General features: G+C 53.7%; 2 protein-coding genes and 1 long non-coding RNA gene across 8 annotated transcripts; 2 read left to right on the forward strand and 1 right to left on the reverse strand.

The window, feature by feature from the left end:
• Window positions 1-1,325: 1,325 nt before the first annotated feature.
• On the reverse strand, window positions 1,326-87,591 carry GDPD5 (glycerophosphodiester phosphodiesterase domain containing 5). Of its 5 annotated transcripts, XM_072794661.1 has the most exons (19): window positions 86,869-87,589; window positions 55,174-55,257; window positions 44,262-44,437; window positions 31,694-31,875; window positions 28,880-28,983; window positions 25,764-25,857; window positions 25,104-25,163; window positions 18,013-18,111; window positions 17,458-17,551; window positions 16,931-17,076; window positions 12,531-12,613; window positions 11,191-11,341; window positions 10,466-10,684; window positions 9,737-9,894; window positions 9,341-9,488; window positions 7,823-7,905; window positions 7,266-7,280; window positions 4,911-5,023; window positions 1,326-2,341 (listed from the first exon to the last, which is right to left on the reverse strand). In XM_072794661.1, exons 4-19 carry the CDS (start codon window positions 31,847-31,849, stop codon window positions 2,193-2,195), a joined length of 1,872 nt encoding a protein of 623 aa, XP_072650762.1. In that variant the 5' UTR covers window positions 31,850-31,875; window positions 44,262-44,437; window positions 55,174-55,257; window positions 86,869-87,589; the 3' UTR covers window positions 1,326-2,192. The 5 variants fall into 5 exon arrangements, with proteins under 5 accessions (XP_072650762.1, XP_072650763.1, XP_072650764.1 ...); XM_072794662.1 differs by lacking the exon at window positions 31,694-31,875 and having other exon boundaries at window positions 86,869-87,591; XM_072794663.1 differs by lacking the exons at window positions 7,266-7,280; window positions 31,694-31,875.
• A 933-nt stretch (window positions 87,592-88,524) lies between these two features.
• Window positions 88,525-93,112, forward strand: LOC140615570 (uncharacterized). Its single transcript, XR_012016082.1, has 3 exons — window positions 88,525-89,062; window positions 91,179-91,352; window positions 92,769-93,112. It is a non-coding gene; the product is annotated as an uncharacterized lncRNA (long non-coding RNA).
• Window positions 93,113-116,751: 23,639 nt separating this feature from the next.
• On the forward strand, window positions 116,752-125,639 carry SERPINH1 (serpin family H member 1). Of its 2 annotated transcripts, XM_072794674.1 has the most exons (6): window positions 116,771-116,911; window positions 118,107-118,150; window positions 120,599-121,263; window positions 121,885-121,983; window positions 122,089-122,321; window positions 124,643-125,639. In XM_072794674.1, the coding sequence occupies exons 3-6, from the start codon at window positions 120,642-120,644 to the stop codon at window positions 124,943-124,945; spliced, it is 1,257 nt and encodes a 418-aa protein (XP_072650775.1). In that variant the 5' UTR covers window positions 116,771-116,911; window positions 118,107-118,150; window positions 120,599-120,641; the 3' UTR covers window positions 124,946-125,639. The 2 variants fall into 2 exon arrangements, with proteins under 2 accessions (XP_072650774.1, XP_072650775.1); XM_072794673.1 differs by lacking the exon at window positions 118,107-118,150 and having other exon boundaries at window positions 116,752-116,911.
• Window positions 125,640-133,080: the final 7,441 nt, after the last annotated feature.

The following is a 133,080-nucleotide window of genomic DNA, read 5'->3' on the forward strand; positions in this document are numbered from 1 at the left end:
ATCTGTACTTGGGAAGGAGGACCCTGGAGCAGGTAGAGGGTAGGCTCCACCTGGTGGAGGCTGCACCCTTGAGGTCCAAGAAAGGAAGGAAGGAGTGGGAAGGGGAGGGGCTCTGTCTCTAGTTTTCCTGTCTGTCCTCCACAGACAAGGGGAAGAGGTGGGGATGGCATCAGGAAGTGGGGTTCTCAGTGACTCCTCAGGTCAAGGGCCAGAAGCCAGTACTGGCCCCAGCTGTGGACGCAGCTGAGGGTGGAGACAGGACTGGCTGTCTGCGCAGCTAGGGGATGGCCTCCATCATCCCTCCATCGTTTGGGGTGAGGGAGGCAGCTAGACTGCCTCTGCACTGGGGACATGGCTACAGTGTAGGGCCCTGGTGAGAGTGGGATGCTAACTAGCTGTCCAGCCCCCTCTACCTGCTCCTGGAGACTCTGAGATCTCAGGTTGCCCAGGTGTGGCCACAAGCCAGGGATATCCTAGTCAGGGGCACTGATGGGACAGGGAAGGGCTGGAAAGGTCAAATCCACTTTCCTGGGTGGGTCAGCCAGAGGCTGGAACGGTTACCGGGGCATTTTGGGTAGAGCAGTGTGTCCCATCCCTGACTCAGCTGTTCAGAGTTTCCCTTATACTTCATACCCGGGGAGAGGCAGGAGTTGACCTCTGCCTCAGGAAGGGATGCGCTTGACAATTGTTCCATAGGAGGACAGGAGGGCACATCTCCTCCCAGTTCCCAGAGGGCAGTCCTAGAGGTTAATGTGGGGGGCCCAGTCTGGATTCCAGCATCTGGGAGGGATTTCTTTTTCTTTCTTCCAAGAAGGTGCCAGAATTTCCTCAGACCCCAAGAGTTCTATCCAGAAGACTCCTGTTTGGAGAAGGGATACATCCCTTGGCTCCTAGGAAGCACCTCAGAAAGTCTCCATATGGCTGTGAGGGGACCTGCTAGTTCTGCCACCCAGCCCTGCGTCAGACCCAAGAGGCCTTCCCATCTGCCTTGCCATTCTGGCTGGTTGTGGAAGGCATACATATACTCAGGCTGGAGCTTGGGCGCGGTTCTGGCTTTGTCCATTCTAAGCTGTGTGGCTTTGGATGGTCATTTACCACTCCAGGACCATCTCTCCCCACCACAATATGGGGATACTGATCCCCAATCCCAGGGCTGTTAAGGAAATCCCAGTGTCATGGTGATGCTGGGTAGGGGCCCAAGCACCCTGCGCTCTTCTATTCATTTCTGAGAATGCTTCCTCCTCAAATCATCGGCCCCAAACTGAATCCCAAACCCAGCAAACTCTATCCCTACCCTCCCACAGACCATTCAGAGACGACACATGTCAAGATGGCAGCTTTAATCATATTGGCCAAGGCCCTCAGGCTCGCTCTGCTGTAGGCTTCCTTGGCCATATGCCCACCCTTCCCAGGTGGCCACTACCCTGTGGCCACCGATGTGGAAACCTGAGGTTGTGTCAGTCTGTGGACCTCCTGGGCCTCTGTGCCACTTTGCCCTAGAAGCCTGTTGGACACTTAGGTAAGGGATAAAAGTAGCCTGAAGCCTACTCTTCTGGCCATCTCCAGCTGCTCCTGGGGACATGGCTTGGTCCCTCTCCTGGGGCAGGGCCAGTGGTGGTAGGAGGCCGGCCGGGGAGGAATGTCTCCACCACCGCAGCACCGGGGAGGAGTGTCTCCACCACCGCAGGCTTTCCTCCTGGGCTGAAAATCCTTGTGCTTTGAGACAGACAGAGATGCAGGGGGCAGAGGCCCAGCCCAGGCCCTCAAGGCAGGAAACACGCAGAGAAGTCAGTTGCCTCTGAGCAACAGGAGGACGGACACACATGGGTATACGTGGATATCCACATTCTCAACTGCCACAGGGACGTGGCACAGCCCAGAACATCGTCAAAGCTTCCAGATCAGGATACAAGGGAAGGCCTCCAGGGGAGGACCAGGCCCCAGGCCCCAAACTTTCCACAAGGAGCCCCAGGCCTGCAGGGGCATCTGCGAGGCTGGAGTCCTGACCCAGCTGGGCCTCAGGAGAGAGGGGAGCCCCCTCAGCGGAGCCCATGGCTGACAGAGGGCCAGAGCCGATGGGGAGGCCGTGGAGCCAGCTCCCAGAGCTCTCCCAGTCCAGACATGCTTGTGCCAGCTCTTTGGGGTTCCCTGGTCTCCACCTCAGGTATAGGCTGGGATAAACAGGTCTTCAGCTAGCGCCCACTCCGGTCTGTGAGAGTCTTGGTGCGGCTGCCACTCCCGCGGTTATTCATGGGGGTGGGAGCGCGGTTGGCATACGTGTCGTAACTGTTGTCTGAACATACAGAGAGCTCATCGGAGACCTCCATGCCATCGCTGATCTCTGTTGGGTCAGAGGGAGGCAGAATGTGAGTGGGGAGAAGAGGGGTCAGTGAGGATGGCTGGCTGATGCAGCAGGAAGGGGCACCTGCAGCAAGTCCTGGTCAGGCACTTGGGGGCTGATGAAATCACTGGGTTCAAGTTTGGTATTGAGGTTGGCATTCAAGGCCCTCCTTGGACTCTGCAAACACTCTGGTCACACCTCAGTCTGGTCACACCTCATCTGCTGTCCCCTGGAATTCCGTGGGAAACCATCTGCACCCTCCTGATCTTGGTACCCATGTGTTTACTCAGGCCTCTCTTGGGAATGACCTCCCTGAAAACACTTCCTCTTCTTAAAATCTGGCTCAATTTTTCTCATCTCTATTATCACCACCTCCTAAAAGCTTCTGCTGAGCATCCCCCCTGTGGTAGGATGGGGCCTTCTCACGGCCAGCCTAGCCCCTGCTTTCCTGTGCCCCATTACATCCTGTACTGTCACTATCTGTGGCTCCTACCGACTGGAGTACATCAAGCACTGGGCTGAGGTCTGGGCGTCTGTGTCCCCACTGTCTGGCACAGCACTGGACATACAACAGAGCCTCAGAAAAGGTCTGCCGAGTAGAGCTGAACCCACCCTGAGGGGACTGAGGGTGCCTTGGTGAGGCTGAGAGTCTCTGTAAAGGACTTTTTAACCTGGAATGGGCAGAGTTAGGTGAGGATTGTGGCTGGCTCCTCAGAGCCTGCACTTAGAAGATGCTAAATGAATAAATAGCCTTTGCCACTGAGGAGAGGTGGGGGCCTGGATGCACAGAACCTGCGAGGCCTAGGGGCTGGCCTCTTTCCTTCCATTCATTCTACCTGCCCCTTCTGACTTCTCTGGGCCAGGCTGTAGGAGCCTGGGGACCCCAGGTGCCTTTGATTGACCCCTCCTTCCAGGAGCTCCCCAGGGTGGCTAGAGGGCTGTGGGCCACCAGGGGAGGCACCCCAACCCAGCCTTGGTGCTCAGGGAAGGCTCTCAGGAGAGGGAGGTCTTTTCAGCCAAGGCAGGAGGAATGCAAGTACCCCATAGGCAAGAATCTGTGAATCCTAAGCACCTAAGACAGTGCCCAGCATTCATTTGTCAAAGGAATGAAAATAAAGGAACGAATGAATGAGTAGATGTTCATACCATCCTGGGAACCAGCCCCCAAACCAGTCACCCCCACTGGGGTCTCGTTCATTCAGACAGTGTTACCAAGCATACCTCTGGGCCAGGCGTGGTGCTGACCTGTCAAGCACCCTGTGAGGGAGTGCCGGTCCATTTTGCAGAGGAGGCATCTGATGCTAATGTGCTCTGGTTCTTTTATCTAGTTGGGGATGGAGCTGGGATTTGAACCCCAGTCCATCTGGCTCCCAAATATTCTTCAGATCTCTCCTCTCCTATATTCCCATACCCAGTCTCTCACATGTGTTACTGGTTTCTTTGCCTCCAGCTTCCCCCTCTTTTCTATCCTCCACACTTGTTATAGATGGAGTTGTGCTCTCCCCCAAATTCATAGGTTGAAGTCCTAACCCCCAGTACTTCCAGAATGTGACTTTATAGGGGAATAAGGTTGTTGCAAATATGAATTAGTTAACGTGAAATCATTAAGGTGGGCTCCAGCCCAATAGGCCTGGAGTCCTTATAAAGTGGGGAAATTTAGACACAGAGATGCATACTGGGAGAGCACCATGTAAACAGAGATGACTGTCTGCAAGTCAAGGAGAGAGGCCTGGACCAGATCCTTCTCCATGGCCCTCAGAATGAACCAACCCTGCCGACACCTTGATTTTGGACTTCTAGCCTCCAGAGCTGAGACTACAAATTTCTGGGTTTAAGCCACCCAGTTTGTGGTGATTGTTTCAGCCCTACTGTAAGGAGGACAAATCTGCCCATGACCATACTCTGCTTTCAAAGTGAAGCCCAAGTTCCTGACCATAGGCTTGAAGCCGAAGTGCCTCCCTAATGCCATGTGAGTGCAAGGCCACCCTTCATGCCATATGGCATGATACATAGTTCCTGGTACCCCAGTAAGCCATGCCCCCTCACTACCTCTGAACACATGCTGTTCCTGCCTGAATGCCCCTCTTTCGCTTTGCTCGGTCAGCCCTCACCTCCAGCCCACCACCCAGGCCCCTCCTGCTCATCTTTCCCATTCCAGCTAGATCACCTCCTTGCAAAATGGGCCCCAAGATCCTCACTGCCCCAGAGAGCTCTGACCATTCACTTCTGCAGCCCATTCTGGCTCGCATGCCTGTTAGAGCTCTTGTGGTACCCAATTTTCTATGTATTTGTTTATACAGCTGTCTCTTCCATCAGACTGGGAATGTCAACAGGGACTGGCAGCAAACAGGAGTAAAAAAAATCAGTATTTGTGTACAAACCAGGCAAAAAGGGGTGAACTTTAAAAGCAGACCCCCCCCCAACTGCAAAGCTGGGTGGGTGTATGTATGTCCATGTTATGTCCCTGCCAGTATGTGTTGCGTGCGAATATGTGCACACATACTCAAGTACATGTGTGGGGTGGAGATAACTGAGCCCGCTGCCTGCCCCGAGTTGCAGGCCTGCACACCTGAGAAGATGAGCTTCTCCTTCATGATGCTGACATCCCGGCTGGTCCGACGCACTGCAGCACTCAGCATGATCTGCTCAGGATTGTAGCTCCGTATGCCACCTAGGCGCCACCTGCAGAGATGGCCCATGGGCACGGGTCATTTCCCACACTTCCTTGGAGGGGAGCATCCTGCCCAATCCCAGAGCCTATCTGGATCTGGCCTGAGAGACCAGCAGGACTCTTGTCTGACTACAGATGGGGAAACTGAGGCCCAGACAAGGGCAGAACTTGAGCCTGAATCAGAGTCTACTGACTCTCAACCAGGGCTCTCCTGCCTCCCTCTTGTCCCTGGGATCCTAGATCAGGTCCCCTTGGCCCAGAAGATGGTTTGTTTGGGGTTGGTGAGTTCTGTTTTAGGTGCGCACAGTTGTACGCTGACTGAATGGGACAAACTAGGAGAGAGTTTAGCAGGCATGACTCTGACACCCATCTGTGGGGAACACACCAATCTCAGGGAGTCCCAGCTGCTGTATCATCCAGCTCCACCATCAGGGCTAGGCTGGATGAAGCCAGTGGGGAAGGCCCAAGAGGAAGTGAGAGAGGGTAGAAAGCGAGGAGGAGGCCGTGGGGGGCTTGTCTTCACAGGTTCAGAGGCAGAGGTATCAGGGTGACTTGGGTGGGCCAGAGGCTGCTCTGCTCCAATAACCCTGGAAGAGTGGCCTATTTCCTCCTGGGAGGCAGGGGCGAGAGCATTAATTGTTCTGATGGCTGAGGCAGGGGTGAGGTGGGGAATAAAATTAAGCCAGTGGGCAAGAGGTGAGGCTGTAGGGGGCGTGCAGGGGCCCGGCAGAGCCAGGAGACTCAGGTTCTGGTGCCCAGCCTGGGGCAGTTTTTGCCATTGCAGTTTCTCTCAACCAGCCCTAGATCTTTAGTTTCTGAACTTAAGACTTTTCCAGTGAACCAGACCGAAAGATTCACTGCCCCCTCTCCCTCCCACCAAGAGAAGCAGGGATCAGCTTGGAAACAAGAACCCAACCTCCCCAGGCACTGAGCCCTGCTGGGTGGTGGGGGGAGCCCAGACTCGATGAGAAATCAGTTGTTTCCAGATGGGGTCAGCACAGCAGAAATGGACAGACAGATGGACAGGCAGGTGGGTGAATGAAAAGAGCAGACAGACAGGGGAAAGCAAGAAGCAGAGGGGAAGGCAGCTTGTGCTCTGGCTGGGCTGGCTGTCCTACATGTCCTTGAGGGCGACAGGGTCTCTTATTTATCACTGTGTCCCTGGCACCGACCTCAATGCCTGCTATGTGGCAGGTGCCCGGAGTATTTGTTGAATGTATGAATGAAGGCTAGGGGGCCACAGGGAATGGTCTCCCTCAGGGTCCCCTCATCTGTCAGTCCTCTCCAGACTCCCAGGAAGACAATGTCATGGCCCTGGCTGGACACTGAGCAGGCCTGGCACCTGGGCCACCTCAGCTGCCCCTCAGCACACTGGGGCTCCAAGGGTGAAAGCCTGGCTCCCTGTTTCAGGCCCAGCACAGTGGCAGCATGTGGGGGCACCTACTGACTAAGAGGATGAAGGAAGGAGAGATGCATGTCCCTTCGCTGGGCTCTGTCCCTCAGCCAGGGAGCAGTATGTCCTCCTGGAAGCTGGTTGGTGAAGGTATCTAAACCAGGAGGGCCCAAGGCACTGGACCAACATGGGGTCTTGGATCCCCAGGACCTAGGACTCACATTGGAAATTAACATTACACCCAGGAGGAAGGTGTCAGGCTGGGGTCTCTGCAGCCAGGTACATCTAGGACAGGAAGCTCAACCACTGTGGGGTTATTCCAGGGAAAGCAAAGAGGCTACGTGTATGAGAGGGGAGTCAGAAATGGAGAGTGAGAGAGGAGAGACACAGAGAAAGTGAAGGAGCAATTTGAGAGGCAAAGCCCGAGAGGAGACACCAAGAGATTAGAAGGGAGAGACAGAGCTTGGTAGGGTTTTTGCTGGGCAGTGGTGAAGGTCCCTGCGAGCCAGCCTTGGGAGGGGTGGCCAGGCACAGTCCTTCCCCAGAGGAAGCTGCTTTGGTGCTGAGAGAGGCCTGGTCAGCAACCTGCAAGGAAGCGCTGGCTTCCGTCCACAGAAACAGCAAGGAGGACCAGAGGGCAGCAGGGCACACATGGCGAGATGGGGAGAGAAGGGAGGATCGCGGGGCAGAGAAAGGATAGCAGGAGGCATCAGGCGAGGGGAGGAGGTGTCTGGAGGGGGACCCACGAGGGACCCAGGCACAGGCTTGGTGCACAGCAGGTTTTCAGATGGAACTGGAGAAAGGGATGGCAGGGAAGAAGGAGAAAGAGGAACAGGAGAGGAAGACCACACCAGAATTACCTGATCAAGTGATAGCTGTGAGATGCCAGAGTGCAGCAGAGAGGGGAGTGGGGAGAGAGAGGAGGGACATGCGCCGGATCAGAGCAGTGTGTGACAGAGAGAGAACGTCAGTCAGGAATAAAACAGCCAGTCATTGTTTGTGGCTGGATCGGGGCCCCTGTCTGGCCCTAAACCCTCCCCTGGGCCAGCCCTCCCCTTCCCCACTGCATCACTGTCCCAGCTGCTGCCCTGACAGGCAGGGGTTCTCCAACATGGCACACCCAAGTTCTGAGTGTTGGTGACAGCCCAGGCCCTAGGGAACAGGTGAGGACACAGACAGAGAGGAGCTGAAACCCACCAAAGTCCACACAGCAAGTCATGGCAGAGCTTGGCTCTGGGCTCCCAGCTGGGTGCTTGTTCCAGAAACCACTCAGCTTTGGCTGAGGAGGATGGGCTGAGGGCCACTGGGTGGTCCTCCTTTTACCCTGAAAAGGCTGCCCAGGGCTCAGGAGGAGGTTCGACTGGCTGGGGTGGGGGCTGGGCTTGTGGGGCATGGAAGGAGGTCAGAGCCTACTCACTTCTGGAGGACGAAGATGCCAATGATGAGCATGAAGGAGATCAGGTCCGCGGTGACCCACATGAGACAGTACTCGTCTGGGGGCTGTGGACAGATGGCCCGTGGCCAGTTTTCAGTTATGTCCGGTCCATACCAGAGCTCCAAAGTGAGGGTCTGGGTAGGAGGACCCCATGTCACCCTCAAGGAAGGATGAGGGAGGACCTAGAGGGGGCTTTGGGGTTTGGGGCCTTGAGATTATATTTTGTAGCAGTGAGATCTGAGCACTGTGGGTGTGTGGGCGTGTGCATGTGCAAGTGTAGGATAAAAGAGATCTGTGTGGGCTATGTGGGGGTGCCTGGGTAGCTTTGTCGGTTAAGTGTCTGACTCTTGATTTCAGCTCAGGTTATGATGTCAGGGCTGTGAGATCAGGCACCACGTTGGGCTCCATGCTGGGCATGAAGCCTGCTTAAGATTCTCTCTCCCTTTTACTCTGCCCCTCCCTCTGTCTTCTCTCTCTCTCTCTCTCTAAAAAAAAAAAAAAAAAAAAGTCTGTGGGGAGGTCAGGGTAAAGGGGGCATATGTTAATAAGCCTGAAAGGTTTGTGTGCTTAAGGGGACTCCAAGCAGAAGGCAAGTCAATGAAAGGCAGGCAGCTGAATGTGAAGGTGTAAAGGACTAGCAGGTATGCAGGGGTGTGTGTGGAGAGGCACAGGGCATCTGTGCGGGTCTAAGGTTACATGTGTCTCCCTGGATGTGGAGTGCGGGAGCTCCCCCTCCAGGGGCCAGGGAGGGCAAAGCCTCCTGTGCAGCCAGGCCTCCAGGGCCCTCGATCTCAGGGAGACTGTGGAGGAGGGTTGGGCTGGGCCAGGAGCCCTTCTCGCTGTTGGTCAGCTCCAGTGACCTGAAAATTCGAAGGTGCTCATTGCTGTTGCCGCCAGTCAGTGAGTTCCTCCATCTCGTTCTGAGCAGAGCCCTTGGAGGTTTGTGAGGACAGTGGGCAGGTGGATGGACACACCTTCCAGAACCTAGATCTGATTCACTGACCCCGACACTGTCTCAGCTGGACTGGCTGTCATGTCCTCGGGGAGGTGGCAGTGGGAGCACAGCAGGGAGGTCACAGGCACCCCTAACCCCCTATAGCAGAGCTGGGACTGGAGCTCAAGCCTGTCAGCAGGTGCTCCATCAACCAGTTGAAAATTGGTTTTATTTGCTTTATTCTCAGACCAGCTTTTCACTTTCCCTATCCTTGTCCTGTTGTTACTCTTTTTCCCCCTCCTTTAAAATAAGACATAACCTCCCCACGCTCAAACCCCAAGTAGTAATTGACTCCCCTAGGGCCCTGAAGTGATGTTTTTCTCCCCACCCCCCAGCACCATAGTGCAGACCTCAGAGGCCACGAAAATCCTCCTCAGTGCCCTGCTCCCCACCCTTGAGACCTCACCAGAGACTGGAGTGTGGAGCCTGCCCCCCACCCTGTGCCATAGGCTCTCTCTATACATCCCCAGGTATCCTCTCTGCCCCCCCAAAATTTCCCAACTCACCATGATCCAGAGGGGGGAAGGCACCTGGGACAGGACATGGGTGTTGTCAGAGGTGACAGACGGGACCCCCGCGCACCACAGCAAGGAGAAGAGCCACGGTGCATTGACCGTGTAGAGGTTCACACTCAGGTTCCAGGATGCATAGTCCCTGTGGGGCCGGCGGACAGAGGCTGGTTGGCCCTCGGACCAGGGCCTCCAGGCCCAGTGTGGGAAATCTATAAAGCATGCCCCCCTATATAAACCTGCTGTCCTCACAACTGTCCCCAGAGAAAAGAATCTACCCCCAGAGGACCAAGCTCAGAAAACGCCCAGATCTGCCTTATGCTCTCAACCTCTACTCCTTGAACCATGAGCTCCAGTGCGTCTGGCCTCCTCTGCGTGAGCTGGGGTGGGCACCTGAGCTCCTGGCGGGACACCTGAGTGTAGCGCAGGTTCAGCCTCTGGATGTGGCCTCTCCGCAGGCTGGTGGCCGCCTCCTTGGAGCCCGATGTCTGCTGGAAGCCAGGGGCCACCCTCCGCACGAAGGGCCTCTGCCTGTTAGGCAGCCACATGACCTGCAGGCAGGAGCGGGTCAGCCTCAGATTTCTCTTCTGTCAAACCGGGTTATGGCATCTACCCTCCCAGAGCCCCGGGAAGGGTTAAAAGAGATGGGACCCGGCACACAGTGAGGCTTACATGTAATAACCATCTACAGGGGCCAGCTAGGTCCAGCCAAGGCTGTGGAATTGCTCCGGCAACAACTCGGGAACCTTCCCCTCTAGTCCCTTTGTCACAAGACTGATAACCCAGGTTACTCCGGAGGTTGCCACCGGCCTGGCATGCTGCCATAAAGTGGTTTCAAATCTCTGATCTCCAAGTAGTACACTGCAAGGATGTGGGCAACGCTTCATGAAAGTAAGTGTTCCAGAGAGCCTGCTCCTGCCCTTTGTACATTTCAAAGGGCTTCCTTGTTTCCCTCTTGTCTCCATGATGGCCCTGTCAGGAAGGCATGGGGCAGGCCATCCCCATTCTACACTGTGGAAGCTGAGGTCTAGACAGGTGGCCTGGGAGTTGATAAGGGAGTCCTGGGTTTCCCGAGGGGTGGGGCGGGGTGGGGCCGGGTGGGGCTGCTCTGCAGGGCCTCACCTGGTGCTGGGGGTAGCCAGAGCGCAGCAGGGCCTCCAGCGTGATGTTGAGGAAGCTGCCTCGGTAGGGGTGCTCCCGTGGTGGGTCACGCAGGTTGAGCAGCAGCGTGGCATTGCCCTTGGCCAGCTCCAGGAGCTCTGCTAAGCTGCAGATGGACTGGTTCTGCGCCTCCCTGTGGTCAGAGGGCGACAGGGAGCTGGCCGTCCAGAAGGGATCAGTCTGGTGGAGATAGGGATACAAGAGGCTGCCTCACCGGCTGTTGGGGCTCCTGGCTACCAAGGAGGGACACCCCTGAGCTGCCAGTGTCTGCTGGTGTTCGGGTCAGGCAAACTGATGGCTGTGGCCAGTCTAGGAGATCCCGACCCTAACTTCTCCACACCACACCCTGTTTCCTGAAAGAATCATTTGCTTGGAACTTCTCCCAGACCCCAGCACATTTTAGTAGCATTTCAGACCAGGAACCAATCTCCCTCTAGAGTTTGACAGAGTTAACAATTTTTATCTGTTAACTATTCTCATCACTGTCAACTTTTTCTATGGGGAAAACAGAATCAGAACAAGCAGTGATGACCATGATATCTGGGCTCCAGTGATAGGAGCTCACCAACCGGCCTGGTGATGAGTCACTGATGCTAGGGAACTAGGGGTCATCTGAGCTGATGGCTGCCCCATGGGGTCCCTATCTGTGTTTTCCATGTCCAGGACTGGGACAGGTATAGCCAGACCTTCAGGAACCACTGGCCGGCGTTGAGCCTCTGCAGGATGGTCCAGTTCAGCATAGAGGCGGGCTTGCGGGCGAGCTCTGGGAATTCCTCCTCCACGTTGGTGGTTCGCCGCAGGGTGTTGTCATGCATGAGGAAGGGCACACCATCCAGGCTGTGCGAAGGTGGGACCGCCAAGTCACTGTCCACCGAGGCCCCTCATCTGCCCACTGATGATCCTCCCCCAACACCCATTCACTCCTTCCCACCCATTTACAACAATGCCCATGGGAGCCAAGCAGGCTTTGCTCCTGTCTGGGCCTCAGGGAGGACAGTGGGCCGGTGGGGGACTCCCTCTGGCTCTCTGTGAGGGTGAGATGGGGGTAAGGATGGCTGAAGATGAAGGGCTGGGCCTATTCTCTTAGCAACCACAGCAGATAGGTGCCACCTCATTTGTTAATGGGGCGACTGAGGCTGTGAGAGGGAAGTACCTAGTTCAGGCCCATTAGCCCAGAGAGTGGTAGAACCTGATTTAGAACCCAGGCCATGTGAGGCCATTATAGGACAGTACAAATGCAGGCCTCTTTGACACATTCCTCTTACCACCAGCCTGGTCTACCCCACTGGGGCTGCCAATAGCCCACATGGTATCTTAGTGTGAAATAGTAAAAGGCATGGGAGTCCCCCTTCCTCAAGGCATTTTACCACCATCTGCTAGAAAGTTTGGATAAACACACAATTCTGTGATGTCTACACTGGCAATGATGGACTGATGGTGATATCTATACTTGGAACCTATGTGTGGTTTCATTTTTCACTACACAATCACCTGTGTAGACTAAACATGGTAGCCCTGTCTTTTTCCCCTTCTCAGAGGTAATCTGTTGTGACACTTTATGGATTCTTCTCAACCTTTATACTAATAGATACTTTTAAAAGCTATACATTGAGAATGTGTAAATCATTTTATGTGGTCTTCTAAGAAAAATATAATTGACATCACAGTGGATGTATTACTCTGCAATGTGTTTATTTCACACAAAAAAAAATGTGTTTATTTCACTTATGAGTGTTTGAACTCTGTCTTGCTGAGCCATATAGATCTAGTCTCTCCTTCAACAGGACCTGTGACAGGACCCCAGGTCCCATTCCCCCACCCCTGCTTGAACCAAGAGCATCTACTCACTTCTCTATTTTATATCCTGGCATTTGGCACAAACAGGGTGTGGGCCCTGCAGTGGATAGTCCAAGTCTCTGCCCTCCCATCTCTGAGGCTCTGGGACCTGAGGTTCCTCCAGCAGAGTCCCAGATGTGAGTGCAGCAGGGATGAGAGGTATAGCAGTCCCCCCAACCCCTACACCTACCTGATGGTGACATCAGCCTGTAACCCGTACAGCTTCTGCTCTAGGGCCTTCCGGAAGGACATCAGTGTATGCTCTGGGGCCAGCTGGGCAGGAAGGGAGAGCCAACATTTAGCTGATGTACACCTCCCCGGCCAATGAGAACCTGTGTCGGGAGGCTAGAGTAGGCCTGGTGCTAGTTCCCACTCCTCCAGGCAGTGGTTGTGGGACCCTGGGCACCCACGCAGATTCTCTGAGGCTCAGTTTCCTCATCTGTTAGATCATGCCTGCCTCAGAGGTTTTTTTGAGGGGAGGAGGCAGGGGTGGTTAGTGTTGACCTATAGAAATGTGGGGGGTGTGAGGGCTTTTATATAGTCCTCTGCCTTGTGGCAGTCTTGGGCTGGGGCTTTTTCCTCGTGGTTATACCCTAGGTCCAGGGGGAAATCCCAGAGGGAGAGGAGAGGGTACTCAGGATGGCAGAGTTTCCACAGGGTTCCTGGTTTTCTCATCTATACAGACATGACAAGACCACCCCCCAGATTGTTACGTGGGTTAAAAGCCCCCAACATAAGTGCTTAATAAATGACTACTAATATCATAGCATATACATCAAAAGATCCTGGTTCTAGCCCTGGCCCTTCCATTAACTAGCTTTGTGACCACCAGTGCATCTGCTTCCCCATTTTCCCCTTGGGGGTGCATACTCCGTGTTCTCTGGATTCACTGGGTCCTTCCAGTTGGGAGAGTGGGAGTTCCAAGTCTCCCTCCCTAGTTGTCTGGTCTGAGGACCCTGTCATACCCCTTGTCACCACTGGGGGTCACTACCACACCAAGGATTGGGCTAGGACTCTGCACAGTGTGGGCTGGAAGAGGAAGGACTCCTGGCAGTGAAAGGATGGGCTGCAAGGGGTTCCTGTGGCTGATCTCATTCCCACCGAGACATGCTCATGCCCATCTTCTCTCCCTCTGGTCTTGCCGCTCCCACGTGTAACACATTCCCACAGCAAGGGCCATGGGGCTGAGAAGGAACAATTCTACTTCCCACTCACCTCACCTCTGCACCTTGGTTTCTTTAGCTTAAAATGGGCTAATGTTATCAAGCTCACAGGTAAGATAAGAGACATCCTTTCTTCCTCTTTCCCTGGGGCAGAGCAGCTTTGGAGGACGTGGCTCCCTTCTCTCAGTCTTGTGGGCTGTGTGAGGCCTCACCCAGAGGCAGAATAGGGTCACAGAGGCATTAGAGACAGGCTTGGACTCTGGAGCTCCTGCCCGTCTCGCCTCTACATGGTCCACACACCCAGGCCTCTCACAAGTGCCAGAGCTCCCTCGTGGGCTGAGGCTGCAGAAGGTGGACTGTGGGTAGATACAAAGGAGCATGGCAGGGGCTACAAAGACCCCTGGTGGGTGAGGCTTTGTAAACTCAGGTCTCTCAGGGGGTAGGTGCCGACCTCCTGGAGAGAGAGACATGGAAACCTGGGCCTCCCTGGCCAGCCTTGGGACTCCAGGAGGGCTCTAAGAAGCAGGCAGGATTTCAGGGTGAATTCTTAATCCCTGCTTGCCTCAGGCCTAAGCCCAAGTGGGGTTCTTTTGTCAAGGAGTGTGTATATGAGGGGCAGTTGTCACAAACTCAGGTGGGCAGGCCACTGTAGTTAAAAGTTCCAACGCTGGAGTTAGTCTGACCAAGTAATAAAGAGGAAACACACAGGTGCACCCACATAGGAACCATACACCCAAGGGCACACAGACACCATCTTGAAGACAGCAGTGTGCACTTGGGCTCATCACACACAGATGTGTGGATCCAGAGCCAATGATATACAATGATATGTATTAGTGTAGACACCGATACACGTGCATGCACAGTGAGACACTTGGCTGTGTCAGACACTCGTGCCAGCCCCTCAACAGCCACTGCAAGGACGTAATCACCCAGATGCATGATGTGGGAGATTCTCCAGGACAAATGACTCAGTTTCTTTGACAAATAAACAGCATATGGAAAAAGGGGAGGGGGACTGCTATAAACTAAAAGATAACTTGGAAGACATGTCAGCCAGATGCACCATGTGGACCCCATTTGGAGCCGGATTTTTAACAGCTCAACTGCAAAAAAAGTATTTTGAGACAACAAAGGAAAACTGAACATAGATTCAGTATTAGATAATTTTAAACAATTATTATTAATTTGGTTGGGTGTAACAGCAGCATTGAGTTGTCATTATGTTAAAAAAAAAAAAAGTCCTTATGGATTAGAGATACATCCTGAAGGATGTATGGGCAAAATGATACGATGTCTGGGATTTGCTTTAAAATATTACAGCAGAGGGGTGCCTGGCTGGCTCAGTCTATGGAGCATATAGCTCTTTTTTCCTTTTTTAAGATTTTATTTATTTATTTTTGAGAGAGGGAGAGAGAGCGAACACACGCGCATGCACACTTGCACACACACACACACAAGAGCAGGGAGAGGGGCAGAGGAAGAAGAAGAGGGAGAGAATCCCAAGCAGACTCCATGCCAGGCACAGCGCTTGATCCCACAGCCCATGAGATCATGACCTGAGCCAAAAGCAAGAGTCTGATGTCCAACTGACTGAGCCCCAGGCAGTTGGGGCATGTAGCTCTCGATCTCAGGGTCATGAGTTCAAACAATGTTGGGTATAAAGATTGCTTACATAATACATTTTCTTAAAAATCTTAAAATAGGGATGCCTGGGTGGTGCAATCGGTTGAACATCTGACTCTTGGTTTCAGGTCAGGTGGTGATCCCTGAGGTTGTGGGATTGAGCCCTGCATCTGGCTCTGCACTGGGTACGGTATCTGCTTGGGATTCTCTCTCCTTCTCCCTTTGCTCCTCCTGCTTGTGCTCAAAATACTCTAAAATAAGTAAATCTTAAAAAAAATATATTGAAAATAGCAGAAAAAAAGTAGGGAGACAGATGAAATAAGAATGGCAAGAGTACTGATAAATGTTGAAGGTGGTCTTGGAGTCTTTGTACTGTTTTTCATTCTATGATTCCTTATACCATTCTTAACACCTCCCACAAATATTAGAGATTTTTCCTACTAAAAAAATTATCTATGCTGGGGCCACTGGCTCCTTCCCAGCTGAGGGAGCAGGTGGGAGTGGGTAATCTGGGTCATGGACAGAGGAGGTGCTATAATCTTGGGCCCCCGCCCACCTGCAGAGGCTATGCTTCTATGTTATGCTCATGATAGTTTGCAGCATAAGGCACAGAGGCGATTGGTGACCCACCCCACCAAGACACACAGGCAACATGGGGCAAAACTGGACTCCAAATCCAGATCTCTGACTCCATAGCCATGGCCCTTCCATCTGCTTTCCTCCAGGAGGTGCTGGGACCAGCAAAGGGTATGTTGGGAGGGCCCCAGGGTGCAGCTAGGGAACAAGTGTCTGTGTCTTATCTAGTAAATGGGCACAGTAACACCCACCACAGGCAGCAGGGAAGAACCTAAGAGTGATTCACAGCCCCATAAGACTCAACTACCTCCTTTTAAAAGTTACTTTGTCAGGTGCCTTGACTACCCTGAAATTCAGTGATACCATGGAACTCTCAATCACTGGAAAAAAAAAAAAAAAAAAAAAAAAAAAAATGCTCACGGAGTCTTCGAGTGCCCCCTGGGGGTGGAAAGTGGTACTGCCTCTGTTCAGAATCACACATTCCAGGTGCTTCTGGAGAAGGAACCCCTGGTCCAGAGGAGGGAGAGGGCCTGCCCCAGAAAGCAGAAATGTATACCTATTCCTTTCTGTGCACTAGGCCCATAACCAGGCACTTCACACGTGCTAAGGCCTGCTTCGCATCGGCCAGCAGGGCAGACGCTCTGGTTATCTAGGACAAGGGAACCGGCAGAGCAGATAGGGATCAGTCCAGGCTCCCACAGCTGACAAAAGGCCGAGGAAGAAGGCTCTGAAGCCATCCTCTCAAGAAGAAGGCCTACTGTGGGGTCACAGGGCTCTGACTTTGACTTCTTCCTCTCTCCAGGTGAACCCCGTGAACACCACTACCTTCCCTTTAGCCATGGGCTCTGAGCTGCACCTGTCCCTTTAGTGCCAACCCCCCCCCCCCCCCACCACCAGCCCTGAATGTGTTTCTGCTGCCTCTGGCAACCCAGGGACCTGCTGTCCTCCCCACACCTGGCACCTCTCTCACCTCACCCAGCTCTGCTGGGTCTGGCCCCAGCCTGAAGCCCTCCTGCATCTTCCCTCAGGATAAAAGTTAAATCTTTTTAGTAAGATACCTTCAGGGCTCTTCAGGATTCAGTCCATCTAAGATCACTGCTATTACTACATTACACGTACATTCCTTTCCCCACAAGTTCCTCTCTACAAGGAGATGGTTCTTGGCCTGTCTTCCCCAGAATGGTAGCCCCACTCTGCTCCTTTAGGACCCTCAGGGGGCACTCACCATAGGGGCTCCGCGGTGGCCAATGAGGGCAGGCTTGGGGCCCAGGTCCTTTTTCTCCATGATGCAGGGAGAGGAGATGGTGAGAGGGGCCAGGTAGAAGGCAAACACCACGGCAAAGAAGATACAGAGAATGGCCATCTGGGAGGCTGCAGACACCGACTGTGAGTGAGGCTGCCTGGGGAGCTATTTGGCTCCCACAAGGCCCACCCATGAACCCTGGGCAGGTTGGAGGTGAGGGGGGTGGGCAGAAAAATCCACCTGTCAGGACCCAGATACCGAGGTGACCCTGCTCCACAGGCAGCCCCCATTCTTGCTGGGATGGCGAGCTTGACTTCTAACACACACAGACAGGCAGAGGAGGGAACACTCGGGGCTGACCAAGGTTGCAGCCCTAGGTGGAACTTGTCGTCCACTCTGAACCAGAACCCCTGCACTGAGAGTGACACCTTATCCCCAGGCTCCCTAGGTGATGTTCATGTGAGGGCAGGGCAAGCTGGTTTTGGTACTCAGAAGGCAGTCATACTTACAGGACCGTTCTGCACGGGCGAACTGTCCGGCCACGATCCAGGAGAGCGCAGTGATGGCAGCTAGGGCCCCCACATGCAGGAATGGTGCCGTGCCCTGGTGTGTGGGAAGGGGCAAGAGGGACCATTGGCTCCCAGCTATGCCCAGACTCTATCTGTGGGTCAGGCAACTCTATCTCCATTTTTCAGTGGAGGAAACTCTGGGTGCAGAAACCCTGAGCCGTAGCCTAGCCCCCTCCCTGCTCTGACTTGCTGTGTGGCCTAGGCCACTCCCTGCCTCCTCTGGGCCTTTGGAGAGACATAAGTGATAAAAAGGGACTGCCTTGTTTGGAAGGTCCCAAGGAAGGAGCTGCCCATAACCCCCCTCACCAACCCCACCGTCCCCCCTCACTGCCCCCCACTACCCCTTCACCACCCCTCACCATCCCCACTCACTGCCCCCCACTACCCCCTCACCACCCCTCACCATCCCTCACTGTCCTCCCTCACTACCCCCCATTACCCCCTAACTACCCCCCACCATCCCCCACCATCTCTTACCGCCCCCCCCACACTCACCTGCAGGGAGATCAGCAGTACCTCCCACTCGTCCTTCCACAGCTGGGCCACTGCTGACATGGCCACCACTGTGGACACCAGGATGACCACCAGCCCCATCTGGAAGGGGAAGTATCCCCCAACAGAGGGTCAGAGCCAGTGTGCCTGGACAGCCTGAGCATCCCCAGTGTGTGTGTGTGTGGGGGGGGGGGGGCAGGCAGTGGGAGAGCCTGAGAGGTCACAGAGAGGAATGGAGAGTGCAAGAGAAACCCACAGAGCAGGGAGGCACGACTATAAGGGAGCCATAAGTGACAGAGGCAGGAGAAGGCAGGGGGACCTCAAGAGAATATGGAAGGGAGGCTGGAGAGGAGAGAAGATGGGAGGCAGCTGGCGGGGAGGTGAGGCACAGCCCAGGGTTCAGCCCCACTGAGGGTGTGAGAAGACACTCGGCCAGTGGGACCTCTGCCGGCCCCAGCCTGTCACGTCCAAGGCCTCTCCTGGCACTGCCAGCACCCCTTGGGGTGAAGGGTGACTTGTCCAGACCATGGGGGCAGGAGGCTGAGAAGCCGGGTCCCCTGCAAGAGCTGATACCCCCTGGGGGGTATCAAGCAGACGTGAGGCAGGGTTCTGCCCCCAACCCCCTGCCCGGCCCCACCGCCAAGGCTTGCTCCCAGCCCCGGCCTCTGAGCTTCCAGCTTCTGTGTTGGTGGGGGCTGCCCTCTGAGCTGCCTCCCGGAGAAGGTGAGGAGCATAACCCTGAGGGAAGAGGAGACAACCTCCACAGGTCAGCGAGCTCTGCGGACAGATGGGATCTGAAACATCTCCTGCAATGCAAGATGCTTCCCCAAACCAAGTGAAGCCTGGTTTCTGACTACTCGGCCCCCAGCCCCCCTCTCAGTCCAGCCACTTTCCCCCCACTGCCAAGCCTGGCAACTTAAAGCTCAGGTCACACCTCTACCTCCAACCCCCCACCCCCATAATCAGCCCATAGCGCCACCATGGCCTGCCCTGCTGCTGCTGCAAGCTCTCCCCACTGCCCCCACCCCTTCCTGCAGTGCCTTTTCTGGAGGCAGCAGCCTCCAGCTTCTGAGAGCCCTCCACTAACAGAAGGAGCTTGGATGGTAAGGGCAGAGACAGTGGTTGATCCATCTTTGTTCCCTGCCAGGCAGGGAAGATTCATTCCTGCCTGGGATTAAGTTTTCCTTTGGAGGTTTGTCATTCCAGCCCATCAGCCCAGAAACAAATGTTCCAATAAGAAACAGTAATAAGGCTGAGACGAGTAGGGGCCTTTATGGGCTGTAACATACTGGCCCGGGGGAAGCGGGTAAGGGAGAGGCAGGTACACAGAGGGCCCATGTGCCCGGGGCCAGGGGAGGGATGTCCTGTTTTCCTCATGTTTTTTCTTGTCATGTCCCAGGTGAGGTCATTATCACCTTGGGTTTACAGATGGGGAAACTGGTGGGCATAAGGGTTTGCTTGCCCTGTAGCTTTGAGGGGGCAGATCCAGAAACAAACTCCATCCTGCCTGTCTCAGGGGTCGTGCTCTTTCTGGGCTTTCATGCTGCAGTAGACGGGGAGGCCAAGGAGTGTGCTCACCGTCCCTGAGAATCCCCCCCCCCAATACCCAGGCTCCCTGCCCCTCTGCTGCCCCTTCAGGCAGGCCCTGGGCGCTGCCAATGTCTCTGAAGGGTTGTTTCCGCAGTATTCCTACATTTAACTGATAGTGAAAAGACTGATTTCCCATAATCCTAATGCAATTAAAATTTTTATTCTCTCTGAGTTTTGCAGTTGCTGTCCTGGCAACCATTATGCTCAGCAGCCTTACTGCAGTGTTCAGTGTCTGTGAGATCCACATCCCCCCCAATGTCTCCTTAAGCTATGATAACTGCACCGATTTCCAACAACGTGACCATTGTCCCTTGAATCTGACTGGAAAGGATAAAGCCCACCCAGAAGGCCAGTGATGGCTCACTATCCTGCTCTGAAAGTGGTCCTTGGTTTCCTGTGCAGGTGGGATTGTGGTTTGAGAGGACAGCGGGAGGGACGGAGGACACAGGCAAAATATCCGTGCAGTGAGCCTGGCCTGCATGCTGGTGCCTGAGAGGAGTGGGAAGCCAGCCTTGCAAAAGTGCAGCAGGTGGCTGGAATCTGGGTTCTGTGATCCAAATGGCAGATGTCTGGCCAAGGTTCGGGGCTGCACCAGTCCCATCCTTCAGTTAAATTTCAGCTTTGTGGCCTAATTTGAAGGGCTAGCCCCTCGAAGCAGCTCTCCTGATCTGTGCAATGGGAAGAGCAACTGCCCCCTGAAAGGGGTTTGGGGATACGGCGGAGAAAGCAAGTGTTGTGCTCATAAGCACAGGGGTTGGCAACAAAATAGTAAATGCAAATGCTTACTAAATGTTAGTGGTATAATTTGAACAAGTGGGCATAATACCAAATGAACAAGATTTTTATTTTATTTTTATTTTTTTAAGATTTTATTTATTCATTCATGAGACAGAGAAGGAGAGAGAGGCGCAGACACAGGCAGAGGGAAAAGCAGGCTCCGTGCAGGAGCCTGACGTGGGACTCGATCCGGGTCTCCAAGACCACGCCCCAGGCTGAAGGCGGCGCTAAACCGCTGAGCCACCCGGGCTGCCCGAACAAGATTTTTACAAGGAGTAAACGAAATACCGTGTGGAAAGCGTCTGACACACACAGTAGGCGCCCAGGACATGATGGCCACGGCTACTGTGATGAGCATCACCTAGCAGGAGTGTACCTTCCCGAGCTGCAGCTGGAGGAAGAGAGACCAGATGCCAGGAAGAACTGGGGAGCCTGGGCTGGTTGTTTGGAGGGCAGTCTGAATTCATAGGGAGCGCTGATGCAGGGAATGTGATAGGATGGCCTCCAGGGGCATTGCTGGGGCCTGGGCTGAGGGCAGAAGCACAGGCCCTGCCCCAGCACACAGTAACTGATGGGTGTGACTGTGCCCAGTCCTCCTCCCTGGGCTGCAGCTTGGGTCACTGACAGACACCTCCTCTAGGCAGGCCCTGGGCTGGGCGCTGCTGCCACTGTGGCAGAGGCCTCAGACAAGGCCACAGATTGGGGCAGTGGAGTGTGATCAGTGCCAGGACGAGGAACAGCCTGGGGAGGTAGGAGCTGTAATCAAAGCCCCTCATGGCAGTGACGTCTGAGCTGATTCTGGAGTGCTGCGTGGGGCAGGAAGGGGGGCATCTCAGGGAAGGGATCTCCTGTTTACTGGAAAGTCCCAAGTACACTTCAACCTTCTCATCCTCTGGGCCTTTGCCTGGACTTGTCTCCTGTTTCTGGGAAACAAGCTTTGAGAGGACTGGGGAGGAAGGGGAAGGTCCCCAAGTGGACACCCAGATCTGCTCACAGTACCCTGCCTGCCCCAAATGGCTCCTGTTCTGGACCATCCTAGGCCTCTTTGTTCTGCAGCCTGCCCCTAATCAGGACCCCGGGAAACCAGAGACTCTCAAAATAAAGATAATGATTAAAACATAAAACTGTAGTACGTAAATCAGTACAATACTGGGCATGAGACCGGAGAGATAAGTGGAAGTAAATAAAAACCTCAGAAACAGATCCTTTTTTTTTTTTTTTTAAGTAGGCTCCATGCCCAAAGTGGAGCCAAATGTGGGGCCTGAACGCATAACCCTGAGATCAAGACCTGAGCTGAGATCAGGAGTCAGGTGCTTAACTGACTAAGCCATGCAGGTGCCCCCAGATCTATGTATATTTTAAAAATTAGTCTAATATAAAAGTGTCATCTCAAATTAGAGGGAAAGAATGGATTACTGAACAGAGTCGAGTCAGGACCTAGGAAGCCATCTAAAAAAGAAGAAAAATCACACGATACCCTCAAATAACTTCCAGAAAGATAAAATAAGTAAATGTTAAAAAAAAAAAAAAAGTAGAAACCTACAGTTACCAAGTGATACCAACATAGAAATTTTTTATAACCTTGGAGTGGGAAAGACTTTTCTAAGGCTGACACAAAACCCAGGAGACATAAAAGAGATGACACATTCACATCCTGAAGAATAAAAAAGTTCCTATGGCAAAAATACAAGCCCAGTTGAAAGATGAATTGGGAAGAATTATTTGCAGTTCAGTGGTCAAAGGGCTGAATTTTCTGAATCCATAAAGCACTCCTACAAATTAGTAAGCAAAAAGCAAATCCCACCGCAAAAAAAGGGGCAAAAGAGATGAAGAGCCAGTTTACAGAAAAGGAAACTAAGTGACATGACTTCTAGCATGTGGAAAATGCTGAATCTAAGTCATCGAGAGAGAAATGTACAGTAAACTACTGGCAGCATCATCCTCACCCATCAGACTGGCCAAAGTCAAGAAATCTGGGAATGCTTTACAGCAAGGGTGTTTTCTAAGCCCAGACTGCAGGGCATGTGTCGCTGGCCCTGGGCCAGAAGGCCGAGTGGCAAGAACTAGTGAGAGTGCACACTCTTGACCACACACTTCCCTGCCCAGCTCACTGCCACACTATATGGGCGAGGAAGTGAGAACTCTGGGATCCGGGGCAGGCGCATCAGCCTGGAATGAGGGACGGGGTGGGGGAGGCGGGGTACAGGAGCCAGGAGTGGACACCCGTGGGGACACTCTCCACGCAAGGAGCTCTGGTTTTGCCAAGGTGCAGAAGATACTTTTTTAAATATTTTTTTTTTATTGGGCACCTGGGTGGCTCAGTGGTTGAGTGTCTGCCTTTGGCTCAGGTTGTGATCCCGGGGTCCTGTGACTGAGTCCTGCATTGGGCTCCTTGCAGGAACCCTCTTCTCTCTCTGCCTGTGTCTCTGCTTCTGTGTCTCTCATGAATAAATAAATAAAATCTTTTTAAAAAAATGATCAACAAGATAAAAAAAAGATTTTTAAGAATTTATTTGAGAGAGCAAGCTAGCAAAAGAGAGCAGGGGCAGGGAGGAGAAGGAAAAGCAGATTCCCTGTGAGCACCAAGCCCCACTTAGGGCTCTGTCCTGTACACTGAGATCATGACCTGAACTGAAGGCAGACACTTAACCTAACCTACTGAGCCAGCCAGGTGCCCCCCAAGGTGCAGAAGACAGGGAGCAGGCTAGTACTTGTGTCAAGGGAGGAGGAAAAAGGAAATGTATTTGCCTATTTGCACATAGAGTACCTCTAGAAAGGTAGTAGGGAGATTCACACTGCATAACTTTTTCGTACCTTTTAAATTTTGAACTGTGTCAGTGTATTAGATGGTCAAAATTTGGTTTAAAACAAAAAAAGATAGGATTCTTTAGAATCTTAGGATCGAGTGATAGAATCTTTGAAGCAGAAGAGTAGAATTTCCAGTCCCTGCTTGAATCTTCCGACCCCCAGGTACTCCCTCCATCCTGGTGCAGCAGGGCCAGCTGTGGATCAGCTCGGCCTGCAAAGCCCCTCCTCGTGCTGAGATCTCATGGGAGGGCATGGAGGGGAGAGGAAGGCAGGACTGGCACCCCAGGAGCTGGCCCTGGGGCACATGAAGGCATCTGATCCTCCCAGACCTAGGGGACGACTCCCTGTACTGATCTGCTACCCAGGCTGGCTTCATGCCTCTGGAGGCCTCTCCACCAGGATCAAGGAAGTGTGACCTGACCTGCTGAGAACCAGGCATGAGCCAGAAGAGGTAACCACAGTGGGTGCCAGCCCCACCTGGGGTGCCAGCTAATGCAGTTCTTTCAAGTGTCAGCTGCCCAGTCGGGAGAAGAAAGAGCCCCATGAGGGGGCCTTCAGAAGCCTGGAGGAGACTTCAAGATAGTGTGACAAGCAGGAGGAAGGGGGAAGGCTGCTGGCTGGCCTTCACTCCTCTCAGACTCAAGTTACCAGGATCTGACTCCCCCATGCCTGACTTCAGAGGCCCCCTGGATGCCCCCTGGCACCTGCCACTCCACACAGCCTAGCTTCTTGCCCTGTCCTCCTCCTGGTTCCTGCTCCATGTCCGCCTTCTAGCAGGAAGTGAGCCCCTCCCCTTGTCACTCTGCACCCCTCTGAGTGACTTCTGAAGGGCTTCTGAACTTATCTTCCCCTTCTTTTAGGAGGGGGGTGGGTGAGCCACGTTCTGGTAAAAAGAGACACCTAGGCTCCCTCTGCGCCCCACATGCTCCGGGGAAGGAGGGGCTCTCATGGTCGGCTTTGTGCCACACCCCATGCCAGCTGAGGCCTCAGGAAGGGCAGGCATTGGCCACATGCATTCACATGTGTGCAATGAGTGGCCTGAGCACTAAGCCTTGGAATGTATGAAGCCTCCCCACTTTGGGCCCCACCCTGAGTGGGGCACGGGGGACACAGAGATGGGCAAAGCCAATCTGGCCTGCAAGGAGCTCCCAGACTGGGGAGGGTCGGTGTGGGGGGGGCCAGGTGGAAGTGGACAACACAAATGCTAAGGACCGGCAGGGGAGCTGGTCAGGGCCAGGGGAGACTGAGCAGCGTGTGGGTGGGGGACGCAAATGAAGAAAGGAATCCAAAGGAGAGAGAGGGAGGGCAGGAGCAAAGAGGTAAAGTCAAGAAGCAGCAGCCACACCAGGAGGGCCCAGGCTGTCTCATGCAGCAGAAGCGGAGGTGACCATCCCATGCCAGAATTTGGGAGGCATGAGCAGGGCCCAAGTCATGCAGGGCCTTAGTTGGGGAGGTGGGATCACCCTGGGAGCAAGGGGAGTGGTGGGAAGGGCTCTGAGTTGGGAATAACATCACCATGTGAGTTTAACCATATTGAAGAATGAAGAGGGTGGGGGCTGGGGCTGTGACCTGTGCTGGCCAATTGGCAGCTACAGAGCCAGGATCCTAATAAGTGGGAGACCCTGAGCAAGTTTCTTAAACTCATGGTACCTCAGTCTTTCCAGCTGCAAGATGGAATGATAAGTCCCTCCATCATAGGGTTACCATGAGGGTTAAATGAGTTAACATCAGCCAACCTATGAGAACAGTGCCAGCTACAGAGTGAGTGCTCTGGTAGCTGTCTGAACGACTGTAAGGGCAATCCAGAGGAGGGATGGCCTCCTTCCAAGGAGGAAGGATGGCGTGTCCAAGCTCTTCCTCTGCTGCCGCAGCCTGCAGCCCCCCTTCCTTCTCCCAGTCCCCATGGAGGTTGCCCTTACCTTGTGCAGCCAATGGAGGTTCATCTGCTGCCCCACGGCGATGTGACATAGTGCTAGGACCTGAGGATAGGGCCCACAGGGTAGCAGTCAGGTACCATGTGGGACCCGAAGGTTTTTGCTGGTTCCCACATGCCCTTCGCCAGTCAACAAACTGCAGTGGGGCAGGCAGTGGGAATGCTCAGCCCAGCCCAAGCCTGGCCACCTCCCAGGTTATTCTAGGCCCCTAGGCTCCTCCTCCCCTACAATTTCTTCCTCAAGAGGTCACTGGACCCTGCTGCACTTGGGCTGCCCGGTAAATGTTTTAGGAGTTTGAGGCCCCAGGGTTCTGAAGCAGACTTGAGCCTCATTCCCAGAAAGCCCCCAGCCCAGCATGGGAATTGACCTGAGTCTGAGGGAATAGAGAATTGGGAGAAGTTTCTGGAAGAGACAGTCTGCAGTGGGCCCTAACAGAAAGAAGGTTCTCACTGGGTCAGGAGGAAGACGTTCCAGGATGGGGCAAAAGCAAGATGACCTCCCACCCCAGAGGTGCAGCAGGCTAAGGGGCTCTGGGAAAAAGCCAGCTTCCCCCTTTAGACCAGGGTAACCCTCCATTGGCCCGTGCAAGCCGCCTCCCTCCCCCTGGGAGCAGGGCTGCCCACCCTCTGGGACAGCCCCACGTACCAGGAGGCCCGCGATGTAGGTGAAGGCGGCAGCTGTGGTCATGAGGATGGGCACGGACCAGTCACTCCAGTAGCCCATGCGGTTGTAGAGGTACCTGCCAGGAGGAGAAGAGGTCAGACCTGCACCAGGGAACCAGGAGGCTCCCCTGGGGCAGCAGGCCGTCAGCGCTCACAGCCAGCCTCAGTGACCAGGCCTTGGACCTCTCAGTGATATCACAGTCTCCGTGCTCACCGGTCAGGCCTGTCCAGGGCTCACAATGGACCCCGGGGCAGGCCAAGAAGCATAAAGAAGAAAACAACAGTTCTCCATATTTCTGCAGCCCAGGAGTAACCATTAGCAAGACTTTGCATACTTTTCTTCCAGTGGGTTTCCCATGGTTATATATTTATAAAATAGCAAAGCCAGGACCTTGCCATGTCCAGCACATGCTCAGCTTGGGTTTCGGAGGGAGGTGCAGAGGGTTCAGATCCCCACTCTCTGCCTCTTACTGGCCTGCAGAGGTGACAGGCTTCCCTGATTCTAAGATGCCATTGACTGTGACATTCATCTTAATTTCGATGCTAAAACGTGAAAGTCTGGGGGTCTTAGGATTGATAAATCGGAATCCCGGACTTCTCTGAGCCTTAGCTTCTTCATCTGTAGGCTGGAGAGAACAAAGTGTCCTTCACGGGGCTTCTAGAGCACGAAAGGAGGCAAGGCACGTGGTAGTACTCAGTCAGTTCTCTTCTCATTATTAACACAAGAATTTACTGATGTCAGTAAAAATCCCAAGGAAATGTAATTTTTGAAAAGCCATGTGTCTGCTGAATTAATGTGCCATATGTAGTCAACTTTCTACTAATGAAAACAGATTGCAATGATTCACTCTTATAAATGAACACAAAAAAGAAAATTTTGCATATAGCTCTATTATTTTCTTAGGCTCCTACAAATAGAATCATAGGCCAAAGGGAATGAACTTTTTAAGGCTCCTGAGAGCTACTGCTGAGCTGCTCTCCAGAAAGACTGAGCCACCTGCATCCTCCCTGGACAGCTGGGGACACTGAAGCTCAGAGAAGACAGCAGTTCACCCAGAGTAGTCAGAGAATGTGAGCCGGCCCCAGGTGCTTTCCAGCCTGCTGCCACCTTTGGCCTGGGCAAGGGGCTGGGAGGAGACACCAGGAGGACACTCTGGGGCACCTGCCCTTCCCTGACCCTCATCCTCAGTTGCAGGTGAAAATCTGCTGCTTAGAAGACCACTGAGTGCACCCTTCTCACCATACAGCTGGAGAAACTGAGGCCCAAAGAAGGGCAGGACCTGCTCCTTGGGAATGACTCCTGAGAGCTGTTTGGTGACACTTGTCTCTCACTTTTGGCAGGGAGCCCTCCTGGAGAGCAGCGCCCACACGGCCCCCTCCCTGGCTCTCTGCATCCAGCCCTCACCACCTGCCTCTTGCTCATGTCCTCTCACTTGTGTGAACCATCCCCAGATGCTGTCGAGACCAGGAGGGCCGGGCCCGGGTCTCCTGAATCCCAGCACCAACTCCAACAAACTGAGAGGACAGGCTGAGGGAGCTACGGGTCTTGAGGCCATCACTAAGTCCCAGGCCTTCCCCCTGCAGCCTCCCCAACAGGGCAGGCACCTGTGCTCTGCTTGAGCTGCCCAGTGACGGGGCGCTCACTCTAGGCAGAGGGAGGTAGTTCTGTGGACAGTGTGATCCAGTCAGCCACGCTCAGGTCCCTGCCTGCCTCTTGCTGTGTGACTTTGGAAAGTTTACGTAACCTCTCTGAGCTTCAGTCTCCTCAGACGGTCCTCAAACTACTTTGGCACTAACTGGTTTTGTGGCCACAGGTGAGTCCTGCCCTCTCTGGGCCTTAGTTTCCCCATCTGTACATGATGGGGGTAGACCGGACGAGCTCCCAGGAAACAGCCCGCCAGTTCAGCCCAGTCCAAAGTCTGCAGTGGAGGGCCAGCAGGGAATGTTTCCATTTATGCACAACAGTGCTTTGGGTATCTGTGAGGATGAATAATTGATTTATGGCATTTAATAAAGGCCAGAGGCCACCTCTGTGACTCAGGCTCATCTTGCCAGGCTGCAGGGGGACAGCGGCACATCCTTTATTGTGCTCATTAATAACAGGGGCACAGCCTTGTGCCATGCAGAGGCGAGTGGATGCCCAGATTCCACTAATGGCATCTTAGGATCATCTCAGAATCCTAGAACCACAGCACTTCAGAAGCCCAGAGTCCTGGAAATCCCAAATTCTAACCTCATGGCCACCTTCCAGCTGGAGCTCTGGCCTCCCTGGAAGCAGCCCTGAGGGTGATGTGGAGCTCTGGGCCCTCGTATGGTCATCATCTCTTTTCATCCTCAGAAAGACCTTATGACAGTGGAGTTATCCCATTTTACAGAAGAGGAAACTGAGCCTAAGAGGGGCTCAACTTAGTGTGCTCATGGTCACAGTGAACTGAGCTGAACTTTCAACAGGATGGAGAGTGAGGAGGCCTGGCTTCCAAGCCCCACGTCGGCTCCCACTGGCTGTGTGACCTGGGGCCTCCGTTTCCATGCCTGTCAGTGGAGGAGTTCCCCACCAGAACCCAGGGAACTTACCCCCTTCCTGTGCTCTTCACTGTCTGACAAAGGTAGGCAGCGGAGGCGGTGAGGAAGAAGCAAGTACCCTGGTGCTCTGGTACCAGCCTCAGATGGCCCTGCCCTTGGACCTGAGGAGTGCTGAGCTATCCTAGAACCGTAGCATCTGCTAGCCCTGCCCAAGGTCCTGCTTAGGGATTTCGGATGCCTGGGGGCTGGGGTCACCTCCTCTGCCGAGGCCCTGGCCTTTCTGGGCCTTGGGATTCTTGTCCACAATGAGGTCCAGAGACCCCAGACCTGGGCTGAGCCCTGCCCCAGCCTCCTGTTCCTATTTTCCATGACAGCTCAGCAGGAAAGAGTTCCCTGTTCTCCCCAGTGGCCCTCAGCTCCTGCAAGGCCTTTGTGCTTTCCAGAGGATCACCCTGTCCCCAAAAGGCATACACAAGCTCTGGGGCCCAGCCTGGGAGACAGGTTCAAACCAAAGCCCCCCAGTTCCAGCCCAAGGTCCAGGCCCCCATGTCCCCTGTCCACCCCATACCCACTCACCAGTTGAATTCATCGTAGTCATTGTGCACTTCCCACCAGAAGTAGAGCCAGGTGAGTGTGAGGCCGAAGGTGAAGGTGAGGAGCAGGAACCAGAGGCGTTCCCACTGGAAGAGCAGAGCAAGGAAAGGAGACAAGTGAGGTCAGCGGCTGGCCCCTTGGGCCACCTCCCACCTAGAATGTTCTTCTGACCTCCCCCTTTATAGCTAAACCTGCCAAGCAGGGATTGCTTCTACCCTATTCATCCTGGTGGGGACCTGCCCAACACCCAAAATAGTAGGGAGCTAGGAGCAGCATTAGGGGTCTGCCCCAGGGGTCTTCTGTTCCTCTTTGGCTGAAGCCTTTCCAGGGTGCACCAGCTTCCCCATTCTGGTGATGGCCCCCAGGAGCAAAGGCCACATGTGCCCTAAGCCTTGGCACCAGCATGGTCCTCTGCAGCCTGTGAGGTTACATCCCTCACCTCCTTCCCTTCTCACACACACCTACAGTGTAGGCGTTGCTTCTCACCCCTGCCTGATGCTACTCAAACTCACTGAGGCTCAGAGAGGTGAAGCAACTTGCCCTAGTCACACAGCAAGGAAGCAGAGGATTAAAGACCAGCACCCCAGTCTCTGGACTTGAAGCATTGTGTTCCCCCCACCACCACCAGGTGTCAGCCCCTCAGGGCTGGGCCATGTAGCCATCCCCTCCCCACTCCCGTTCCTGCAGGGATGGGGTCCCTCCCCCCCCCCCCCCATTGCTGCTTCCGGAGAGGTCTGCAGGCACTTCCGGCTGGGCCCTCAGGTTTATCCCTGCTTTCGTCTGTCCCCTTATCTCAGAAGCACAACAAGCTGGGAACATCCTGCTCTCTGGGAAACTGCTGAGATCATCAGAACAATCCAACAGCCTTTGAGGGGAAGTCAGTGCAGAAAAGAACCTTGGGGGACTGCAGGGCTTGGGTGGCCCAGGCATCTCTTGCCTGGCCACTGCCCAGAACCCTTGCAAGCTCCCTGCAGCTCCCCTAGGCTTCTTTGATCCTTCTAGCCCAGAGGCATGGTTCTAACCCTGGTGTAACCTCTTGATGGCGCTCCTCACTGCTTAGCCAGGTAGGGAGGTCCCTCTGGGGGTGCTCCCCTCACCCCCCCAGCTGCATCCCCTTCCCCAACCAGTTCCCTCACCCTGGAAGAGTCACTGCACCCTGGCTTATTTGCTTATTTCCTGGACTCCACCTCTGCCACCCACGGCATCAGTGCATCTGTCTCTAAACTCATGCCCTGTGCACCGTGGTCCTCTCCTGTGACCGTGTCTCCCAAATGACTGTGTGATCTACAAGGACACTCCCTTACAATTTATGACTGTAGGCAGGAACACACGTATAAGAGGAGGGAAAGTTCATTCACTGCCCAGGACACCTCCATCCCATGCCACCAAGAGACACCGCAGTGGAGCGGTTATACATACAGTGTCTGGAGCCAGACTCCCCATTTACCACTTACAAGCCGTATGACCTCAGGCATTACAAGCTGATGTAACCCCACTGTGCCTAGTTTATTCGTGTGTGTGGTGAGGAGAGTAGTAGTACTGACACCGTGGGGTCGATTTGAGGATCAAATAAGATAATACAAGCCATGTTCTCAGAACCAGGCCCGCACGGTCAGTGCTCTAGCAGTGCATCTTCAAGCACGCTCTGCCTCTCCCAGCATGTTGGGAAAGGCCCTTAGACCCAGAAGAGCCATGATGATCCACACTGAGCACCCACTCCATGCCTAGGCCTGGGCAAGGGGGTCCGAGCTTGGGTGACAGTTAAAGCAGCCTCCTCCGCTCACCGTCATGTACAAAGCCAGGCTGCCTTGCTTTGCCCCACTTTGCACATAAACAGATGTAGAGGTGACAACTCCCTGAAACCAGCTTTCCAGCAGGTGGTGGTGGGTGGCTTCTCAGACAGTAGACCACTTGCGTCTGTCCCACCCAGACAGAGGATGGCACGAGCCCCAGCTCCAGGCCCACGAGGCTCAGCCTTGCTCGGGAGTGGAGAAACCCCAGATAGAGGCAGGGCAAGCCATGGGCCGTCCTGGAGCATGGGAACCCTGACAGCCACCAAACAACCTGCGTGGCTGGGACCATTCAGGGGAACAGAAAGGAGCCACAGTTCAGCCGTGGGGCTGAGGGCTGTGGGATGCCACGTCTGAGCCAGCATCCCCAGCCCAGCTGACCTAGCATCCCCCAGGCCTTGACTTTCTCAAAGTCCCTCTTGCTGCCTCCAGTCCTTATTTGCTCGTAACTAAGAATTCATTCACCCCCATTCCTGCAGAGTGCAGCTGGCTGGTCCCAGGCCAGCTTAAACATCGGTCTTCCAAGACTGATCCACCTCTGGTCATGTCATGCCCCAGCTCAGGAATCTCGCTGGCTTTAGCCGTCACCTCTGCCCCCTAACAGGCACTTTCCAGCCCAGGCACCAAATCACCCGCAGTTCCTCAAACAGGCTCTTTCAAGCCCCATGCTTCTGCACAAACCATTCCCTCCATTTAGAAGGCAATTCCTCCTCCCAAGGCATTCCCTGTCCCGGCAGGGTGAATCTCCTCTCCACGGAGGTTCCACAGCCCTGGCCTCCCTGTCCTGGCACAGACCCCACGGTTCTGTAACTGTCCCTATGCCAGTCTCCTCTGCTGTACTGTAAGCACCTTCCAGATCTGGGGGGGGGGAGGGGGGGTCTTCATAGTCCCAGGGTAGGGAGGGAACCTAAGCAAGTTTTGATAGTGAAATGGTAGGTGAGAAAAGACCCTTTCTCCAGCTCCAGCATGAGGATGTCACCCAGGAGAGATTTCACCGGGGGCTTACCATCCCACCCCCGACAGAGGGGACCCCCAGCTGGCAGCAGTGAGCGGCTGTCTGTCCGTAGAGCTTGCTCCACTTCAGCAGGGGCAAGGCTGCTGCACGTCTGGCCAGCAACAAGGTTCTGCGAGGGCTCTGGGTGAAGGGTGAGCCCCAGCCCATGATGGGTCCAGTCCCAGGCAAGCAGTCTGGAATTTGGGACAGTGGCATGTTAGAGAACCTCCTACAGGTGCTGGCCAGGCGAGGTGTGACGCGGGCCCCAGGGGCAATTCTGGCAGGTGGCCAGGAAGACCATGGGTGTTGGGGGGCCCTGCGCACTAAGGCCACTGTCCCCACCTGGCCAGATCCTGACAGCAGGGCAGGAGGGACGGCAAGAATGTAGAGCTACCCTAATGAAGCTGGACACCGGCCCAGATGAGAAAATTTGAGCTGGCAAGTGGGTGAGGCACCCAGGGTCTGGCAGAGATGGAGGCCAGGCCTAAGGATCAGAACCAGGCAGGAGCTGGGGGTGGGGGCCACCTAGAGATGAGACTCTTGGGAGCCTGAAGCTGGGGGGCCTATGGCCACAGGGAGCCCGTAGATGGGGATGAAGAGGCCCAACCCCAGTGGGGAGGCAGCAGATCGCTGTAAGAACAATCGGAGGAAAAACCTGGATGTGGGGGAAGGGCTGGAAGAAATGGGAGGGGAAGGCCAAGCACTGGTGGAGGAAGGGGCGGGCAGCAGCTCCACCAACAGAGAGGCTCTGAAGGGCACTAAAGGTCCTTTGTCGGGGCCCCCACAGGAGAGAGGCCTGGGCTACCTCCCAGGAGGTCTGAGCTCTGAGGTCATGGCCAGCTGGGAGGGATGTGGACCCACCGGCCCTCCCTGACTTCCTCCTGCCTGCACAGGGCCTGGGGCTCTCTACTTGTGGGTTTTTATCCCCATCCAGAGCAAATGAGAAGGGCCAGCACACAGAGCTGAGGGAGCTGCGGACCCCAGCACTAAGAAGTGGCTCTCGCATCATACTTACCATTGGTATATAGATTTCTCATGGCCCCTTTCCAGCGGATGCTGGACATAGTCCTGGAGAAGGGGAGCCTTTTGCTAATTTGCACAAAGGCTCAAATATGGGTAAGTAGAGAGGAGTCAGAGATTGAGCAACATGGCCAAGGTCATCTAGAAGGGGAAGATGGAGGTGGGATTGAACCCAGGTGTCCTGACAGGAGGCAGCGGTCTGCAGGTTCCTTTGAGAGCTGGCCCTGCCAGCTGGGACCTAGTATAGTAGCCCCAGGTCAGCCTGGTCCCCTGCAATTCCTTGCTCCTGTCTCTCCGGGCTCCACCTGAGGCCAAACCCCCTCCTTCAGCAAGCACTTCCATCCCTCAGCCCTTGAAGACTTCCTTTCCCTGAGCACTTCTGCACAGACTCTTGGTACCCACCAACTTGGCCCTCAATCATATTCTGAAATTTGGACATGGAAAGAGCCTGGGCTCTGGAAGCAGATGGACCAGTCTCTGCCCCTTGGGCCAGTTAACCCCTCTGAGCCTCAGTTTCCTCATCTGTAAAATGGGAAGAATAACCCCCTACCTTGGAGGGGTGATATTAAATGAGGTGATGTATGTCAAGTGGCACACAGTAGGTGCTTCAAAAGGGACAGTTCCCTGGGCTGGGGACTCCTTCAGGACAGGGATGGCTAAAATATGTCTGTGTACCCTGGCCTCATCCTGCAGAGAATAAGGTGGTGCTCGGTTATGGTGTGAAGAACAGAAGAAGGTGCGAGCATGCCTGATGCGGGGAGGCTCAGGCCACCAGTGCACAAGGCCACCCTCCCACACAGACATAGCCTCAGGCTGAGCCTGCAGCCTCGAGGAACCAAGGGAAGGAGCTCCTGTGATACTCCGCCCCCTTCCCTTCAGAGCCCCAGCCGCCGAGAACAAAGGTCAGACAGAAGTCCCTGAGCTGACTGGGCAGTAGCGGGCACAGGGGAGGGGAGAGCAGCTGGGGAAGGGGACAGGCCCTGGCTGGGAGCTGGGAGCGGGGACTGAGGGAGAACCCCAGGGGCCCAAGCCCCAGAGCCTAGGGCATTCAGCCCCACACCTCCTGCCTCCTCTCCTCCCGTGCTTGTCCCCACGCTCCCTCCAGGAAGACAGGTCCCTCCAGCCTGCGCCAAGCAATGGTGTGCCAGCGTCCCAGAGGCCACTGCTTCTCCTCCCTGTCTTCTGCTGATTGTCTCCTTTTCTCCTCACCCCTCTTCATCTCTGTCCCGCCCACTCCAGAGCCTTCTGCATTCAGAGAGAAACTGAAGGAGCTTATGAGAAGGAGGGGGGGGGGGTGCGAAGGGCAGTCACACAGCCCGGGGCTGCAGCCACAAACCCTACACAGGAAGTGTGGGGCCAGGCCCCAGCTGCAGCTGGCTGCTCCCCTCAGGCCCCTGCCAGGATGCGCACAGACACGGCTCCCGCTCCTGGGGACCCTTCCAGTCTTGGCTCCGCCACAGACCTCAGATTCACAGGATGGCAGAGCCAGTGCTGGACTCCTGATCTCCCCTGTCGCCCCCGAGGCAGGGACTGCCGCTGCAGCCTCCGGGAGAGGTGCCCACCCAGCTTCTGCTCCTGCAGCTCCAGGGATGGGCACTCGCCCTCTGGATGCTGCATGGTCCTCCTCTAGACAGAAAGTTCTTCCTCCTAAGACAGCAGCCGGATAGGGACACACTGCCTTGGGAGCCCAGGGACGCGGGCTTCGAATCCCAGACTGGCCACCTACTAAATGGGTGGCCTTGGAGGAGACAACAGCAGGTGGGCAGGCTGCACAGAGCAGCAGGACCTGAGTGTCCCACCATCCCTCCCTGATGTGCCACTGACATCTACCTCCACAACTGCCACCTGCAGCTGGTCCTCTGACACCACACAGAACAAGTCCAGCAAAGGGGCAAGAAATATTGGGGTCAAATGGCCAGGGCATGGGAGAGATATGACCAAGAGTTGGATTTTCATTCTCAGCCTTCCTCCCCATTAGCTGCAGGGCTGTGGGCCAGTCACTGAGGACCAAGCCTCAGCTTCCTCCTCCATTCACAGGGATGACATCACCTCTACCTCACGGAGGGCTGCCAGGCCCGCATGTGATTACAGATGTAAGCTGTAAGTCACCAAATCCACGATCGTTCCTATAATTATCATCTCGCATCTGACAGCCCTTTAATTATGTGAAGACAGTGATCAAGACGTCCCCCGCCCCCTGCTCTACAGCAAATTTTTTCCGGCTGCTGAGGACAGCCGGTAGCTCACCTGCCCCTGGCCTGGGGTTGGTGCCAGGGTCAGCAGGAGACAGAGGGCGGGCCCAGTTTTGCAGACTGCTGTCCTAGAAGCAGGCAGGGATGAAGGAAGGAGACCCTGGCACAGCAGCTGCCCCATGCCCCCTCCTAGCCCTGCACTGCTGGCTTTGGGGGACAGAGCCCTGCGAAGCCAGAATTCACACTCGGGTCTGAGTGCCTTCAGCATCTTCAGCTATCCCAGAGCAACAACAAGCAGGACAGGTAATTATCCTTGTCTGACCAAGGCGGAAATTGGCTCAGAGGGGCAAAGCCTTGGACCAAGGTCACCAAGTGAGTCATAGGCAGTGCCAGGCCAGGAACTCTGGAATTTCAGTTAGAAAAGAGTTCAGACCTCATCTCACCTCATCCTCTACGGGCCCAGTTCCGAAATGGAAAAACTGAGACCCAGAGAAGGGGGATAGCCTGGAAGCAAGGACACAAGATTAATACATGGCAAATTAGTACAGAAACGATGAAGAATCCAACAGATGATGTCAGGACATCTGGACATCCATCTGGTAAAAAAATTAGACCTCTACCTCACACCCCATACCAAACCAAATCCCAGAAGCTCCCCTCTCTCCTTGCCGCCACTCTCTTTAGTGACCCTAGACACATGCTGAGCCCTGCACCATGCAACGTGAAGGAGGCCTGGAATCCCCTCTGAGCAACCCCCACAGATTGCAAGGCAATTCCAATCCCAGGAATCAACGTGGCAAATGGGGCAAGCATGGGCTTCTCAGGAGTACAGGGCCAATGACAGGAGGAGGAAGGATGGTCTGGAGGGCTTCCTGGAGGAGGAAATGTCTGCTGCAGAGTTGGAAGGAATGGGCTTGCTGGGATGACAGGTTAGGGAGCCTGGACTGGGGCACACACCTCGGCAGCTTTTGCTTGGGGAGCTGGCTTCTTTTCCTCTGGGCATATAGAAGCTTTCCCTATATAAGAGTATTTATCTTCCTATATACTGTTTATTGTCTTTTATTTGATCATTTTACTTTAATTTTTTTATTATGCTTTTTGTATAAAAATTTAAATTTTCAGGGTGCCTGGGTGGCTTAGTTAAGTGTCTGACTTCATGATCTCAGGGTCCGGGGATCGAGACCCACATCAGGCTCCTGGCTTAGCAGAGAGTCTGCTTGTTCCTCTGCCTCTCCCCCACCACTCGTACCCTCTAACACACTCTCTTTCTCAAATAAACAAAATCTTTAAAGAAAAAAATTTTTTTTAATTGTCATGTAGTCAAATCTACCCCTCTTTTTCTTTCTTTCTTTTTTTTTTTTTTAAGATTTTATTTATTAATTCATGAGAGACACAGAGAGAGAGAGGCAGAGACACAGGCAGATGGAGACTCCAGGATCACGCCCGGGGCCGAAGGCAGGCGCTAAACCGCTGAGCCACCCAGGGATGCCCCCTACCTCTCTTTTTCTTTATAGGTTTTACCTTTGATATTGTGTTTAAGAAAGGTAGCTCAAGATTATATATATGATTCTTAGTTTATCCTGGTAATTTCTTGGCTTAGTTGTTTACCTTCAAATCTGTAATCCACCCAGGGCTGTGTACGCATTTGTCTACGGCTCCAAGTGAATGTGTGTGTGCCTGGAGAGAGGGTGGAAAGCCATTCGTCTCAAGCGTGAAGATTAGAATTCCTTCTACTCTCCATCTTTCCAAGTTGTTTGAATTTTCTCTAACAAATGTGTGCTTCCTAAATAGAAAAAAAGAGCTTAAAAATAGAATAAAATACATTTTAATCCATTTGGAATTTATTTGGGTTTGAGGTAAGAGGCAGAGATCTAATTTTACTGCCACCAAATGGATACGTCAGCTGTCCCTGCACGGTTTGTGAAGTCTGTCATCATTTCCGTGTTCATGTACCACACGGCAGGCACATCCTCACATGTGCGTGCACCGCTTCTAGGCGTTCGAGTCTGTTCCAAGACAGCCCTTGCCCCGTGGGTGGGTGCTGCCTGCGTTCCTTCCTCGTGCCTGAGCTCAGCTCCCTGCAGCGCCCTTGGGGTCCCTAGTCTGCTTTACCGTCCTCAGCACCACACGGCCCTGCAGGGACTGGAGAGAGAGACTGTGGTGCGGGGTGCCTACCCACAGAGTCTGCCCGCGTGCAGGCTAGATCTCAGGCAATGCCAGGTCCTCCAGTCCTCAGCCTGTTTCACCCTTGCCACATGCCAAATGGGGGGACTGAAGCGCCCGAGAAGCCAGGAAGATGTCAGCTGGGAAGGATGCAGGGAGCTCTGGGAGGGGAGAGACACGCAGGGATTACTCTGGCCCTGACCCAGGAGATTTGGGGGAGGGGGTGGCCTGGGGAGGTCTGAGATGTATTATAGCATTAGGGCCAAGCAGGGAAAGGGATTAGAGTCTCCACCCCCAGCCAGCTCCTGACAGCCTAAGAGGCCGGATTGATCTTTCTGGGCTACAGAGAGCCAGGCAATTAGGCTTGTGTGTGCCCCTGCTCCTGCTGGGTGCACTGGGAGGGGCTCACGAGGCAGTAGAATGAAACTAGGCCCAGCCGAGGGCACCCTGCCTCTCCGCACCCATCCCATGGGTTGCATCAGCCCATGGGGAGATAGCAGTGGAGGAGCTAGGGGGCCTTAGGAGGGATTAGCCCGAGCTCTTAGAGGGCCTTGCCAGGGCCACAGGGGGGTGGGTGGCGGCACCTCCGGCTGCTGCCCTATCATCTCCTGCCCCTTCCAGGCTCCCTCAGCAGACACCCAAGGTGGTCACCGAATGTTAGGCGCTTCCCCTGCAGTGTGGCATGGCCACGCCAGGCACCCTTGGCACCATTCAGCAAGGAGCTAGGTGGAGTGCAGGGGTTCCCAAACGCCGAGATGGCTTGGCCTTATTACAGCGATAAATCCTCCGCGCCCTTCACTGCAACAAACCAGAGCTCCACCAGCCTCTCCTCTCTCTCATGGAGGCAATAATATCATCTCCTATTTTCTTATCATAGTGGCAACCCTGCAAGGCTTAAAGGATAATACAGGTCTGATCCACATTTTATTTATTATTTTGTTTTTTATCCCCTTTTTTGGAGTGGGAAAACTGGACACTGAAAGGCGCCCCCGCCCCTCTGACCTGCTGGGCTCCTTTTCACCAAAGCACCAGAGAAGGGAACAGCCACCCCTTTGAAAGTTTATAGGGTGGACACGTTTTCCCCAAGGTTGGGACAGCAGTCTCTTGTACAAGACATGAGGTGCACTGGTACCCCTTGGGGCATGAATCTGTACCTCCATCTAACCCATAAGCAGGCTGAAGCCCAGAGACGGTCTGGCCTTGCCTAGGGTCACACACTAAGTCACTGATGTAGGCAGGGAAGAGTTCAGGGCACAGCTCCCTGGGGGATGCCCAAGCACTTCTGGCTGACTCCAGTGACACCCTGGAGCCCATTGCAAAGGCTGCTTTATCGAGGGAGCCCACCTGGATTCCCAAGTGGGATCCACTCTCCCCTATAGGCCCACCTGGTGGTGATAGGATCGTGATGAAATGCTTCTGTGACTTACCACCAGTCTGTTGCCCCATTACACAGATGAGGATCAGAAAGGTCTGGCTTCACAGAAGAACTTCACCCACAGCTTGTCTGAGTTGGGAGGTGCTGGGGGAGGCTCCCTCAACACCTCCACCCTCGTGCTCCTGCCCACCCACCTGCAGAGTCCAGTCTCCACTCTCAGGGTGGCCTAGGGGGTTCTGTGGTGAAGTCCGCACCCTCATCTGCCAAGCACAGCCAGGAGCACCAGGAGACAGCATGCACCTGTCCACACACGTATGCTTGCCCTCTCCCAGACCACCCAATACCCCAGAACTCATCGGAGGTCTTCCCTCTCTGGGCAAGGCCAGCAGAATGGCAGGTCCCTAACTGGCTTCTTCAGTACTCTTCAGCACCCCGCCTCAGGCATCCTGCCGGCCTTGCCCGAGCCCCAGGCCCTGCTCTCACAACACTGAGTTCTTTGGGAGGCACAGAAAGTCACAGTGCACAGGAGCAGCCAGATTGGAAGTGCCACGGGAGCCCAAGGGAGGGGCACCTGGTTCTTTTTTGGTTTGAGGGGGATAATTCTCCAAGAAGGCATCTGCCATGCACCTTGAGAGGTAAAGAGCGAAGGGGCATTCCAAGCGAGGGGGCAGCCTGAACACAGGCCTGGTGCTAGGAAGGGGTGAGGCTATTCTGGAAGGGGTGGGGCGTGGGGGGAAATGATAGACTCCCCCCAGCGGGGGCCTTCCTGCGTGGCTACAGGGCCTCTGGTCATAGGAGACAGACCACTGGGGGAGGGGAGACATAGTTGTGTCCCACCCTCACTGTGCTCTTCCTGAACTCTGTGGAGACCACTCTCGTCTGGCACTCACCCCGGGACACAGCATGCTTCCCCACCCCTCTCTGGAGTGGCCTCATCCAGCTAGGCTAGAAACCATGGGGTGATGGGAGGGAGGCATCGTCAGGGACTCCCTTAATCTCTTCCATCTCCAGACTGTTGATTATATCTCCCAAGTCTCTCTAGAATCCCTCCTTTCACCAGGAACCTGCACACGCTATGCCCCCTCCCCGCCCCCTCCCCGCCATCCCCCCAACCCCCACCCCAGGTGAGGCCTCAGCCTCCCTACCTGGCTCCCCACTCTCCCCACCTAAACGCCAGCCTCTCCGTGCACTCTCCACATCACCAGGCTGGGCCCTGCACAGCCTGAGTCTGACGGGGCTCCCTCCACCCAGGATGGGGAGTAGGCTCCGCAGCACAGCCTTAGGCTTCCCTCCTCACATGGAGCCACACTGAGGCCAAACTGCTTTCGGTTCCCAAACAAGAGCAGCTCTGGTATCCCGTGCCTCGAACACTTCCCCGTCCGGCTAGACAGAACTAACTCTCAGACATCAGCTCAGGCAGGCCCTCCCATAGGCCCTCCCGTCTGGGGCTTTCCTGGGCCTCAGCACTGATCACCCTGGGTGGCCTGGGTGTGTTGGTGCTTGTTGATGAATAAGGAATCGGTGCATTGCAGACAAGACTGTTGGTGGGGAGCAGGCGGGGGGCACGGGGCTGGGGATGCAAGTGGAGGGCAGCGCACGCAGGCTGTGCCTCCAACTCTGTGGCTCGAATATAACACTTATTTTGCCTGGAGCCTAATCCATGAGGCGGAGGGGTCACAGGAGCTTAAAACAGCCCTCAGAAGGCAAAGGCAATATAGAAATACAGGAGAGGGCAGCCGGGTGGCTCAGCGGTTTAACGCCGCCTTCAGCCCAGGGCCTGATCCTCAGGACCCGGGATCGAGTCCTACATTGGGCTCCCTGCATGGAGCCCCTCTGCCTGGGTCTCTGCCTCTCTCTCTGTGTGTGTCTCTCATGAATAAATAAATAAAATCCTTTAAAAAAAAAAAAAAAGAAATACAGGAGAATTGACAGTCCCTGTCTGTCACCTTCAGTGACTTGGGCTGGGCGGCTCCTCCAGGGTCTGACCTATATGCCTCTTGCTACAAGAGAAGCTGGTTCTGACACGGTGCTGCCTCCCACAGACACGCGGTCTTCAGGGGGCCCTGGGGGACAGCCTGAGAACTGTCTCCTGTCCTACCAAGCCCTTAATTGGCAGTATTAGAGTAATGAGTCACAGACAACAACCAATTCATTATCTCCAGTTATAAAAAGCTGCACTTCCCCTTCCTAGCTGTCGAGTGAGCCAGCCTCCTGCTGCCAGGCTCTTCCATTCCCCAGGGGCTGGGGGTAGAACAGGCCATCTCACCTCTCAGGTCTGGTCCTCAGTTTCCTGTTTCCTTATTTGTCCAGAGTGTGTCCTGGGGGCGGAGGGACAGTAAGAGCAAAGGCCTGGAGGAGGTGGGAATGCATCAGGCTGGTGGGGCGGGAAGGCTCAGGCTGGGGGGCAGCAAGGAGGCTGCTAGCTCCTATGCAGAGGAGGGGGCTCCTCTCCGTGCCCCAGGATCCACTCCAGTACTGCAGGGCCTGCTTTTCATCCCTGGACCTCAGAGGGCTCCTAGTCTGGCATCCGAGCCACTCCCACTCTTGCTCCTGGTCCCACGCTCCTCCCCCATCGGGCAACTTCCCAAAGCTTCCTCCGGCCCCTCCTTTCTTCCCCTTCTTGCAAGTTCTCATTTAATCACATACTCCTCCCCTTCTGCCTTCATCCTCCAGAGGCTCCTGTTGTAAAATCCATCCTGGGCTTCAGGTGTGACGCATGGCTTAAGCCTCGAGTTCTAACTCATGGGAATCATAGTTAAACCTGCCCCACAGGGGCGATCTTACAGGGCAATGCAAGTAAGCTCTCGGCTCCGGCATATAATAGGTACTCAATAAATGTTAACTGTTACTCTCAGGCTTTATTTCCCAGCCTGAGCAGGATCGTGATGAAATGCTTCTGTGACTTACCACCAGTCTGTTGCCCCATTACACAGATGAGGATCAGAAAGGTCTGGCTTCACAGAAGAACTTCACCCACAGCTTGTCTGAGTTGAGAGGTGCTGGGGGAGGCTCCCTCAAGAGGACAGGGAGGGGAAGGGTCCCATCCCCAAAGTCAGAGGGGCAGGTGAGGATGAGAAGAGGCACAGGCCCAAAGTTGAAGCCCCTGCCCTTTCTGGGGGCCTTTCCTCTACTGCTTGGCAGTGCTCCTTTCACACCCAACCTGTGCTCCCAGAGCTCCCTCCAGGGCCTGTTTGTTCAGCAATGCTCATAGAGCACCTTCTCTGCATCAGCCCTGACTGTGAGCCCCAGGTGTCAGGCCAGAGAGCCCAGCCCCCATCATGGTCCTCACCTGGCCATCACGGGAGAGGCAGAGACAAAGGGTGAGCAGACTGAAGCTAGAACCCAGGAAGCGGGCGGGGAAGCGGGATGGGGTGAGTGACAGGGAAGGGGTGCTCTTCCTCAGCTGGGAGTCGCAGTGGGTCGCCCGAGGTGAGCTCAGCCCATTCTGCATTCTGTGAAGGCCCTGACACCCAGAGCTGCTGCAACATGCTCTCCCAGCCAAGCTGGCGTGTGGCCTCCTGCAGCCCCTACTGCCTCTGTTCCATACCTGGCACCCCCGACACAGGCATTTGCAGACAATATAATACTGCTTGGGCTCCCAGTCAGCTCAAAACCGGCTTCAGCCCACCACTTCCTCACCTGGGCCCTGGGCTGGCCTCAGCCAAGATTTATCACTTCCTGACTCTGAAGCCTGGGATGGGTCTGCCCGGGGCCTACTGAGGGGTGTGAGATGTGCTGGGAGCTCTGCCCTCCTCCAGCAGCTTCTCGGATGGCCAAGGGGCTTGCTGCTGGGGAGCTCAGCCATCCTCCCTCCCGGAGCTATGGGACCAGCTCCCTCCCAGGGCCAGATCACAGCTTCTGCCCCTCATCAGCGCTCCTGGCTTCTCTTACCCCATGAGAAATGGTAGAGATGACATTAGCTCGAGGGCTTGTTGGGAGAAACATGAGAGTGGCCATGTCAGTGCCCAGGACTGCACGTGGCACCCAGACACTGAGTGCCAGCTGCCTGCCAAGCTCCGGCCTTTCCCGACACGGGGCGGCCCTGCTGTCTGCCCTGGGTCTCTGGGGAGAATGGAGCAGAGGAGCCAAGGAATTCTGAAGTCTTGACCCAACCCCTCCTCCATTTCTCAGAGGGAGAGGCTGAGGCTCCTGGAGCTGGGAATGACTTGACTTAATGACCAGTCACAGCCAGTGCTGTACCAGTCACTCGGTGCCATTAGTGTGTGCCATCCACCAGCAGTTCCCTGAGGAGGGGGATGTTTTTGCACAGGTGAGAAAGCTCAAAGTCAAGTAGGTACAAGTAGAAGAGGCACAGTTTGGCCTTGAGGCCTGCCTGGCTCCCGATCTCATGGCCTGCACCCCTGTGGGGGAGATCCCCCAAATACATAAGACGGAAAGGCTGTCTTGGCAGGGCCAGAGATGGGGAGATTGGGGCTGCCACCTCAGCACTGCAGGGACCTGCCCTGTGGCCTTGGGCAGGCCCCTCCCTCCCCCTCGCCTCAGTTTGGCAAGTCCCCTTCTCTGAAGGCCCACACAGAAGAGAAGCTCAAGCTGGCCAGTGAGGAGATCGCCCAGGTGCACGGCAAGGCCCAAGCGGAGGCCCTGGCCTTCCAGGCCAGCCTGAGGAAGGAGCAGATGCGCATCCAGTCACTGGAGAAGACAGTAGAGCAGAAGACTAAGGAAAATGAAGAATTAACCTGAATCTGTGATGACCTCATTTCCAAGATGGAGAAGATCTGACCTGAAGCCCCTCCCCCCCTTTCTGTATATCTGTCTGTCTGTCTGGGGAAGGTTTTGTGTTCTTTCCTCTCACTTAACCTCTGGTTTTTAAACTAGACTACTTTAAGAAGAGTAAATAAAGTTTCCCTTAGGTTAAAAAAAAAAAAATGGTAACATGGTAACATGTCAGATGATGTGCTCACCAGGTGGCACCTGCTTCTCACCACTTGGGGGTCATGAACCTAGGCTCCTGACTCAGGCTAGTGCTCTGTTGCTCCCCAGCATGTGCAGGGAAGGAGGACGGGAAGGCGGATGAGCTTCCCAATCCTCCCCATCCAGAGAGCCTGGTGATACTTGGCTTCTGACCTCAGCTGCCACCCACACCCTTGGCCGCTCCATCCTGTTTCAAGGCTGGCTCAAGGTGGAGTCTGGCTTCTTTGTTTAGACAAGCAGGAGAGAGGAGGAAAGCTGTTTTCCAGGCAGCAAAGCTTTTAGATAAACACTATTTATCTCCCTCCCTTCCCTCCTCAAGGAGTTGGGTTCCTTCAGAGAAGAAACTAGATCCAGCGGCTAACAGTATCCCAGGGACGGAAGCAAGGGCTCAGCTCAGGGGCTGGCCTGGGGTGTCAGACATTGAAGGAGGCTTTCTTTATCCGGCTGAGCACCTGCTGCCAGCTCGGACAGGCCTGTGGCTCAGGTGGCGGAGCCCTGGTGCCAGGCCGTGGCCCTGCCAGCTCCCAGGCTCCGGGATGGCCTGGCCCAGTTCCTCACCCTCCCCTCCAGCCGCCTGGCCACCTGCCTGCCTAGCTGCCAGGAAGCTGAAAACTTTTGCTCCTTGGGGGTGAGCCCTTCCTCTTGGGGTGTCCCTCCTGGAGCGCCCCTTTCTGCTCAGACCTCAGGAGTAGCCCAGGACCCATGTGTCAGAGGAGAGTTCACCTCCTCCGTCCTGCATTCCGCTGGAATGATCATGGGCCCATTTTACAGAAGGGGAAATGGAACCCCAGAGGGGCAGTGACCCGTCCAGAGCCACACACAGATGACAGAGCTGAGACCCTTCCCCCCAGGCCCCAGGGCTCCCTAGGTCCTCTGGCCCCATCCCAGCACAGCTTACCGGCGTGGTGTCATCGTGGGACCGCTGGTAGCGCTTCCAGCGACAGCCGTAGATGCCGGTGAGGCAGGAGAGGCACAGCTGTGGCTCATAGTACTGCAGGGGCTGGTGTCTCACCATGCTCTTGCCTGCCGCCCTGGCGCCCGTTCCTCAGGCGCCCATGGACGCCCCGGTTGGTCCTGCAGGAGGAAGCACAGGGCCGTGAGGCAGCGGAGGGGCAGGGACTCGGCCCCAGACACAGCAAGAGTCATTGTCGCCCAGTTAGGTGCCAGGCCCCCCACAGGGCCCTGCCGCGAGGCCTACACAGAGGCCGGCCACTTGCAGGTCCCCCAGGACGGTCCCTGCCCTAACAGGGAAGTCACCCCCCAGCCACACTTGCTCTGTACCTGCTGCTGCTTCCTCTGCCTGGAATGCTTTCCCCTTCAAGCTCCACATGGCTCTTTCCTTCGCCTTCTCAGGTCTTTGCTCAAATGTTCTTTTCTCAACCAGACTTTCCCAGGCCACCTTCTATAAAACTGCCAACTCCTTCCCATACTTCCTCAGCCATTCTCAGCTTTATTTTCTCAATCGTGTCCTCTGATGCACTTTATTTAAAATATACCAGGCACTGTCTGAGCACTGTATACCTCGGGGGCAGGTACACGTCCCAAAGCCGTTTGACAACTGAATACACTGAGGCTCGGGGAGAAAGGGACTGTGCCTGGCATGGAGTCAAAGACCTGGCTGTGGCCAATCTGAGGACCTGCTCTGGTGTCCCGAGTGCTCATTGCTTTGGGCTTAGCGAGTTCTGCTGTGGTTGCTAGAACAATGAGAGGTATCTTGTGGGCTGAGTCGCTGCCACCAGGAACAATGGCCTTGGCCCTGTTTGGCACCCTGGAGATGCCTGTTGGGGACTCAGCCACTTGGGGCTAGCATCGGTCAGTGTGGCCACCTGACCGCCGGCTAAGGCATCTCACACACCCTGATGTCAAGCATCATCTGACCCTTGTTGCCACTGTTCTTATCATCCTATCTTACAGGACGAGGACCCTGGGGTTCGGAGCAGTCAAATGATTTGCCCAAGGAGTCAGGACTCAAGTCCAGGTCTATGGGACTCCAGAAACTCGAAGCCACATGTTATGTATTGGGTCCCGTCCTAGGTGTTGGAGACAGTGTGAATGGGACAGGCTCACTGATGTCCTCGGGGCCCCACAGGACCAGTGAGGGACAAAGCCAGTCACTTACTGTGCACCAACTCTTATAGTGACCCTATGAAGTATTATATTTTTACTGAGATCACACTCACCAGCCAAGAAATTCACCCTTTTAAGGGGTACAATTCAGTATTTAGCATATTCAGGTTTTAGTGTGGTCATGAAGTTGTACAACTGTCACCACTGTCTGATTCCAAAGTGTCTTCATCATCCCAGCAAAACACCCAGACCCAGACCCATTAGCACTACCCGTCCCCAGTCACCATACCCCGCACCCCGGCCATGCCCCCTCCTAATATACTTTCTGAATCTATGGATTTTCCTGTTTCTGGACATCTTGTATCACTGCAATCATACAATATGTGACCTTTTGTGTCTGGTTTCATTCATTTAATAGTATTCAAGGCTCACTCTATTGTAGCAAGAGTCAGTCCTGCATTCCTTTTCAGGGCTGAGTTACAATTGCATGAAGAGACCATTTTATCCATTCATCAGTTGAGGGACATTTAGGTTGTTACCACTTTTTTAGTTGTTAGGACTAACACTGCTAATGCACAGGTTTTCACACGAACATATTTTCATTTCATTCTTGGGTACATTCTTTGGAATGGAAGTACTGGGTCATGTGGCGACTCCATGTTTAACCTTCTGAAGAATGGCCAAGGACCGTTTGCCAAAACAGCAAAGCAGCTGCACCATTTTACATTCCCCGTGTAAAATCTTTATCACCCTCACTTTCCAGATGGGAAATCTGAAGCACAGAAAGGTTTAGCCATTGCCAAAGGTCACACAGCAGAGCCTGTCAGTCCAGCTCCAGGGCTGTGCTCTAAACCCAGGGTTGGCAAATTATAATTCATGCACCAAATCCGGCCGGCCACCTATTTTTGTGTAGCCCACAAGCTAAGAATGGTTTTTCTGTATTTTTACAGTTTGGGATAAAAAAATCAAAATAAGAATATTTCGTGACACATGAAAATTATATGAGAGTCAAATTTCAGTGTCCATAAATAAAGTTTTATTGGATGCAGCCACGATCATTTGTCTATGTACGTCTATGGCTGCTGTAACAGAAACTATAGTGGGGGGGACTGGTTATAACAGAGACTAAATGGCCCACAAAGCCTAGAACTCCCTGCCCAGCCCTTGGCGGGGGCAGCGTACTAACCCCTGCACTAGCGAGCTGGCCATAATGGCTCATGAGCTGGTATCTTGAAGAGGTAAAGGCAGGCTGTGGGCACTTAGCATTGTGCATGTTGGGTCAGGACATGCTTCCAGGAGACAGCAGGGAGTTGAGGGCTGTCTCCAAGTGCCCCAGGGGCTCCTCCAGGAGTCAGGCTGGGCTCCAGGTCCACCCACTACTTCCGCCTTGGCCTCACTCAGGGCCTCTACCTACCCCCATCCCCACCCCATCCTCCACCAAAGGTTAACCTCAGCACAGAGATTACAGCCTCTGGACAGTAGGAGGGGAGGAGACGCATTAGGGCCTTGCTGGGAATATCGACTGACTTGGAGCCTCCTAATTGCTGGGAATTGTCTGGTGTAGCCTCTGTGCCCGTGGCTCCCTGGGGAGGCCTGTGGACTACGGTGCAGCTGCTGGGGGCTCTCGGAGCCAAGCTGAGCCCCAGGCTTAGGGGCAGCATGGGATGGTGTGCTGTTGCAGTCTGGTGGCTTAGGTCCCATGGGGTTGGGGAAAGGGGAGAAGGAGGGGCAGTTTTGGGGGGGCTCTCTGCTTTCCTCTATTGCACTCCAGAAGGAGTGTGTGCTCACAAATGTACTCCCACATTCACAGCCTTCCAGATGGGGTAGAAGGCCAGATCCCACACAGCCAGGGAACCAAATCTTACCCCACCTTTGCTCTGTGGTTGGGGCCTGTAGGGTTCTTCCCTGATCCTTGGTTTCTCAATCTGTAAAATAGGTAACAGCCTCTGCCTTGACTCCTATAGGAGACCAGATTATTGGAGGGGAGGGGTTGCCTGGAGGGCACATCCCTGCAGTGACTGAGGTACAGCAGGCGGGCATTCTGTGAACAGGAGCCCCACACCAAGGTTCCCCATTCTCACGAGCCTTTCCCAGAACCTGCCGAGCCTGGGACTGATTCCCATATGTCCTCTGCCCTCCGCTGCCCCACCCCCACAAATTGAGCATTACAAGGCACCAAGAATGGAAATTCCATCTCAGATCGGGGAAGCAGAACTGCCTGCACTAGGCCGCAGCCCTGGGCTCAGCTGATCTCGGCTCTAGGAGTCGCCTCCCCTCTCCACCCCCACCCTGCCCAGTGAATTTTCACACTCTTCAGAACCTCAGGGAAGTCTTGGGGAGGCAGACCTCTTCTCCCTCCCCTGCATGTTCTGGGGCTTTTTCTTCCACTCCCAGGGCTTCAGCTATCAGGTGTGGCCAAGCCCACTCAATATCTGCCTCCCGACAGAGGCAGCCAGCGGCTCCTGAGTGTCATCCAGACTCTACAGACCCAGTACAGACCACATCGACCTCCTTACCCCGCAGCCCGCTTCTAACACCCCTCACAGCCTCTTCTCACCAGCCCCCTGGCTGTTGGCCTGGCCTGGGTCTCATCTCTCCCTTAGATAGGCAATCCTCTGGCCTCCCTCCGGGGGCCCCACCCCACCTCACCTGTGGCCCTCGTGAGCTCTTCAACAGGCAAATGGCCAGGATGTGGCCTCTGACACTTCTAGCCTCACCCTCCAGAACCTGCTGTCCCTTCTGTTGATTAACACCTCTCCATGCTTCAAGTCTCAGCTCAGATGTTACCTCCTCCAGGAGCCTCCCCTGAGCTCCAGGTTTGCTTCCAGGGTTTCCCAGCTTCCCCTGGCCCTGAGCATCCCGCAGTCCACCCCAGGCACCCCGTGTGAGCGCGGCGGACGGGCCTGCCTCCCCCATGGAGTGGCCTCGGTTATTCCCGTGCCCTCGGTGGCCAGCCGCAAGAGGAGGGGGCACTGGGGACTCACGGGACTATATTTCTGAGGAGGCCCGGAAGTCCTGCTGTCAGAGATGTGCCGTTCAGACGCTGAGCAGTCGGACAAGCTCCCAGAGACCAGACTCTCCCCGGCCTCACCCGACACCTCCTCTTCCTGCCAGGGCTAATGACATTACGCAGGACTGATGGATTTCTCCAAGCCACCTCCAGGACCAGCCCGATGGGCTGGGGAGGGTAAGAGAAAGCCCTCCCCTCTGAGCCTGATGTTCAAGGGCGCCCCTCAGTCCAGAGTTCCATTTTCTGTCGGAATTCCTGGCCCTAGCCCTAGGCTTTCACAGACTCCTGTTTTGTAGATGAGAGAGCCTCCAAGGAGTCGGGCCTGGGATGGAGTGAACACCTGCCATGGAGCAGGAGCAGGATGCTGGCCCTCCTGGGTCCTCTCCCATCCTGACACCGTGGGTACGGACCTTCTCCTTCCTTGCATGACCACCCTCACTGCCACGGACCGTGCTGGCTGCGGCCCCCAAGCCTCTTCACTTCCCTGAGAGCGGAAAGAATTTCAGGCCAAGGTGTCAGAGCCCGGGTTCCAGCCTGATCTTCAGCTGACTTGCTGTGTAACCTCAGACGTCACTAGCTCTCTCTGAGCCTCTACTCACCTGAGAAATGTGGACCAGATGGAGTGACACAAAAAAGGACCCAAGCAAGGGCGCCTGGGTGGCTTAGGCAGTTAAGCATCTGACTCTTGATTTTGGCTCAGGTCATGATCTCAGGGTCATAAGATCGAGTCCTGCACTGAGCTCCACGCTTGATGTAGAGTCTGCTTGAGATTCTGTCTCCCTCTGCCCCTCCCCCTGCTCGCTCTCTCACTCTCTCTCCCTAAATAAAGTCTTTTAAGAAATGTTTTGTAATTAAAAAAAAAAGGACCCAAGGTTGCAATAAGAAGAAATAAAACATGAATATATGCTACAACATGAATAAATCTTAAAAACATGGTGCAGAGTGAAAGCAGCTACAGAAAGTGACATGGGTTATACCTGTGTCATCTCCTGATGACAATCTTTCAAAGTAGAGCTCCACAGACTTCTTTTACAGTTTGGAAATATAGGCTCAAGGTGAATGGATGAACAAACTAGTCCACCCAGACAACGGAATAGTTTTCAGTGAAGGCACCTGGGTGGCTCAGTTGGTTGGGCAGCTTCTTTTGGCTCAGGTTGTTATCTCAGGGTCCTGGGATCAAGCCCTGTATTGGGCTCCCTGCTCGGTGGGGAAGTCTGCTTCTCCCTCTCTCTGTGCCCCCCACAACTCATGCTCTCTTTCTCAAATAAATCTTAGAAAAAAGGAAAAGTGGTCAGTGCTAAAGAGAAGTGTATGATTAAGCCACATAAACACATGAAGAGACCTCAAAGCATATTTTTATGTGACGGAAGCCAGTCTGAAAGGCTCCATACTGTATGATTCCAGCTACATGACATCATGGATAAGTCAAAACAGTGGAAGCAATAAAGAGATCAGTGGTTGCCAGGGGCTGGGAGTGGGAGAAGCATGGAAGATTTTTAGGGCAATGGAATTATTTTATATGATGCTATAATAATGAGCACATTTGTCAAACCCCACAGAATATACCACACCAAGAGTGAACCCTAGTGGAAACTATGACTTTGGCTAATGATACTGTGTCAACATGGTCTCATCAGCTGTAACAAACATACCACCCTAATAGAGGATGTTAATAACGAGGGCAACTGTGAGGTGGGGAGGGAGAGTATGTAGCAGCTCTCTGCCCTTCCTGATTGATTCTTCTCTAGACCTAAAAATGTTCAAAAAAGGGCTATTGGGACACCTGGGTGCCTCAGCGGTTGAGGGTCTGTCTTTGGCTCAGGGCGTGATCCTGGGGTCCTAGGATCGAGTCCCACATCGGGATCCCTACAGGGAGCCTGCCTCTCCCTCTGCCTATATCTCTGCCTCTCTCTGTGTCTCTCATGAATAAATAAACAAAAATATTTTTTAAAAAGAGGGCTATTAATTAAATATATATGTATTCAATTTAGATACCTATATCAATCAATTGATCAATAGCTAGATAGGCAGGCAGGAGAGATTAAGTGATTCACCCAAGGCCAAATGGCTAAGTGGGGAGAAGGGAAGACTTGAACCCAGGACTTTCCATGGCACTAGCCCCAGTGTGCCCACATTCCTGCTGCCTTCCATGTCTGTGTCAACCACAACGCCCATATTACTACAAACTGCACATCAAAGAGCCAAGCCCAATATTTTGGTTGGTACCAGGGGAGCAAAGAGGGGAATGCGGCCAAGTACCCAGGGGAAGAAAAGGGAAACCCCTGTCCTCACTGGCCTCAACCCCAGCCCAGCCTCGGGAGACCAGCAAGCCGGGTGACCCCACAAGCCTCTGGCCTCGGCTTTCCTGTTGTGTCATGGGATACATGCCACCAGATGACCAACCAGGGCCTTTCTGGCATGCACCCTAACCTTCTAACCCCCTGCTCTGTCTTCATCCTCAGGAGAAAAGCAGAGATGGGGCAGCACAGGAAAGGAAGGACAAACCCCACAGTTCTTGCCTGGTCTGGGGGGAATAGCCCTCCCCTTCCCAGGACTAATGCTGGAAACCCTGAGCCTGCCACTGACCAGAAGAGTCCAAATGAGGATGAAAGCTGCAGGAAGGCCTGCAACATGGCTAGAGGCCTAGTTATCCTGAGCCCCAGGCCACCAGGGCTCTGCCCCTGCCTTGGTGCCTCCACTGGCTTTGACTGTGGACCCAGGTATAGGTAATTGCAGGCTGGATAAGTCACAGTGATGACCCCAACATTCCCTTAGAGTAAAACCCAAGAAATGAAAGGCACAGGGCTATGAGGATGCCTCCTTAGTGCTCAGGGGACATGGCCTCGGAGGTAGACCAGGGCTGCCCTGTGGCTCTTCCTCACTGCCCTGCCCCTCTCCCGCTCCCAGTGTGGGTGTGCCTGTGAAATGGCCTTAGCTCTGGGCCCCTCTGCCCATCTTCAAGGCCTAGAAACTCCTACTGGGCTCAGTTCAGCAGCCCCTCCTCCAGGAAATCCTCCCTGCCCCGGGGCGAGGTCTCTTCTGGGTCTCATAACTCCTTTGCCTCCTTGGCCCCAGCACCGATCATTGCAGGCTGGCTTCTTGGAGAGGGCAGATCTAAGCAGAACTCAGAAGTAAGGAAGGACTTGTGGCAAAGTAGGAGGACACGGGGGCTCTAGGTAGGGGGACAGCACAAGGAGAGCCCGGTGGCAGGGAGGCATGAATGGGGCCTCCTGCATAGCTGAGGGCATTCCCAGGCTCCAGCCAGCAAGTTAAGCCCCATGTGGGTTCCATCTGGAGGTGATGGGGGGGCCTGTTGCCAACAGGAGACTCCTCGCCCTCTGGGAGCCCAGGGGCAGCATGGAACCTCCAGGCAGCTCATCAAGCAACTAAACCCAAGCCCAGGAGACAAATCCTTGGCTCCAGGCTGGGGCCGGCAGGGGGCAGGGGCAGACAGGGTCAGCAGCCCTAGGCCCCTGTCACTCCGGCTCATTCTTTGGGGAAAAGCTGCTCAGTGGCCAAGGCTTGGGCTCTGCAGGAGGCCTCAAAGAATCAATCAGGCCATAATTAGGGTCATTATTAATCTCCTTCCACAGTGGTGCCAGGGCTGCCTGTTTATCCAACACTTCCGTGCCAGGAGACCTCTTATTTCCCTTCCCCTCTGAGCAGGCCAAGCTAGACCAATCTTCCAAGCAGGCCCTGGCAGTGGCCTCCCCAGTTCTTCTGCCTCTCTTGGCCGTCCTCCTGCAGAAAGTGCTCCTCGCCTCTCCCTCAGGAAGGGACGGCTTCCTTGGAACTGTGGCCTCTGGAACGATTTACCCTCTACCTCAAGGCTCTTGAGCTCCCTCGGTAAATGTTTAAGAAGCCTCTGCTCTGTAGCAGGCACTGCTGGGGGCCAACAATGATTCATGGGGAATCAGACACGAACCTTCCTTTCCAGGAGACAAGCTCACTGCACAACAGCAGCTGCAACTATAGCCACATGCCCAGTGCTTTCCAGCGCACGGGAGCCTCCACACACCCGCTCACTGAAGCATCTGGCCAGCTCCTCAGGTAAGTACCAGGTGCCCATTATACAGACGAGGCGGAGAGGCTGGTGGAGGTCAGGATAGGACTGCTGAGCTTCAGTCAAGGCCCTAGGGAGACAGACCCATGTGTTTGGGGCTCCGCGCTGGACAGGAGCCAGGAATACCCCTGTCCAGGGGACCCGACTTCTCTTGGCCTAGGAAGGACCACTCTTTCCCAAGTCAGGACTATGAGCATGGGCTGAATAGCCGCCAGGAGTGACCTGGCCTTGCCCAGAATGCAGAGCTTATTAGCATCTCAGAACTGAAAATCTCTAGCTACAAACTCTCCACACCCAGGGTCTTAGAATCACCTCACTCGAGACTCATACAATCACAGAATCCTAGGATCTAAGAACTATCCTTGGATTTCAGACTATTAAACTCATCGAATGTCAGCACCAAGAAAGATCTGGAACCATTCCATCCAGCCTCCCTTCCCCGGCAGATATGCCCCATCTAGCTCCTAGGGGTGGTTCCCCAGCAGAGTGGCCTGCATAGGCTTGCATACTCCCTGTGACAGGCCCCTCCCTTCCTGAACGACTGAGTGCTTCCCCCTTGAAGCCACCAGGACCCCCATCCTTCACCCCCCCACCCCCCACTAGCAGTGGCAGGCTCTCCCTGGAGAAGGCAGAGTGAGCAAACATTCTCAGGGCTTCTGGTGGGGCCTCAAGGGTCAGCCTGGGGTCCTGGAGAGGGAAAGGCTTGCATCAACCTCTCACCTTGTTGACATCTCTGTTGAATCACCTCCCAGGAGCTGGATGATTCAGTCACAGGGACCAGGCTGACTTTTTCCGGGGCCTTTCCCTCTGAGGTCCCTGTGAAGCGGGGCGATTGGGTGCCCAAATGGGAGGGAAAGGAGAAAGCGCAGTCTGGCAGAGACTTGCACTGAGCAAACTTGTCCCTGCCCAGTTTTTACCCCCAGAGGGAATAGAGAGCAATGATTTATTTTATTTATTTATGTAAAACAGCAGAGTTATCATACAAACCGGCTTCCCAAGCAGGCCCTTGGGGATGGGAAGAGAAGCAAGGCCTACCATTTGGGGAATCTTTCTCTTGCTCCTTTCCTCTTCTGCCACCTGTGTAGCCGCACCTCCCCCTGCCCCTCCTCACACCCCTCTGCTCCAGGCACTCCACACCATCCAGCCTCCTCACCTCCACGCCTTTGCTCATGCTGGGCCCTCTGCCAGGAAAGCCCTCCGCGCCACCCCAATTCAAATCCTCTCCATCTTAACAAACGGACCCTATGCAAAGCTTGGTCTGATCCCCCCACTCCCCCAGAGGCCCCCCGCCCCCCGTCTTTGTGTTCCTGTCATGTCATCTGGCAAAACTGGAGACGTGATCGCAGGCCTCTGTGCCCGGTAATTATCTGCTTCCGTAGCTGAGAGCCTCCCCAGGCAGAGATTTCGGAACCATTTGGCCAAGCTTTTCTGAAGAGCCTCAGTGCCTGCGGCCCCGCACCGGGCCACGGGGACACAAGAGACCCCCCCCCCCCACCGCCCCCCGGCCCTGCTAGAGGAGTCACTATGTCCCTGCACCAGGTCCAGCACCAAGGAGGCTCTGGTTTATCTGTCAGCCAGAAAAGCTGGTGAAACGTGCGGCGGAAGGAAAGGAGATCGGAGCCTCCTGTGCTGCGCGACTGCAGAGCCACTTCTGAGCCTGCTTCCAATTCTGCTCCTGAATGATAATTAGCCTCTCCCAATTTACAGAAAAAAAAAAGTTACTAAAAAAAGTCTCAATTAAGTATTTTCTCCCACCATTTTTGCTTAACCCCCTGATATCTGTTTGCACACATCTGTTCTGGGTCTAGTATCAGATGACCTCAGCATTAGCACAGAATACTGACTTCCTGTCACTTGTCTCTCTTCACCAGGTGTCCCCTGAAGAACGGGGTAGGCCCCTCTATTCCCAGGCATGTTCGAGAACCTGGGGCCTTTTCTTCCCTCCTTTCAAATTTCTCAGCTTCCCTTGCATGACCAAAGGAACCTGGGCTTACTAGAATGCTGAGAAAGGAAGTCGCAGGAATATGCCGGCTCAGGACAACTTCAAGGTGCGTGCCAATTGCGTGTGTCAAGACCTCCAATTCCACCATTTGCCATTCATTCCTTTGGCTGAAGCGTCACTTTTTCTAGGATTATCTTGTAAAATACAGATCTCCCCTGGCAATGGGAGCCCTTTAAACCCCCCGACTGGAGGTCAAGGAAGCTTAGGTGAATACATGGCTCTAGAGGCAGTTAATCACAGGGATTTAGAATGTGCAATAAGAGCCAGTCTGCCTGGGTTTGAGATGAGACCCAGTTCTACCACCTACTAATTGGTATAATACCACTAGGCCTCAGTCTCCTTATCTATAAAGGAGGATAATAATAGCACCCACCGCCTGGGCTGACGTGAGGATTGGAGGAGCTAACACATGTCAGGGGCTTGAGTAAGTACTGGGTATGTGGGAATAAGTGGTCTACCAGACAACCCTGCTGAGGGCTGCAGTTCTTTTTCTCACCCATCAGGTGGACAATGATCCCTGTTCCTCTTGATTATTATTATTATTTTTTGGTAAACTGTAAGGCACTGTACCCCTGGGAGAGGCAGGCACTGCTGGCAGCCAGCGTGCTGCCCTCTCTAGCTTCTCTAACTCCTCTCTCCCCCCCACCCTTCCTTTCTCTTTTCTTTACCTGGAAGAAGGTATCAGTGGCTGTAGGCGGGGCTCCTGAGGATGTCCTGTCCACGGAGGTGGTGATGTCCCTTCACTGGGACCGCTGAAGGAACAAGGGGACAAAACCAGTCAGACCACTCAGCAGTGCGCCCTGCCTTCTCCTCTCCCACCTGATTCTCTGTGAGTCCCCGTGGCCTTGCCCATCCTGTGTTGGGTGCGGGGCTCAGGGATGGGCCACATCTGGTCCCTGTCCAGGGAAGCTGCCAAGCTGGCGGGTGGTCCAGTTGTGGGCCACCAGACCCCTCACAAGCAATCCTACCTCCACACATGCTGCCTACAAACCAGCCCCAACCTGTCCAGGGTACCGGACAGCCAGTACCCTGAATAACTCCTGCCCCCTCCAGAACCCACAGAAATGCAATCCAAGCCCCAGCTACCTTGGGGAGACACTGGGGCTGCAGGTGGCTTCTGGGGTGCTGAGGCCCTTTCCTGCTGCCCAGAGACTTGCTTCTCTGGAGGGAGCTGCCAAAGCAGCACTCTTCTGAGGCAGCCACTGAGCGAGGGCCAGTGGGCTGGGGGCGGGATCTGGCCTCTGCAATTGTGCAGCTAACTTCTGACTCATGTGCTGCCTGCCCCATCGCCGGCTCCTACAGCCGGCAGAGCAGCCGTCTTGCCCAGGAACTGGGAGGAAGATGGTACCCACAGGCCTCGGGGAGGAAACGAGAGGGGAGGCAGCTCTGGGGCAGCATTGCAGCCTTGTGGGGATGTGTCACATTGCCCACTAGGGTGCACTGAGGCTGCCAGGAGCCCACCTAGGCCTCCAAGAGAGGCAGAGCCAGGGCTGGGACCCAGGCCTCCTGGTGCCCTGCAGACTCATGACGGGGGTGGCTCAGGCCCACTACCCAAGCCCATGCCCACGCCCACATGAGAACCCTCCAACCCCATCAGGCCCTGGAGCCACACACCAGCAAGAAACGCACGGCCAAGATTCAGCCTCAGACTGGAGGGGAACCGAGCTGGACTCAGAGACAACTTAGAAGTGACCTCCAGCTACTGAGAGAGAGAGAGAGAGACCAACCCACCCCCTCACCCCCCACCGGGGCACCCTACCCTTGCCTCCCTCTACCTGCAGTCCCGGCTTTCTCCCAGCGCTCTGGAAGCACTGCACTTTCCATTCTACAAAGCATACTTATTTCCTTCTTCTCTCATTATGACCCTAAGTGACATATAGAATATAAATAGAGCAGGGCTTCTCAAACTTCAATGTGCAAACAAATCACCTGGAGACCTTGTTAATACACAGTCTGACACAGTGTTTTCTAGTAGGTCTAGACAGGGACGCGAAGGTCTTCATTTCTGGCCAGCCCCCAGAGGATGGTGGTGCTGCAGGTCCGGGGCCACAATTTGAGTAGCAAGAATATCATTGTTAACAGCATGGGTGGGGGGTTAAATCGTCCAAGTCAGAATCTTAACTCTTACTCTGTAACCTTGGGCAAGTTACCTAACCTCTCTGGGCCTCCAAACACCTCCTTATAAAATAGTAACAATGATGACAACAGTATCAAACCTGACTCATAGGGTTGATGTGAGGATTAAATTATGTAAAAGGCTTAAAGTGATTATTATTTCAAATTTAAAAATGGAGACTCTGAGGGACAGACAGAGCCAGCAAAGTGGCAGAGCCAGAATTCAACCCCAAATCTCTTGGTTTACAAGCCACCACGAAATGTTACCTAGCAAACCCTCCCTGACACATGGAGATGGAGGCCCAGAGAAGGGTGGAGAGCTGGCAAGTTCATGAGAAAGTTGGTGTCAGAAATTCAAGCTCATGACTCCTAGCCTTGTATTCTTTCCAACCTAACTATCCTTCTGCACAGATGAGAAAGTGTCTCCAATTCTCCTGGAGGGGTCCCAGCCTCTGCTTGTCAGTCCCTCTATGGGCAGCATCCATCTCCTACCTCCAGTCTGTCGCACTGCTTGGTCTCAGGTCACCCAGCTGGGATGGCAGGCAGAAGGTGACATGGCCTGGGCCCAGCCCTACCCCCACCCTGGTTTCCCACCACAGGGCCAGTGGGAGCCCTGTGAGTCACTTGAAGGAAGTGCTTGGCCCCAAACAGGAAGTGGCTTTTCAAGCTGAAAACCCCTCCAGGATCTCCAGGGCCCTGCGGCAGGTGGCTGGGGTAGCAGAGCCTGATGGAGCTCACTGGGATATACTAACACCTATTCGGATTTTACCTGAAACCCAAACTCGGCACCCATCCTCTGTACCCTGAAATCTGTCCAGGTGCTTTGCTGCTGTGTGACCTTAGGTACATGAGTGTCCTGCCCTGAGCCTTTATTCCCTTATATGAAGGATTTGGGCTGCATTACAAGATCACCTATGGCCTGGCATTCCTAAATGAAATGAAGGGTTGGAGGAAGTGAATACGGGTTTTCAATAAATGAGCAAATGCATGTATGCATGAAATGCATGAGTGAATACAGACACAGATTTAAACCCCAGCCATCAGACAAGCTCCATCATTTATCTGTTGTTAGCTGTACGATAGAGATCTCACTGATGAGATCTCCTCCCACCCCCTGAATCACCCTTAGGCGCAAGGAAGAAGGGCCAGTGCCCTGAACCCACACATCACAGACACATGCTCACAGATGAACATAGTAGAGAACATATGGGAGTCTCTGCCACAGGACATGCATGGGACCTACCAGCACAATCTCTTCCCCTAATGCCACTCAGGCCCCACTAAAACCCTTCTCCATTCCTTGGGCATGATGAACAAAAGGTGATTCTGTCCAGATCAAAAACTGTGGGTTGCTTTGTTGCTGATGAGGGAAAGGGACACTGGTTGGTGGTGGTGGAGGTGGGGAGGGGACTTAGTGGCAGGAATGTTTAAGGGCAAATTCATTTTTTTAAAAGATTTATTTATTTATTTATTTATTTATTTATTTATTTATTTATTTATTTATGATAGACATAGAGAGAGAGATAGGCAGAGACACAGGAGGAGGGAGAAGCAGGCTCCATGCAGGAGCCTGACATAAGGGCAAATTCAACTTGTCAAATCCTTTCTAGCAGAGAGCAAAGAGTGATAGCTTCTTGCATAACAAAGTATCTGTTTCCCAGGAATGCTGAGCAACAATTTTTTTTTTTTTTGGCTTTTCTCCCTGTTCCAATTTGTGGTTATAAAAGTACTGATGAATTAGTGTGGTATCCATAATAAATGCACAAAGCGGCTGAAGAACATCTCACAGTATCTAAGGATTCATATTACTCAAATTAATGTAATATGAAATGTGACACTAATTCTTTACACTGGCCACTCAGTGGACAGGAATGGCTGGGACTGAATAGTTTCAATTGTATAAATGTTCAAAAATTTGAATATTTCATCTTTCTTCAAATAATTTTATTTTAAAATCGATACTCATTGATTATGTGTACAATTTTGATTTCCATAGATAATCTCAAGGAGCAAAAACAATTTTTGAACATATAAGTTTTCCTTTTTCTGCATCTACTTTAATTTACATTTTTGATGGAAATATACTCAAATTCTGTGCACTTCAAATATAATCGCATTTTACTTTTGATCCTTCATATTATCACCATCGATACCCAATTTTCAAGTGCTGTGCCAATCTTGATTATAGCAGTATAACTATAGTGATCTCACTAAAATGAAGACAATATATTTTATGAAGTGAATATGAAGTACCGTATGAATTATCTTATCACTCATCAGAACGTCACCACCAAAACACCCAGATGTGTACTCATAATTACATTCAGTCTTCTTTGCTATTTTGTCTCTCCCAGTTGTATAAAACCGTAACTTTACATGTATATTTCAATTTATATTATGAAGATGTAATTGTCAAGGTGAGACAATCAAATTATTTTATCTAACAGTTTCTGGGTTTGTTTTATAACCTTCAAATATCTGACAGAGCTACGTGGGCCTCTATTTGTATTCCTGCTCTAGGCTCTGTGCACTTTGCACTGGGCCTGCCTGTCCACCAGCTCTCACTTCTTTGGAGCCCAGGCCACCTGCACTGGTCACTTCACCTGAGCATCAGCTGAGCTGCCAGCCAGCTGTGTCTTCCCCAGAGTCTGCCTTTTAGAAAGTGTTCTACACATAAAGGTCCTCATGCTTAGATGTGGGCCTTATTTCCAGAGCCGACTAGAATTTGTTCAAGGATAGTGGCCATGACTTGACTAGCATCTCTCACAGACCTGGTGTTCCTTAAAGTCCCGTACATTCCAACACCATCTGTAAAGGGACCTGGCCCAGGGTGCCTAGAACTGTCTGGTAGCCTCGTAGCCATCAGGCTGAGTAAACGGACCCAATGACCTGTGGCCACCACAACTGGTTTTCTCTCCTGCTCTGCACCTCTACTCAGTCCCCCTCTACCCATACCACCCTTTGGCCCCCTTACTCTGAGCCTACTGGTCACACTGATCCCCTTGGATGAAAGCCACCAGAATGCACACTTCTGAGAAACCTCTATGTTCCCTGCCCACCACCCCTCGTAGCATCTTTCACAAAAAGCTTCCAGACTCTAGGGGCCAGGTTCTGGAGTGGGGGCAGCGTGTCAAGGGCACACACAGCTAAGTGAATGGCAGGGCCAGGATACATATTCTGACTCCCAAGCCAGTCTAGACAACGATAAATCCAGTCACCAGCACACATTTCCTGAGCTCTTGTATGGGCCAGGAGAAGCTCCAAGGCTCTTGTGGACAGAAGGGGTTTCCAGGGGAGGAACCCACCATCTAATGGTGTGGAGAAGGGCATTGAGTACCCCCTGAACAAAGGAGGCATGAGCTGAGGGAGGGGTGCAGGAGGGCCTTGTTGAGGGATCAGAGCCATCTCCCGGCTTCACCCCAGCCTAGCCCAGCACCTGACCTGCTGGATGCAGCAATGAATACCCAGGAGTGAGCAAACTCGTCTCCTCTGCATCCCCCACCTCAACCAGCCAAGGAGCAGGCAGGGAGCAGCCCGGGCCTCAGGACAGGTCTTGCAGTGAACTAGTCATTCAGCCTGGTGAAAGCAGGACCCTGTCCATCTGAGCACAGAGTGAACCCTTTCCGCAGTACATGCTCCAAAATTGTGTCAGACGATCTAGTGATAAACAGCACCATGACTAACCACCTAGCTCAGTCCATCCTGATCACTGAGAACTTAGTTCAGGTTCCAAATTAGACAGGGCTGGGGCCACAGCAGAGCTGATAAAGGGTTGAGTGCTTACCTAACCAGCCAGGGGGCAGGGGGCAAGTCCTGGCTCTCTCACTGTGATCTGGGCAAGTCACTTTGCCTCTCTGGGTATCAGTCAAACAGGGATTAACACCATGTTGAAATCACCTGATTTGAGGTGGGTGGATACAATACTCTGGTTAGAAACATGGGGAACTGAAGCTCAGAGAGGGGAACTGATTTGGCCAAGTTCACACAGCAGGTGACAGAGTCTGAACTAGGACCAGGGCCTGTCGTGCTCTCTGGAGCTAGTCTCCTACAGGCCAGATTATGGGTGACATCCCTTGTGATCCCCCAGGGGTGGGAGAGGGATTGGGGCAGATTCTCTCGGGGGGCAACCCAGGCTGACGTCACCACTGAAAGTCATCATCGTCAGGGTCCTGGAAGAACATCTGCTTGTTGGTTCCTGGGACACGGGGACCAACATGAGTTCCATAAGCAATCCGTGAACACCTTCTATGGAAAAAGGCCCAGTAGACAGTGGGGTGGGGTGAGGTGGGCTGAGAAGAAAAGGCAAAGTCAGTTCACGTGGGGTTGGGCCCCGAGAGCCTCAGTCTCCCCCATGGTCCTCAGTGCTTCCAGGGCCCTGAGCTAAACCACTGCTCCTGGGCCCTCTGCTGGGTCCTGCTTTTCCTGGATCCCCGCTGGGCTGTGCAGGCAGGGCTGGGGGTGGGGGTGGGGGTGGGAGTGGGGGGGACGCAGAGGTAGGCTTCTCAGGAATGGACTACAGCACGGCAACGTGGAGAGGTCGGAGGGGCTGCATGAAGCCAAGTTGTCAGGGGGACCCTTGGGGGCTGCAGCCAGGTCTCCCAGCTAGGGAGCTCTGTGGGATTCTGCTTCTGGAACCTGAGAGAGTGAGCCGACACGTGGGCCTGAGGGAACAGTGAGAGCACAAGGAAGCTCACAGAAGGTCCCACTTCTTCCACACCACACAGTCCTGACACATCTCTTCTGTCCCCTCCCCTTTCTAAAAGGTGAGAAGAGCTGTCACTTATTGGGACTTCCTCTGTGCCAGGCTCCACACAATCAACACCGCATATGCTTTATGGGCATGTGATCCATACACTAATTCCCAGGTATCGTGCTCCACCCACATCCCCTAGGATCCCTTCACCCACCAGGGGCATACGGGTTGCGTGGTACCTCCCAGCAGCCAACATCTGTGGAGGCGTGTGGGCGGGCTGCCCTGAGGCTGCTGGAATCCCTCTGCCTACGGTCATGACCACCTGGGTGAAGGTCTAAGTTCTCTAGCATTCTTGCTCTGGCAGTCAGCTCTGGGCCCATGTCCTCAGAGCTCCCCTGCAGACGGAGCCAAGTGCCTTTCCACCCTTGCTTCTCCTCCTCTTCCTGGTTCTTCTTTCCCTATTCCCTTAGCATCTTCTTTTCTGGAAAACTTCCTAATAAATCACTCTCACACGAATCCTGGCCTCAGTATTCTAGATCATCCAACCTCAGACAGCTATGAGGTCCTTGCCATTAACTTTCCCATTTCAGAGACAAGGAAACTGAGGCTGAGGTCTAGAGCTGTTAAAGCTCCCCCATGTGGCAAGCAGCAGAATAGCCTTGAAGGGAGGTGGGCCCCCAGTGCAAAGCCTGAGCCCCCGCCCCTCTGTCCACCAGCATCAGCTAAGCCTCTTTACGCCTTTCAACGCTGTCCCCTCCTGGCCATCTGGGCTAACTCTCAGTTTTTTTATTAGAAGGAAAACAGGAGAATCTGTAGATGATCCAAGGGGGATGACTAAGTCCTCAGATTCTTGTCATTGGCTCAGATCCTGTTTTGGTCAATCCTTGTGAATCAGGGCGGGTCTGACATTCTGGGAATGCAGGGAGACTTCAAACCAACTTTATGAAAACAAGTTGTAAAAACACTGGCCGCCACTCAAAGCGGCCAGCTGATCAGCTTGGCTCCGCGGAGCAGGGTTGAACAAGTTCACCAGAAGGGAATGCACAGCAGGAGAGACTTCGGCTAGACCCAGAGGAAGAACTTCCCAGTAACTGGGAAGAAAAGGAGTGCTAGCTGGAAAGGGGTGGGACAGGCCAACTGGGTGAGACTCAGGCCTGTCCAGTGCCGCCTGGAAAGAGCCAGCGTGGAGGAGGTGTCCATGGAGGAGGAGGAGGAGGAGGAGGATGGTGACTCAGGCAGTGAACACCTGTTCTACTTCCCTACAGGCGGCCCTGCCCCTTGGGGAGCTGGGTGTGTCCTCCTTGGAAGTAGGAGGATCCATGCCTTGACCTTCCCAGGCTTTTCATGTTTGAAGCAGCTCTGAAGCCACCCCTAGAGCCCTGGGGACAGAAAAACACCAGAGGCCAACTCCGCCCGGCTCTGAGCTTCAACCACTGACTTTGGAACCTGCTTTTAATGAGGATGCTCTGAGTTTGTGGGGCTTCTGCCTCCTAGGAGGTCAAAAGTCTCTGCAGATAAGGTCCAATCCTCCCACCCCTAAGGTGATCGGAGGCCCTGGAGCCTGGCAGAGCTCAGGGCAGGCCTGAAGGTGCCCCTGTGCCACCTCCTCCCTGCTCTGCGCAACCAGCCCTCCAGGAAGACCCGCCCCCTCCGGGCCCTCCCCTGGCCCCTGCAGAGAACTAAAGCAGGTGTTCACAGCCCATCTCACCTGCTCCTCCCTCGCACCTCTTCTGTGCTGGCTCCTTCCAGGCCCCAAGGAACAGGCCTGAGTCTCATTCAGTTGGCTCCCCTCCTCCCCTTCCCAGCCTGCACTCTTTCCTTCCTTCCCTCTCACCCAAACTCCTGAAAGAGTTGTCTACATTCACGTCTCCATATCCTCCCTCCTACCTGCTGCTAAACCCACAGCCTTCTGTTCCCACCAAGTTCAACCGTGACCTCCACATGACTGAGCCACCCCCTGCCCCCAGCAGCTCTCACCCTGACACTGCAGGCTTCACCCTCCTTCTGGAAACATCCTCCATCCCTGGAGTACAGGACACCACTTGCCCTGGTTTCCCTCCTTGTCTCGCCCGCCCCCCCCCCCTTTGCCCAGGCCTCAGGCAGCACTTTCTTCTATGCCCTTTGGCCGCCCTTGCCCTTCACACCCGTGCAGAGTCAGCCGGCACTGCTATCTCTGCCTGGGCCAAAGTCTGAGTATCCAGTGACCCCTGGTCATCCTCATCCTGGCCAGGACGCCTCACACTCACAGTAGTCCCATGGGAACTCATCACATCCTCCTAAAGCTGCTCCACCCTATCTCTATCTCGAGGCACCACCATTCTCCAGTCTTCCAGGCCTGGCAGAGGAGAATCTCCCATCCCACCCACCTTCCTCAAGTCCCTAGGCCTCCCTGAGACCGTGCTTATTTCCCACCAAAAATTCCTCCGGTCTTGGCTTAAATTCCTCCCGCAGGAAGCCTTCCTTGACTCTCCTGGTAGACTTGGGCATGACGCCTTTTCCTGTTTTCGAGAGCCTGCACAGCCCGGTTCAGTGGTCATGCTAGTGTCCAGCTGCATACCGATGCCCTGGCTGGCTCTGGAAGGGTAGAGGCAAGCCCGTTCTGACGATGGGCCTAGCACCCTGCCCAAGGTCTGCACAGAAGAGCCCCTGGGGGACTTGTCTTTCTGCTGAATTTGCCCCACTGGTGAGCTCTGGATCTCTCCTCTTGCCCACACACCTCCCAGGGCAAGGGTCGTCTCTGCTCTGCCACTCTTTAGCTTAAAACACATGAGCTCTTAGCCCCCAGTAGGCACATTCTAACCTGTCTGCCGTGTATGAGGACAGACCCCACGGCACCTGCAGGAAAGCAAGAGGGCCCCTCTTATACACTTGCGAGCACCAGCACAAACACAGGGCCATGGACGTACAGACAGGCCCACAGATGCAGCATCCTGGAAACAGCTTCTCTGCTTCCTTTGTAGTTACCATGGGTGCCAGGAGTCAAGGTTGGCTTGGCTGGGGCTCAGGGCTGGCTCTCACAGATGCAGGGCAGGGGCCTGGGGTACAGGGAGGCAGCAACAGTACGCAGATCTGCAGCTTCAGCTCATCTTTCCCCATCCATTTCCCTAACCTCTTCTTCTAGGAAGTCCTTCCTCTCAGTGCTAGGTGGGGAAGTGGCCCTCAGAGGGGATCCCGCCCAGATCCCACCCTGATCTTTCCCTTGTGCCCCTTCTCACAGGGAAGAGAAGGACTAGACTGGTCGGATCACAGCTCAGAGCTTTTAGGATCAAGACTAAGCCCATTTTCCCAGCCCTGGTCCTGACTTGCCTCCCCATAGTGGCGGCTCAAATGCCCCCCCCCCCCCCCCCCCCCCCAGTAATCCTTGGCGGTTCCCTTTCCCAGAGGCAGCACCAGCCTCAGAGGTAAGAACCCAGCCCTGGCAAGTTCATCTGATCCTCAGGACAGCCCTGATGGGGTTGGTGTGCTTTGCTCCTTTCCAGGTGAGAGACAGGTGACTTTCCCAGGGTCACACAGCTACTAAACCCTTCTCTTTCACTGAAACCATGTTCCCAGCCACCAGCCCCTTCAGGAGGGAGTACGAACCTTGGAGAGCGGCCGGGAGGAGGCTGCAGGAATGAAGGCGGGAGGGCCTTGCTGGGAGAAGCCTATGCCTGAAGAGCACCTATTCCTGTCGAACCCAATTGGAGAGGGCCCTGAGTGCCACTGCACCTGACTACAGCCATGTGGAGGGCCTGAGGCTGACTCCTTTACGAACTTGCTGTGGGATTTGGAGCAAGTCACTGGACCTCAGTTTCCCCATCTGTGATGTGAGTGGAGGTGGACACCACAACCCTCAGTATCTGTTCCATTTGGACCCTGCAAAGCTGCAGAGGAGGAAGGTTTTTTTCTTTTTTTAAGATTTTATTTATTTATTCATGAGAGACAGAGAGAGAGACAGAGGCAGAGACAGAGGCAGAGGGAGAAGTAAGCTCTCCGAAGGGAGCCTGATGTGGGACTCAATCCCCAGACCCCGGATCACGCCCTGAGCTGAAGGCAGACACTCAACCACTGAGCCACCCAAGTGTCCCAGGAAGAGGTTTTGGAAAAGGACCATGAGAGGTGTGGGTGCCGCTCTGCACAGATGGGGCTGAGGCCAGAGGAGGAGACCCTCTGCCCTTCTATCTTCCCTTGCAGCAGAGAAAAATTGCAAAGTATTCAATATACTAGAAGGGGAGAAAAGGCAAGTGAGGCGGACTATGCATATCACTTGCAAAACTGATGCAAATGCCCAGGGCAAACACCTGGGCATGCACCCCATCATTCTTCTCCTCTCTCCATACCCGCTAAGGCCAGTACCTCCCCAAATCCTGCTGATCACACCTCAGAAGTGGCTCCCTCATTAGCTGGGCCTCTTTTCCAGGCTTTCATATCTCTGCCTGAAAAACAGTCAAGAACCCCTTGGGAGAAATCCCATATGCAGAGCTTTTCTCAACCTGGCCTACATTCACCTTCCCAGCCTCCCACCATCTCATCTCAGGGGAGCACCCCCCCCCCCCAATCTGGAGCTAAGTCCCTGCCCCAGGAACTTCACACTCCACACCCTCGCACAGCTAGTTCCCTCTGCACAATGAACTCCTACAGATCCCTCAATACCCAAATGAGAAATGCTGCAATTCAGTGAATTGGCTCCTGCACTGGGAATCAGGCCTTAAAGTCAGCACATTGTGAGTAAGTTGCATGTAGTCAAAATCACCCTTGACTACGTATAGCTATCATATACAATGCCTAGTCCATGTTCTAGACAGCTCCATGTTTTGACGCACCTAACTCTCACAACTGTGGCAGACTGTATTTTCAAAGACAAGGGCAGCAGTATCTCTCATCCCACATGCTCTTTCTACAATGTTCCCAGGGAGAGGTAGGGTCTATGCTACCCCCACTGGAATTTCGGGGGAGGGGCTTGGGACTAATGGCTGAAGTAACACCATGAGATTCCCAAGGCCAGCTCGTTGAAGGTGATGCAGCTTCTGCTGGGCTCACTGGAACACTCTGCTGGGGTGCTGGGCCACCATGTAACCAACCTGACTGCTCTGAGGTTGCCATTCTGTGGGGAAGCCCAGAGGAGCCCACAGCCAGGAAGGAAGCCCTGCAAGTACACGAAGAGTGAGAGAGGCCCAGCCAACCTCCAGCTGCCCCAGCTCCCCGCTGCTCTAGCTGCCATCTGCCTATAACCATGTCAGAGGCTCTGAGCCACAACTGCTCCGCTGAGCCCACCTTAGATTCCTGACCTATATAGAGATAATAAAATGGTTGTTCTTATATAAAGTCACTAAATTTCTAGGTGATTTGTTTTATAATAACTGGAATTTCATTATCCCTGCTTTGGGGAAGAAGAATCTGAAGCACAGAGAGGTTAAGCAATTTGGCCAAGGTCACAGAGCTGGTAATTGGCAGGGTCAGGATTTGAACCCAGGCAGTTTAGCCCCAGAATCCACCATTTTCACTGCTCTGCCATACTAACTGCCTTCGGGGTCTGCTTGGTCCCCAGGCCCACAGCAGGCCTCAGGGACTGTCTGCTGAATAAATGACCGAGGGAAGGAATAAGCAAATGAACAGGTGAGTGAAAGCAGTGCGAGCTCCCAGGTACAAGGCAGGACCTCAGGCAAGTCTGAGCCGTGCAGATGAGTCTGATATGAGCTCCTCAGTGCTGGGGTTGCATTGCTGTCCACAGCTCTGGGAGGAGGCGGTCATCAGAGGAGCCTGAGATGTTCTCTACTCCAGGCCTTCCCCAGTCTTGCATGCTGCAAGATCCTACGCAGGGCCCTGGAGAGCCGGTGCCACCTGAGGACAAGGCCTGTGGGTCCTGGAGACTACAGCAAGAAGGTCCCTGAGCTGGAAGGCTAGAGACCTTAGTTTAATCTTGGCATGACCACTGACTAGCTGTGCGAACTTGGGCAATTCCCTGACCCTCTTGGGGCCCGGCTGTTCTCCATTTCCATCACTGTAAGATTCACCAGATGTTGAGCTGGCCTCATGGAGGAAGGTTAGGATGAGCTTGCACATGTAGGTCTCCTAAACCCCAAAAAGGATCCATCCCGAGATGGAAAGTGCATAATGAGGAAGGATACCCACCCCTCTCACTGGGAATTTGCCTTCCTGGGCATTTTTACATGCACAGTTTTGAATCCTTGCAACCCCACCAGGCTCAGCAGCAAGTGACAAAGGACTCAGACTCACAGCTCAAGTGATGCTGGAAGCCAGGGTCCAAACCAGGCCCATTCACCTTCAAAACTCCCACTCTTCACATTAGCAAAAGGTGACACAACCCATGGTCCAGTGACAAACGGATAAACACGTTATAGGCACATATGGCCAAATATTATTCAGCCATAAAGGGAAGGAAATCTTGTCACATGCTATGACATGGTCAAACCAAGAGGACATTATACCAAGTGAAATAAACTAATCACAAAAAGACAAATATGGTATTATTCCACAGATATAAGGAATTTAGAGTAGTCAGGTTCATAGTGGAATGGAGGTTACCAAGGGCTGGGGCTGGGGGTGGGGGCCGGGGAGTTATAGTTTAGCAGGCTTTTCAGTTTTGCCAATTAAAAAGTTCTAAAGATGTGCTGTGCAATGATGTGAATAATGTTAACAAAAAAAAATAAAGTTAACACTACTGAACTGTGCACTGAAAGATTTTAAGACAGTTCTAGTTTTTTATCACTGTCAAAAAAATAATTCTCACTCTTGGGGTAGAGAGGGAGGTTATAAGGGTTATTAGGGAGGGGAGTCCAGGCAGCCTTCACGGAAGAGGGGGCTTTGAGCTGGGCAAGCACGGACAGGTCTGGGGCTCTACAGGCTCAGCTTTGGCCTGCCTCCCTCCTAGGATGAGGCTGACTCCAGGCGCTCCAGCCTTCCAGATCTGCATGCAAAAGCAGTACCCAACGGGGAGCAGGCATTGGAAGAAAGAATTTCTTAAATACCTACTATGTGCTTCCAGCCCACTTATTTCATGACCTTAGACCAGGCCCTATCCTTCTGGGGCTCAGTCTTCCCATCTGTACAACGAGAGGATGACCCAGGATTCCTTCCAGTTCTCACAGTGGGAATAATCTCTGAGGAGCAGGGGAGATAGGAGGTGGGCACCAGGGACTTGCAGAGAGGGGGACCGGGACACTCACTGTTCACAAGACCAGGAATCTGGAGCTATGGCCTCATGATCCTGCCCCAAGAAGGGGAGTCTGAGACCCAAGGGGATTTGGTTTCCTTCCAACTCAATGAACAGGTGCCTGCCCCTGCTCTGCTTATGATAGGCTCATAATTCCTCCTCCCAATCCAGTTCAGAAACCTACAGTAAAGCACAGTTCAGTGCACCAAGACAAAGTCCTCCATGCCCAGGGTTCTCTCCAGGAATTGGGACTCTCACCTCTCCCCTGACTCAGGGGAGTCCCAGAAGGAACGAGGCGGGACGGTCCTCAGTTCCAATCTCAGCTCTACCAAGTACTAGCTGGGCCTCAGTGTCCTCATGCACATTGTGGGGATGAGGACACCTCCCTGCAGCACCCCTGTGAGGGTTAGATGAGGCAAGGGCACAAACACTGAGCCTGGGGTCTGGCATATAGTAGGTGCTCAATAAATGCCCACCACCCATCAGCTCTCTCTTTGAAGACAAAGGCATTTTCAATGATCTGTTTGTTTCTCTCAGAGGCCAGTTTGTTTGTCTGAACACTTCTCGTTGAGATTATTTTCCCCCAGGAACACTGGGTGATGCTCCCCAGCCAGCCCCAGGGAAAAGAAGGGAGGAGCCATGAGACTTACGGAAAAAATCAAATCATTATCACGTGGAAACAAGAGAGAAGTCCTGGGGAAGCCCGTGGCAGCCCAGGCACCCTTCACCCACCCTCTCCCTCCTCCACCCAGGAGGATCCACGATGGCCCCAGATCCTGCTTAATAAGCCCCGTGGGCAGGGCTGGGAGGACTGATATGATCCAGCCGCTACTTAACTCACAAAGCCTTCTATTCTTAGCTGAGCAGGGGCCTAGTTCCTTGCCAGCTGCCATCAGAGCTGCCAGTCCTGTGGTGCAGGCCTGAGGGGTGGTCAGTGATGACCACGAGGAGGTGGCAGGTAGCCCCTGACCTGACTGAAGCCCGAGGCCCACGTGAGGGGGCCGAAGAGCGTGGCCCTGACACAGGGGAGGCAGGTGAAGCTGGGTTCTCTGTCCTGAGCCTCTGGCCTGCACCCCGGGCCACCCTCCTACAGATGCCCCAAGCACCCACTGTGTGTCAGCTGTGCTTCTATCCCCAGTAAAGTTTCACAGATCATTTCTCACCTGAATCTCACAACTCTGAGAGCTAGGTATCCATTCCCTTACCTCTTACGGGGATGGGGAGACTAGGGACTCACCCCGGCCACCAGCAGATACACAGAGTCACGCCTCGCACCCAGAGCAGCCTGGCTGCAGAGCCTCATCTGGTCCCAGAGGGAAGTTCCCCCAGCACCCGGTGACGTAGAATCTCCTCTGCTGGGGTTGTAGGTGTGAGAACATGTCTAAGCTCCACTGACCTTTTCAAAGAGCTTAACTCTAATTTTCTCTTTCCTGCTTTAAGATCACATCAAGTATCTAAAAACCTGAGTTCTCTGCTCTGGGCTATAATTAGGTCTTCCCTGCAAATCCGTGGCCTACTATGTGCCTGGCACCTTACTGAATGTCCCACCTGCTGGGTGGTTTGCTCTGACCTTACAGTAGCCTTGTGAGGTTGGTCTTGTCATCAGCATTTTACAAACAAGGCTGTATCACAAATTCAAGGTTGCATAGGCACTGGATAGAACTGGACAAGAACTGGGGCGTGTCAGGCCTTTGTAGGATGGGGGAGAATTGATGCTGATGTTTACTGGCTCTTCTTTCAATAAGCTACTTAAGTTTATGTTCCTATTCCATTATATCCTTCCCCCTGCCTGTCCCCCGCCCTGCCCCCATGCCAACCTAAGCAGGGCATCTGTGATGCCTCTGGGTGCTAGCTGAGTCCAGCTGTCTGTTAAGACCCCAGCCCTGCTGGAGCCAGGACACCATCTGGGAGCTTCTCAGGAACAAGGGCATCGAGAAGGACCCTCAGAACTCTAAGGGAAGGAATGCTGGGCATAGCCCAGTCTTGTCCCCCTGCACCTCATCATGGGCAGAGTGGCTTTGACCAAACACTCTGTGTGACAAGCTACAGCCTGCCCCCCGCCCCCAGAGGGGGTGCCTAGGCCCTGCTGACATAAAGCAGCATCCACACCAGAGATCTGAGTCACCCTCACTGATACCTCCTGACACCAACTGGGAAGTGGAGGGGCTGGAGGGGTGACTGTCTTATTCTGCCCATGAGCCTCAACCACCCCCTTGCCCCCAGAGACATAGGCCAGAGTCTCCTGTAGGTGGGCAGGCCCAGCTACCCAGCCTTGTGAATGGGATAGGTAGGCTGGGAGGAGGGGTTCCTTACGTGTGCTCCCCACCCTTCCCCAGAGACCAGGACCCAACACTCCACAGGCCTCTGGGAAGCAGCTGGAGAGGGGCAGTATCTGGTCCAGGGCCCAGCACAGAGGAAGGGCAGGGCAGTTTCTCCTCCTATTGGAATGCACACAGACACAGGAGTGCAAACACAGCCCTGGCCTGCATGTGCTACTTGTACATAATTCATAGGCTCCTATCGCTTTGGCCTGGATAAAATGTACTCAGCAGGAGAAACCTGCAGCTCCTGGGGAGCGCTTCCGGGAAAGACATGAGTGAGCCAGAGGCCTGGGGGATTATGGAAATTGGGACAAATAAATGTTATTAACCACAAGAACGGCTTACACATGCATGGGGTAAGTTAGTTTACCATACACTTTCATAAACTTTATCTCATTGAATCTTCACAAAAAAGCCAATGTGGGAATTACTACTGGTCCCATTTTACAGATGAGGAAACTGAGGCTCACAAGTAACTTACCCATTTTCCCAAAGATGGAAGTAGAACTTCCCCTGTGCCAAACTGCTTAACGTACACAACAACCCTCAACCCCAGGCTGGCTCAACTCCCCTTCCTGCCAGATCAGTCTGGGGCCTCAGAGGAGCCGGCATCCAGGACACCAAGGCACTTCATCCTGAGCCCAGCGCCCAACTGCTGGGGGAGGAGGGGGTAGGGAGGAGCGAATTCCCCCAGCAGAGCCAGCCTGACCTCAGCATCTGGGCTGCCCCCCACCCAGGGAGCCTCTGGCCCCTGCCCGACTAGGGCAGCTCAGCGGGCCTCAGGCAGGGTGGGGAGACACGCTCTGGTCTTGCCCCGCACACGCACACGTCAGGGATTCCTGAGAGTCAGAGCTGGAGGGGAAGTGCCAGGTGACTTCGCCCAACAGGAGCTTGGGCTACTCGGGGTCCAGAGAGTAGAAGGGCTTGTCCAAGGTTCCACAGTGGGAGAGTCCAGCCGGTCTACAAACTGGACACCGCCAGGTACTGGGGACACTGGGATAAAAGTGACACGGTGTGGCTCTCCACTCAGCTGGTGTTCGGACTCTCCTGATCTGCCCCAGGCAGCTTCTCCAGCTCCATCTCCAGCAAACCCCCTCTCCTCTATCTTCCCCACCACCCTGGCTCCTTTCAGCGTCCGGAAGACGTAATTCACCGGTTGCCACCTTTCACCTTTGCTCGTTCTTGCCACCCACGAATGCTCTTCCCACGAATGCTCTGGCCAGAGCCTGCCCACCCCTACAACTCCCACTATAACCTCTGTGCCTCTTTGCAGAGTCTCACTGGAGATTGCTCACTCCCCAGCGCAGGCTGCCAATCCCAGGGGAAGCGTTCCTTCCTCTTCCTTCCTTCTGAGCCTCCCCACACTCCTCACCTCCCTGACACTGCACCCAGGGTAACTGCTCCTGGCACTGCCTCACGACACCCCCCAGGACCTGGGGCTAATGCCCAGCTGAAGTGAGCTTCACACGCTCCCCCCCCACCAAAGACCCTGCACAATAAGAGTCATGTATTCCTCTTAAGGCTTGTATTTGTCTTTCTTTAAAAACTCTTGATGGTGGGCAGCCCCGGTGGCGCAGCGGTTTAGCGCCGCCTGCAGCCGAGGGCATGATCCTGGAGTCCCGGGATCGAGTCCCACGTCAGGCTCTCTGCATGGAGCCTGCTTCTCCCTCTGCCTGTGTCTCTGTCTCTCTCTCTCTCTGCATCTCTATGAATAAATAAATAAATAAAATTAAAAAAAAAAAACTCTTGATGGGCACGGGGAAAGGAAATGGAAGGTTCTTAATCAGACTCATCTTGGCATTTCCAAATGCTGGCTCTGTGCCTGGCACACAGTAGATGTCTGAGATCCGTTCTGTGGATGAAAGAATAAGAGTATCTTGGCCTCGCACTTCCTCCGGCTGCCCAAAACTCCACCATCATTACCAATTCCTTCCTGGGGCTAAACCATGCTCTCTGTGATCCTCGTCAAAACGCAAACAGCCCTGGGCAAGAAAGCTCTAGCTGGAGACCTCTGCAGATCAGCTATTCCCCAAGCGTTCTCTAGGCGATTAGTCTCAGACTCTGTTCTGTGACAAAGGAGTTCCAGGCTACTGCACGCTTGGGAAAGGCTGGCTGCACACTGTTGGGATCCCTAATTTATATCAACACATTGAAAGCCCTGAGAAGTCCTGTTTCAATTTAAATGACCTAGCATTTCCTGAATTTGTATGCCCATGCATCCTAGGACCCTTACCACCCCAGGGACTAGCGCTCCTCAGAGCACAGTTTGGGAAGCACGAACTAGACGGTGTGTGCAGATCCACTGCAGGGTGAGGTATGCACCCTAAAGGGCGTTTGTGCCAAGGCCATACTTCCTTGCATTGGTCATTTTACAGAGGCCCAGGTCTGACTTAAGCTACCACCAACAATCTTTTGTGACAGAAGCAGAAAATGAATGGGGACATCATATAGCTTACAAGTGGAGCACAGAGGGAGGGAACAGGTGACAGGCTAAGCTGGTGACCTGAGTTCCCACTACAATCCTGTGCTCACTGCTGGCCACTGGGTAGGAGACCTCATCTTGCTGAGCTTTGCTTTAATCATCCACAAAATGGGGCTAATGCTATTCTCAGGGCTGCTGTAAAGACTCAGGGTGGTAATACACGCAGAGGCAATTATAAACTGTAGGTCCTGTACCAGCATTCGCTATGTACCTCATTCTTTCCCTGCACGCACTGCCAGGAGGGTGTGGTCATGTCTTGATTGATCACAAGCCACTGCAGAAGTCCACAATCAGGGAGGGGTGGGTGGGTGGGTGGGTGGATGGATGGATGGATGGAATCCCTAGGAGGACCCTGAACAGGTCTACTTGAATAGGTTTGTATGTATGTACATATGTATGAATGAATGAACGAACAAACCAATTCCAATAAATTCAATTGTTCCATTTCTTAGTCTCCACCTGGTAGAAGCAGTAAATCAGAAAGGACACAGATGGACACAGACAGACACACGTGCACACGCAAGAGAGAAGAAAGGTGCGTGGTGGAGGCAGGTCTTTGGGCAGCAGAATGAAGGTGATGGTGAGGAGAGCCAAGAATCTGCAAAGCAGACACTGTGGCGGAGCCGGCACAGCAGCCAGGGCCCCTCAGGAGAGGGGCCAGCGGGTCTCGGCAGTCCCAGCAACACGGTCAGCGTTTACAAGGCCCGTCCCAGAGAGGTTAGCCATGTCAGTATTGTGCAGGGGAGGAAGTGATCTATCCTTTTCACAAAGGTTTCCAACCTAAACTATGAAATTGTTGTTTTTAAAGGGGATAAGGGAGCAGACGGAAATGTTAGGGACACAAGCTTAGCTGCCTGGAAAAATACTTATGTTTTTCTATTAACTTACCAACATATCTGTGTGCAGGACAAACATTTTTAAAGTGCCTACTGCGTGCCAGGCAGGTGCTGTTAGTTTCTTGGCTTGGGGAGGGCAGACTTGGGGCCTCATCAGATAGCACCACACATTGAAGACTGGATAAATGAGATGTGAGGTCACTTGAGGACAGAGAGGGAAGTGCTGGAGGAAAAAGCCACAGACGGGAAGTCTGGAGGACCAAGCTAAATCACTATGTGACCTCACCACATGATCTTCCCACCTATAAAGTGGGGTGATGCTAAATATCATGAACACTACTATGTGGCACCAGGCACTGGACCAGTGGTTACAGGCCGTATCTCACCTGGTGGGCATAGCTGGCAAGACAGCTATTGCTATTTGTTATGAGGAACGACTGTCCCTTTCACAGAAAAGCAAATGGAGGCTCAGCAGGTTACTCATGCTTGAGGGCAACGGGTTGGTGGAGCTGGAATTTAAGCTGAGGTTTGTCAGATTCCAGAGCTCACCCTCTCCTGCCCTCCCAGATGAGTCCCGTGCTGCCTCTCACTAATTGCTGTGAGGACTTGGTGACACCATGGATATCAAAGTGTTTTATAAAGGCAAACTATTAGGTGTCCAAAGCCAACAAGAAACAAGTCATGATTCCTCCGTGAAACCAAACACTGAAGTTCACGGGGGCATTCAGACCTGGCCACAGCTCAGGACTCAGGGCTCTTGCCCCTTCCGCCTCCTCCATTCCTTGGCCTGCTTCTTCCCAGAGGCCCATCCCAAAGCAGAGACAGCCTTGCTCATGACCACCTGGCTCTCATGTGCTCGGCCCTTGCCAAGGACCCAGAGGGCAACTATGGCCCAGGTGCCACGGGGAGCCAGGCAGAAGTCAGGAGCTCTGGGCTCCCTCACCACTCACAAGCGGTGGGGCCTCAGGCCAGTCTTCTCATCTCTTTGAGCCTTAGGTTCCCCTCACATGAGGGATTAAAGCAGAATTCACAAGGGAAAAGACATTCTCCCAAGAGGGACTCAAGAAATGTGACTGACCTTGGTTGGGTGAGTTTAGCCCGGTGGGGAGGAGGAGATCCAAGCTCTCAACATCCCTGGTTTGAAGAGGAGGCTGCTACTCCACCCACCAGAAGTCCCGCATCTAATCCTGAACTCACTGCAGACTTTGGGAGCCCTGGTTTGACAGTGGACTTGGCTCTTACCACCAGCAGGACACGAATCCGCTGGATTCCCAGATTGTCCAAGGCCCAGGTTGGGGAGAGGTAAAAAATGATCTTCAGGCAGAACTGCATACACCTTCATGGGAGGGAGCTACAACCCAGGCACAGACATCCTCACCAAGGCCCAGAGAGGTTGCTGACTGGCTTTGGGCCACATAGCAAGATAGGTCAAGTGGGTACCAGGACCCAGGCCTTCTAGGTCCAGTTCAGGGCTCTCTCCACTGCCCCAGAGTCATCCCTTTTGGAACATGGATTGAGCACAGAAAGGAAGAATGGTGTGAACAGTCAAGATAATGCACCCACCCCCACTTTCTGGGGCTCAGGAGGCTCTGGCCTTGGGCAGGTAGGCCCCCAAGCCCCAAGGTGAAAACCAACCCCCAGCCACTCCACCCCCCGGCCTCACTGCAGGTACTGACAGGGCACATGTGTAGAAGGGAAGGATTCAGTCCGCCTCTGCAGAGCCCTCAACAAGAGGAAGGAGCTTCCAGTTACAGCACAATAGATCAAAGTTAAAGGCAAGAAAGAACTTCCTGATGCAGCATTAAAAATGGACCAACAGAGAGGATGAGGGGGACTGTGAAGGTTCCTCTAACACAAAGAGCTGTGATCCCATCTGGTATGTCATTTTAGCTGCGAAACAGGCCTGCGAGGTAAGAGCTGCTGCCTTCATTTCATAGGTGAGTAACTGAGGCCCCGAGAGGTGGAGTGGCCTGCACGGTGTCTTCCACGCTCTGATCAAAAGAGGCAGAGCTGGGCCTCGCAGCCAGGATGGACTGGGAAGCCCGCACACCTCCCTTCTCGGGAAGGCCTCTGAGGATCAAGGCCCTACCACACCCACCACGGGCATCTCTCCACTCCTCCTCTGACACTGGGGGCGAGTTGTGGCAGATGCACAGTGTTCCTGTCAGGGAGGAGGGAGTGCTCAGGGGAGGCCAGCTGCAAAAAGAAAGGCTCTGTGTCCTAGGCCTGCCCAGCTACCCCCCAGGTGCCAGGTCCTGGGGGCCTCACAAGTGCTTTCCGTGCAATGCACCCCAACACATCTGTCTGGCCATGCCTCTAGCTCCCTGCTTGTCAGGAACCCCACGGTCTTCCTAAATCCCACACCTGGGCACCCCATCACAGGGCCCTGCAGTGTCAGCCTAGCACCCTCTGCATAGCCTATCCCAGGCCTGACTGGCCCCATACGACCCTTACCTAGTCTTTTTTTTTTTTTTAAGATGTTATTTTATTTATTTATTCATGAGAGACACACAGAGAGGGGCAGAGACACAGGCAGAGGGAGAATCAGGCTTCTCCAAGGGAGCCCTATGTGGGACTCGATCCCAGGACCAGGATCATGCTGTGAGCGGAAGGCAGACACTCAACCGCTGAGGCCCCCAGGCATCCCCCTGGCCTGGTCTTTATAGGCTCTCTGGAGGCACCTGAGCTCTGAGTGGTATGGCCTGTCCTGGGTGTTACAGGCTGGTGTAGGCCAGGACTGCCCCGAGCCACCAATGGCTGCCCAGCTCTACAGAGGGCCTGTAAAGGGGTGACACCAGCCTACCCATAACCTTTGCCTCCCTCTGGAGATCAGCCTGTCCTTGGCGAGGGTACCCTGGAAGCCACCTGCAGCCTGATCTGGGGGATGAGGCATAGACTGAGGCAGGCCCCTTGGGTCTCTGACTTCTCCTCAGCAAGAGGGTGGAGGAGAAGCTGACCAGGGCAGGAACCTGCACAACCCTGCCTTAGCCCTGTAAGTACTTACCCCTCTCCGCAGCTGGGGAAATGAAAGGTCAAAGAACCAATACAGAACTGAGCCAGGATTCAAACCCAGGTCTGCCTGAATTCAAAAGCCAAATGTTTTCCCACACGACTCTACCTTTGGGTCCCTGCTCAACCACTGAGGCACCCAGGCTCGCTGCGCACCCCTATTCACTGCTCCCCAGGCCTCCTTTCCCGTCCAAATGGGCCCAGCAGAGGTCCTAACCTACCTTTAGGACTCATTTCAAACACCAGCTTTGCCATGAAGCCTCCCTGGTTTCTTTCATTCTCCTCTGAGCTCCTCTTGCTTCCTGCTCGTGACTGCCTAACCTGCCAGTTAGGAATAGAACCGGCCTATGCCCTGACCACTCGCCTCCACCCCCCACCCCACGTCAAGGACTCTTTCACAGCAGGGACACCCTGATTCCTCTTCTGGCACCACTGGCCTCAGGGGCAAAACTTGGTAACATCAAGTCCAACTGCTTTCTGTCACAGATGGGGAAACTGAGGAGCCATTTCTCACAGGACATGGTTTGCAGCAAAGGACCAGGGGGAGGGGTGGATAGCCGACAAGTGAGTGTCCACAGTGTGGCCAGGTTGCATGACACCATTATAGCCTTGTCACTGGAGTCTAGACTGAGGGCGGTGACAGTCCTGTCCTCTCACTAATGGCCCAGCCGCACAGTGAGTTCTGGGCTCCCACCATATTATTTGTGATCATGGTAAAGGCTGTCATTTACTGGGCACTCCCTGCTCGCCAGGCACCGTCCCATGTACTTCATGTTAATTCACTCATCTGATCTTCACAGCAACCCTGGGTACTCGCTGTTATCCCCATCTCACAGATGAGGAAACCAAGGCACAAGAGATTAAGGGGCACGTTGTGTAGTTCTCCAGCCTTTTATGGTGGAGGCAGGATTTCAGGGAAGTCTGGCTTCAGGGCCTGTGTTCTAACCACTATACCACACTGCCCGGCAAAGAGGGACAGGGACCCAGGATGTTCAAGTGATCAGACTAGAGAAAACTCAGAGCCAGGTCCCCCAAGGACAGGTGGGGGTGGAGCCGGACAAAGTGGCAGGCATAGTAGGCAGAGGCCTAGGTGCCAATCTCGAAGGGATACTGAGGCGCCTCTGGGTAAGGCAGGCATGGAAAGGTAGGCACCCTCAGAGCTCCTCTCTCTGCGGGCACTGTGCCAGTTCGAATGCTTCGATTCTTCTCTGGTGTGGGGGCTGAGATCCCCTCCATAAGGGATATACTCAAGTAATAACAGATGATCCTTAAACTGAGTCCTGAGGAGGGTGGGTCCACTGGACTGCATGGCTATTGATGGAGGGAGTGAGCAAGGAATACCTACTGTTTGCCACCCAGGTCCACTCCCCACGCTGCCTGGAGCTGGGGAGGCTGATGCCAGTGATCTGTACTGGGCTCCGTGTCGCTGGCTTCTGGGTAGGTTCACCCAGTGGGAAGCCCCAGTGGGAGATTGGAGGAAGGAAGAGAGATAGTTGAGGCTTTCCCGCCCTCCCTGGGTCTCCCGGTTCCCTCTACTGCAGGCCGCAGCCCAGTCCATATCCACTGACCACTTCCTGCCCTGGCAGCTTCGGCTCACTTCAGCCCTGGACTGTAACTGCTCCCAGGGGCTGTGAGCTCTGAGGGCTGCACGCCGTTTTCTTGGTTTGCCACAGCCCCATTTCTCGCCTGAGGAGTTCACCATGGGCTGATATGCTCCCTCTGGCTGGGTCAGAGCAGAGGAGACCAAGCACCACCACCGGATGAGCCCCTTTCTGCAGCCTGCTCCAGGAACAGCCCTTGGAGTCACCTCTCAATACACACGGAACGAATAGCTGCAGAGCAGCTATGGGGATGCTGTTACTATTACAAAGCACACAGACCTCCACTGTCTCAGCCTGGGCCTGGCCTAGCACACGGGGCAGGCTGGAGGCAGGGGCAGGACGCAGCCAGTGAAGGGAGGACCAGGAGGGAGAGCGCGGCTCCAAAGGAAGACAACAGCTGGTGGTTTCCAAGTGCTCGCTCTCCAGTAGACACTCAGCACTCCATCCATTCACTTCTCACAACAGCCCAAGGAGTACATCCTACTTGTGCATTTTACAGAAGAGAAAACTGGTGCTGAGAAGGCTGAAATGACTCACCCAGGGTCATACTGCCAGCAAGTGACAAAGACAGGGCTCACATGCAAGTTTTTCGGCCTACAAAACCCATGCTGGTAACTATCTAGAAATAATTTCGTTGAACCGGCTTCCAGCAGAGGCAGCTGACTTAAATGGGGTCAGTTATTGGTAAGGGCCAGACAGAGGCCTCTACTGTCTCCCCATTACCCTCCCCTAGATGAAAAACAAAACAAAACAAAAAACCATCCTTCTGACATTCTTCAGTTCTCCCAGGTGGGACAGGGCCCCAAGCAGGCGGTGCAATTGGGTGTCCAGGTTGGAAAAACAAGCAGATTCAGACAAGGCTTCATTGTTAAGGAGGGCCTGACACTTTGGCCATTAAAACAAATCCCAGCAAAACAAAATGCTTGCTGCCTTGTCTTATCTTGCAGAAAGGGGGGGGGGGGGCATGTAAGGGCTCCAAGACCAGGTGTTGATCCCTCCTCACACCCCCACCTAAGACCCAGCCTCCAGTGGCTAGGGCAGTGGGAAGAGCACTGTGGGGGGAGTCCAGAGTCTGGGTGTAGCCCTGCTCTGCCACTGCCTGTGACCTTCTCCTGCACACTGCTCCCTTGTCCAGTGCTTTCTGTGCGTGGCCTCCTGTGGTCTCTATAGTCCTCTCCAAGAAAGATTATTGTTATTCCTACTTTCAGATGAGGACACCAAGGCTCAGAGATGCCAAGCAAGGAGCAGAGGAGGGTTGGAACCCAGGCTTATCAGATTGCAAAAGTCAGCCCACTCCTCCAGTTCTCTAGGCAGGAAGGGCCCAGGGAGCGCAGTGCCCCAAAGGAGGGAGCAGCCTGGGAGCAATGAGCTCCTTCTCACAGGGGTAGCATCCTGAGGATGCTAAGGAACGCAGGCCACAGAGGGTGGTGGGTGCTTGTCAAGCCTGGGCAGCTGACATCACCTGGGAAACTTTAAAAATTCCTAATACCTTCGTCTTTGGCCCAGGCAAGACTCTGAAAAGTTTCTTAAATGACTCTAGTGTGCAGCAAAGCTTGAGAGTCGTGAGCCCAGATGCCCACTAGAGCCTCTCCCATCCCACAAGCTCCCTGCCTGTCTCTTGAAGAAGAGAAGGGCTTTATTATTCAAAGCCCTCATTTTACAAGAGGGACACAAAAAATGGGCAAAACATTAAGGGATGAGGTGGTGTCCTGAGGGCCCCCCAGCCAACCACAAGCACAGGCAGCACCAGGGACCCCTGACTTCAGGGTGTCTCAGGGGCAAACTCCTTTAAGATACTTGGGGACCCTCACTCCTGCCAGTGGAAGAAAACTTTCACTTTGAGCCTCTTGGGTGGGAGGGTGAGATAAATTCTTTACGGCATTTTTTTTTTTTTTTTTTAAGTAGAATCTACTTATTTAAAAACTAAACTGCCACAGGATTGATGCTGGAGGACCACCTCTACTGGTGGGTGTTCTATGGAAGCAAGAATATAAAACAATTCTGGGCAAGGCCTGTTTATTCTTTTCCACAGGAGATTTGTCCTAGGGCTGCCTGGGGAGAGCCGAGACTCTCAGACAGCCTGCACTTCCTCCTCACCTGCCTTCCTGGTGCCCTCAAAGCCGAATGTCCCAGATGGAGAGACAGCGTGTGGTGGTCCAGCAGATCTGGCTCCTGCCCAGGCTCTACCCCAGCCAGCTCCCCTGGGACAGGAACCTCTGCTCTCTGAGCTCATTTATTTTCCTGTGCTGACACTACAGTGAAGTGTGCGGTGCCGTGGTGCTCGGGTATACGTGCACGTGTGTGTAAATAGGTACCTTCACACTCTCAGCTCTGGGTGCACCACTTCCAGGAAGCCTTTCCTGATACCCTCCCCACCCAGCCCTGGACAACCCCAGCTCCTGGCCTTCCCTGCCACATTCTGTCACATGCTGTATGGTCACCGCTTCTGTGTCCTTCCCTCCCTCCCAGGCCATTCATTCATTACACAAAGCAGATGCCCTTTGCCTGGGATTCATTCTATAGGCCCTTCCTGAGCACGTGATCTGTCAAACTCTGTGCTGGATGCTGGGGATGGAGCACCAACAGCGTGCCTTGAGTGCTTGCTGTGTGCTAGGTATTATTCCAAGTGCTTTACGTGTATTATTCATTCACTCCTCACCCCAACCGGGTGCACCAGGTGCTATCGTTGTCCCTATTTTACAGATGGGGACACTGTGACCCGGAGAGGTTAAATCACTTGCCCAAGTTACACGGTTAATAAGTATGTGTGCTCAGGCTGTGGTTCAAGCATGACTCTGTATCACCATCCACAAACACAGATGGGACTGGCCCCGCCCCAGGAGCTCGCTCTTCACAACTCAGAAGTTTTGTATCTGTCTGCTTACAGACAGATGTCTGTTTCTCCCCCCAGATCAAAATCTTCAATCAAACTACATTTTGGATGTGCATGCGTGAAATTGAGACAGACAAACAGACACAAAGACAGGGAAATAGACCAAATGAACGCTGCTTCCCTTTAAGGTAGGATTCATTCTCTGCCCAGCATCTGCTACCTGGACCTGGATGGCTCCTCCCAACTGGGCCATGGCTGCTGCTAACGCCTGAGAAGAACCAGGTCCCTGGCCATCCTGGTGCTGCCCCCTGTCCTGAACTTGGCTCCAGGCCCTCATGTCTAACAGCTGCCTGCACACTGGGAAGGCGCGGGAATCCCAGCTCTCTGACACGGGGTCTTCCCCAGGCAGCAAAGTGTCCTCCTCCGGGAGTCCTCCTGCCACCTGCCACACCCTCCCTCCTGGTACCACTGGCTGGACTCTTCAATCAGCTTCTTTCCGAGTCACTTCTTTACGGGGCCACCGAGGGGACAGATGAGTAGACTCAGGCTGACGGGAACATCTGCCTGTGTGCCGGGCCTGGCCGGGCACCTCACTTCATCATCTCATTTAGCACCACCCCCGGTGCTGTTATTATTGGTCCCATTGTATAGGGAAGGGAACAGAGGTGCAGAGGTTGAGCAGCTTGCCCAAGGAACAGCTTGAACCGCCTTCCCTGACTAAGGGGGTGCTACTTTGTGCCAGACAGTCAGGAGGGGAAAACTGGAGTGGCAGAGAATCTAGTTCTGACAGGCTGGCAAGGAAAGCAGACCTACGCCACCCCCCTCCACCGCCCATCGTCAGTGAGGGAGGGAGAAGGAGGCTCGGATTCCGCCTGCTTGGGAGGAGTCATGGAAGCTTCTAGGAGGTGGCATCTTCGGGCGTGGCTAGAAGCCTCACTGCTCTATTCCTGTGACTATTATAACAGGAAAAAGGGCAAGCCTTGGCCTCTGAAGTTCTGGTGCCCAGTGAGTACTTGTTACCACCTTGGAGGCTGCAAAGAAGAAGGAGAAGGAGCTGCCCTGTTGGCTGCCCTGTCAATGACCCCACCGTGGCCCAGCCAGCCTGGCCTCGGCCCTGCCAACCTGGCCTGGCCCCGGAGGCTCCCAATCACAGGGTCTTCTGTGCAGGGCTAATGACCATGCTGCCAGCAGCCCAGGCCACCACCCTCCTTCAGCGGGGGCAGCAGCTAACTGCAGAGCCTGCTGGCCCAGACAGTGGCCAGGCCAAAAATCACAGCTGCCTGTCACACCACATCCTCTGGCCCTGGTTGCTGTGGTCTCCTCCTCTACCCTCCAGGGTGACAGAGGACACTGCAGAAGACTGCAGCTCCGGGGGCTCAGACACCACCCCACTTACCACAGACACGGGAAAACAGGACCACAGAGGGGGGCTGACTCCCCAGCACTCACACAGCCAGGGCCTGGATACCTGGCCCTTCTTTAGCCTTGAAAAGAAGCCTCATTTCTAGGCTTTTTACATGCGGTAATTGGGTAGAGTTGAGGAGACAGGATGTCTGTTCAGTGGCAGATAGGAGCTTGATTCCTCATTCCCCGCTGTCTAGCTGTGTGACCTTGATCAAGACAACGTACCTCTCTGAGCCCAGTTTCTGGGTGATAACAGCAGCTACCTCTCCCTGAGTTGTGAATGAGAGTGTCTATAAAAGTGCTCAGCACAGTGGCTCCTAAGTATTCAAGGGCATTAGCTATTGTTGATATCGGCCACACAGTGAGTATGGAGATACATTCCACTGACTGTAAAATGTGATGCAGTGGCAGGTATTCTTTATTACTATTACTATGAGTGTTAAAAATTCAGAGGAGATGTGACCAGAGGGTGAGGTAGTTAATCTAGGACTGCTTCTGGGGGAAATTAGGACCTGAATTGGGCCTAGATAGACAAGGAGGTGAGCAAAGGAGCACAGAGGGGCAGTGATGGGGCTCTACGTGGTATGCTTAGGAGACAGTGATGAGCAATAAGCCAGACGTCCAGGCAGTGGCTGTACTGGGCAAGGCCTTGAATGTGCAACAAAGGGGCCTGGTGTTCATCTTACAGGCAAGATGAAGATGGGGATTCCATAACACTTTCTGAAATGTGAGTTCTGTCTTAGACTCAAGGCCCTCTACCTCTTCTCCACATCCCCTCGCTGAGCCCACAAACCCCAGTATTACTACCCCAGAGATCCCCCTGCCTCTCTTACTACACCATCTCATCTGTCCAGCTACTAGTCCACCCCATGTTCACAATGAGGCACCCCTTCACCAAGTACCCATTGTGCCATGTGCTTTACATACATGACCCACAGCTACACTTATTTTACAGAGGAGGAAACAGAGGTCTTGCTCACCATCTCACAGTAAGTAGCACAGTCAGGATTCAATCTTGAACTGACGTCAGGACCCCCTACTCTCTATAGCAAATTGCCTTTCATCCCAGCCGGATGCTTTCCTCCTTGATGAAGCTTTCTGGGTTATTCCAGTCCTCAATGGCCTCTCCCTGCCGGCTCCCACTGCCCATTTGGAATCAGAGGTCCGCAGCTTGATCCTCACTCATCTAGCTTGGTTTCAACCATTTCCTGTGGGTCTACCTTGCCCCCACCTCCAACAGGAAAAGAGCCAGTGTTGATGACAGGTCCCTTTTTTCCTGACCTGTTCCCCTCCCCCCACATCCAAGATTTCTTATAGCACTTATAAGAACCACCCACTTGCTCTGGGGGGGGTGGGAGGTCAGAAGCCCAGCTGAGCACAGAGCAATTTCCCTGAGACTGCCTTCTTGCTCCCCTAGTGAGGGGAACCATAAATTATTCACCGCACCTTTGTGGCTGGGGAGGCCAGACAATGGGCCAGAGGGAATGAACACCAGCTCCCCCCAACCCCAGAAGCCAACAGCCCTGGGGTAAGAGGGTCAGAAGCTACAGTACTTTGCCAGGGTCCCCAAACAGATTCTAGAAGGCTGTGAAACAGGGAAGCAGCCAGGGGAACATGACCCATTCAAGAGTCCCAGCTGGGCAAACCCAAGTCTGTGAGCCTGCAATAGAGCCTTCTAATCTAAGGCAAGCCTGAGAATTTCCTGGTCAAAATTCAAGCTTCCTTTCTTTATAGGGAAGGAAATAAGTATTTGGCAAAGCAATATATATTTATATCTCATTTCATCCTCATAACAACCTTATAAAGGAGAAATTCTGATTCACAGAGGAGTCGGGGCTCTGAGGAGTGAAGTGCTCAGCCCAGTGCCACATGGCGAGTGGGAGGCAGAGCGGTTCCACGTCCGCCTGGTCTGACTTAGCGCTGTCTGGGCTGTTTAGCCCACCCAATTGGGACCTAGTCGCCCCACTGTCTTTTCCATCTGGGTAACTTCCAGAGCACCTGGCGTGAGTCGACACCCAGTTCCTGAAGCAAACTCAAAGGCCCTGGGCAAGTGGCTTCATCGCTCCAAGCCTCAGTATCCCACACGTGGTAGCCATTGGTAACAAGCTCAGTCTTAGCAAACACGGAAATCTCCTGAGCACTTGACAGTTTGCCAGGTGTGATGGCCCCATTATCTATCTGAGCAGGTAAGACAGAGCGAGCCTGTCCCTACCCCATTTTACAAGTGAGGCTTGGAGCCACGGGTGCATCTGAGAGGTCCCAGGTGCCTCCCCCACCCCCATTCTGCCTCACTCTAGGTTCTTTTCTACCATTTCTGTGATCATGAAATGAGATCACAGGTGTGAAATCATCTTACCAAAGAGGAGCTTTGTTTAGATGCAGGGATTATTATGAGAATCTGAATCCTCACCAATGGGTGTTGGGGGGGAATCCCAAGCCCCTCAGGTACCTCTCTCTTCTGGTGCCCCCCCAACCCCTCCAGCCCTGGGGACTGAGCTTCAGCCTTCAGCTGATCTCTCTACCCTACCCTCCTCCACCTCCCAGGGGCTTTCCAAGGTGGTTTCCCCTTGACTCCAGGAAGCTGGGCATGGCAGGGGTTAACTAGTCACAGCCAAGGCCACAGGACCTCAGACCAAGGCCACATCCCCTCCCCCCCTCAGAACAAGAACCCAGAGTTCATGCCAACCTATCTTTCACAACACCCCTCTTTTGCACGGCCCCAGGGGGGCAACAGAAGGAGCCCCTGCCTGTGAATCCAGACACCTGGCACTGTGCCCCCAGTTCTGACAGCCCCAGCTGTAAGACCTTGAGCAAGCCCCTCCCCTCCTAGGCCAGAGGTGTCTGGCAGGTTCCTCCGCCCAGGAGAAGCTGAGGCTGGACCTTCAGTCTGGGCCAAAGGCAACGAGGCTGTGGGCCTGTCTCGAGCCCCAGCAACAATCACACAGACTATCAAAGCAGCCTCATAAGTGGTCACCCTGACCTCACATAAGGGGTGGGAAAGCCCCAGCCACCCACCCCAAAGATGCTAACCGGGAGTGGACACCTTGAAGGATGTTTGGGAAGGTTTTCTAAAGTGTACTTTCTGCCTCAACCGCTCACTTACTTCAGGCCCTAGGATAAGTGGCACCCCCGCCCCCACTCCCAGCCTCCAGTGTCCCATTAATAATGTGAAGGATGGGTAGCTGGTGAGTGCTGAGAAGCTTCACCTCCCCAGCTCTGATGGACTCTGACTTGGGGACCGCTAGAGTGAGTTTTCTCAACAAGTAAGCAGCATCTCAGGATGCCACGGTGTCTTAGGGACCCTAAGTGTGGCACACAGGGGCAAGGAGTCCCTGCTCCCTGGTGCGGGGTCCACAAGGAGGGAAGCTTCCCACCTCTGCCCTCACTCTGGGTCACCTTTCCTGGGACGTGACTTGGCCATGGAGTGGGAGGGAAAGAGATCCTCCCCTGCCTCAGGATCAGCTCTCGGATGCCCCGGTGGCCCCACCTTGACCCCTCCCCGTCGCCTCCAGCCTGGCGGCTATCCACTTCCTTTCTCTCTCGGTTCTCTGCTCCTTTCCCTCTCCCCCCCCCCCAACCCTCCTACCCTCCCCAGCCCCAGAGTGAAGAGCGCAGGGTCCGTCAACCCCGCTGAGCCCCAGCCTCCCCGCCTGCAGGAGCCCCTGCGGAGCACGACACCTTTCCATCCCACGGAGTATAGTGAGCGGCAGATGAGGGACCATTTGCGCAAGGGTGGGGCGCGGACCCGCACACAATGGGCGCTCAATAAGTGCGCGTTTTCTCCCTTCCCCCGCCTCCCCGCGCCCTCTCCCAGCCGGCCCCAGCCCCGGCTGGTGACCGGATCGCCCGCGCCTGGCCCGGCGCTGCCCGGCTGGGGTCGAAGGCCGCCCTGGCCCGGCATCCGGGGCCCTCTCACCTGCAGCTCTCGGCTCTCGCCGGCCGCCGGGCCAGCGGGGACCCCGGGCTCCCTTCTTCGGGGCGAGCGCCGAGCCCCTCGCCGGGGCGGCGGAAAGGCGGCAGCTCGGGCTCGCAGCACAGCTCGGTCCGGCGCAGCCCGCCCGCCCGGCCCGCCTGCGACTCCTCGCGGGCTCTGGACCCGGGCCGGGGCTCCCTGGGCGTCCGCTCGGTCCCAAGTCCGCAGCTCCGGGGCCAAGGCAGCTGCAGGGTCGGTCTCGGGAGCCGAGGCTGAGGGCTTCTGCGCCCCCTCGAGCTCAGCCGGGGGCGGGGGGCACCTGCCCTACCCGGTCTCGGGCGGGGGCTCCGCTCTCACTACAGAAAGGCTAGGAACGCGCCCGCAGCCGTGGACCGTAGGCTGGGCCGGGAGCGTCCCGCGCGGCTGCTCGGGGTCAGGTCGGGGGCTCGGGCGTCCGGGCCACGTTCCCGGGAGCGTCCCGGCGCAGAGCCCCCGGCTGGGGCAGGCGGGGCAGGCGGGGCAGGCGGGGCAGGGCGCCGGCGAGGACGCTCGCAGCCGCGGCGGGGAAGACTTCCCAGCTCCGGACTCGGCTCGCTCCGCACAAAGGGGCGGACTTCGGCGCGGCGGCGGGCTCCGGAGCTCCGGGCCGCGGCTCCACTTCCTCCTCTTCCCCCGGCTCGCCCGCGGCTCGCTCAGCCCCGCGCGGGTGCCGCCGCCGCCGCCGCCTCCGCCGCTGTCATCCCCGCCGCCCACCCCCACCGGAGCTGCAGCCGCTGCCGGAGCCGAGCCCAGCCGAGGCAGCGCCGCCCAGCGCCGGAGCGCCAGCCCCGCGGGGCCCCGGCCGAGGGGGCGGAGTCCGCCGAGGCCCCGCCCCGCCCGCCCCGCCCCGCCCCGGGCAGGGGGCGGGCACGCCCGGAGCCCCGCCTCCCGCCTCCCGCCTCCCGCCTCCCGCCTCCCGCCCCGCGCGGCCGGGCCGCAGGAGCCAATGGGAGGCTGAGGCCAGAGCGGCCCGGCGGACCCGGGGCCCTGCCGGGGAGGACAATGGAGGGGTGCGGGCTGCTAGAGTGCGGCGGGGTCCGCGGTCCCCGGGGCCCCACCCCGGGTGGAGGGAGAGGTGGTGACGACCGGTCCGTGTGGGGTGCGAGCGAGGGGGCCGCCGAGGGGTGGGAGCGGGGAGTCCGGGGGGAGGGACGGGGCTTGGGGTAGGAAGAGGAGCAGGGTGGAGGTGAGGGGCTTACGGGGCGGGGCAGCCTCCCAGGGGCCGGGGGCTCCCCGGGCGGTGGGGCTCCGCCCTCGCTCGCCTGCTCTTCGCCCCTCCCCAGTTTCTAGGGCTCAGGGCGCGGAGGTGAACGCTGGAAGCTGTGAAATCCTCAGATTTCAGGAAGCAGTGAAAAACAAGTTTTTGAAAAAAAAGAACGGATCTTTCTCCTTTCTTTTCTCTCTTTTCTTTCTCTTCTTTTCTTTCAGAGCAGATCATTCTTCAGCATTTCCCGCGGGAAGGAGAGTCGTCAGTTTTAGGAAGACTAAGTCAAAAGCAGCGTGTGAGGCTAACTCACGCAGTCAGACACACACTCTCCTTGAGTAATGACGGATCTGCGGTCTGCTCCAGGCCCCCCCCCCCGCCCTCCCCCCGCGCCTTGGGGCTGGAGCTGTGTTTGATTATCTCCCAGAGTCCCCAGCCGGCTGCAGAGGGCAGGGCACAGGGCAGGGCACAGGGCAGGCGTTGGAGGGTTTTGATGTATGAATGAATGAGTGTTGACGTGCTCCTGGGTTCATGTGAAAGCCACTAATTGGTCTGGGGAGCAAAGGAACGGAGGCTGCACAATAGAGCTTTTCTGTAAGCCTCACAGCACCTTACACAGTAGGTACCCCATTTCACTGATGAGGACACCCAAGCCCAAACAGGCCAAGCGATGTTCCCAAGACCATACCTGGCATTCTATTCACTCATCACTATCACTTACTAGGGCAGAGCTGTGTGGCTTTGACTGGGTTACTTGACCTTTCTGATCCTCTAATTCCCCATCTGTAAAAGAGATACAAAGATGTGCTGCTACTTGGTATGGACTGGGCTGGCACCAGACTTCACACGATGGACAGAAGGGTGTTCCTAGCAGAAGAGACTGCATATGCAAAGGCATGGAGTCTGAAAGAAGACCTCTGGGGACCCCTGGCCTATCCTGGAGGATTAGGAGAGGTAACAGGCAGGCTCAGGCCAGAAGTAGCGGTTAGCTAGGTTAGGAGGGAACCTCAGGGAATAGACAGTGCTCTGGGCAGAGAGGCCAACCTGCGCAAAACCCTGGAGGTGAGGGAGAGTGTTTCTTTGTTGAAGAATCCAGACAAGTTCAGGGTAGCTAGAACTCCCAGGGAAGGAACAGCAGAACTGATGGGAAGAGAAGAGTGTGGTCGGGCCAGACAGAACGGAGTTCAGACTTTATTCCAAGGGTCAAGGACTGTTGGGGTCTTGCTCAGGATCCCAAACCCAGCAGGATTATTCTGAGGCCCCAGTCTGGACTCACTGGCTGTCAGACGGGTGCCCTGGAAGTTTTTCAGCCAGGCATATTGGGAGGCACTTTGTAGGGAAACCAGGTAGTATGAAAGCATGTAGAGCCCATGGGAGGGCTATGGGGGCCTCACAGTGAAGCATTGGAGTCCTCAATGAGGTCTGGACCCAGAGACCCTGCCTCACCCCCTTTTGGGTTGTGCATCAGCCTGACAGTCTGGTTGGAAGAACAAGGAAGAGGGTGAGCTGGAGGTTGTAGTCCAGACTGGTGGGAGAGGGCACCCTCTCTTAGCCAAATCCAGGGCTTGGGTGTGGAGGTGGGCCTTGGGAAGCTCACACTGGTGGCTGTGGCAGGAGGACTGGGAAGAGTCTATTTTGCTAAGAAACCTTTGACTGCTCCCTCCACTCAAAACCTTCTGTGGCTCCCAGTTGCTAGCGTGATCAAGTCCTAAATCCCTAGTCTGGTGTTCCAGGCCTTCCATTATTGCTCTCTGCCAACCTCACCGGCCTCCTCTCCCAATCACTTCCCTCTCCCCTGTACCAAACTTCTCGCAGCTCTATCCACAAGCAGGGTGCAGTCTGTCCCATCCATGGGGTTGCTCTTTCTGTTCTCCTTGCCTGGGACCCCATGTTTCCTTTCCCTCCTGAGTAATTTCTATTCCCTGCTGGATGGAGAGAAGAAATGTTGAAGCAAATGCCCATCTGTCCTCTTTACTGCTGTATCCTTAGAGCCTAGCTCAGAGCCTGCCATGTGGAAGGTGCCCAGGAAGTAACTGCTGAATCAGTGCTCCATTTCTCAAATCAAGTGTCTCCTCACTGAGAAGCCTTCCTGGACTCCCCCAGTAGTCTGCCTTGGGTCTTTGAGATGTTGGCCTGAAGGTGCTGTAATTATGTATTTCGAGTCTAGTTGGCCCCACTGGGCTGGGAGCACCTCCATGACAATGCGCCCCCACCCACCCACACCCAGCAGAGGAGCAGGCCCCTCTAAGACCTCAACACTGGGCAATGAATAAGGCTCTCAGAGCACAGTTCTCTGGCCGCCCCTGCTGGGAGAGCTTCCTAGGCGGGTCAGATGAGTAGAATGCCAGAATGAAAAGGAGGCTTTCAGAACAGCCCCTCCATCAACCCTGGGGCCCAGGAGAAGAGTGCCCAAGGTCACCATGAGGTGACTGGTAAACAGTTCTCAGACACCCACATTCGCCCTCTGGCTACTCTCCCAGGAAGAGAAAGTCTCCTGACCTGGGAATATCAGACCTTTTTGCCACCAGAGAGTTCCACAAAGCATGACAGATTCATGGTCATGGCAGTTTGTCTGGGAGGGTGATTGAGGGCTCAGAGGCAGGTTCTGAACCAGGGTGTCTTTGACCAAAGAGGCTAACCTCATCAGGTCAGGTCAGCCTCGTGCCTTGGCACTCCCTGAGCCTCCCATCCTCCTTATATCCTTCTGACCCCAGGAGGCTTAACAGTGAAGCCACTGCAGCCACAGCTCTGTTGCACAGCTCCTTTGTAGTCAACTTCATTGCAAATAACTATTTGCTTTTATGCCTATATTTATAGCAGGAATCTTGCATTCTTTTTCTTAAACAGGGCCACCAAATTGTATGACTTCACACCCATGAGATTTGCTTCCAACAAATCCTTACGGTGCACCCATTATATGCAGGCACTGTGCTAGGTGCTGGTGAGGGCAGGGTGGGGGGAACATCATGGAGCATTAGGCAGATGCTGCTCCATCCTTTTGCTGGTGGGGCTGGGAGGCTCAGCTGAACTCACAATACATGCTGCTTTCCTGCCTCTCTGCCTCTGCCAGCGTGGAATCCTCTGCCAGCCTTGGAATTTCCTCCATCTTCCAAGGACCCTCTGAGAAGCCTGCCTGACTCCCCTAGTGGGAAGCACAGCATCGTCCACGGAAGCAGGTGACGCCAGGTACTGGGGCAAGAAGTGCATCCGAACCCTGACTGGCCTTAAAGGATGGTGGGACTAGGTAAGTGTGTGTTGAATGGGATGTGGACAGGAAGGTGGTAACAAAGTCACTTACACAGAGTGGAGGCAATGCAGGATGTAGGGCACTTGGGATGTGAAGCTTGGGCTGGCCCAGTCACCTCCACTCTCTCTGCCTCAGTGTCCCCGTGAGTGAAATGGAGATGAAAATGGTGACCCCTCAAAGGCCATGAGGACTAAAGTGCTCAGTCAGCGAGGCCCAAGGTAGCATGGTGTGTGTGGAGGAGGCCACATCTGTCCCCATAGTACCGAGGGGGAAAGGTCAAGAGAGCCCATGGCAGGAGAGGTACGCAGGAGGACCTGTCCCTCCGGTCTTTGTCATAGTTTGACTTCTGTTCTGCGAGCAGAGAGGCGTGTTGGGAGGGTCTAAGCAGGAGACAGTGTCAGTTTGGCTTCTCAGAGCTCACCCTGATCGCCCTTGGGAGAAGACAGAGGCAGGAAGAGCAGCTGGGGCCTCTTCTGAGAGTCTGGATGACAGGGAGAGATGAGGCTGTGAGTCTGGGCCCCAGGGGTGGTTGTGGGCGGGTCAAGAACATTTAGAGGGAAAGAGACAAGCTACTGATTGTATGTGGGATAAGGGAGGTAGAGAATTGGAGGGGTCTGGGCCTGCTTTGGGGTAAGAGGGGACCAGCCCCAGGGAGGGAATGTGGTTCACAAGGATGCAGCAGAAAACCCCACAGGGGATGGAGCCCAGGAAAGTCAGAGAAAAACTGGTCAGAGAAGGGGAGAAGGGGGCAGGCCAAGAGCATCAGGCCTGAATCATTGGAGTCAACAGCTGGGGACTGAGGGTGGTTCCCCAGGGGGAGGGGGAGGCAGGAGCAGGGGTGCACATGGACACCGTGTAGGTAACCTCTTCCGGGTCCTTGGGTGGCAGCTGGGGCAGGAGGCAGAATTGGAGGCTTTGGGGTTTTGTTTTTGAAGCAGGACCTAAAGCCCAAAGCCACGTGAAGGAGAGGAGGTAGCAGGGTGCTAGAGACAAGGCACTGAGCAGAGACTGGGGAGAGACAGCACCCGCTTGGCGGGGCGGGGTAGGGGGACTCCTGTGGGGCCAGGGCATGTGAAGAAGATCAGGCCTGAAGGCCTCAGTGAAGCAGGAGCCAGAAGAGTCTGCCCTGCAGGGAGAGGGCCTGGTGGAGTGGGGGCCCCAGGCAGGAAGCTGGGAGGTGCAGCTGGCAAGTGGAAGGGAGACAGAGGTGAGAGCCATAAATCTGTGCTGGCCTCTTGCATATGGTGGAGGGATTGGGGATGGCTCCGGGAAATGTCTCTGTCAAGTAAATACAGATTTATCCCTGGCCTGCTTCGCATTCTGCTGGATCCTTAGCCCCAGTCTTGAAAGGATGGGGTTGCTTCAGGGTCTTCTCTGACCCCAGATCCTGTGGGCTGCCTCCTTCCCCATCAGGCCTTGCCACGGGTCAGTGGGAATAGCAGTGATCATTAAGACTTTACCAGCACCTCCGGATGCTCACAAGAGGGCAGATCTTGGCTCCACCATTGTCAGTCGCATTACTCACTGGCCCATGAACTCCACGTTGGATTTCTTCTGTGTCTTCAGCAGCACACTGGGCGGGTCACACCCAAGAAGTGCCTGAAAGCTTTAAAGAAAGGCAAGGGGAATCACTTGATTTGACTGCCTCTGCTGCCCCCTGCTGCAGAATAATAGTTTGAAGCGCTAACATGGGAGCTCCCCCTCTCAATCTTGGGGATCTCAGGGCACTGTTTCACACCTAAAAGTTATTGAGGACTCCACAGAACATCTGTTTATATGGTTGATATTGGTATTTTTAGTATTATAAATTAAAACATACACTTAAAAATATTTATGTAATTAACAATCTGATTGAATTTTAACATATTTTTATGAAAAATATATTTTCCTAAACCAAAAATTAGTGAGAAGAGTGGCATTGTTTCATAGGTTTAAAAATATCTTTGATGCTTGTATTAATAGAAGACAGCTGGATTCTCCTGTTTCTGCGTTCAATTGGACACAATATGTTGTTTCGTTTGAAGCTCACAAAGAAAAGCTTAGGAAGAAAATACAGGCGGGGCGCCTGGGTGGGTCTGCCTTTGGCTCAGGTCATGATCCCAGGGTCTTCAGATGGAGCCCTGCATTGGGCAGAGAGCCTGCTTCTCCATCTCCCTCTGCCTCTTCTGCTCCAACTCTCTCTCTCAAATAAATAAATAAAATCTTAAAAAAAATAAAGTACAGGCTTATACGGATACATAATTAGAAAAGAACGTATCTTTTGGTCTGTTTCGCATTTTTTTAAAGATTTTATTTATTTATTCATGAGAGATACACAGAGAGAGAAAGAGAGGCAAAGACACAGGCAGAGGGAGAAGCAGGCCCCATGTGTGGAGCCTGATGTGGGACTCGATCCCCGGTCTCCAGGATCACGCCCCAGGCCGAAGTCTGTGCTAAACCACTAAGCCGCCGCCCCCCCCTCCGGCAGCCCCCGCATTTTTTTTTTTTTTTAGGTGAGCTCTCCACCCAAGATCAAGAGTTGCATGCTGAGCCAGCCAGATGCCCTTCTTTTGCACTTTGAACGTATCTTTTATCCATGTATGATTTTTTAAAGATTATTTACTTATTTGACAGAGAGAGAGCGTGTGCGTGTGTGTGCGCGTGCGCGCGCGTGCACACGTGCGTGCACACGTGCGTGCATGCATGCACAAGCAGGGGAAGCAGGAAAAGGAGAAGCAGGCTCTCCACCAAGCAGGGAGCCCGATGCAGGCCTCCATCCTGGGACCCTAGGATCATGACCTGAGCCAAAGCAGACGCTTAACCTGCTGAGCCACCCAGGCGCCCCCCAACCTGTGCATGATTTTGTAAGAGCATGCATTGGCTGTGAGGGCAAAAAATAGTTCGCCAAGTTATCTTTTAAATGCTGATAAATTTCAGCACATAAAATTAAAAAATCAAATTCAAAATATTCCTACAGATCTCATCAGAAAAATCTTTAAGTATTGAGAAGCTGTCAAGCTTACAATGGTGAACACAAGTTTTCCAAAATTCTAATTTTCACTTGCAAGCTTGAACTTTATCCTTAGCAGTAGGTACTGTCAGTCTATCTTGAAATGACAGGCTCAATTATTCATTTTTGAGAAAATGCCTGCCAGATACTTAAGTCTGCATAACCATAATTTGCCTGTCAGTTTTTCTTTAAAGGAAAAAAAAAGGTGTTCCATGAAAAAAGTGGCTAGTTTCACTCACAATTCAAACAATTGCACAAATGCTTTTTCCGGAGACAACCATGATGCTCCTGTCTACAGCAGAAGTGCTTTATGATACTTCTCATTTTGTCATGCAGAATATCAAAAAGGTGTATAATCAAGGATCAGTATATAATGAATACATTTTCTTGTTTCTTGTTTTTTAAGATTTTATTTATTTATTCATGAGAGAGACAGGGAGAGGCAGAGACATAGGCAGAGGGAGAAGCAGGTTCCCTGCGGGGAGCCTGATGCAGGACTTGATCCCAGGACCCCAGGATCACAACCTGAGCTGAAGGCAGATGCTAAACCACTGAGCCACCCACACACACCCCAATTTACGTTTCATCAATAAAATAATTTTATTGCTTTCTTGAGTGATGCTGGCAGTGTTTTACTGTGAGGGCATGGCAGCAAAGAATCTGACCGTTTCTAGGACAGTTTGTAGCTCTGATGGGTGTGGAGGCACCAGTGGTTACACCACCATCGTTTTTCCCCATTTGTGAGACATCACATTAGTGAAAAAGGCAAAGGACACCTTAGTATCGTTATGAGGGGAGTCTGGCCCTGAAAGGGTCTAGAGTCTGCTCTGGAATGTGTTTTGTATACTAGGCAATGGTCCAGGCATTTTATTCTTTTTTAAAAAAATTGTAGGGGCACCTGGGTGGCTCAGCGGTTGAGCATCTGCCTTCGGCTCAGGTCATGATCCCAGGGTGCTAGGATCAAGTCCCACAGCAGGCTCTCCCCACAGGGAGCCTGCTTCTCCCTCTGCCTGTGTCTCTACCTCTCTCTGTGTGACTCTCATGAATAAATAAATAAAATCTTTTTTAAAAATTGTGGGAAAATAGACAACATAAAATTTATGTTTTCACTGTTTGTAACTGTCAAGTTCAGTAGCATAAAGTCCATTCATATTGTTGTGCAACCATCACCACCATCCAGTCTCTAGAATTTTTCTCATTTTATAAACCTGAAAGTTGGTCCCCATAAAACAATGACTCCCTATTCCCTTATCCCTCCAGCCCCTGGAAACCACCATTCTACTTTCTGTCTCTGTGAATTTCACTACTTTAGTTTATCTCATTGAGTCATACAGACTTACTCACTTAGCATGATGTCTTCAAGGCTCATCCACGTTGGAGCATATGTCAGAATTTCCCTCCTTTTGAAGGCTGAATAATGTTCCATTGTATGTAATGTCACATTTTTTTCTCCATTCATCCTTGTTGGACAGCCGGGTTGCTTCTACCTTTTGGCTGCTGTGCATAATGCTACTATGAACCTGGGTACAGAAGTATCCATCAGAATCTCTGCTTTCAATTCTGTTGGGTATATACCCATAAGTGGAATTGCTGGATTACGTAGTACTATTTTTAATTTTTTAATTAAAATTTTAAATATTAAATATTTTTAAGTATTAAATTCTGCTCTCCACAGTGGCTGCAACATTTTCTATCCCCACCAACAGTGCACAAGGGTTCTAGTTTCCCCACATCCTCTCCAACACTTGTTTTTTTATGTTTTTTGATAATTGCCAGCCCAATGGGTTTGAAGTATTATCTCATGGTTTTGATTTGCAATTGCCTAATGATTAGTGATGTTAAGCATCTTTTCATGTGCTTATCAGTCATCCATATATCTTCTCTGAAGACACATCTATTCAAGTCCTTTGTCCATTTTTTTTTTAAGATTTTATTTATTCATGAGAGAAAGAGAGAGGCAGAGACATAGGCAGAGGGAGAAGCAGGCTCCACACAGGGGAGCCTGATGCAGGATTTGATCCCAGGACTCCAGGATCACGCCCTGGGCTGAAGGTGGTGCTAAACCGCTGAGCCACCCGGGCTGCCCTCCATTTTTGAATCAGGTGGTTTTTTTGTTGTTGACAAACATTTTGCTCTTAAACCTTACAACAACCCTATGGGGTTGTTGCTTACACTGTCATTCCTATTTTCACTTACAGATAAGGAAACCTGACATGGTAGCATGCCCACAGTCACACAGCTAGGAAAGGGTAAATCCAGGGTTAAAATAGTCTGGTGTTCTTTTTCACTATGTTATGTGCCCAAGAACAGAGGGGCATTCTTAATGTCCAAGAGCAGCAGGGGTGCAGGAGAAAAAGGAGAGTAACTCAGATGACCTCCTATCTGGTGTCATATGCTAAGAGGTGATCATGGGTGCTGTTCCTCAGGGTAGAAAATTAGAAATACCCCAACCAGCCAACACCACAGGAAAGGTGATACTGTGGCTTCCTATAATGACCCAATTCAAGGAAACTTTGCTGAGCACCCAGACCATGCCAGACCTGAGGCTGGTACTAGAACATGCAGAATGGAACCAGACCCCATCTTCCGCTCTGGAGGAGTATCTAGTTTAGTGGGGGGAAACAGATGTGCCACATCTTAAGAGTAACTTTACCAAAGAAAATTTCATAAACTCAAAATGCCACCTACTGCTTCCCACAGGGTTGTCTTCTGATTCAGTTTCTGTAACAGAACAAGTTTCAGCACAAAGGGGAATTCGGTGGAAGGATACAGGGGAGTTCCCCAAGCTCTAAACGCAGGGGTGCAATCAGGCCTCAGAATGAGGCAAAAACAGGGCCACCAAACAGATTAATATTAACAAATATTAATAATTAATATTATGGTCCACCAACCCAAAGAGAAACTGAGCTTTCTTTTCTTTTTAAAGATTTTATTTATTTATCCATGAGAAACACAGAGAGAGAGGCAAAGACATAGGCAGAGGGAGAAGCAGGCTCTCTTTGGGGAGCCTGATACAGGACTCAATCCCAGGACCCCAGGATCACACCCTGAGCTGAAGGCAGATGCTCAACCACTGAGCAACCCAAGTGCCCCCAGAAACTTGAGTTTACTATCTCTGTTCTAATTACAAAATTCTTGGAAAGAAGGCATTGACTGACTATGTCCTCATTCCTTACCATGGAGGTTGAGAGCAAACATGGTGGTATCTATGTTTGCCAACATGGATAGAGAGGCAGAGGCAATTCTTGGGGAAAAAAAAGGTACTTAGCAGGTCTTCTGCCCAATTTGCCCCATGCCGATCAACACACAAACGTGTCTTTTGTTCAGTCATGTTGATGTTTGTTGATAACATTTTGAACTTGTTTTACTAAACTATCCTATATATGTATAGCATTGATACAATTGACACATTGTGATTTCTAACATGGACTTTTGTGATGACTTCTCTTACCTTGGTGCATTAGTCAGCTACTGCTATGATAATGCTATGTAACAAACAGCTAAAAAATCTTGATGGCTTATAAACAATATTCCTCTGTCCTGCTCACAGTCTGCAGGTCAGCTGGGATGGCAAGGAAAGCTTCAGCTGTCTTTCAGGCTCAGGTCTGCTCATGTGCCTCTCATTCTGGGATCAGTGGCTACCCAGAGCATGCTTTCCTCAAGGTGGATGACAAAAAGTCCCAGAATGCGAGTGGATATGTGATGCCTCTTAAGACCTGGGTTCAGAACAATCACACAGTCTCTTCTGGCCACATTCCACAGGCCAAAGCAAGTCACAAGACCAAGTCAATCTCAACAGAGTGAGGAACAAGCTTCAGAGACAGACAGGGGTCATCCAAGAGGAAACCCAAGAGTCTATGGAGTCTGGGACTTAAGAGAGGGAAGGGTCCCCAAGGAGGGCCAGGCAGCAGCGTTGAACTAGCCACCCACTGGGTCTGCAGCATGGAGATTACGGCGACCTTGGAAGGACCTTGGGTGGAGTGACAGGAGTAACGCTGGTTAGGGCAGGTGGCTGGAACCAGAGGCAGGGATGCACCCCATTCCTCTGGGGGGTTCTGCTGGAAAAGAAAGGGAAGACCGTGGATAAGGAGGGAAACAGAGAGGCCTTCATAAGATAGACCTAGAAGATGCATATGCCCAAGGGAAGGTTCTAGAGGAGAGGAGAGCTGACAGTGAGGGAGCGAGCAGACTGCCTGGCAGGAGGGGCTGGCTTGAGCCAGAGGAGGACAGTATTACCCTGGAGATGGGAGGAGGGAGCCTGTGGGGAGTCCTTTCCATTTTCTTTCATTCTCTCAGTGACTCAGGAGGCAAGACCATCGGCTGGGAGGAGGGTAGGGAAGGGTTCTCAGAGGAGAAGCCAGGCAGCTGTTGCCCAGGAGGGCAGGACGGGAGACCCTGCGGTGCCTGCGGGGACCGTGCCGGGCCCTGGGGTGAGCGGCCTTGCGCTAAGCATCAGGCAGCCTGGAGGGCCCAGACCGCAGCACCTGCCCGGGAGCACCGCACCTTCTCGCGGGCCGCCGGCCGTGCAGCGTGCATGTGCATGTGCCGCTAGGGGGCTTGATGGAGCGCTGCGCTGCGGGGCCTGGGAGAAGGCACAGGCCCTGCAAACCTCAAGCGGGTGGTTCAGCGGTTTAGGGCCGCATTCAGCCCAGGGGTGTGATCCTGGAGACCGGGGATCGAGTCCCACATCGGGCTCCCTGCACGGAGCCAGCTTCTCCCTCTGCCTGTGTCTCTGCCTCTCTCTGCCTCTCTCTCTCTCAATCTGTGTCTCTCATGAATGAATAAAAAAAAAAAAAAAACCTCAAACTTCCAAGACTGGACTTACATATTTAGGGAAGCTCTCTTGCCTCCATATTCAGACTGCATGGCGGGGAGGGGTGGCGGGGCGTGGAGCAGCATCCCTTAGGGACGGGCGTGCAAGGCCCCCTATACCACAGACCCTAACGTAGCCATAAAGCGGATACTATCACTGGCGCGTCCTTAGGAACAAGAACCACATCTCCTTGCCAAGAGCCGGTGTTCGGCTACCCTGTCTGGTTTCATTGTCCTTGTATTTTTGGGTCTGTTTTTTGGCAGAGGCAGCTTTTCCTAGATTACTGAACATCTGTTAGCTCGCTTCTAAAATAAAACCGGACAAGTTTGACGCCGATGTTTTCTCTTCCTCTTTGGTGGCCTTCAGTAAAGGCCCGGCTGTCAGGGGCCCTGCCCGCTGCCTTTCCACCCTGATCTCATACACGTGTGGGTGGACTTTGGTGTCGTGCCCGGCATTGGTCAAGCCCTTTCCCCTTACTGGAGCATCTCCTGCCTCCAGCTTCTGGCCTGGCTTCTGAGGGCTCCTTGCCACCCAGGACCCCACTGCTGAGCTCCCAGGTGCTGGCCTTCAGATGTGGGGTGGCACATGCTGAGCCTTGTGGTACTGTGACCAGCTGGCTAGTATGTCCCTGCCTCTTACATCCCAGCCAGTCCCAGTTCTTCTCCTCCTTCTGTGTCCCATCAAGGCACTCAGGAGGCCCTGTGCTAGCTGGGGAGCCAGAGCCATAACCTTTCTCAGCCTGGGGAGCAGGAGCTCACATTTGCTGGCCTCTTCTGATGTATGTCAGGCACTGTACTGGGTACACGTGGTCAGCACTTCTGCTAGTTCCCCAGTGTCTACGCCCTTCTTCTTCCACAATAATAGCATTCATTCCTGATTTTTACCTGGGCTGTGGCCCCTTGGAATAAAAAGTACATTTCATAGGGATGCCTGGGTGGCTCAGCGGTTGAGTTATCTGCCTTTGGCTCAGGGTGTGATCCTGGAGTCCTGGGATCAAGTCCCACATCGGGCTTCCTGCAGGGAGCCTGCTTCTCCCTCCACCTGTGTCTCTGCCTCTCTGTGTATGTGTCTCTCATGAATAAATAGTCTTTAAAAAAAGGTACATTTTACAGATACTCTTGCTGTGGCCCTAGGACTAAAGATACAACCAATGGAATGTAAGCAGAATTGCTGCGTACAACTTCTGGGAAGGCCCCTTGAGGGGAGTGACGTGCATTTTGGTCCTTCTCTCATCTGCTGCCTGGAACATGGATGTGATGGCTGGGGCTCTAGCTGCCATCTTGGTCTTTGAAGACAAGGGTCATGCTCTAGGGTTGGAGGAGCCATGAGCTAGAAGGAGCCTGAATTTTCAAGGACTTAATGAAGCGGAGCCTCCCCACCCCGAACCATTTATTTCCAGACTTGTATCTGAGAGAAAAACAAACTCCTGTTTAAGCTGAAACAATTCTGGGGCTCTGTTACCCACAGTTGAATCTAATCATGCAGTGATGCCTATTTTTTGCTGAGTTACCTCATTTTCTTTTTATTTATTTATTTGACAGAGAGAGAGAGCAAAGAACAAACAAGCACAAGCGGGGGAGTGGCAGAGGGAGAGGGAGAAGCAGGCTCCCCACTGAACAGGGAGCCCAATGTGGGGCTGATCCCAGGACCTTGAGATCATGACCTGAGCCGAAGGCAGATGCTTAACTGACGAGCCACACGGGGCCCCCGAGTGACTTCATTTTCATCCTCACAAGCACCCAGTCAAGTGAATGTTACCCACTTCATCGTAGAGAAGAGGGAGGCTCAGGGATTTTATTTAGGCGAATGGCCTGAGGCCACCCGGCCAGTGTAAGGCTGAAGCAGATGCAAGCCCCAGCTGCTCTGATTCCCAGCCCTGCTCTCTCCACCAGCCCTTGGGCCACAGCCAGGCTGACCTACCTGTGTGCATTAACACTGCCTGGTCTTCCCAACAGCTTTCATCCAGGGCCCAGAAGCATCTAATGTTGCAGGGTGACAACTGCCTCCTGGGAAGTTTTAGTACTGGAAGCCCCACATCTCTCAGTCATGGGCAAACCCGGACGGGTGCTCACACAGAACTGCGGCCTGGCCAGCACCCATCGCTGCCCTGTGGGCACCCAGACTCTGAGCCATTACAACCTGCCCATTTCCAGGGATGTGTTTTCTCCCTCCTGGGAACCCTGGAAGCTTCCTGAGCTGGTGCCTTGGCTGTCAGCCCCTTGAGATCAGTTTAAGGGCTGGAGCAGGGCATAAGGGATTAAGGAAATGAGGCTCTGCTGGAAGAAAGTGACAGCCCAAATTACATCTTGACTTGACCTTGCATTGGCCTCAGAAGTCAGCAACTCCCATACCTGCCTTGACCCTTCTGTTTCCCCTGACTCCCTGCATATCCTGTGACCTCCAAGAAAGCAGAGAGTCCTAGCTTGTGGGGTCTGAGACAACCCGGCTGACCCGAGGGTGCCCACCCATCCCTGCCCCCATCCAGGTGTGGCTGAGCCCCAACTCATAGCACAAGGGGCTCTGCACTCAGGGGGACTTGTGTCAAATCCTGGCTCCCCTGCCTTCAAGCCATGTGATCTTGGCCAGTGATTTTACCTTCTGAGCCTCAGTTTCCTCATCTGTAAAAGAGGGACAATAATACCTACCACATAAGACTCTAACAGGATTAATGTGTTAGTGCACCATGAAGCTTGGCACAGGGCCTGGCCCACAGTTAACACTCAATGAAGGTTGTCATCACGGGATGCCTGGGTGGCTCAGCGGTTGAGCATCTGCCTTTGGCCCAGGTTGTGATCCTGAAGCCCCAGGATCGAGTCCTGCATCGGGCTCCCTGCATGGAGCCTGCTTCTCCTCTGCCTGTGTCTCTGCCTCTCTCTCTCTCTGTATCTCTCATGAATAAATAAATTTTAAAAAAAATTTCAAAAGGAAGAAAGAAAGAAAGAAAGAAAGAAAGAAAGAAAGAAAGAAAGAAAGAAAGAAAGAAAGAAAGAAAGATGGAAAAGAAAATGCAAGCTCCCGTTCCAAAAATTATTAAGAATTTCAAGATGGTGGCACCAGAGCATTAAACCAAGAGAAGAGTTCTTTGCTTAAGACTGACAAATTTAGGGATCCCTGGGTGGCTCAGCGGTTTAGGTTTAGGGTTTAGCGCCTGCTTTTGGCCTGGGGCATGATCCTGGAGTCCCGGAATCGAGTCCTGCGTCAGGCTCCCAGCATGGAGCCTGCTTCTCCCTCTGTGTCTCAGCCTCTCTCTTTCTGTGTGTCTTTCATGAATAAATAAATAAATAAAAAATTTTTAAAAAGACTGACAGACTTAGGAAGGGGGAAAAGGAAACCCAGTTAAAGGCGAATTTCAGATAAACAACAAATAATGTTTTAGTATCAATGTGTCTGGTGCAATAGTTGCAATGAAAATCTTTCATTGTTTATCTGAAATTCAGCTTTTACTGGGAGTCCTGTGTTTTAGCCAGTATCCCTACCAGTTGGGTCCTGCTGTCTCCTCCATTACCTGGTGCTCCTGGGAGACAGGTTGTCAAACTAGCTTGCATCAGAATCCCCTGGAGGGCTTATTAAACAGATTTCTGGGCCCCGCCCTCCGAGATTCTGATCCATAGGTCTTGGGTGGAGTCCAAGAATTGGCATTTCTTTCTTTCTTTCCTTTTTTTTTTGTTTTTGTTTTTGTTTTTTTAAAGTAAGCTTTATGCCCAACGTGGGGCTTGAACTCAAGACCCTGAGATCAAGAGTCGCACACTTCACTGACTGAGCCAGCCAGGCGCCCCAGAATTTTCATTTTTAACAACTTCCAAGGTGATGCTGACGCTGTGCTCCTGGGGCCACGTTCTGAAAACCACTGTTCTAGGAGCCAGTCCATTACCATAGTGCAGCTGTGAACAGGACACCGAAAAGTGCACTGACTCAAAATGGCCACGAGAGGGCAGAAGTGCCCACTAGTCAGGCCTCAGGCCTCCCCCTGTCTCCGGGCTGAGCTTGTGACTTTGCTGAGCATTTGCTCTGTGCCTGACCATGCCCAGGGCCCTTGCTACAACAAAAACATGAGTCTGACCACTGCCTGCCTTTGAGGAGCTCAGGGTCTGGAGGAGACAGAATTGAGGTGGTAAGAAGCATGGAGTGGAGTGGGGAGGCTATGGGAGCCCTGAGGAGGCTTGGGGGAGTCAGGCAGGCCTCCTGGAGGAGCTTGTCTCTTGAACCATGAGTAAGTCCGGGGCAGGGGGACAGAAGAAGGACATTCTGGACTTAGGAACCCACAAATGCAAAGACACACAGGCTGGGAGGTATTTGGTGTGCTCAAGGGGTAGTGCAGGAGCAGTGGAGAGAATTGGTGGGTGAATGCCTAGTGAGATTTGCAGTAGCTTGGCTGGATCCTAAGGGTTTCAGTGAACTTCTGGACCCTTTTAACCAGATGGTATGTTAGCATCATACCCTGAAACGCTGTGGAGGAGAGGCCAGAGGCAGGGAAACTAGTGAGGAAACTGGTCTAGGGAAGAGGTGATTAGATGACAACAGTCTCTTCATTCATTCACTTATTCATTGCATACATTTATGGAACAACTTCTCTGAGCCAAGGCCTGAGCTGGGTCCTGGGCCTTGGTATGCTCAAGACAGACAGCTTTTGGCCTTCTCAGAGCTTAAATTCTAACAGGAAAGACACCATTCGATGGCCAATGGCACAGTGAGGCAGCTGTGGTCCCTGTGGGACAGTACAAGGGATGCTAAGGAAGCCAAATGCACAAGCAGAGGTGGGGAGGTGGGACGTCTATCCCAGGAGAGCCCCTGACCTAGAGATCACAGATGCCTCATTCAGCCAGACCCTGGCACCCTCCCCATCACAGTCCAGAGCCTGACAATATGACCATTGAAGGCTGCTGCCACGGCTGGAGTCTAGCCTTTCCTGCTCCCATCCTCCCTTAGCCACACAACCCTAGCCTTTAGGAGGAAGAAAGAGCAGGATTATGTGCAGGTACCAGGGGCTGGGCCCACTCCTTGACCAGAGTGAGTCTGGCTCCAGCTGTAGGCAACTGCCCAGGCAGGCATCTTCTTCAAACATCCAGGGCTCTCATTCTAAGCATGTGAACTGTTGGCCAGCTAGAAGATGGAGAGATGGAGATGACCTTAAGTGCCAAGGGGATGCTCTGCAGGGGCTGTCCTGGATGCTCAGGGCTCCTGGAGCACACCACATTCACCTACAGAGGTGGGATTGACCCCATGGATAGTGATGATTAGAATCAAGCTAACTGGAACTTTACTTTCTAGAAGGGTGGCATTCTTGTTCTTCTGAGAATATGCCTGGCCTTGGGGACTTTGGACATGTAGTTCCCTCTGTTTGGGGGGCTTGCTGTCCTCCACTCTAAGGCCTTCACAGGACTGGCTTCTGTGGTAGGCAGAATGACAGCCCCCAAAGATGTCTGTGTCCTAATTGTGGATATGTTCCCTTACATGGTAGCAGTGATTAAATTATGGATTAAGATAGGTAGATTACCTTGGTGGCCCAACCCAGTCATAAGGGTCCTTGTAAGAGGGAGGTGGAGAGAGGGGTTCAGAGTCGGAGAAAGAGCTGAGATAACATGACAGGGGGCAGACGGAGGGGGAGATATGCTGCTGCTGCCCTGCAGCCTTTGCAGATGGAGGGAGGGGCCACAGGTCAAGCAATGCAGGCAGCCTCCAGGAGCTCGAAAGGGCAGGAAACAGATTTGCCCCTAGAGGCCCCAGAAGGTACACAGCCCTGCCAAGGCATTTTAGTCTTCTGATGTCTAGAACTGCAAGGTAATAAACTGATATTGTGGTAAGCCACGAAGCTCATGGTAGCTTGTTACAGCAGCCACAGGAAACAAATGAAGCTTATCCTCCAGGTCAAGGCTGGCCCATGTAAAGCAGCTGCCCCCCCCCCCCACAAGGCCCCACCACCTGTTTCCAGTTCTTCAAAGCTCTTATCATTCATTATCTGAAGCCATCACACTTGGTTCTTGGTCTATAGCCTGACCTCCATCCCCCGGCCCCCAGCCTGCATTATGAGGCTCCCTGAGAGCAAGGGCCTTGTTTTGTTCACCTAGAACAGTACCTGGTGCATACTGGGTTCTCAATAAATATTTGTTCTATAAAAGAGAGAAGGAAGGAATAAATGAAAGCCTTAACAGGGTCTCTGACTGTGCACACTGAGGGCAAGGGAAGGGAGAGGCTTTGGTAGGTGGGGCGGTGGGGGGCGGGCAGCCTCCAGGCTGAGAGAAAACAGAATGGAGGGACAGAGGGACAGAGGGAGGAGGAGGCATGGGGGGTAGGGGAGATGGTCGTGCACATGCCTGTGGGAGCAGAGTGCACCCAGCACAGAACTTGGGCACGCCCTTTCCCATTTCCAGGGCTTTCCAGTTTCAAACTCAGCAACATTTCCCCCCCCCTTTTGTCCCTCAGAACAACCTGGGAGACAGGCTGTTGAAAGGAACCCTTGTTCTCACTTCAGAGATAGGGCACTGCGGTTCTGGACAGTGACTGGAAGGCGGGGAGACAGCTAGGTGCCTCTCTTACAAGGACTCTGTGGGACTTGGGAGGTACCTGAAGGCTCACCTGTGCCCCTAGCTTTGCCAAAACCTCCTCAAAGGCTAGTTCTCCTAGCGATGAAGCTGGCTTCCAGGCACTGCCCTACCATTCCCCTGCCCAGACTGCCCTTCCTCTCCTTCTCCCAGGGCTGGGAGCAGCGGGAGGTGAGGCACACTCACCTGGGTGTAGATTAAAAGGGGCATCAAAAACCTTAAGAGAAATAACATTTGCAATATTTTTATTTTATTTTAAGATTTTATTTGTTTATTCATGAGAGACACAGAAAGAGTCAGAGACACAGGCAGAGGGAGAAGCAGGCTCCCTGTGGGGGAGCCCGATGCAGGACTCAGTCCCAGGACCCTGGGATCACAACCTGAGCCAAAGGCAGATGCTCAACCACTGAGCCACCCAGGCATCCCATTTGCAATATTTTTAATAACAGTTTTTTAAAAATCAAAGTTAATGCAAAAAAAGGAATCCACGATGAACAAAATACCAAAGTCTTTTTTTTTTAAGATTTTATTCACGTATTCATGAGAGACACAGAAGCGGAGAAGCAGGCACCATGCAAGGAGCCCAATGTGGGACCCGATCCCGGGACTTCAGGATCACGCCCCAGGCCAAAGGCAGGCACCAAACCACTGAGCCACCCAGGGATCCCCCAAAATACCAAAGTCTTAAACATTTCTTTTCCCTTTTGGCTCAGGCTCCAATAGGGCTTGACACGGTACTGTTTTACTGATCCTGCTCAAGACTGGCTACGTGATGTGTGGGGCCCCTTCCTTCAAAATTATTCAGAATTTCAAGAAGACAACAGCAGAACACTTAACCAAGTGTGGGACCCTGGGAGACCGCACAGGTTGTACATCCATGAAGTTGGCCTGGTTCCTGACTTTATTTGAAATTTTGATATTATGTTCATCATGGGTTATTTTTCTTTTGTGTGGCTTTGATTTTTGGAAATGTTACTTATCTTGGTTACTGTGAGTTTTGGTGTGGCCCTTAATTGTGCACCTGAGGACAGCACCCCGCTTCTTTATCCTCCCCAAGGCTTCTCAGCTTGCTGTGGGTTCCTTCTCAACGCCAGGCTGTCTCCTCCAGGAAGTCTTCCCTGCCCCTCATCTCCTCATGGGGTCAGGTACTTTCGGGTTCTAATGCCCTCTCTGTGCTCCCCTTGGTCATACCTCTGAGCATCCCATGTGAGGCCCATTGCCTAGGGACAGAGACTGTCCAAGATTCGGGCAACTCTCAGTCTGGCCATCAGTGATGTCAGTGTCAGCCTCCTGATGCCCTCAGGTATGGCCTGGTCGCTGCAGCGGACAGAACCGGACTCCAAGCAGGAAAATCTGGCTTCAGATCCAGGCTCTATCATCCCTGGCTTTTTTGAGGCTCAGCTTCCCCATTTGCAAAGTGGGAATTAAAAAAATGCCGGGCAGCCTGGGTGGCTCAGTGGTTTAGCGTCGCCTTCAGCCCAGGGCATGATCCTGGGGACCCGGGATCAAGTCCCACATCAGGCTCCCTGCTTGGAGCCTGCTTCTCCCTCTGCCTGTGTCTCTGTGTTTCTTGTGAATGAATAAATAAAATCTTAAAAAAAAAAAATGCCTACCTCACAGCAGGGTTATGGGACTTCACGGAGAATGCACACCAGTGGGCATCATAAACGCCACTGCCCTTTCCTCTGTGCCTGGTTCGGGGGCTCAGATTGCTCAGCTGTGCCCCTGGTGACCCCCTTCTCGCTCCAGCCCCCAATCTCTGAGTTCTTTTCCGCAATTCTCTGTGCCAGCTAAAGAGACGGGGCAACAGGCTCCGGAGGGCTGAGGGATTTGCCCGAAGTCATGCACAGAGTCAGCGGCTGAGCACAGACGGCCCCCGGGGCCTGATGCCCAGCGCGGCGGTGCCCAGCCGCTCCGCCCTCCCCTCCCCTCCCCTCCCCCGCTTCCCGTCCCGCCGCAGGAATGCAGGGGGGGGGGGCAGCTGAGCGTGCGCACCCCGGCGCCCCTCCCCCACCTCGCGCGCACACACCCACACCCACACCCACACCCACACGCACACGCACACGCACGGCGCTGAGGGCTCTAGGTGCTTCCATGAAAGGCGTGCTTCCCTCTGAGTCGGAGCAGACCCAGCCCGGGCAGCCTCGGGCCGCCTGGCCGGCTGCGGTCCCCGAGCCCCGCCCCCCCGCCCCCCCGCGGGACCCTCTGGGCCGCGGCCCGCACAGCTGCATCCTCGGCCGGGCCGGGCGGGCGGCGACCATAGGCCCACGTTGCGCCCGCGCGGCCCCTCTGCGCCGGCTCCCGCCCGCCAGCCAATGGGGCCCGGCCGAGTGTACAGATCCCGGCCCGGACCCTCCCCTCAGGGATGGGGCGCCGGCGAGAGAGGAGGGGACCGAGGCCCCGTCCTCCACCGCGTCCTCCACCGCGTCGCCTGGCGTCTTCCCTCCAGCCCCGGCCTCATCCGGCCCCGCCGGCTCCACCCTGATTCTCCCCATCTGTCCGCCTGGAGTGGGCCTGTCCCTCCCGGGCTCAGTTCTTCTCATGCTCTGTATCTGCTGTCCCCACAGCCTCCATCCCACGGTGTCCCCCACTCCCCTGTGGTGTGACTCCCAAATCGTCCCCTGCAGCCTGGCCTCTCTTGAGCGCCAGACTCATGGATGCTACAGCCTCCCAGATGCCTCCGAGCTGCAGACAACAGTGCCCACCTTTCCTCCCACTGCCCATCTCAGGAAGGCCACTGTGTGCCCCCCTTCACCCAGGCTGGACACCCCAGAGTCCTCCTTCCTCCTGCTCCTGGCCCCTCCATGCTCCTCTACCACCAGGACCCCTCTAGTCCTACGGTTCCTGCCCAGGTCCAGGCATGATCATCTCGCTCTGGATTGTTGGGACATTCTCCCCTCTGGCCTCTATCACTCTCCACTCAGCAGGCAGAGAACTCCTTTAAAAATACCTCTCTCTTGCTCTCTCAAATAAATAAGTAAATAAAATCTTAAAAGGGGAAGGGGGTGCCTGGGTGGCTCAGTGGGTTAAGCATCTGACTTTTGGTTTCTGCTCAGGTCATGATCTCAGGGTCCTGGGATAGGGCTCAAGCTCAGCATGGAGTCTGTTTGTTCCTCTGCTCCTTCCCACTCCCGCTCTCTAAAATAAATTAATATAATCTTTAGAATCACCAATGTGACCCTGTCTGTTCCCTGCTAAATTGTCCTCAGGAGGAAGCGCCCAAGTTCCCTAGTCTTCAAGCTTTTAGGAGACCCCTGGTTGGCCATCTTCCTCAACTTTACCCACATATAGTCCTGCCCCCTCACAGAATGACCTTTGTTGGGACCTTCCCTGTCCGCTCTGGCAGCTTTCCATGAAATACTGTCAGGATCTAGCTCATTTTAGCCTGAGGTCTAAAGCCAGCAGGCTTGCAGTGGTAGAAAATACCAGGCCTGGCCAGAAGACTCCAGCCCCAGCCTCCCAGCCTTCCCAGAGTTGCAGTGAGGGGCTCTGAGCCCCGGGCCCCACTGGCCTGAACTTCCCCACCCCCTACTCAGAGGTGGCCTTCAGGCTTAGCTTGACCTCACACTGGGTCTTGTCTTTTCTTTTCTTTTCTTTTCTTTTCTTTTCTTTTCTTTTCTTTTCTTTTCTTTTCTTTTCTTTCTCTTTTCTTTTCTTTTTTTCTTTCTTTCTTCTTTCTTTCTTTCTTTCTTTCTTTCTTTCTTTCTTTCTTTCTTTCTTTCTTTCTTTCTTTCTTCTTTCAGACTATTTATTCATGAGAGACACAGAGAGAGAGGCAGAGACAGAGGCAAAGGGAGAAGCAAACTCCCACTGGGAGCCTGATGTGGGACTGGATCCCAGGACTCTGGGATCACACCCTGAGCCGAAGGCAAATGGTCAATCGCTGAGCCACCTAGGCATCCCTGGATGTTTCTTTCCTATTCACTTTATTGATTTTTAAAAACTGACTATAGAAGTAATATATGCTATTGAAAAATTTCAGAGAAGTAGAGAGAAGATAATAGAAATAATGTATATTTCCATCTCCAAAGATAAACAGTATTACCATTTAAGAGTATTTCCTTCTGGTCTTTTTCTATGAATAATATACACATTTCTCTATATTTTTTATTAATACACATTCATTGAAAAAAGATAAAGCAACTTTAGGGGCACCTGACTGGCTCAATCAGGAGAGCAAGCATGCAATTCTTGATCTCGGGGTTCTAAGTTCAAGCCCCATGTTTGGGCATAGACATTACTTTAAAAAATAAAACATTTAAAAAATTTAAAAAAGCAAATAAAACAACTTCAACACCAGAAATGTTTTAAAAATTAAGTGGAAATCATCTAATACCAAGAGTGGACTTCTTGGTGAGATGTCCACTTGTTTCCACACATCTGGTGCCTCTGCACAGAGAGTTCTCATAAACATGCTGTTTTATAAGCTGCTCTATTTTTTGTCCACCAAATCCATTGAGCTGTCCTTCTCTGCTTGAGGATTAAAACCTCCCCCTTTATGATGGATTGAGGATTAAAACCTCCCCCTTTATGATGGTTGCCAAGAGTCCATCCCATACCGACCTTGTCTCTGATTTTCGGCCCTTACAAATGAGGCTGTAATAAGCATCCTTGTTCATGTACCTAGGCTCATATTTTCAAAAATATTTTCCTTAGGCTAAATTCCAAAAAAATGATTTTTTTTCCAAAAAGAACACAAATAATTTAAAAAATTTTAAATGCATAAATAGATAATACATTCATATTCAGTTGGCCTTTGAACAACACAAGGTTTAGGGTTGCTGACCCCCTACACAGTAAAAAAAAATCCACATATAACTTTTGACTCCCTCAGAACTTAACTACTAATAGCCTACTATTGATCAGAAGCCTTACTGATACCATAGAATCAGTTAACACATATTTTGTATTTTATATGTATTATGTACTGTATTCTTACAATAAAGTAAGCTAGAGGAAAGAAAATGTTTTTAAGAAAATCATAAGGAAGAAAAATACATTTATATATTATACAGGATTTATCTAAAAATCCTGCATATAAGCAGACCCACAGTTGAAACCCAAACTGTTCTGGGTCAGCTGTAGTCTAAAAATAAGTCTCACCCCTCTCTTTCTCCCTCCCTTCCAGTCCTTTCCCAGCAGGGAGGAAGGTTACAAGCTTCTCACCCACCTGCAGGGATGCTCTGTGCGGATCTGAATAGAAGCAGTTACCCTACACATTCTCCTTCACTTCACCCTTCCATATCAGTATCAGGACATAAAGAACTTCCTACTTTTTCTTTTTTTCCCAGCTTCTCGGTTCCCATCTCCTATCAATAGAGGAGTTGTTTTCAGTTTTTGCTATTACAAATAGTGTTGCAGGGAATTATTCAGTAACTCATCTTTAAAGCTCCCAGTGCAAACTGCCTTCTGGAAAGGGGTGCCAATTTCTTCTCCTACCAGAACCCTTCTTCCTGTTTAAAATGAAATCCCTCAGATCCTTCTAGATCCTGCTCATTTCCCTATGTGACAGATGAGGAAACTGAGGCAGAGGGAGGTGCAGTGACTTTCCAAGGTCACCCAATGAGTAGGGGCACCCAGACTTCCCGACTCCCAGGCTGGGTTCTTTCCCCTTCTCCAGGCTGCCATCCTCTGCCTGTGCCTCCCCAGGGAAGTCACATGACACTCACAGCCCTTTGGGATCCTCATGTGTATATGCAAAGCCAGGTGTGAGTGGAACCGACAGGACAGCTCAGAGGACAGAGCAGGAGTGGCCAGGTAGGACTGGACCAGGTGATGAAGAAGCAAGCGGAGCATAACCTCATTTGGAGTTCTCAAAGTGCTCTCCAATTCCTTGTTTCATCTGTGCTTCTTGTTATCTTTGAGATTATAATTCCTAGTTTACAGAGGAGTGCCCTAGATCATGGGCACAAGGCTAAAATATAGCAGACCTCCAAGCCAGGGCTTCTTGTACTTGAAACACCGGGGAAGGCTGCACTGGGCGAAGCAGATTAGGGCTGGGGGTGGTGGGATGGTCAGGAGTCAGGGGTCCCTTCTCTGAGTGTCAGAGATGGTAAGACAGGGAGGGAAGCCCTGTGGCTGAGCTGGGCATCACTATTATTAGAGCTGTGAGCGTCACCTAGGGGAGAGGAAAAGAGCTGGGCGCTGGGCAAGGGGATGGGAGAGGCAGCAGGGGAACGGCCAGACGGTGTTTAACAAGCATCTACCATCCTACCAGCCCTCTTGGCCTGGTCTTGCAGGCAGCTGGAGCTTCCATGGGGCTGCCTGGAAGCCCTGGGAGGAGGAGGCTGGGAGGAGGAGGAAGCTACCAATCCACCCAAAATACAATGTGCTCCCCTACTCCCTAAAGCTGAGCTTTCTTTTCTTTTTTTAAAAGATTTTATTTATTCATTCATGAAAGACACACAGAGAGAGGCAGAGACACAGGCAGAAGGAGAAGCAGGCTCCATGCAGGGAGCCTGACACGGGACTCGATCCCAGGACCCCAGAATCATTCCCTGGGCAGAAGGCAGATGCTCAACCGCTGAGCCACCCAGGCGGCCCAAAGCTAGCTTTCTTAAGAGCATCCTCCCTTGCTCTCACCCTAAGAAGGCAGGACACTTCTGCCCAGGGGCACCAAGGACCTTCATCTGCAAACTGGCAAGCCAGACGTAAGGTGATGAGGGCAGCAGAAGCACTTGGACTTTCTCCTAGGACCACTGGGAGCCACAGAAGAGCTAGGACGATGAAGGGGGCTGTGGACTGGGCTCAGCTGTCCTGACCCTGTGTTCTGCACCGGGCTCATTCCATTTTCCAATTGGACTTACATCCTAGCCTCGTAGGGTTTGGGGCACCTACACATGGTAGATGCTCAAGAAAGGTCTGCAGGGTTGTTTTTGTTTTGTTTTGGTGAGATTTTTATTTATTTGAGAGAAAATGAGCAAGAGAGAGAAGGAGAGGTGGGGTTGGGGAGGAGAGGGAAAAGCAGGCTCCTGCGCTGAGCAGGGATCCTGATGAGGGGCTCCATCGCCAGGACCCTATCATGCCTGAACTGAGGGCTGAGGGCTGAGGGCCAGCAGAAGGCGGATGCTTAACCACTTAACAGACTGAGCCACCCAGGCGCCCCAGGCCTGCAGGATGTGAGGTGAAGGCAGGGAGTGGGGCACAAGGAGGAGTCACACCTTCTCATTTTACAAATGGAAACTGAGAGAGGGAAGTGACTTCCCCAGTGCTTCACAGCTAATAAGGGGTGAAGAGAGGAGAGTGGAATCCCATAGACTTCCTGGCTATGCCCCTTTCCCTGTCCCCTGTCCCCTTGAGTCTGTGCCTGTACACGGGTTCCTATGAGGCAAGTGTGCTGCATGCGGCGCATTTGTGTTGCTAGAGAACACGCAGACGCGTGTGTGCGTGGATTGCACGGGCTGCAGCGGATGCATCCGCAGTGTCATGTGGCAGTGGGCGTGCGTCTCCTGGTGTTGTGTCAGGCGTGCGAGTGAAGGCACTGGATTTCCCTTGTGACCTCCCTCATCGCCTGGACTGCAGAGGGGTGGCCGTGGGGGTGGGGCGGCCGGCTCCGGGAGGAGGAGGGGAGAGATCATGCGCCCGCCCACCCCCAGCCCCACTTGGGCCTCCCATCCTCCGACGTGGCAGCTTGCAGGGCTGCCCTTTCAGTCAGAAGGCCCCACTCCACAGAGAAATCAGAGAGTGCAGAAATTGCGTTTCCCTGACTCATGCTTTGGGCTGTGAGCATATTCTTGGCTTCTGGACAGCATCTCAAAGAACTGCCTGTGGTAGCCCTGGCTCCCCGGGGAAGAGGGGCCAGCAGGGACTGGTTATCGGCACCTCTCTTGGCCTGTTTTATCCCGTGTAAAAAGGAGAAGAGGGTTCCGCTTCCTTCCAATTAGCATCCTATAATTAAGAGTGAGATACTGTTTAGGTGCCCAGCAAGGCCAGCCATTGTAAAGTGACCCGTAAATGCCATTTCTCTGTCCTCTTTCCCTGCCTTTCCTTGGACAAACCGACCTAGTTCAAAGCCCAGCACCGAAAGCAGCTCACTGTAGGCCCTTAAATACTCCACTGAGCCTCCCTGAGCTTCAGTTTCCTCAGGGTTAAAATGATGACATTCTAGGGTGCCTGGGTGGCTTCGTGGGTTAAGTGTCCAACTCTTGATCTCAGCTCAGGTCTTGGTCTCAGGATCTTGAGTTCAAACCCTGTGTTGGGCTCCATGCTGGGTGTGGAGCCCACTTAAAATAAAATGGTAACATTCTTACTTACTCTGAAAATATTCAATATGAGCATGCTGAGCACTTAAGTCACAGGTTAGTTTTTGTCCAAGGATCCTATAGGGCAAGGATTGCAAGAATCCAGCCACTGGCGCCAGGGCAAGCTCCCGAAACTGGGTCTGCCTATCTGGCTGGGTCTATGAGAAGATGGTTTGGGGCAAAGGTGGCTCCAGCTCTACTTCAGACTTGTTGTGGGACTTTGGGCAACGTTACACACCTCTCTGGACTGGGATGAGGGTGGAGGGTGGGCACAGCTCCTGCAGGGAGCCAAGGCGCTGGAGGATTCCAGCCCCGAAATGCTGTACAGTCTCTCTGCAATTTTGTCTTTCCTCCCTCTTTGAAAAGAGTGCTTTTTCCAGAATGTGCAGCCTGGGAGGGTGGGGGAAGGGCCACAGGCCGGCCTGGGCTGGGCTCAGAGCTAAGAATAATGTGGCAAAGGCTCTTGACATTTTTTTGCTGATCTCGGAAATTTAAAGGAGCCGTTGTCTCTCGTCAGGGAGGCGGAGCCCCACAGACTCAGGCAGCCACTTCCCACCACTCACTCGCTGACCACTTACCAAGTTCCTCTTCTGGGCATGCTCTGTGCTGGGTACCAGAGAGTACTAGTGAGAAGGCCTGGGTCTCCAGTGACACTCAGTGACAATATAGGATGATGACAAGACATAATGTTACAGGGGAGGCTTCCAAAGCAGTTTGAACTACAGTAGCCATCTGGAGAGGCTGGCAGAGGGTCTTCAGACCTCGCCTTCACCTTAGGCCTCAGTTTCTCTCTCTGCAAATGAAGGGCATCAATTCTTTCTACTCTGACCTTCTAGGATTCCAGGTTTATCTGGCAGCAGGAGCCGTGGTTTACCCTTCTCACTCAGCGCAGGCAGGGAGAGTCAGCACTCAGCCTACCCCTAAAGTGTTTGTGAGGCCTCAGAGAGCTAAGAGATGAACAGCTTGGAAGAAAGGAAATCTCTGTGGGATTTTGACATCTGGACTGACTGGAAACCAAGACCTTTCTTCTATTCCACAAATTTTGATGGATTAGTTCAGGGGATGATTACCATGTGAGGACCGAGCTGGGAGTGGGGATGGGGAGTGGGTGGAGTGTGGCCTGTGACCCAGGTGGTTTCCTTGCATAGCAAGGACTTCTCTTTAACAGCAATACACAGTTGAGGCAGGAGGAAGCACATGAAAACCAGGACAGCCACCCCAAAGAGATGGACACCACTCTGAGGAGGATTTCGTTAATGATCAGACCTGTCCTAAGAGAGAATCCTGGGCTGCCTCTGTGGGATTTGAACCCACAGCATCTAAGAGATGCTGTGCACTTGCCGTTGGGATACTGCAGAGAGGGGCCTGTACACAGAAAGCCGTGCCCTCTGAGATGCCTGCTTCTTTTCTTCTACGAGTCTCTGATTCTGAGATTTAACACCCTGAGATTCTCTAGATGGATTCAAAGATGCCATAGGGATTCAAGTAAGAAATCACCTTCTCTGATGGTTGCTTTCAGATTCAAGTCCTCTCAGACTCTTCGACCCTGATTCAAAGAGCCTGAAGCTCTTGGAATCTAAGATTTCCCACAGTCCTTGTAATCAAACTCTGAAGCAGACAAACCCAGACTTCAGGGTTAGTCACCACCAGAAAGGGCCCTCCCCCAACCCCTGCTTCAAGGGACCCAGATGATTCATCCACTGGGTTCTGGGATGCATTTGCTTCCCAAGATTCAAGGATGCATCCCGAAGAAGGAAGCCACTCAGCACAGCCTATTAGTGATCCACTGAAGGAGTGAATAAAGTGTCTCTCTACCCTGTCCCTTCCTCTTCATACTGTGCCCATCTGTTATCCATCATTTCACTATTAGAAGACTTGTGGGAGGTGGGGGAAGGTTCTAAATAATCTGCCTTTTTGAGTTCCCTACTAACACGCACATTTCCTCCTTATACGGTATATCCTGAGGGCAAGGACTTTGTCCTGTTCTCAGCCCTGTCTTTAGCACTTAGAAGAGACCTGAATGTCCAGTTTAGCTCAGAGCTCAAGGGACTATCAGTCATGGGTGGGTGGGTGAGAGGGGTTGATAGTGAGCCCTGGAACCCTGGGAGGGGGCCCAGACGGGAGGGGGCGGGGATAACCAAAGAGAGGGAGAGGGACCCATGGAAAAGAAGCAAGGAATGACAGCACCACATTCACACCCAAAGAAGGAACCGTGGCCCAGCAAAGGAAAAGTGACTTGCTTAGGATCATACAGCGTATTGCTTAGTGGACCCCCAGGGCTCTCCTTCCCGTGCACCCTTCCAGACGCAGCCGGACCACGGGGATCCCAGGACTCTCCAGAGTTAGGGGCTGGTATCGGGCTCGGTAGGATCCCTTCTCCCCTTAGGGCAGTCACTGAGGTCGAGGTGCGGATGGAGAAGCAGGCCGCCTCTCTATTTCTCACCCCCTCCCCAAGACACAGGAGACGGGCCCTGATTGAGGAGGGGGCGTGCCGGAGAACCAGTTAAGTTTCTGCCCTAACACCGGAGAGTGGATCTCCTCGGGGCAGAGCCCCCGCGGGGGCAGCGCTGCTGGCAGGCTGTGCCGTCCGGGGCCCGCAGGCTTGGGGGGGGGCGCTCCTCTCCGGGGCCGCTTCCAGCGCCGCCGCCCCCCGCCCCCATCTCCAGGCCCTCGAAGGTCGGGAGCCCCGCAGTGCCAGCCGAGCCGAAGGGCCCGCGCCCCGCCCGGTGTGGGGGGCAGTAGGACCCAGGGGCCGGGTGAGGGCCCGCAGAGGGAGGGGCGGGAGCCGGGGCGGTCTGGGGGAGGTCTTTGGCTTTTTTTGGCGGAGCTGGGGCGCCCTCCGGAAGCTTTTCCAACTTTCCAGAAGTTTCTCGGGACGGGCGGGAGGAGGGGACCGCCATATATAGAGCCGGGGAGCCGCGAGCGGCGGAGAGGGGATCCGTCCGCGGTTCGCGAGGGGCTCTCGTCCGGCCCAGGTGAGGGCGGGGCGGGGCGGGCCGCGCGCGGAGGGCGCTCGGGGCGCGCGGGAGCGGAGCGGGGTCGGCGATGCCCGAGGGGCAGGCCGGGGCGGGCGGGCGGCCGGGGTCGGGCCCTGGAGGCCCCGCAGCAGCCGGGCCCGGGCGGTGACGGCCGGGAGGAGCCCGCGGGCTGGGAGCCCCGGGGAGGAGGTGGGCGGGGGCCGGGGCGGGGGCCGGGGCCGGGGCCGGCGGGGCTTGGGGGGAGGGCGCCCGAGCCTCCCGAGGCGGCTGGAGGAAAGGAGGTGGAGTGGCCGTGGCTTTCCCGGGGCGGGGGCGCCGCAGTTGGGACCGACCCCGGCCGTGGCCCCTCCGGCAGCGGCCTGCACGTGCCGAGGCTGGCGGCCGGGAGGAGCGCGGCCCGCGCCGTGTCCCCGGCTCCCTTCGGAAAGGCGGTGAGCGCCTCGCAGGGTCCGGCCCCCGCCGGGAGGGGAGGCGGCGCCGAGGAGGCCGCGAGTCACCCGCTCCCTACGGCCCCGGCCGCCCGCGGCGCCGAGGCGACGACTCCGCAGCCGGGCTTCCCTGCCCCCAGCGGGGACACTCCTGGGGCGGCCGCAGTGGAGGAGGAAGGAAAGCACTTCCAGCGGGGCGGCTCCTCCTCTTCCCGGTTTCCGGCAGGACCCTCCGGGCTGGAGGGCCCGGATGGAGGCTGGAGGAAAGCTAGAGGCCTTGGTTCCCTGGAAGTCTCTGGCTGGTACCACACCCTCCTGTCCTCAGATGGTTCGTCGGCCCATCCCCCCCTTCCTGAGCCCTCCGGATCCACTCCTTTTGTCTCTAGTCACCAGGATTCCCAGAAGGTGGTTTTTCTGTTTTTTTCTTAAACTCACTGTGTGATGGGCTACCACATCCAGGCTTCCTCAGGGGCTCTGTGGGTGCTCCTGGGAGGAAGGAGCCCTGCACTAGGATGCTTGACCCCTGCTGATTCTGTGGGATGTGGCACTGGCTCCCTGCCCCTCTCTGGCCTCAGTTGCTCTGACCCCACCATGAGATGAACAACTTCCAAGGCCTCTGTGGATCTGGGACTGATTATGCCTTACTTTGTGCCAGGGACAGTGTAGCTGGGGTCCCATTCGGGGATTGGGGCTTCCAGGCCCCACCTCACCAGCACCCCAGCTCTGCCCAATCCCACCCTCCTCATTCTTCTGTTTTCTTTCAGAATGAAAAAGGCAGGCATTGACCTCCCTCTGAGGCAGTTTCAAGGTACTTTAGACACCCTCAAGTGTTTGAGATCCTCTCCGGTGGCCCTCCTAGATTTGCTTCCCTTCCCTCTTACTTCCAGAAACCCAGAATCCAGTCTAAACTCAGTCTGGCTCGCTGTGGACACAGCCCTCAGTTCCCTGCGCATATATTTATTGTGTCCTTTGTGGGACTGTAAATTATCAAACCGTGGCCTCAGGGCTGGGATTTCTCTGTGGCAATGTGGGCTGGGCTGGGCTGGGCTGTGGGAGGCTGGCTTGCTTGCCGTGACTTGTCTTCCTCTGTGACTGCTGCTGGGTTAGCAGGGCAGCCCTTCTCCACAGCCACACAGCTGCCTGCACCTCCTTGCAGAGACACATGTGCAGACTGAAAGCCAAGGCCAGGGAGGCTCTAGGGCACCCTCTGGGACCTGAACCCAGGCCTTCTGCTTCCCAGGCTGGAAGCCCCCCTCTGCCGGGCGGATGGAGATAATTCAGTTTCCAGCCTGCCACGTCACCTAGAGCTGGAGTGGGAGCAGGAGCAGGAGCGCAGCTGTGTGGCTGCCTGAGGAATCCCAAACTAGTCATTTGGAGCTTGCTTGGAATGCCCCTCCCAGTCCTTTGAGGTTCTGGTTGGCTGTGGGTGGGGGCTGTCAAGATGGTGTCTGCCACGTGGCAGGGCCGTGAGCTGGGCTCCTTGACTGTCTCCTAATGGGATGCAAGTGGCCTCTGCCCGGGGTCTGTTCTCTGACATCAGCCGTATGAACTAGAGGTGGCCTTTGAATAGAGTAGCCATATGCTTGTTATCTTGGCATAACAATTAGCAGTGCCCCTGTTTCATGTCCTCAGGTGTCCTTGGTTGTACAATAATTCTATGGTCATTCTGCCTTTGAGACTCCGGGCCTGGTGGGGAAGGAGCTAGGGCTGGGAGGAAGGCAGCCCGGGCCCTGGGATAGATCACCTCCCTGGTCTCTACTCTAGGTAGGGTACAGGTCTCTCTTGTGCCCTGCGTCCTCCCCTCACCCCTTTCCCCATGCATCCTTTGCTTCTCCTTTACACTGCACCTTCAAAGAGATGGCACCCCAGGCAGGGGGCCCTGCCCAGCTTCACAGGATGTCTGTAGCAGTGGAGTCTTCCCAGAAACCCAGTGCTCCTGCAGGCAGGCCAAAGTCCTGAGGGTCCTGCACCAGGATTCTGAATTTTCAGTCTGTCTTGAGGACCACGAGATGGGATCCGCCAGAGCAGTAGGATCCCAGCCTCCACCAGAGTTCCTTCCATCCCTTCCCTTTGCCCTGTCACCTCCTCTTCCATTCTGCCTGAAAGTAGGGAGGAAGCACCCCATGCAGAGACACTGTCCTGACTGGAAGGCAGTGAGGGGAGTGAGTGGAGGGAGGCTTGTTTTAGGGGCCACTGCTACCCTGGTTTGGGAAGGGTCTTGAGGGCAACCCTGAAGTCATAGAGCAGAGAGCCTGGGTGGCAGCGACTGTCAGATGGGAGGGCAGAATGGACCCTGAGATGGACCCAGCTTCCTGTGAACATCCGGCCAGCCTCTGGTGAAGGGGAGAGGGTGTCATTGCTCCTTTGAGCTGCCACTTACCCTCCTGCAGTATCCTTCCTCTCAGGAAACCTACCCCCTGCTCAGCTTTTGTCCTGGGGATTTCCCCTTCACTCCAGGGACCGGGGACTGCTGGGCAGGCATGTCCCTGCTAGGACACAGGCCTTGGGCTTGGAGACCTAGGCCGAGACAGCTGGGAAAATGGGGACTGGCCCTGAGAGAGGAGTGGACACACACTCAAGGTCACCTGTGGGGCAGCAGAGTAGAGCAACTGGGCTCCCCCACTTAATGAGTGAGCTAACCAGTGACTCATTAACATTCCAGGCCAGAAGGAAAGGCGTGGGGGGAGGAGCAGGCCTTCAGCCTGTCCCAACAGGACATCCTTTGCCTAGACACCTGTGCTTCATGCAGACCCTCAGTCCCTCTGCCACTTTTTTCCCCACTGGAAACCACCCCGGGGGCGGGGTGCGGGGGGAGGTATGAGATCAGAGCTAATCTTTATACAAACCGAGGACTCTTATGTCTGGCCAGGTGGCCCTGGTTTCTGTTCATTCAGGAACACCTGAGGCCTATTGTGTGCTTAGCCCTGGAGATACAGAGGGAAACCAGGCTGGCTAGATTTCCTGTCCTCTTGGAGGTCATGGACTAGTTAGGGATGGAGAGAAACGCATAATGAACGCATAAGACTAAATGTCTATTCAGTTTAAGAAATCAGTAGAGTGGAGGTGGTGACTTTCTAGAAATCCTGCTTTGGATAACGGGGTCAGGGTAGGCAGAGTGAGTCCTCTGACCTGGGCAACCTTGAGTTAGGGCCAGAACTCTCTGGCTCCGATCTGCAGGGGACTTGGTGGCTGCTAGAAGGTTAGGGATGGTCATCGGGGAGGAACACCCAGGGCTTCAGGGCCACCCTCTCTGCAGCCCTCACAGGTCCTCCGTGGTGCCTCCAATCCGTCTCCCAGCCATGCGCTTCCTCCTGCTTCTCAACACCTGCTGCCTCCTGGCCGTGGTCCTGGCGGCCGAGGTGAAGAAGCCCGCGGCTGCAGCGGCCACCGGCTCTGCCGAGAAGCTGAGCCCCAAAGCGGCCACGCTGGCCGAGCGCAGCGCCGGCTTGGCCTTCAGCCTGTACCAGGCCATGGCCAAGGACCAGGCGGTGGAGAACATCCTGCTGTCACCCGTGGTAGTGGCCTCGTCCCTGGGGCTCGTGTCGCTGGGGGGCAAGGCCACCACGGCATCCCAGGCCAAGGCGGTGCTGAGCGCGGAGCAGCTGCGCGACGAGGAGGTGCACGCGGGCCTGGGCGAGCTGCTGCGATCGCTCAGCAACAGCACCGCGCGCAACGTGACGTGGAAGCTGGGCAGCCGCCTGTACGGGCCCAGCTCCGTCAGCTTCGCCGAGGACTTCGTGCGCAGCAGCAAGCAGCACTACAACTGCGAGCACTCCAAGATCAACTTCCGCGACAAGCGCAGCGCCCTGCAGTCCATCAATGAGTGGGCGGCGCAGACCACCGACGGCAAGCTGCCCGAGGTCACCAAGGACGTGGAGCACACGGATGGCGCGCTGCTGGTCAATGCCATGTTCTTCAAGCGTGAGTCTGGAGGCGAGGGGTGGCAGGGCACAGAGCCCTCAGCAGCCGGGGTGGGGGATGCAGCTCAGTGGGCGTTGCCCGAATGCCTGATGGGTGCCAGGGCAGAGGGCAGCCGTGGTGGTGGCTGAGCTGAGGGTCCTCCTTTTTTGTTGTTGTTGTTTTAAGATTTTATTTATTTACTAGAGAGAACGAGTGGTGGGGTGGGGCAGAGGGAGAGAAGCAACCTCCCTGCTGAGCGGAAAGTCTGATGTGGGGCTCCATCCCAGGACCTGGAGATTATGACTTGAGCTGAAGGCAGCCACTTAACTGCCTGAGCCACCCAGGTGCCCCCAAAGGGTCCTCCTTCTGAAGGCATTCCTCTGTTGTGTGGAACCAGCCAGGCCCTGAGCATAGAGAGCCGCAGCTTCAGGCAGCATGTCCGGGGGTGAGCACCCCTGCCCCCCAAAGCGGGGGAGTATGTACTCTGTGGGCTGGATGCTCAGAGGGGTGGTGGGCTGCAGCTGAGTCCCAAAGACTGGAACAAAGGCTTGTGGCAGAGAGAAATCCAGGGGGGGTACAGTTGGAGGTCTGTGTCCCAAGTGTCCCCCCTGTTTCTGACCTGGTGTTCTGCTTCCACTACAGCACACTGGGACGAGAAGTTCCACCACAAGATGGTGGATAACCGAGGCTTCATGGTAACCCGTTCCTATACCGTGGGTGTCACGATGATGCACCGCACAGGTGGGCACCCTGGGAGCTGTGGGCCGAGGTGGGGGTATGCGGGTGCTTGCAGCCTGGCCTGCCCCTAGAGCAGCATGCCCAGTGCCCTCTCTGCTGCCCTCCTAGGCCTCTACAACTACTACGATGATGAGAAAGAGAAGCTGCAGATTGTGGAGATGCCCCTGGCCCACAAGCTCTCCAGCCTCATCATCCTCATGCCGCACCACGTGGAGCCCCTTGAGCGCCTTGAGAAGCTGCTGACCAAGGAGCAGCTGAAGATCTGGATGGGGAAGATGCAGAAAAAGGCTGTTGCCATCTCCCTGCCCAAGGGTGTGGTGGAGGTGACCCACGACCTACAGGTGAGGGGTGGCCCACCTTGGAGTCTGTAGGGCCTAGAGGAGATGGATGTTTGGGGCACCCATTCGTCAGCTCAGCAGGTCTGCCCTGGGCCTCTGTGGGTGTCCAGGCAGTACTGGGCACTGCTGGGGGAGGAGGGATGGGACCTGCCCTTTGGGAACATGAGGATGACCTCAGTAGCTAAATACACCTGGATGCCTGCCATATGCCAGACCCTCTTCTGAGCACTTCATATATATTCAACTTTTAATCCTCAAATTAGCTTCGTTAGGTAGGACCATCAAGCTTCTTAGAGATGAGGAAACTGAGTCTTAGGAAGGCTGAAGAGCTTATCCAGAGTCACACACAGATGGTAGCTCTGGTGTCTGGCACCAGGCCACGTCCTGAATCTGTGCCATGTTGCCTCTGAGAATCTGAGGTGGCCCCAGTTGACACACTGGTCGAGCTGGACGGTTGTCCCCCACACGTCAGGAAGACTAACAGTGGCTGTCAGCAATGGGGCACTAGGGATGGCTGGAGACTGACTCCATGCACTCAACAGTGTTTTCCCCTCCTGACCATCCTGGGGCCGGGGGGTGGCCTGTGACTTGGAGAGAAGTTATGACTTGCCAAGGTACCCTTGGTTAGTAAGCAGTGGAGCTGTAGTGAGTCCTCAGGGTGAAAACTCAGGGTGGCCTTTTTGTCAGCCAGGAGAGACTTTTACCTGCTCAAAAGAGGAGGCTTTTATCTCATTCCTGCTTTCGGTGCCAGAAATGGTTCCTTGGCAAGCCTCTCCCTCACAGAATTAAGACCCGCTGCTGACACTGTGGACAGAAAGCTTGAGATGAAATGGGGCATAGGCTGCACACCACAGGCTAATGGCACTTGTGCAGTCTGTACTGTGGATCGTGCTGAGCTTTCCAGACAGGGGCCATGGCCATGTCCTTCCTGGGCCCGCCCCAGGCCCTCCCCAGCTCCTCCTGCTGTGATGAGACTCCATTGCCCCCCCCCCTTTTTTTTTCCTTGCATCTTCCTGTAATCCTGGATGGACACACCAGTCACAGGGATACATTTAAGTTGAGAGACGTGAAGTGTGTGACTTGTAGAGGGTCATTGGAACTGGAATAGCCAGCTGGGCCTGGAACACAGGTCTCCGGACCCCCTGACCCTCAGGCCCACAGGTCAAGTGTGTGTTTGGCCCTGCCAGGGAGGTGGGCTGTTCTGCAGAAGCCAGACTGCAGCTGCTGGTGACTCAGGCTGCAGTCCTGCACTGCTGTGTTTTCCTCACCGAGAGTCAGGGAGGAGGTGGGACCTGGGCCCTGCCCTGGGAGAGCTCTGAGCCAGGGGCAAGAGACAGACAGGCCTAGACATTGAAACAGAGAGAGGCTGGGGTGCTGAGCCCCAGGGAGGCAAGGCTTCCCGGAAGGTGGGGTGGTGAAAGCATCCTATAGGGATGCAGGTAGGCCATCGACACACCGTTGCACTTGCCAGTTGTTCAATAGACTCTTGGATAGAGAGCCAGGGGGCATGCTAAGGGGTGAGGCCATGGTGCAAGCACAGTTCACGTGTGAAAGAGCTGGCTCCTGGGGGCTCTGCAGGGCCATGAAAAATGTGTGTTGCGGGGAATGCGTGTTTGCGGGGGTAGGTTTTAATTTTTCACTATGGAAATACATAAAAGTATATTTAAAATAGGTCAGCATAGTGAGCCCTCCCCCATGTATCCATCCCCAGCTGCAACCATCAGTAACTCATGACCAATAAGGCTTTATCTATACACACCCGTTGCTCCCCCATCAGATTATTTTGAAGCAAATCCCAGGCATCTGCCACTCTGAACAGGTTTAAGCCCCAGGGTTATATAGTCATAGCTATCCTTAGATTAGTCTTTCTTAAATTTGAGTGTGCCAAGAATTACCCAGAGATTTTGTTAAGGAAGGTTCTCGGGGCCACCCTCCGAAATTGTGATTTAGTGGCTCTGGGAGGTGTGGGTCAAGAAATGTGTTTCCTGGAAGCTCCCAGGTGGTGCCCCTACTAGCTGCCCACGATCCATACTCTGAGAAGGACTGATCAGGATTACTCGGCAGGACCAGAGATGAATGCTGCCTTTCCTGCAAGCCTCAGTTTTCTCATTTGTGAAGTGGCTTTTAGAAGCTCTTGCAGTGTTGTCATGAGACCTACGAAGCAGTGGTTCGAAGTGCCCACATCATGTCTAGCACACAGAAGGTGACTGGGAGGGGGACAGACAGAGTAGGAGATGATGGGTGGTGTGGGTAGAGGGTGAGGGTCTAGAAGCCTTGCCCATCGTGGCCTCACCTGGCACCTCTCCCACCTCCCGGTCCTGCAGAAACACCTGGCTGGGCTGGGTCTGACGGAGGCCATTGACAAGAACAAGGCAGACCTGTCACGCATGTCAGGCAAGAAGGACCTGTACCTGGCCAGTGTGTTCCACGCCACCGCCTTCGAGTGGGACACGGAGGGCAACCCCTTCGACCAGGACATCTACGGGCGCGAGGAGCTGCGCAGCCCCAAGCTCTTCTATGCTGACCACCCCTTCATCTTCCTGGTTCGAGACACCCAGAGTGGCTCCCTGCTATTCATTGGGCGCCTGGTCCGGCCCAAGGGTGACAAGATGCGAGATGAGCTGTAGGGCCCCAGGGTCACGGGATGGCAGGAAGCAGCCGAAGGCTCCTGAGACACATGGGTGCTATGGGGGGGGCGGGGGGGGGAGCTGAGGTACTGGCCTTGGATGTTCCATGGGGTGGGGTGGGGAAACAGAGCAGGCTTCCTGTGTGTCTGAGCAGACCTTCCCAGCCAGAATTCACTCTGCTTGGACATGGGCTCCCAGATACCACGATGCTGAGCCCAGACACCCCGCATTCTGTGGGACCTGCTAAATAGTCCTGTCCTGCCCTCAGAGTCCTGGGATTAAGCCTGCCTCAGTGTTCATATTTATAGCCAAATGCTTTCTCATCTGTGAGATGGAATCAAACTAGGGGGGGTTCAGCCCAGCCCTGTGGAATGGGGGCCCTCTCTCCCTGACTCTACCATCACCTCAGCCCTCTCTCCAGCTCTATTCCAATCCTCTCCCAACTCCCCTCAACTATAAAATGAGGTGCTGCAGCCCCTGGGACAGGCACCCCCATGATGGCCCTGGCCCCAGTGAGAGGGATCAGGAAATAGCTTGTGGGCAGACTCTGGTCAGGCATCATGGGGCTGAACTTTTGTTTTTCCTTTTGTAGATTTTCAAAGGTGGGGAGGGCAGGGGAAAAATGAGCCTTTGTTGCTGTCAAACCAAGAACTTATTTGTACAATTTTTTTTTCAATAAAACTTTTCCAGTGAAGTTTTGTTGGAGCATGGAGGGTGATTGGCTCAGAGATTCCCATGTCATTCTTCCCAGGGGACAAGGGCTCCTTCTGTTGAGCTGGGGCCCATGTCAGGCCCTGAAATGCTGGCAAATAACTGCACGCCCAGTTATCCCAGCCAACTTGAATTGTTTTGGCCCTGGCTGCTCTGGAAAGACAGTGGCTGCAGGGCTGGAATGACCATGCTGGACCTGGAGCCCAGGGCATTCCAGACTTGAGCTTTGGCCGTCTAGTCTTCAGCCTCCTAGCTTTTTGCTTGAAGCTGACCTCGTCCATACCCAGGGCCAGGTGTGCCTGACTGGGCAGGGCTTTGGCAGGGAGGAGCTTATGGGATCCTGGTTCTATTGGGGTTAGTAGCAGGAGAGGAGGAGGGACCTGACAGTCCTCATACTGGTTCCCTCTCATGGTCCTTGGGGCTCCTGATACCATAGCTAGGGAGGGTGAGGGTGAGTGGTATGCACAGGACAGAGACCTGTGGCAGAGGAGCAGAGGAGACTGGATTAAGCCCCATCTGCTGCTCGTTGGCTATGTGGTCTTGGGCAGGTCCCTCTCTCTGGCTTCTAACAACTTTGCTCTGGGATTGTTGGTCCAGGGAAGGAGCCCCTACCTGGCTGGGCAACACAGAGAGGTAGCTGTGAAGGGCCAGCTGACTCACTCCTATTAGTACCACAACAGAATTTTAACACAGCTGTCAGAACTCCAGGTCTGTCCCGAGCTGTGGGCCCAATAAATTAGCTCTGCTCTCAAGGGGCTTATTTGGAGGTGGAGACTTACAGTGACAAGTGTGCTCATCATCCACTGTTCTGGTCCCCTGGGTCATTCTGTTCCAGACTTATCACACTTATTCTCCTGCCTCAGGGCCTTCGCACTTGCTCTTTCTGTTTGGCAAGCGGTTCTTTGTCAAGGGTGCCTTTTCTGTCATCCAGAATTCAGCCCGAATGTCATTTGCTCAACAAGGCCTTCCCTGATAACCCAATAGAAGCAGCTCCTCCACTGCTGCAATTTCTGTACTGTTTTCTTATTCTTCTGACTCCTTGATGCTGTGAAATTTTCCACGTTTGGACTCATCACTGTCTCCACTATTAGAATGGAAGCCTCACAAGAGTAGGGACCACGTCTTGTTTACCACTGTGTGTCCTGCACCTGGACTCGGTATCATACACACATAAGAAACTAAAAACATATTCGCTGGATAAGTGAAGCAGCTTAGAAGGGTACGGAGGCTGTGGGAGTACAGAGGAGGGAACCATGACTGCCTTGGGGAGATAAGGAAGGCTCCCAGGAGGAGGTGAGATGGGTTGCCTTGAAGAGTGAGTTGGTATTTTCTTTTTTTTTTTTAAATCAGAATAATGATTTAAATATCAGCTGGTACTACCTTTGCATTTTGCTTCTAACACCATGTTTGTGCCAAACACCGTGTCAGTCACTTGATATATATAATTTTATTCCAGTCTTTTAGCAGCTTGCCTAGGTAGGGATTATCCCTGTGTTAGTGGTGGGATGCCCGAGGCCCCAGAGCGCAGCCAGGGTGCTAAGCGGGTATTGCTTCTAGGAAGGGCAGGAGAGGAACTGGTCGGATTCTAACAAGGTGTGTAGCCTACTTAGAGTCTACCTATGTGTGCTGTCCCGCTGTCCCACTTATTCCCCACAGTAGCCCAATTAGGTGGGAAGTCATCCTGATCACACAAGCATGGCTCCGAGGCAGAGGAACACTAGACAAGCACCCGGGACTCCGGGGCCAGGAGTTCAGCCTGTGACAGCTCCCTCAGCAGGAGGGAGTGCCCTGCCAGTTGGGAGCTCAGAGCAAAATACACCAGGCCTGGGTGTGGGGGCCACCCAGATGACACAGAAGGGCCCTGAGGTCATCTGGGCACATGCAGGGGTGGTGGTGAGAGGTCTGTGCTCCCACTTCACAGTGAAGGGTGGAGTTGCTGGTATAGGAGGTGGCAGGGCAGGTGGCAGAGGCAGATGGGTCAAGGTTGGACCGGAGCTGGACACCAGGCCAAGTGCCTCCAGTGGCCCATCCAGATCCCGTGTGGAGCTTCCCAATGGGGCTGTTGGAAGGAGGTCCTGTTATTCCCACCATGCTGCTCGTTAAAGTTGCAGAGATAGGACTGCTGAATCGTGAGGGTCCTGGATGTGGCTCAAATATGGGGACATGGGGTTTAACTTTCTACTGAGGGTTGATCATGTGCCTGGCCCTTGCTGTGTATGATCTCATTTAATCTGCAGAGCTTCCCTAAGGGGTAGCTACTACTGTCCCATGTTACAGATGAGAAAGTGGCTCAGAGAAGTGAAGTAGCCGGCCCAAGGCCACCCAGCAGGTCAATGGCAGGACCTGGCCTATATGGAAACCCAAGTCTCCTGGCTGTGGAGGAGAGAAGTCGTGGACAGGGATGAGAGCCACATTCCACAGTCACCGATGGGATTCTATGTAACCTTAACCCCAGTCCCTGCAGCATGGAGCTCATTATCCTGCACCTATGGGAGAGGAAACGGAGCCCAGCTGAGACCTCCTTGAGAGCAGGCCCTGGTCTGCCCATGTCCTGCTGCAGCCTATACCTAGCACAATACCTGGTACAGAGGAGGTGCCTAATAGATGCTCACTCCAAGGAAGTGGTCCAGTGGGTGCTCCAGTGCTTAGCTGCAGAGGCACTGGAGCCTGACAGCCCTGGCCTATGGTCCAGAATTCTCAGGATTCTGAGAGGATGAGGCAGGAGCTAAGGCCCTGGGGCCTGGGCTCTGCAACTTGCATCGTCACCTCCACACTCTGTCGGTCACAGTCGTGAGGGACACCCAGATCCTAGGGGTGAGGAATAGACTCTACTTCTCAATGGCAGGAGCAGCAAAATAGCATGGACATGTTTTCAATTTACCAGTCAGGGGCAGGCAGTTCTCAGGTCCCACTCCCATTGTCTCCAGTCCCAGAACTGGAGTTTAATGGGTGCCTGCCAGAGGGGACTAGTTCCAGAGTCAAATCTGGAAGGAGGAAGCATACACATCAAAAGAACCACAAGACTTTGCTAATTTACATCAGCACAAAATCTGGAAAACATAGGTAGGAACATTTTCTATGGGTGCTAGTCTATGGAGGGAGAAACGATTTCATTGGCTTGAATTTGTTTATAATACAGGATACATTTACCTGAGATCTAGATTCAGCGTGCTCATCAGTGTGAGCAGCAAAGGGTGCTTTTCATTGTTGGCTTAGCAGTTGATTGAACTCTAGATTCAATCAGGAGCTGTGCTTTATTGCTGTTGAAATCCCAGGAATTTCTTGCTTTAAAATAGAGGAAGAGGGGCACCTGGGTGGCTCAGTGGTTGAGCATCTGCCATTAGCTCAGGTCGTGATCCCGGGGTCTTGGGACTGAGTCCCGTATCAGGCTCCCCATTGGGAACCAGCTTCTCCCTCTGCCTGTGTCTCTGCCTCTCTGTGTCTCTCATGAATAAATAAATAAATAATCTTAAAAAAAATAAAATAGAGGAAGGAGCCCAAAGCCTAAGAGAGGGAGGAATGTTAAGGTGGGTTTACCCTGTGTGATCCGCTCCCATACCCCCTAGCCAAGTTCCACACTCCTGGCTTTCTCTTACAGAGCCTGTAGCAAACTCCCTTTACCAAGACATAGGGACCTCCATTAGTGAGGGCAGTGTCTTTGAAACGTGATGCACTACTTGCTCCCTGCAGGCTAGGGATGCTGGCGGAAGATGCTGCCATAGAAATGGGCTCCATAATTTCAGTGGAAATGCTGGGGTCCCGGGGGAGTGGAGCACATAGAGCAGCACTTGGCCTTCTGGAATATCAGACATCAGGCGGTACTCAGAATGGTCTAACTTACAGATATCTTCAGCAGAGGCTAATTGCTCAAAGGTCAGATAGAACCAAAGGAACCAAACAGGCAGCCTCTAAGTCCTCCTTCATCTGTATAACAGAAGCAACAGAACAATAAACAGACCCTTCCAGGTTGGGCTGTAGAAGCCCAGCTTGAGCCACTATGAAAGAGAGCCTCAGTTCTCTCCCCCAAAGCCCCTTGAATGGAAGAGGGGCCGGTACACTTCAGAGCAAACCCTTCAATGGCACCCAGACACGTACTGTAAATCTTTCCTGGGCCCTTTGCCCAAGAACTGTGCTCTGTCAAGGGAAAATACACAGATTTTTCAGGGATTAGCAGACCTTGAGTCTATTTAATGCTCATTTCTGAAGACACAGAGAACCACTGTGTAGGGGCTCAAATGGGTCAGGTGGTAATTGGAGTTCAGACCCAAGTCCAGGCATGCTGCACCCAGTGAGACTCTGGACTTGTCCTGAAATAATTTTCTTAGTTTCAGGATGTAAAATTGAAATTTACAGGTGGAATTCACACATGACTCTCCAGGCCTATGGAATAAGGGGCATTATAGTAGAAAGGGGCAAGTAGAAGCCCCTGGAACTTCCCCTTCTTACCAATCAATACACTGAAATAATGATTCAACTCCAGGAAAATCATAGAAACTCATGCCATCATCAAAGTCTTGAAAGTGGCAGGGGTGGTGTCTGTCATGTGCTCCTTAACTCACTGGTTTGGCCTCTGCAGAAGGCACAGGTTTCAGAATGACAGGGAGCTATCGCAGGCTTACTCAGATGATGATTCCAGTTGCAGTTGCTATTCTAGGGGTAGGTTTTGTTTTTTAAAAGATTTTTTTTATTTATTTGAGAGAGAGCACAAGCAGGGGGAGCAGCAGAGGGAGAGGGAGAAGCAGTCTCCCAGCTGAGCAGGGAGCCCAATGCAGAGCTTGATCCCAGGCCCCCAGGATCATGACCTGAGCCAAAGGCAGATGTTTAACAGACAGACACCCAGGTACCCCTAGATGTGTGAGTGTGTGTGTTTTTCTGGGACTAAATGTACATATTTTTTGTCACTTGATGTGAAACTTATCTGAAAAATTTTCTCTCTTCCTCTATATAGAACACCAGAAGCAGTTTTCTTTCTCTTGGCAGAGACCGCAGTATAGCTTTCTCATCTTGTCTCGAAACTTGTCAAGTTGCTGGTTCTCTGCTATGATTTAATCTTCGGGAATTTTGATTATCCTCCCAAATTGTAGGACATCTTATTTGTCTACTGTATTGATTACAGCATGTTCCAGGATTTGGGGAATGGAAAGTAGCAGGTACTTTAGATGCATTGATAAGGTACAAATGTACTGAGAATGGGGGATAAATCCCATTAGAACACAGAGGCCTGTCACCAGACTGAAGTTTCTGGGTGCTCAGTGGTTTGGATTCTCCATAGAAACAGAATCAACAGAAGATATAGACATACATGATATGGATATAGATATAAATGTATGTAGATACATATGGATATAAAGAGATTTATTATAAGGAGTTGGCTCACACAATTATGGAGGCTGAGAAACCTCAAGTCTGTAGTTGGCAAGCCAGAGATCCAGGAGAGTTAATGATACAATTCCAGTCCAAGTTTGAAGGCCTAAGAAGCAAGTGAGATGATGGCGTAAGTTCTAGTCTGAAGGCAAGAGAAGACTAATGTCCTAGCTTGAAGATAGGCAGAGAGCAAATTCTCCCTTGCTCAGCCTTTTGTTTAATTCAGATCTTCAACAGATTAGACAAGGCCCACCCACACTGGGAAGGCCGTCTGCTTTGCTCAGTCCATGGATTCAGTTGTTAATCTTATCCCTCACAGACACACCCAGAATAATGTGTGACCAAGTGTCCTGGCATCGTGCTTTCATCCCTAGGAGTATTAAGAAAGTACACGTGGGCTTCTGTATGTGTGAGAGGCAATCTGTATGACATTTTGGTGTGCTGCCCTGATGCATTTACTGAGTAGCCTGTAAGCTGCCTCTTAGAGAGGAGCCCAGAGCAGGAGAAGGCTTCTGGGTGGTCTAGGCTGAAGGGCAGGCAGCTCTTCCAATAGCTCCGATGACCCCGAAGGGATTCAGGTGTCTGCAGTGGATGAGGGTGCTGTTCAAGCCCACAGCCAACCTTGTTGGAAGCAGCACAGTGGAGCCTCTTAGATTTAGGAGCAAATACTCCTTGGTGAGCAATTTTCTTCCTTTTGAGGAAGAGTGCTTGGCTTATTGCTGGGCCTCGCTGAGCATGGTCCCTGTGTGGGAGGCACCAGCAACTATAAAGTAATTAATGACTGTCACCCACAATCCTCTTTTTTTCTCAGAATACTTGAGGTGTATGTGCTCAGTGATTACTGACTGGGGTGTCAGGGAGTCATGCATCACGTGTGAAAACGCACTCTGTTTCTCTCCTTTTTCCTCCCTCATGTCCCAGAATCGGGTTCCTGTCTCCTCCAGTCCAAAGATTCTGCAATTGTCAGGTTCACCAGGGATCTCTTTATTGCTAGTGCTATGGGGACTTTAAAAAATTATGTTGGAGGGGCACCTGGGTGGCTCAGTGGTTGAGCATCCGCCTTTGGCTCAAATTGTGATCCCGGGTCCTGGGATCCACTCCCTGTGGGGAGCCTGTTTCTCCCCCGGCCTATGTCTCTTCCTCTCTCTCTGTGTCTCATGAATAAAGAAATAAAATCTTCAAAAAAATATGTTGGAAATATGAAAAATTTCAAGCATATGTGAAAGTTGAGAAAATAGTATAATGAACTTCCATCACAAAACTCCAACATGTATTGACACTTTACCCATTTTGTTCAGTGGACGCTTCTTAATCCATATGGTAGGGAAGCCCTGGTGGTCTGTGATTCGGTCGGCCCCTTCCTCCTTGACGCTCCCAAGGCAACATTCTTTTCTAGTTCTCCTCCGACCTCTCTGCTGCTCCATGGCAGGCTCCTCTCAGGGTCTCCTTCCTCTCCTGTCCCTTAAATGCTGCTGTTTGGAAACCTCCACCTCGCACTTCCCACACTCTGCCTGGGTAAACACACCCTCTCTTGTGGCCTCACATACCTTCCCAGGGCTGGTGAGACCCAAATTCCAATGAGGTCCCCATCTCTGCTTTCATTCCAGACCCCTGTCCAAGGCTGAGACCACTATATCCAGAAGTCTCCTAGACACCCCTCCCTGACTGTCCCATAGGGTGTCTCCCACTCAACAGGTACCAAATGGAGTCCATCCTCCTGCCCCAACCTGCTGTTCCCTGGATTCCTATACATCCACTCAATATATAGTCATTACATATCTATTGGGGGTGTAAGAAAAAAATGGAAGATTTGGAATAAACAAAGAAATCAGTGCTATAATTTTGAAAAATGGAAATAGCAAGTATTGACAAGAATGTGTGGAGAAACTGGAACCCTCATAAATTGCTGGTGGGAATGTGAGATGCCCCCCAAGAACCAGGCCTAAGCCCATTGAGGACGTGACTTGTGGAATAGGGTGGGTGTATGCAGAAAGGACAGGGAACGGGGAGCTAGACTGGGGCCTCTGAGGATGTGCTACAAGGGTGCCTGGAGAAATGGC

This window comes from Canis lupus, chromosome 23 (genome assembly GCF_048164855.1).
Source record: "Canis lupus baileyi chromosome 23, mCanLup2.hap1, whole genome shotgun sequence".
In the NCBI taxonomy this organism is placed as follows: domain Eukaryota; kingdom Metazoa; phylum Chordata; class Mammalia; order Carnivora; family Canidae; genus Canis; species Canis lupus.

Excerpts from the sequence above, each read along its gene's own strand:
- GDPD5 (XM_072794661.1), bottom strand. The coding sequence starts at position 31,849 with ATGGGCTGGGGCTCACCCTTCACCCAGAGCCCTCGCAGAACCTTGTTG. Across the intron at positions 17,077-17,457 it reads CGCCCGTGCAGAACGGTCCT|CCTCCCAGATGGCCATTCTC; the intron begins GTAAGTATGACT and ends CGGTGTCTGCAG. Across the intron at positions 11,342-12,530 it reads CAGGCTGATGTCACCATCAG|CCTGGATGGTGTGCCCTTCC; the intron begins GTAGGTGTAGGG and ends ACCTTCGCACAG.
- SERPINH1 (XM_072794673.1), top strand. The coding sequence starts at position 120,642 with ATGCGCTTCCTCCTGCTTCTCAACACCTGCTGCCTCCTGGCCGTGGTC. Across the intron at positions 121,264-121,884 it reads CAATGCCATGTTCTTCAAGC|CACACTGGGACGAGAAGTTC; the intron begins GTGAGTCTGGAG and ends CTTCCACTACAG. Across the intron at positions 121,984-122,088 it reads CACGATGATGCACCGCACAG|GCCTCTACAACTACTACGAT; the intron begins GTGGGCACCCTG and ends CTGCCCTCCTAG.